Source organism: Dendrobates tinctorius, unplaced genomic scaffold, assembly GCF_039654945.1.
Source record: "Dendrobates tinctorius isolate UK_male_01 unplaced genomic scaffold, ASM3965494v1 ptg000164l, whole genome shotgun sequence".
NCBI classification, from domain to species: Eukaryota; Metazoa; Chordata; class Amphibia; order Anura; family Dendrobatidae; genus Dendrobates; species Dendrobates tinctorius.
This window is the reverse complement of record NW_027361831.1, coordinates 7,483,256-7,627,434: the sequence shown is the minus strand read 5'-3', so window position 1 is coordinate 7,627,434 and position 144,179 is coordinate 7,483,256. Positions and strand designations below refer to the sequence as shown.

The 144,179-nt window shown below is 45.6% G+C and overlaps 3 protein-coding genes across 5 annotated transcripts in view; all 3 read left to right on the top strand.

The window, feature by feature from the left end:
• Positions 1 to 52,530, top strand: part of LOC141052938 (uncharacterized) — a 61,275-nt gene extending 8,745 nt beyond the window's left edge. For 2 of the 3 annotated variants that reach the window (XM_073550269.1, XM_073550270.1), the window contains exons 2-7: positions 44,880 to 45,030; positions 45,161 to 45,340; positions 45,426 to 45,549; positions 45,634 to 45,731; positions 47,126 to 47,216; positions 50,851 to 52,530. In XM_073550269.1, coding sequence (XP_073406370.1) covers positions 44,950 to 45,030; positions 45,161 to 45,340; positions 45,426 to 45,549; positions 45,634 to 45,731; positions 47,126 to 47,216; positions 50,851 to 52,262 — 1,986 coding nt within the window. In that variant the 5' untranslated portion in view covers positions 44,880 to 44,949 and the 3' untranslated portion in view covers positions 52,263 to 52,530. Of the gene's footprint in view, positions 1 to 41,437; positions 41,556 to 44,879; positions 45,031 to 45,160; positions 45,341 to 45,425; positions 45,550 to 45,633; positions 45,732 to 47,125; positions 47,217 to 50,850 lie in introns of those variants that run through there. The other variant, XM_073550271.1, reaches the window with a different exon arrangement.
• A 31,852-nt stretch (positions 52,531 to 84,382) lies between these two features.
• On the top strand, positions 84,383 to 136,924 carry LOC141052931 (uncharacterized). The gene is made up of 7 exons (XM_073550254.1): positions 84,383 to 84,441; positions 120,332 to 120,482; positions 120,612 to 120,791; positions 120,875 to 120,998; positions 121,082 to 121,179; positions 121,366 to 121,456; positions 131,647 to 136,924. The coding sequence occupies exons 2-7, from the start codon at positions 120,405 to 120,407 to the stop codon at positions 133,488 to 133,490; spliced, it is 2,415 nt and encodes an 804-aa protein (XP_073406355.1). The 5' UTR covers positions 84,383 to 84,441; positions 120,332 to 120,404; the 3' UTR covers positions 133,491 to 136,924.
• Positions 124,424 to 126,617, top strand: LOC141052974 (uncharacterized). Its single transcript, XM_073550303.1, has 2 exons — positions 124,424 to 124,518; positions 124,966 to 126,617. Exons 1-2 carry the CDS (start codon positions 124,503 to 124,505, stop codon positions 126,615 to 126,617), a joined length of 1,668 nt encoding a protein of 555 aa, XP_073406404.1. The 5' UTR covers positions 124,424 to 124,502.
• Positions 136,925 to 144,179: the final 7,255 nt, after the last annotated feature.

The following is a 144,179-nucleotide window of genomic DNA, read 5'->3' as shown; positions in this document are numbered from 1 at the left end:
TGTTGTACCTGAGCCGGAAACTTTTGCCGAGGGAAGTGGCATACTCGACCATCGAGAAGGAGTGTCTGGCCATGGTGTGGGCACTGCAACGTTTGCAGCCCTACCTGTACGGGCGCGCCTTCACGGTGGTAACTGACCACAACCCTCTGAGCTGGTTGCACACAGTGTCCGGAACCAATGGAAGGTTGCTCCGCTGGAGCCTTGCCCTTCAACAGTACTACTTCACTGTAAAACACAGGAAGGGCAGTGAAAACGGCAATGCCGATGGGTTGTCCCGCCGGGGCGAACCCGCTGAGGTGCGCATGGCCGATTACCGAGAGGTAATGCCTCCTTAGCGCCCTCTTAAGGGGGGAGGTGTGATGTACAATGTCTGTGAGGTATGGGGTTTTGTCCACAAAATATGATGTTTTCTGTTGTAACTTTCCAGAAAGATCCGGCAGATATGACAATCCAGGCTGCTAGCTCTGCAGCTTCATCCCTCCTCCCTTCACACACACACAGAGCAGTGCCACCCCCCCTCCTCTACAGCCTGTGTTCGCACTAGTAATAGGAGACCCCCCTGCTGTTACAACCATTTGTTTCCTTCTCTCCTCTTCAGAGCGGGAAAAACTTCTTTGTTTGAAACGAATAAAACTATGAGAGACTATACCATAAGAACCAAATACCCTAGAGATATGAAAATCACATTTTTGTAATCCGGGCGGTCACAGCGTTGCTGCCGTGGTTCTGGCGAAGCGTAATCCTTTCAGAACCTGAGATATGTGTTCCAGCTAAACGGTGTATCAGAACTACTGCATATTTGGTCTTGAATTATTGTACTCAACAAATCACAACCAATGATGCCCTATATGTGTCTGTGCGGGCTGCCCCCACGGAGTTATGATTAGTATAAGTTTTCTAGTGTAATTCTAAATCCAAAAGGGAGAGGTGGGATTAACCCAGCATGCATCTCTCCGTGATGTCACATAGCAAGTCTATAAAGCATTTCCTGGACAAAACCAGAGCAGAACAGCTCAAGTCGTTGTGCTAGAAAGACCCAGATGAGCGGAGAAGTGCAGCTCTGCCTCCACCCACCTTAGCCGCATGGTCTGCCTAAGGAACAATATGGAACTGTGAGTGTAATCTCTTTGTTTTCTCCACTTTTATTTTATACCTGTACTGTACATATTTTATGTCTCAATTTTATAGCAACTTTTATCTGTAATCACTGTCCTCTTTCGGAAAATAAATGAAATAATTATTTAGATCTGTCTCTATGCTCTAAGACTCGAACTATACGCCTTTGATAGTTAATCGCTACTAATTCAAGGGGTTTGCCACGGACCCTCTTAATTTAACACTGTGAATTAAGTAACCGTGACTGGTGGCAGCACGTTGTGCACGGCTATTGCGGCTTGCTGGCAGTCTAGAAGGGTCTTATATAGCTGAATGAGGGGCTGCGGCCACAGCTGATAATTCCCTTACTGCAGAAGCCTAATTGCCGGTTCACAACAGGCAGTCCGTCCGGCGACTAATTATCCTAGGTGCAGTTCCCTGACTGACCTGAGGGTAAGGGGGGCGCCGGAGAGCTGCGAGTTCCAAAGTGGAACTGAGAAAGTGGGATATACATAAATCCCCGCAGTACTTGGAAGATTGATAGCAGTGGTGGGGCATCCAAATTAAACTCCCCCTGCGGCAAATTGTAGAGCGAGATTAGCTTGCTGGATATTTTTGTCACATGGTGCCAGTGGTGGGATAACTAAGATAAGCCCCACTGCGCCTGTGATAGCCATGTGCCGGCATTGTGTCTCGTCCCTCCGTCCGCTGATACACCCGTGTCAGTGGTGGGACTGTGACATAGTGGTGACACAGGGTCCGCTGTCCGTCGCGTTTTGGTGGCAGCGGGACCTCCCGTTAGTGTCCCCCGTAAGTGGACGAACGGCGGTGGGCTGTTCGTCACAAACCCCTTCACCCCCAAGGGTGGTTTGCACGTTCATGACCGGGCCAATTTTTACAATTCTGACTACTGTCCCTTTATGAGGTCATAACTCTGAAACGCTTCCATGGATCCTGGTGATTCTGACATTGTTTTCTCGTGACATATTGTACTTCTTGTTAGTGGTAAAATTTCATTCAAATAACTTGCGTTTATTTGTGAGAAAAACGGAAATTTGGCGAAAATTTTGAAAATGTCGCAATTTTCCAACTTTGAATTTTTATGCCCTTAAATCACAGAGATACGGCACACAAAAAACTTGATAACTAACATTTCCCACATGTTTACTTTACATCACTTTTTTGTTAGGAAGTTATAAGGGTTAAAAGTTGACCAGCGATTTCTCATTTTTGCAACACCATTTTATTTTTACGGACCACATCACATTTGAAGCCACTTTGAGGGGTCTATATGATAGAAAATACTCAAAAGTGACACCATTCTAAAAACTGCACCCCTTAAGGTGCTCAAAACCACATTCAAGAAGTTTATTAACCCTTTAGGTGCGTCACAGGAATTTTTTTGAATATTTAAAAAAAAAATGAACATCAAACTTTTTTCATAAAAAAAGTACTTCAGGTTCAATTTTTTTATTTTACCAAGGGTAACAGGAGAAATTGGACTGCAAAAGTTATTGTGCAATTTGTCCTGAGTACGCTGATACCTGATATGTGGGGGGGAACGACTGTTTCGGCGCATGGCAGAGCTCAGAATGGAAGGAGCGCCGTTTGACTTTTTCAATGCAAAATTGGCTGGAATTCAGATTGGACGCCATGTCACGTTTGGAGAGTCCTTGATGTACCTAATCAGTGGAAACCCCCTACAAGTGACCCCATTTTGGAAACTAGACCCCCCAAGAAACTTATCTAGATATGTGGTGAGAACTTTGAACCCACAAGGGCTTTACAGAAGTTTATAACGTACAGCGGTACAATTAAAAAATCATATATTTTTTTCCACAAAAATCATCTTTTCACCCCAATTTTTATTTTCCCAAGGGTAACAGGACCCTAAAAGTTATTGTGCAATTTGTCCTGAGTACGCCGATACCCCACATGTGGGGGTAAACCACTATTTGGGCGCATGGCAGAGCTCAGAAGGGAAGCAGTGCCATTTGACGTTTTTGTCTGGAATTGAGATCGGACATCATGTCGCGATTGGAAAACCCCTGATGTACCAAAACAGTGGAAACCCCCCACAAATGACACCATTTTGGAAACTAGACCCCCTAAGGAACTTATCTAAATGTGTGGTGAGAACTTTGAACCCCCATGGGCTTCACAGAAGTTTATAACGCCCAGGTGTGAAAATAAAAAATTCGTATTTTTTCAACAAACATTATCTTTTAGTCACCATTTTTTTTATTTTCCCAAGGGTAACAGGAGAAATTGAACCCCAAAAGTTGTTGTCCAATTTGTCCTGAGTACGCTGACACCCCATATGTGGGAGAAAACTACTGTATGGACTAGAGTTGAGCGAAACGGGTCGAAAAAATTCAAAAGTCGCCGACTTTTGGCAAAGTCGGGTTTCATGAAACGAAACCCGACCCTAGGATGAGGTCGGCCACGAGGTCGGCGACTTACGCGCCAAAGTCGCGTTTCAAAAGTTTGTTTTGCGCTCTTTTTCAGCCAATCAGGATCCACGGACACTGTGGGCAACGTGATGACATAGGCACGGGTCACCACCATCTTTCAGAAGGGCATGCAAGTGATTGGCTTGCTTTGGTGGGCGTCACAGGGGGTATAAAAGGGCGTGCACGCCGACCGCCATCTTACTTCTGCCGATCTTAGCATAGGGAGAGGTTGCTGCTGATTCTGTAGGGAGAGCGTTAGGCAGGGAAGAAGACAAAAAAACTGCTTCTGCTGCTAGCGATTTGGCCTGCACAACACACCAGTCACTGTGTGTGCAGTGCAAGGGGAGGCTATATAGTGGTGTATCAGTGGTGTTGGTTGTTGGGCTGCCTTTTAAGGCTTCCTGACAGGCTGGCATTGCTGTTTACCCACTGCTCCGCAAACTGCTTTTTTAAAAGCAATCCAATCTCCCTTATCCTCTAGTCACTTTTGTCACAGCAGTGCCATCGAGCCTGTCACATAGCGCTGAGATATCAGTGGGCCTCACACAATCCAAAAGTGTCCAGTGTCCAAAAGTGTGTGCAGATATTCAAAATCTCCCTTATCCTCTAGTCACTTTTGTCACAGCAGTGCCATTGAGCCTGTCACATAGCGCTCAGATATCAGTGGGCCTCACACAATCCAAAAGTGTCCAGTGTCCAAAAGTGTATGCAGATATTCAAAATCTCCCTTATCCTCTAGTCACTTTTGTCACAGCAGTGCCATCGAGCCTGTCACATAGCGCTGAGATATCAGTGGGTCTCACACAATCCAAAAGTGTCCAGTGTCCAAAAGTGTGTGCAGAGATTCAAAATCTCCCTTATCCTCTAGTCACTTTTGTCACAGCAGTGCCATCGAGCCTGTCACATAGCGCTGAGATATCAGTGGGCCTCACACAATCCAAAAGTGTCCAGTGTCCAAAAGTGTGTGCAGATATTCAAAATCTCCCCTGTCCTATAGACACCTTGTACCTTGTTTTACATTACTATATAGTTTGTTGGATTTTGTCTACATTTCTACCAAAAATGAGGAAGGCTGGTGGAAGAGGCCGTGGAATTGGGCGGGGGTTGGCAGCTGGTAATGATGGTGTTGGTGGTGGATCTGATGGTAGTGGCAAGAGCAAAATAGGACCGAATGCAGGAGGTGCTGACCCTGCGTCATCGACCTGGCTACATAAGGCCTCGAACGCTTAGTTTTCTAGGAGTTGGCAAACCGCTTTTAAAGCCAGAGCATCAGGAAAAAGTTTTGTCTTACATTGCTGACTCAGCCTCCAGCTCTATCGCCTCCTCTTCTTCAGTTGTAAAAAGTAAAAGCACTGAGTCGTCATTGGAGGCTCATGTTCATGAACCACACCTTTCCTTGTGTCCTTCACCCCAACCAAGATTGAAGGATGACGCAGGCCATACTACTGATTACTCCATGGAGCTGTTTTCACATACCATGCCTGGATTATCAAGTGAAATGGTGAATTACCCAGGCCAAGATGAATCTGACATGGAGTGCACTGATGCACAGCCGCTGATGGATGATTCTGCTGGTACATTCACTCAGAGCACTACATTGTCCTCGCAGTGTACAGAGCCAGATTCTGACCCTGATGAGACTCAGGTGCCCCTTCCCGCACACTATACCACCATACACGGTGACACAGGAAGGTGCACATGACATAGAAGAGGAGGTGATGGATGACCCAGTTGTTGACCCAGATTGGCATCCATTGGGGGAAGAGGGTGCTGCTTCCAATAGCTCAGATGAGGAGCATCCACAGCAGACATCGACATCGCAACAGCTGTTATCTGGCAGGCCCGGAGCACTCCAAAGACAGGTTCCAAACATCAAAAGAGTTGCTGGACAGCTTGTCCAGAGGGTCAAAAGATCACAGCGTGCTAGGCCGCAAAATGTCTGCCAAAGTAGGAAGAGTGCAGTGTGGCACTTTTTTGAACAAAATCCTCATGATCAGGCCAAGGTTATCTGTAAGAAGTGCGCAAAGACCTTTAGCCGAGGGAAAAATCTGAAAAATTTGAATACCAGTTGCATGCTTAGACATTTAACCAGCATGCACTTGCAAGCGTGGACACAACACCAAACCTCAAGTGCCACATGTGCAACTGATCACAACGAAGGTAGTCAGCAACGCTACATTGTTTCCCCCACTGTAAGCCCACCGGTTAGCACAGCAGCAAATGTTGAGGTGTCGTTGCAAGGCCACAGCAGTCAGGGAATAATCCCACTGTTATATCAACAAAAGACTGATTCTAGGCCATCAGAAAGAACACCAACTCCATCACCATCATCAACCCTCTCTCAGTCCGCCCTGTCCACCGCTACTTCCAACATATGCAGCTCTCAAGTCCAGCTCACCCTCCCAGACACTATGAGTAGGTCAAGAAAGTACTCAGTCTCTCATCCGCGTACACTGGGTTTGAACGCCCACATTGCCAAACTAATCTCGTTTGAGATGATGCCCTTTCGGTTGGTGGAAAGCACAGCTTTCCGCGAACTCATGGCCTATGCAGTACCACGCTATGACCTACCCAGTCGCCACTTCTTCTCTCGCAAAGCCATCCCAGCCCTCCACCATCATGTGAAAGACCGCATTGTCCATGCACTCAAGCAGTCAGTGAGCGGAAAGGTGCACCTCACAACTGATGCATGGTCCAGTCAGCATGGCCAGGGCCGTTATGTGTCCATCACTGCGCACTGGGTTAATGTGGTGGATGCAGGGTCCACAGGGGACAGCGGTGGTGGGACAGTGCTGCCTAGCCCACGGTATAGGAAACAGTTGGCTGTAGGCGTTCGACCCTCCTCCTCCTCCTCCTCCAGAAGCGAAAGCTCGTCCACAGAGCGCAGTCGTACGAGCACTCCATCTGCAGCTGCCACTGTTGCACACGATGTGTCCCACTATCGAGCAGCTAGTGGAAAGCGTCAGCAGGCTGTGTTGCAGATGATGTGTTTGGGCGACAGACACACCGCCGAGGTGCTGGCCGAGTACTTGAAGCGACAAACTGAGTCATGGCTGGGCAGTGTACATCTTGAGGCAGGCAAGGTAGTTAGTGATAACGGCCGTAATTTTGTGGCAGCCATAGCCCTTTCAAAACTCAGCCACATACCTTGCTTGGCTCACACCTTGAACCTGGTGGTGCAGTGCTTCCTCAAAAATTATCCGGAGTTAACAGCCCTGCTCCATAAGGTGCGAAGACTGTGCGCGCACATCCGCCGGTCGCCTGTACACTCCGTTCGTATGCAGAAGCTGCAGCGATTGCTCCACCTTCCCAACCACCGCCTCATTATCGACATTGCAACAAGGTGGAACTCCACCCTGCACATGGTGGAGCGGCTGTGCGAGCAGAGGCAGGCCATAATGCATTTGTGGGAGGATACACGGCCAGGCACTTTGAGAGCAGACATGGAGTTGACAGGTGTGCAGTGGTCGAAGCTGAAAGACCTCTGTAAAGTCCTTCAGTGTTTTGAGGAATGCACACGGCTGGTAAGCGCAGACGACGCCATCCTAAGCATGAGCATCCCACTTATGCGTCTGCTCATGCAAACTTTGACGCACCTTAAGGAGCAGGCGTCTGCAGCCAATGTTGATGAGGAGGAAGAGGAGGAGGGAATCCTTGATGACATTCAGCCATTGTCTGCTTAGGGACCTCTCCTGGACGAGGTGGAGGAAGAAGAGGAGGATGATGATGGGGATGATTACTTAGGGGAGGAGGATGCATCTCGTGGGGCAAGTGAAAATGTTGGCGTGGCAAGGTCTGGTACAGGGTTTGTGCGTGACTGGAAGGATGTGGATTTGCCAGAAAGTGCTCCTCCACCCAGCACTCGCAGTGCATCATTGACACTGGGAACATTGGCCCACATGTCAGATTATGCCTTGCGGATCCTAAAAAGGGACCCCCGCATTGCCAAAATGATGAACAATGACGACTACTGGTTGGCCAGCATCCTGGATCCACGCTATAAAGGCATATTACAAAACATCATGCCACAGGAGAACCTTGACCTAATATTGGCTAATAAACAAGCAACTCTGGTAAATCGGTTGCTTGAGGCATTCCCAGCACACAGCAGCGGTGATGGTTCTCACACGAGCCGTACGGGCCGGGGGCAGCTTGGCAGAGGTGTTCGTGGTGCACACAGCAGAAGTGGCGTTGGAGACAGGGGTTTCATGACAATGTTGTGGACTGATTTTTCAAATACCGCTCACACAACTGGTAATACTGCATCGATGGAAAGTGACAGGAGACAGCAGTTGTCAACTATGGTTACAAACTACTTTTCCTCCCATATCGATGTTCTCCCACACAGGTCATTCCCCTTTAACTATTGGGCCGCTAAACTGGACACCTGGCCTGAATTGGCCCAATATGCCTTACAGGAGCTCGCTTGCCCAGCTGCAAGTGTGCTATCGGAAAGAGTCTTCAGTGCAGCTAGATCAATCCTGACAGAAAAAAGGACCCGTCTATCAACCCAAAATGTGGATGATCTAACCTTCATTAAAATGAACCACGCATGGGTTTCCAAGGATTTTGTCCCACCTTCCCCTGATGACACATAGGGTGACAGAAAAATGGCTTGCTTTGGTCCACCTCTTCCTGGTACTTCACCTATTTCGCCTTTTGCATCAGCTGAATGTCCAACATCAACATATGCTACTTTCTAAAACTCCCTAACTGTGCTGCCTCCCCCCCCATGACCGGGGTCACCACCTAGCGCACGACACCGTGCGAGTGCCGTTGCCCTGGACAGGTGGGTAGGCCGACTCTTGGGAGCGGGCACTGGCACAGGGTCCCTCATAGTGCAATCAAGTGTCTCTGACGGTGGTGGTGCACACCCGCCGTCAGACACACCGCTGTACTATGAGGGGCCCAGTGCCAGTACCGACGCCCACGAGTGGGCCCCCCTTGCTTGGGCAGGGCCCCAGCATTTGCAATCTTTACCTCTCCCTGCTCCTCCGCTGTGTAATCTGGGCCGTCAAATCCATACTGTGCCTGACACCGTCTGAGCCTGCCTCCTGATGTATAGACATATATTTTGAATGTGTACGCTATCCATACATGTTATCCGGTGATACGGTACCCTTTCTAACCTTTGTGCAATCCATACTGGGCCTAACACCGTCTGAGCCTGCCTCCTGAGACATATATTTTGAATGTGTACGCTATCCATACATGTTATCCAGGGATACGGTACCCTTTCTAACCTTTGTGCAATCACGTGCAATCCATACTGGGCCTAACACCGTCTGAGCCTGCCTCATGCTGTATAGACATATATTTTGAATGTGTACGCTATCCATACATGTTATCCGGGGATACGGTACCCTTTCTAACCTTTGTGCAATCACGTGCAATCCATACTGGGCCTAACACCGTCTGAGCCTGCCTCCTGAGACATATATTTTGAATGTGTACGCTATCCATACATGTTATCTGGGGATACGGTACCCTTTCTCACCTTTGTGCAATCACGTGTAATCCATACTGGGCGTGAGAACGGCTGGCGAGCTGTTGAGCAAGCTACAGCACCTGTCCAGACAAGTACAGGGATTCCCTAGCGAGGAGACTTATTTAATTGTTTTCAATGTTGGGACAGCAATTTTTTGGGAGCACTATACTCTGGAGAATGATAGATGGGGCCCACCATACACTGGAACATTCCAAAGGTGGACATCAGACACTGGAGCAGCATTTACAGGGCCCATTATACACTAGAGCATTAGAAATGGGGCCCATTATGTTTGGAGCATTATTTGGGCCCATAAGACAGTGGAGCTTCATCCATGGGGACCAACATATACTGTAGCATTATGTGGAGCTCATCATATACTGTTTCAAACATTATATGGGACCAATGATTCTGTATGGAGAAATAGATGGGCCTCGTCATGAGATGTAAAAAGTGAGGTATTTTTCATTGGACTATACCGCTATTTCTCTGCCGTATCGGAGCATGATGAGTTGTGGTATGTGTTAAAGGGGCGCTCTTTCGCCCAGGGCACATGAAAACCTGGAGCCAGCCCTCCCCCCCCCACAGTTTGTAGCCAAATAACCCCCATTTTTCAGTGCGTAACTTGTATTATGAAGTTAATTAAGGTTGACAAGCTTAAGAAAGAAGAATTGATGCTTTTGGCATTCAAATGGGCACTGGAGGTGTGTTTCCTGTCCTCCTCTCACTGCCGACTTTTATTCCCCATTGACTTACATTGGGTTTCGTGTTTCGGGACGACCCCGACTTTTCCCTATAATCGGACGATCTTGCTCGACCCGACTTTTGGAAAAGTCGGGTTTCACGAAACGAAACGCGACCCTAAAAAAACAAAAGTCGCTCAACTCTAGTATGGACACATTTCAGGGCTTGGAAGGGAAGTAGTGACGTTTTGGAATGCAGACTTTGATGGAATGGTTTGCGGGTGTCATGTTGCCTTTGGAGAGCCCCTAATGTACCTAAACAGTGGAAACCCCCCACAAATGACCCCATTTTGAAAACTAGACCCCCTAAGGAACTTATCTAGATGTGAGGTGAGCACTTTGAACCCCCGAGGGCTTCACAGAAGTTTATAATGCCCGGGCATGAAAATAAAAAAATCAAAAAAATCGTATTTTTTCCACAAACATGATCAATTAGTCCCCAATTTTTTTATTTTCCCAAGGGTAACAGGAGAAATTGAACCCCAAAAGTTGTTGTCCAATTTGTCCTGAGTACGCTGACACCCCATATGTGGGAGAAAACTACTGTATGGACACATGTCAGGGCTCGGAAGGGAAGTTGTTATGATTGAGTCACCGTAGGAGGCAGACACAAAAATAGAAGCTTCGTCCAGAAAACCAGAGAAGTTGGCAACTATCAGATTGCAGACCCCTGAACCTATCAACACAACTAGCAGTAGCCATGGGGGGTTCCTGCGATGCCCTAGACCCCTCGATCACAGCCGGAGCGCTAAGTAGCCTAAAGACAGAAAAGGAAATCTAAACTGCCCCGAGCAGACCCCAAAGTAAAAGGCAGCCCCCAACATATAATGACGGTGAAGCAAGATGAAAAAACACTCACACAGATAGAAAGATAGGCTGAGCAATCGATGGGGCCCAAGCTAACTAAACAGAAAAGGAAAGGAAGGTTGCTGTCTGCAATCTGCCAAAACCCTATCAAAGACATAAGCCAACAAGCTGATATGAAAAAGACCCTGAAGCAGCTAGGCTTCAAAAACTAAATCAGCACTCAGGTATTTTCAGAAGACAGAGCTAAAGGAATTCAGCACACCCCAGCAGGGAATGGCAGAAATCCAGAAAAACAAAGCAAAACAAAGTCAAAGCACCAATGCAAAAAGCCGAGCAGAAAACTTAGCTTTAGAGGAGTAGGAATTCAGACTGGTCTCCAAGGATCCCACAGAGAAATCACCTGCAGGGTAGAAGGGCGTCGGCAGCCTTATATCCATTCAGTAACTCCACTCAGCCAGTCATCATCATCAGTCTCAGGTGTTTGATAATCAGGCTCACTACCTTTCTTTACCAGAAGAGGGAGTTCCTCGGGCCTCAGTAGTGAAGGGGAAAATGAACTCGCAACAGTACCTCCCCCTTGAGGAGGGGTCACTGAACCCTCAACCATGCCACCAGGGCGATCAGGGTGAGCCCGATGAAAGGCACGCACCAATCTTTTGGCATGAATATCAGAGGCAGAGACCCAGGAATTATCTTCCTGACCATAACCCTTCCACTTAACCAAATACTGGAGTCTCCGTCTAGCCAGACGGGAATCCAGTACTTTCTCTACCTCATATTCCATGTTACCTTCAACCAATACAGGGTCTGGAGGTGCCACCCCCGGAACAACAGGCTCAACAAACCTCTTCAACAAAGATTTATGGAACACATTATGGATTTTAAATGTGACAGGAAGAGCCAAACGAAAAGAGACCGGATTAATAATCTCCAAAATCTTGTAAGGTCCAATAAATCTAGGCTTAAACTAAGGAGAAGCCACCTTCATAGCAATATTTTTTGATAATAACCACACCATATCACCAACCTTAAACTGGGGACCAATGGTCCTTTGTCGGTTGGAAAACCGCTGGGCCTTTTCCTGGGAGAGAGACAACTTATCCACCACTTGGTCCCAGATCTGGTGCATTCTCTCCACCACAGTGTCAACACCTGGGCAGGCAGAGGGCTCCACCTGCCCTGAAGAAAATCGAGGATGAAACCCAAAGTTACAAAAAAAAGGTGACATCAAAGTGGCAGAACTAGCTCTATTATTTAAAGCAAATTCGGCCAAGGGCAAAAATGAAACCCAATCATCCTGATCAGCAGAAATAAAACATCTCAAATATGACAACAAGGTCTGGTTTGTTCTCTCTGTCTGCCCATTGGTCTGAGGGTGAAAAGCAGAGGAGAAGGACAACTGAATTCCCAGCTTGGAACAGAAAGTTCTCCAAAATCTAGACACAAACTGGACTCCTCTGTCAGATACAATGTTCTCAGGAATCCCGTGCAAGCGAACCACCTGTTGTAAAAACAGGGGCACCAACTCAGAGGAAGACGGCAACTTAGGGAGTGGTACAAGATGAACCATCTTAGAGAACCTATCACAAATCACCCAAATAACAGTCATCCTTTGAGAGACAGGCATATCAGAGATGAAATCCATTGAAATATGGGTCCATGGCCTCTTGGGGACAGGCAAAGGCATCAACAACCCACTAGAGCGAGAACACGATTTAGACCGGGAGCACGTCCCACAGGACTGCACAAAATTCCTGACATCACGAGACAAGGAGGGCCACCAAAAAGACCGACTCACCAGATCTCTAGTACCAAAAATACCTGGATGACCAGCCAAAGCAGAGCAATGAACTTCAGACATCATTCTCTTCTTCCACTGGTCAGGAACATACAACTTTCCACTGGGACAACGCTCAGGTTTGTCCTCCTGGAACTCTTCCAGAGCACGTCTCAAATCGGGCGAGATGGCAGAAAGAACTACCCCTTCGCCTAAGATGGTAGCAGGCTTGGTCACCACAGGAGAATCAGCAAAGAAGCTCCTAGAGAGGGCGTCTGCCTTGACATTCTTAGTTCCAGGAAGAAAAGAAACCACAAAATCAAAACGTGTAAAAAAACAAGGCCCACCTAGCCTGTCTAGGGTTCAAGCGCTTAGCCGACTCTAGGTAAATCAAATTCTTGTGGTCAGTGAGGACCACGACTTGATGCTTATCTCCCTCCAACCAATGTCTCCACTCCTCAAATGCCCATTTCATGGCCAACAGTTCCCGATTCCCCACATCATAGTTACGTTCAGATGGAGAGAACTTTCAGGAAAAGAAAGCACAGGGATTCATTTTAGATGTTACAGGATCCTTTTGGGACAAAACAGCTCCTGCACCAATCTCAGAAGCATCCACCTCTACCTGGAACGGAAGTGAGACATCAGGTTGCCGCAAAACCGGGGAGGAGGTGAATCTTCGCTTCAGCTCCTGAAAGGAAGAAACGGCCTCCGGAGACCAATTTAACACATCAGCACCCTTCTTAGTCAAATCAGTCAATGGCTTGGCAATACTAGAAAATTTTGCTATAAATTTCCGATAAAAATTAGCAAAACCCAAAAACTTCTGGAGGGCCTTCAAAGAAGTGGGCTGAACCCAATCGTAAATGGCCTGTACCTTGGCTGGGTCCATTTCAATAGTTGACGGGGACAAAATAAATCCCAAAAAAGAAATCCTCTGTACTCCAAAAAGGCATTTCGATCCTTTGACATACAGGGAATTCTCCCTCAAGATCCGGAACACAGTCCGAATATGTTCCACATGAGAATCCCAATCCTTGGAGAAGATCAAAATATCATCCAGATAGATAATCAAAAATTTATCGACAAAATCTCTGAAAATATCGTTAATGAAGCACTGGAAGACAGAAGGGGCATTAGTGAGCCCAAAAGGCATCACCAGGTACTCAAAATGTCCCTCCGGAGTATTAAACGCCGTCTTCCATTCATCCCCATGCTTAATGCGAATAAGATTATACGCCCCCCTGAGGTCAAGCTTGGTAAACCAGCAAGCACCTTTAACTCTGGAGAATAGATCAGAAATCAGGGGTAACGGATACTGATATTTAACAGTAATTTTGTTGAGGGCACGATAATCAATACAAGGTCTTAATGATCCATCCTTTTTGGCTACAAAAAAAAAACCCGGCACCTAAGGGTGACGAGGATGGTCTAATATGACCCTTCTCCAATGCCTCCTTAATATAGGATCGCATAGCCTCGTGCTCGGGTACAGATAAATTGAAGAGCCGACCCTTGGGAAATTTACCCGTTCTCAGTTCAATTGCACAGTCATAACTCCTATGAGGAGGCAGAGACGCAGACTCATTCTCACTAAATACATCATAAAAGTCCGCCAAATAATCAGGAACATCATGCGACTGAGGAGAGGTGGAAAACACCGGAGCCTCACTAAAGGTACACCGACAACCCCAACTCACCACAGACACCGATTTCCAATCCAAAACTGGATTATGAATTTGTAACCAGGGAAACCCCAGAACAATAGTATCATGCAGATTATGCAACACCAAAAATCTGCAATTTTCTTGATGGTCTGGGGCGACCCGCATTACCACCTGGGTCCAAAACTGAGGTTTATTTTTAGCCAAAGGAGTAGCATCAATCCCCCTCAAAGGGATAGGCGTCTGCAGAGGTGTCATCGGAAATCCACAACGTTTAGCAAAATCCAAGTCCATTAGGTTTAGGGCTGCTCCCGAATCCACAAAAGCCTTGGCGGAAAATGTGGACAGGGAGCAGATCAGAGTAATAGCCAGAAGAAACTTAGGTTGAACACCACCAACAGAAAACGTGTGTGCAAAGCGTATCTCTCGTTTAGGACAGACAGAAATAATATGCGAGGCATCTCCACAGAAAAAACACAACTTATTACGCCTTCTGAACTCCTGACGCTGCTCTCTGGAAAAAACTCTATCACATTGCATAGGTTCAGACATTTGTTCAACAGGTGGCAACACCTCTCGTGCAGCTTTGCGTTCGCGCAAACGCCGATCAACCTGAATGGCTAATGACATAGAATCGTCAAGACCAGAGGGAACAGAAAATCCCACCATAGTATCTTTTACGGCTTCTGACAACCCCTTCCGAAAGAGAGCAGCCAAGGCATTATCATTCCAGGTAGTAAGTACTGCCCACTTTCGGAATTTTTGACAGTACAATTCTGCAGAATCACGACCCTGGTTCAATGCCAGCAGGGTCTTTTCAGCCTGATCAATGGCATTAGGTTCGTCATACAACAACCCCAAGGCCTGAAAAAATGCGTTCACATTAGTCAGAATAGGATCATTTGGTTTCAAAGAAAACGCCCAATCCTGGGGATCGCCATGCAGCAAAGAGATGACAATTTTAACCTGCTGCGCGGAGCTCCCTGACGAGTTAGGCTTCAAGGCAAAAAATAATTTACAATTATTTTTGAAATTCAAAAATTTAGACCGATCCCCAAAAAATACATCAGGTGTAGGAATCTTTGGTTCAGCAGCATGTGAATGAGCAAGGTAGGCGGAAATTCCCCGCACTTCCGCAGCGAGCTGCTCCACACGATCAGACAATTGTTTTATCTCCATTGAGAGAAAAAAAAATTCCCCCTACAGCCTCAGAGATATAGAGGAAAAAATATACACAAAGAAATTCTGACACTTTTTTTTTTTTTCTTTTTTTTTTACAATTCTTTCCTGCTATTGAGTACCCTAGGATCTGCGGTATGGCGGGTGATTCTGTTATGATTGAGACACCGTAGGAGGCAGTCCAATTTGTCCTGAGTACGCTGACACCCCATATGTGGGAGAAAACTACTGTATGGACACATGTCAGGGCTCGGAAGGGAAGTTGTTATGATTGAGTCACCGTAGGAGGCAGACACAAAAATAGAAGCTACGTCCAGAAAACCAGAGAAGTTGGCAACTATCAGATTGCAGACCCCTGAACCTATCAACACAACTAGCAGTAGCCATAGGGGGTTCCTACGATGCCCTAGACCCCTCGATCACAGCCGGAGCGCTAAATAGCCTAAAGACAGAAAAGGAAATCTAAACTGCCCCAGAGCAGACCCCAAAGTAAAAGGCAGCCCCCAACATATGACGGTGAAGCAAGATGAAAAAACACTCACACAGATAGAAAGGCTGAGCAAACGATGGGGCCCAAACTAACTAAACAGAAAAGGAAAGGAAGATTGCTGTCTGCAATCTACCGAAACCCTATCAAAGACATAAGCCAACAAGCTGATATGAAAAAGACCCTGAAGCAGCTAGGCTTCAAAAACTAAATCAGCACTCAGGTATTTTCAGAAGACAGAGCTAAAGGAATTCAGCACACCCCAGCAGAGAATGTCAGAAATCCAGAAAAACAAAGCAAAACAAAGTCAAAGCACCAATGCAAAAAGCCGAGCAGAAAACTTAGCTTTAGAGGAGCAGGAATTCAGACTGGTTTCCAAGGATCCCACAGAGAAATCACCCGCAGGGCAGAAGGGCGTCGGCAGCCTTATATCCAGTCAGTAACTCCACTCAGCCAGTCATCATCATCAGTCTCAGGTGTCTGATAATCAGGCTCACTACCTTTCTTTACCAGAAGAGGCAGTTCCTCGGGCCTCAGTAGTGAAGGGGAAAATGAACTCCCAACAGGAAGTAGTGACGTTTTGGAATGCAGACTTTGATGGAATGGTCTGCGGGTGTCATGTTGCCTTTGGAGAGCCCCTAATGTACCTAAACAGTGGAAACCCCCACAAATGACCCCATTTTGGAAACGAGACCCCCTAAGGAACTTATCTAGATGTGTGGTGAGCACTTTGAACCCCCAAGTGCTTCACAGAAGTTTATAACACTCGGACGTGAAAATAAAAAAATAATTTTTTTCCACAAAAATGATATTTTTGCCCCCAATTTTTTATTTTCCTAAGGGTAACCCGAGAAATTGGACCCCAAAAATTGTTTTGCAATTTGTCCTGAGTAGGATGATACCCTACATGTGGGGGGTAAAACACTGTTTGAGCGCATGGCAGAGCTTGGAAGGGAAGGAGCACCATTTGACTTTTTCAACTCAGAATTCCCTGGAATTGAGATCAGACGCCATGTTGCATTTGGAGAGCCCCTGATGTGCCCAAACAGTGGAAACCCCCAATTCTAACACCAACCCGAACCCCAACACACCCCTAACCCTAGCCCTAACCCTAGCCCTAACCCTAACCCTAATGGAAAAATGGAAATAAATACATTTTTTTTATTTTATTATTTTTCCCTAACTAAGGGGGTGATAACGGGGGTTTGATTTACTATTTATGGCGGTTTTTATGTTTGGCAGCTGTCGCACGCTAAAAGACGCTTTTTATTGTAAAAATAGTTTTTGCATCACCACATATTGAGAGCTATAATTTTTCCGTATTTTGACACACCGAGTCATGTGAGGTCTTATTTTTTGCGGGACGAGTTGACGTTTTTATTGGTACCATTTTTGGGCACGTGACATTTTTTGATCACTTTTTATTCCGATTTTTGGGACGCAGAATGAACAAAAACCAGCGTTTCATGAATTTCTTTTGGGGGGGTGCGTTTACACCGTTCCGCGTGCGGTAAAATTGATAAAGCGGTTTTATTATTCGGGTCAGTACGGTTACAACGATACCTCATTTAGGTCGTTTTTTTATGTTTTGTCGGTTTTATGCAATGAAAACTATTTTATATAAAAAATAATTATTTTTGCATCGCTTTATTCTGCGAGCTATAACTTTTTTATTTTTTCGCTGATGATGCTGTATGGTGGCTCGTTTTTTGCGAGACAAGATGACGTATTCAGCGGTACCATGAATATTTATATGCGTCTTTTTGATCGCGCGTTATTACACTTTTTGTTTGGCGGTATGATAATAAATCATTATTTTTTGCTTCGTTTTTTATTTTTATTTTTTAAGGGGTTCGCTAAAGGGGTTAACTAATGGGACAGTTTTATAGGGCGGGTCGTTACGGACGCGGCGATACCTAATATGTGTACTTTTATTGTTTTTTTTTTTATTTCCAAAAAATGGATTTATTGGGGGAATATTTTTTTTTTTTTCTAATTTATTTGGCGATTTTTTTTTTTTTTTTTTTTTTATTATTTTAACACTTTTTTTAATTTTTTTTTTAACTTTATTAAATAGTCCCAGGTGGGACATCACTGTCCTGTGACAAATCGCTGATCTGTCACATCACAGATCACTGTGACAGATCAGCGATCTGTCACAGGCAGTGCAGAAGGCTTCCTCATGCCTGCGCTTTGCAGGCACTGAGGAAGCCAGCTTCCTGAAGGCCCCCGTCGCCATCTTGGATTCGTGGGGCCTGCAGGAAAGGAGCTCCCCGCAGCAGCGCTGCACATTGCGCTGCCGTTGGGGGCTCAGGGAAGCACGGAGGGAGCCCCCTCCCTGCCGATGCTTCCCTTTAGCCCCCGATACACTGCGATCAACGTGTCGGGGGCGGTCTGTGACCGCCCCTGACACATTGTGCCGGGTGTCAGCTGTGATAATCAGCTGACACCGGCCGCGATCAGCGGCGCTCACCACGTCGGCGCCGCTGATCGCAGTAGACGTACTATCCCGTCCATGGGAATAGGGGCCCATGGACGGGATAGTACATCGGATGGCAGGAAGGGGTTAATGCTTTGATACATTTTTTGTTTTTCCATATATCCCCTAGAAGACTGGTATGCCAAATTCTGTTCTTCATGAATTGGGGCTGTAATTTTGTGTAACTGTCTGCCAAAAAATAATAAACCTGCATACAGCAACGCCATTCTAGCTGTCTCACTACAGAGATGAGTAGATCGGAGTTCCTGCACTGAGGCTCATGATTTCTGTGCACACAGCACTGTCTATAAGGACGTCCTCTATACAGCAACGCCATTCTAGCTGTCTCACTACAGAGATGAGTAGATCGGAGTTCCTGCACTGAGGCTCATGATTTCTGTGCACACAGCACTGTCTATAAGGACGTCCTCTATACAGCAACGCCATTCTAGCCGTCTCACTACAGAGATGAGTAGACCGGAGTTCCTGCACTGAGGCTCATGATTTCTGTGCACACAGCACTGTCTATAAGGACGTCCTCTATACAGCAACTCCATTCTAGCTGTCTCACTACAGAGATGAGTAGATCGGAGTTCCTGCACTGAGGCTCATGATTTCTGTGCACACAGCACTGTCTATAAGGACGTCCTCTATACAGCAACGCCATTCTAGCTGTCTCACTACAGAGATGAGTAGATCGGAGTTCCTGCACTGAGGCCCATGATTTCTGTGCACACAGCACTGTCTATAAGGACGTCCTCTATACAGCAACGCCATTCTAGCCGTCTCACTACAGAGATGAGTAGATCGGAGTTCCTGCACTGAGGCTCATGATTTCTGTGCACACAGTACTGTCTATAAGGACGTCCTCTATACAGCAACACCCTTCTAGCTGTCTCACTACAGAGATGAGTAGATCGGAGTTCCTGCACTGAGGCTCATGATTTCTGTGCACACAGCACTGTCTATAAGGATGTCCTCTATACAGCAACTCCATTCTAGCTGTCTCACTACAGAGATGAGTAGATCGGAGTTCCTGCACTGAGGCTCATGATTTCTGTGCACACAGCACTGTCTATAAGGACGTCCTCTATACAGCAACTCCATTCTAGCTGTCTCACTACAGAGATGAGTAGATCGGAGTTCCTGCACTGAGGCTCATGATTTCTGTGCACACAGTACTGTCTATAAGGACGTTCTCTATACAGCAACTCCATTCTAGCTGTCTCACTACAGAGATGAGTAGACCGGAGTTCCTGCACTGAGGCCCATGATTTCTGTGCACACAGCACTGTCTATAAGGATGTCCTCTATACAGCAACGCCATTCTAGCTGTCTCACTACAGAGATGAGTAGATCGGAGATCCGGCACTGAGGCTCATGATTTCTGTGCACACAGCACTGTCTATAAGGACGTCCTCTATACAGCAACGCCATTCTAGCTGTCTCACTACAGAGATGAGTAGATCGGAGTTCTTGCACTGAGGCTCATGATTTCTGTGCACACAGCACTGTCTATAAGGACGTCCTCTATAGAGCAACGCCATTCTAGCCGTCTCACTGCAGAGATGAGTAGATCGGAGTTCCTGCAGTTAGGCTCATGATTTCTGTGCACACAGCACTGTCTATAAGGACGTCCTCTATACGGCAACGCCATTCTAGCTGTCTCACTACAGAGATGAGCAGATCGGAGTTCCTGCACTGAGGCTCATGATTTCTGTGCACACAGCACTGTCTATAAGGACGTCCTCTATAGAGCAACGCCATTCTAGCCGTCTCACTGCAGAGATGAGTAGATCGGAGTTCCTGCAGTTAGGCTCATGATTTCTGTGCACACAGCACTGTCTATAAGGACGTCCTCTATACGGCAACGCCATTCTAGCTGTCTCACTACAGAGATGAGCAGATCGGAGTTCCTGCACTGAGGCTCATGATTTCTGTGCACACAGCACTGTCTATAAGGACGTCCTCTATACGGCAACGCCATTCTAGCTGTCTCACTACAGAGATGAGTAGATCGGAGTTCCTGCAGTTAGGCTCATGATTTCTGTGCACACAGCACTGTCTATAAGGACGTCCTCTATACAGCAACTCCATTCTAGCTGTCTCACTACAGAGATGAGTAGATCGGAGTTCCTGCACTGAGGCTCATGATTTCTGTGCACACAGTACTGTCTATAAGGACGTCCTCTATACAGCAACGCCATTCTAGCTGTCTCACTACAGATGAGTAGATCGGAGTTCCTGCACTGAGGCTCATGATTTCTGTGCACACAGCACTGTCTATAAGGACGTCCTCTATACAGCAACGCCATTCTAGCCGTCTCACTACAGGGACGAGTAGATCGCAGTTCCTGTACTGAGGCTCAATATTTCTGTGCACACAGCACTGTCTATAAGGACGTCCTCTATACAGCAACGCCATTCTAGCTGTCTCAGTACAGGGATGAGTAGATCGGAGTTCCTGCACTGAGGCCCATGATTTCTGGACACACCATAATGTCTATTCTACTGGTTACACTAAGGTTTCCATGCACATAAGGCTAGAGTCGGCAGGTTCAGCTACAATATGATGTGTATGGGGCCTCTAAACTTTCCTTCCATACTTTATATGAGTTAATACAAGGATCCGGCGTGTTGGAATTCCAGTGGTTGATCCCAGGGCTGCCACAAGGAATTTTGGGGCCCCATACTGGCAACATTTTCGGGGCCCCCTTGAGACTCCGCCCAGTCTCCACCCCAGCCCCGCCCTCCACCCCTTGAACTGTCTACATTCCCTCCGCTCTCTCTTGGAAAAACTCAAGTTCTCACCAATCACACAGAAACCGTTCCCATCTCCAGATCACACACATAGCCAGCAGCTCTTATTTTGGCCAAAAGATTTTTTAATTTAGGTATATTTTTTTATTTATTTTTCCACTTTTAAAATGACCAATGATATCACATCCAAAGGGACAAATACCACATATTACCATCACATAGTGACCTTCTGCCCTCTGTTATGATTGGGTCACCAAGGAGGAAAACTAAACAAGCTAAGTCACAGAAAACCAGAGAGGTTGGTAACTATGCAGATTGCAGACCCCTGATCATAACCACACAACTAGCAGCAGCCGTGGAGCATTCCTACGATGAATCTAGACGCCTAGTCACAGCCGGAGGACTAAATAAGCCTAAAGCAAGAAAAGAGGAAAACTAACTGCCCCAGAGCAGACCCCAAAGGAATAGACAGCCCCCACACATGTATTGACGGTGAAACAAGATGAAAACACAAACACAGGCAGGAAAATAGGCTGAGCAAACGATGGGGCCCAAACTAACTAGAAAGGAAAGACACTGTCTGCAATCTGCCCAAAAATCCCTACAAAAATAATGTCCAACACTTCTGATAACAAAATTAACCCTGAAGTCACTAGACTTCTCCCACTATATCAGCACTCTGAAATATTCAGAGACAGAGCAAAAAAAGAGGCCAATCTAATAAGGGACAAAATGCAAATTTGCAAATACAGATAAATAAGAGTGGAAATTCAGTACAGCCCCAGCCGGGGTTGGCTGACCACACAAAAACTGAATAGACCAACAAAATCAAGTGTGAACATTAGCAGAAACACTTAGCTTGAGATGACTGGAACAGAGCTGAAAACCAAGACCTGAAAAGTCAGAAGGAATCACCAGCACCAGAATAGGGCGTCCGCTGTCTTAAATCCAGTCTGAGATTCCAGTGATCCAATTGTTATCCTCATCATCAGGTGGCAGATCTCTACTAATTAAATCAACCTCACTACCTCCTGTTACCACCAGAGGGAGCCCGGAAGGAGAACTCATAACTGGTAGACCAGAAAATGAGTTCACAACACTGCCCCCTCCTGTGTCTCACTGTCACATTCTGCCCCCATGTCCAGCATTGTGCCCCCATGTCCAGCATTGTGCCCCCATGTCCAGCATTGTGCCCCCATGTCCAGCATTCTGCCCCCATGTCCTGTTTTCTGCCCCCATGTCCTGCATTCTGCCCCATGTCCTGCATTCTGCCCAGGGCCCACAAAAAAAAAAAAAAACAAGTTCTTACCTGGCCGTGCTCCTGCAGCAAAGCTCCCTCCATGCAGCTGAAGTGCGCACTCGCCGGTGACTGACAAGGACGTCAGACGACGTGCGCGCTGCGGCTGACGTCAGCTGCCAGCCTCCGATTGGCTGGCGGCTGTTAACTATTGACGTGCGGGCCCGGGCCCGCATGTCAATAGCGTTCAACTGCTGCAGCGCCACTAAGGGCCCGGTTTAGCCTGCCGGCAGGGCCAGGTGAGCAGATGAGACGGGGCCAGATACGGGCTCCCTCTGCCCGCTGGGCCCCATATGCCAGTCAGGGCAGTAATGTCCTGATGGCGGCTCTGTTTGATCCTCTTGTTCTTTCTGAAGTTAAGCTGCTGCCACAGTAGCCTGACATCTGATCTCTAATAGACAGCACAAGAACTTGCTCCTGTGTATGTGATAGTCTGGAGAGATTTTTGTCAGCCGAACTTGTTGAGCTGACAGTTATCTGATATGTTTGAGAGTCTTAGAACAATGGTCACACGTTCACACGTTTGGTAAGTATTTTTCATCAGTATTTTCCATCAGTATTTGTCAGCCAAAACCAGAAGAGGAACAATTGGAGGAAAAGTATAATAGAAACACGTCACCACTTCTGTATTTATCACCCTGGTTTTGGCTTACAAATACTGATAGAAATACTGATAGTGTGACCGTAGCTTTAAAGGTATGTAGAAAGAAAGCGCACCATGCTCGGATCAACCGGGACTGATGGAGGCAATGTGTGTGCTGGGTTTGCAAGGCAGTCACAACTCTGGAGGAAAGTGAATAGGATTCTCCTGACAGCTGCTGCTCCCCATGCTGGATCTATCGAGAGGTCTAGAAGGAATCACATGAGAGTGGAAGACGAACCCGTGGGTAGAACAAGTGCTTCCGAGTGAAGCAGAATTCCGCTAGATCTATTAAAAAGTTTTTTTTATCACACACAATCACTAGTGGAATTCTGCTTCACTAGGCAGCGCTCATGCCACCCACGGAATCTTCTTCCACTCTCGTGCGTAGCCCTAAAGCAGCTGTTCAAACCAAGCACAGGTGCTCAATGCAGCACCTTTGGTGCAGCCAAACTTTTAATGCACCTTCCCACCTAGTTGTTTTCCATCTATCACTGACTTTCTCTGATTCTGTAAAGCCAGAGCTGTCAAAATAGAGGAAGGGTGGAGATGGAGGAAAAATACAAATAGATGGGAAGGAGCACTTAATGGGGTTACTAGGACAACCCCTTCTTAAGCTAAATGTTCGGCCCCGATCCCACTGTGTCGGCACTCACCTGGCACCCGATCAGCGCTGGCGTCACTATCTCCGCCTTTGGACTAACTGAACATGAAGAGGAAGTTGGGGATCAGCTGCTGCCCGGATTGCCTCTTCATTTTCAGTTTGGCAGAAGGTGAAGACAGTGACACCAGTGCTGATTGGGTGCCGGGCATCCTGTGTCATTCCTCCGAATCACAGGCCCAGGTCCGCAAGTGTCGACAACACTGGAATGGAGCCGGCACGGGACGAGAGTATAGACTTTATTATTTTATTGAGACCTAACATATTCATTGGGACCGAATATATTCATTCCCAAAGAAGCTGCTGGAAAAAGCAGATCACTTTGCAGCTCCATACAGCAAGAATGAAGCTCAGACTGAGCATGTGCAGTGCTGTTCAAAGAATGAAGCGCAGACTGAGCATGTGCAGTGCTGCTCAATTCTAACGGCTCACTCACAGTAGCATATAAGTAATCCGTCCCATTCTCATCCAGGAGAGTATGACCATTTTTTCTCACTTGTCATCTGTGTATAATCTGTTATTTTACTCAGCAGCTATTAATCTTTTACAGGATCATTTACAGTTTCTCATCTTCCAGAGTTGAAATAGAGCTGTACAAATCTGATGCCAAACTGCTCGTCCTGGTCTGTATACTGGTGATCCATATACTGATGCTCCATATACTGGTTGTCCGCATATTGGTGGTCCGTATTGTGGTGGTCCATATACTGATGATCCATATGGGATCTGATTTTTTTTTTCTCACACCCATCAGATTTTGGAGTGAAATCATAGCATTCTGAATACAGCTGAGAAAAAAATACACAGATCTGCACGGCCTCATTGATTAACATTGGTCTGAGAGCAATCTGATTTTTTTATCGAATTGCACTCATCCGAGTTATATGCCAGTGTGAGCGCAGCCTTACAGAGATAAGTGTGCCTCATTCTGACGGCCAGTGCAGGTCACAGTTGTTGGACACCACCGATCACCTCGGATAGGTGATAAAGGGGTCATCGGATGAAAAAAAATTCTCTCTATTCATGCATGGAGGCATCCTTATGAGATACAGTTTTCCCTCATAAATAGTGAGATTTTATTATTCTGTATACCAGTGGTGGCCAATTTATTTTCCCAAGGGGCCACATAAGAGACTGACTGTTGTGAGGGCCGAACCAATAGGCTGAAATTCTCCTCACTGTTAATATAATTATTACTATGTTACATTATTTGTAGCTCTTAATACTGAGCAGTATTATTGTCACTTGTATCATTACTTGTAACAGCGAATCAGCACCAGATAATTCACTGCTTTTTATAAAATCTATAAATCATTTGCTCCCGTTATTCAGCCATTGTACCTTGATAAACAGCTACACACAGTATGATGTCCCGACAGCCCTCCCACACAGTACAATGCCCCCACGACGTATGATGCTCAACAGCCCCAGCCGCACACAATACGATGTCCCCACACACAGTACAATGCCCCCACAGCCACACACAGTACAATGCCACCACAATGTACGTTGCCTCCACAGCCCCAGCCACACACAGTACAATACCCCCAAACACAGTACAGTGCCCCCACAATGTACAATGCTCTACATATCCAACCACACACAGTATAATGCCACTACAACATACAATGACCCCACAGTCCCAGCCACGCACAGTACAATGCCACCACAATGTATGGTGCCCCACCCACACACAGTACGATGCTCTCACACACAGTACAATGCAACAACGTACAATGCCCCACAGCCCCAGCCACATAACGTACGATGCCCCCATAACGTACAATGCTCTGCAACCCCAGGCACACTCAGTACGATGTCCCCACACACAGTACAATGCCACCACAATGTATGATGCCCCCACAGTCCCAGCCACACACACAGTGCGATGCCCCCACATACAGTATAATGCCACTACAATGTATGATGTCCCCACAGCCCCAGCCACAAACAGTACGATGCCCCCAAACACAGTACAATACCCCCACAACGATTGATGCTTTACAGCCTCAGCCACACTCAGTACAATGTCCCTACACACAGTACAATGCCGCCACAATGTACGATGCCCCCACAAGCCCAGCCACACACAGTACAATGCCACCACAACATACGATGCCCCACCCACACACAGTACGATGCTCCCACACCCAGTACAATGCCACAACATACGATGCCCCACAGCCCCAGCCACACAACATACGATTCCCACACACACAGTACAATGCCCCCACAATGTACCATGCATCCACAGCCCCAGCCACACACACTATGATGCCCCCCCACAGTACAATGCCACCACAACATATGATTCCCCCACAACCCCAGCCACACACAGTATGATGCCCCCACACACAGTATAATGCCACTACTGTCACGCTCACGCCCTGACTGGTGGGCGTGAGACAGGGGGTTGTGGCCCCACTGTGCCACAAACCAGACTACCCTGGAAGGGGCATGACTAGGACAGCTGCCTTGGTTTTCACTGGAGCCTCTGATGGTGAGGTCAGGCTTGTGCGGCAGGCAGCTGCCAGTTGCCACTCCAGGGTGGTGTCTAGCTGTGGCCGCTGATCCCACTTGGGGGGACGGTGGCATGGCTGAGACACTGACAGGCTGGCACGGCTGAGAGACACAGGGCAGGCTGGCATGGCTGAGACACGGCAGGCTGGCACGGCTGCGACACAGGGCAGGCTGGCACGGCTGAAACACAGGGCAAGCAGGTACGGCTGAGGCACAGGGCAGGCACGGCTGAGGCACAGGGCAGGTAGGCACGGCTGAGACACAGGACAGGCAGGCACAGCTGAGACACAGGGCAAGCAGGCACAGGGCAGGCAGGTGTGGTGTGTGAACGAACAGGTAGAGACCTATTTACACAGCAGGTGCTAGTACTGGTACAGACAAGAAAGAGTGGAGTATGATGGAACAGGTTTGGACCTGTTCACACAGGAGGAGCAGGTACGGACCTGTTCACACAGGAGGAGCAGGTACGGGTACGGACAGAAAAGAGTGGAGTATGACGGAACAGGTTTGGGCCTGTTCATACAGGAGGAGCAGGTATGGGTACTGACAGGAAAGAGTGGAGTGTGACGGAACAGGTTTGGACCTGTTCACACAGGAGGAGAACTGCAAGGCTGCGGAGAAGAATAGTAGAGCAGCAAGAGGTTTTGCAGCAGCAGAACCAGAACCAAGCAGAACCGCAAGAGTACGGAGCACAGGCAGTGTCACTATCCATTTTTGGATCTCTGTCGGATTCTGAATTCTGTGATATAACCTTTTTCCTTTCAGGTCACCGGGGGTTAATATTAGTTTTTGCTCCCGGTGGCCCTGGTGTTACTACAACTGTAGTTGGTCGGCTGCTCGGTCCGTCCCCCCCTGGTGGCCGCTGATGTTACTACATGTTTAGTTAGTCAGCAGGTGGTGACTACTCCCACTTCCCTTTATAAGGTCACCTGGTGCTGCAGATCACAGTTGGTAATATTGGTCACTTGCTAACCAACCTTGGTGAAGACTGAACCTACCTGGTGCAGAGGGGATTCAGCTTATCTGGAGCAGTGGTGTTGCTGCTGGATGTTGATCGGGTGCCTTACTCTGCTGCTTGGAAGCATTGGCAGCAGATAAAGCAGTTTTGGTTTTTAGCTGCTTTAATCCTGTGGTGTCTGTTATATTTTCCCTTGTGTGTTATTTGGTGCAGTTCACTTTTTACCCTGTCTCACCTCCTGGGGAGAGGTTTGGATGTTTAGCTCAGGGCTAAACAGGATATAGGGACAGGTCGGGGACTTGGGCCTCACTACCATCAAGTGTACCACCAAGTTAAGGAAAGTCCAGGGCACCCCCTTAGCCTGAGGGGCAGTTCAGGGGCCCAGGTTCCATGTCCCCTGTTTTCCCACTACTGCCCCGTGACAGGCAGAGCCTGAAGAGTACAGAGCAGGCATAGTCGCGAGCGGAGCACGAGCAGAGCCGCAAGACTGCAGAGAAGAGTAGTAGAGCAGCAAGAGGTTCTGCAGCAGCAGAACGAGAACCAAGCAGAACCGCAAGAGTACGGAGCACAGGCAGAGCCTAAAGAGTACAGAGCAGGCAGAGTCGCAAGAGAGCGGAGCATGAACAGAGCCGCAAGAGTGCGGAACAAGCAGACAGGGAGGATACAAGGAAAGACACAGCAGGGAAAGAAGCCAAAGACAAGGAGACAGACAGACAGAGGTAGGACAGAATTCAAACAAGGTAACAGTGCAAGACAAGGTACAGGACCAAGGACACAGGGACCAGAGTATACACAGGTACAAAGCAAGGCAAGAACAAAGACACAGAGACCAGGATATTCTGCCTCCTGGAGGGCAGACAGACAAGTACCAAGCAAAGCAAGGAGTAAAGCCTCCAGAGAAGGAGGAACACAGAGCAAGACCTGGCAGCTCAGTAGAAAGACACTAACTGAGTAAACACATTGCACAGGCAAGATCCACAGGGTGGGGCTGCCCTAAATACTAGAGGGCTCTTAGTAATTGGCCAGGGACACATTAGACAGGTGCACCCTGACTCCATAAGAAACAGAGAGTTGTGGTGCCGTCCCCCTATGCACAAAGCCAGGGAACATGCAGAGAGCAGACAGGAAGCAAGAGGCATAGAGTATGGAGCTGGCAGCAGACAGAAATCACAGCATGACCTGGAGCAGTGAGTAAGTTGGTGTGTGGGGGATGGGAGGCCATGCAGTGATGCCAGCAGGGTTGTTACAACTATAATGTGCGATGCCCCCACAGCCCCAGCTGTAAACAGTACGATGCCCCCAAAACACAATACAATACCCCCACAACGTACAATGCCACACACAGTGTGATGCCCCCACTGCTCCCCAACATAATTTGATTGCCCCACACAGACAGTACGATGGCATCACAGTATGATGGATCACAAAGCACCCCCATGCATGGTTTGATGTTTATCACAGCCTATCACACAGAGTAATAGCACCCATATACCCCCACAGACAGTAATCATGCTCCTCACAGCCCTTCTAACACAAAGGGCGGTCCTCATAGGCAGCCGCACATGGTATTACTGTCCTCACAGCACCCCACACATGGTATAATGGTTCACATGGGCTCCTATACACAGTATTATCCCCCACAACACCCCAGACAGTAGTATGGTCACCACAGCCCCCTATATAGTATGAACCTCCACACACACAGCCCCTTATATACAGTATGAGCCCCCACACACAGCCCCCCTATATACCGATGAAACGCCAAACATCCACACACAAAAAAATACCTTGTCCCCATTCTCCTGGTGTTCTGTGCCTGTATTTCCTGTGTGCACTCACGTTCTGCTCAGCAGACACAATGTAGTGACATCATCACGTCTGGTGTCAACTGAATAGTGGGAGGAGCCAGCGGCTGCCTTTTCCTCCAATAGATTCAAGCGGGCAGTGTTGCCTCCTCTGCCATATATTGGGATGCTGGTAGGGTTGCCACCTCCACCATATATTGGGATGTCGGTAGGGTTGCCTCCTCCACAATATGTTGGGACGCCGTAGGGTCGCCTTCTCCACTATATATTGGGACGTCGGCGGGGTTGCCTCCTCCACTATATATTGGGACGCTGGTAGGGTTACCTCCTTCACTATATATTGGGATGTTTGTAGTGTTGCCTACTTCACTATATATTGAGTTGTCTGTATGGTTGCCTCCTTCACAATATGTTGGGACGCCAGTAGGGTTGCCTTCTCCACTATATATTGTGACGCCGGTAGGGTTGCCTCCTCAATTATGTATTGGGACACCGGTAGGCTTGCCTCCTCCACTATATATTGGGACGCCGGTAGGGTTGCCTCCTCCACTATATATTGGGACGCCGGTAGGGTTGCCTCCTCCACAATATATTGGGACGCTGGTAGGGTTGCCTCCTCCACAATATATTGGGACACTGATAGGGTTGCCTCCTTCTCTATATATTGGGATGTCTGTAGTGTTGCCTCCTCCACTATATATTGAGATGTCTGTAGGGTTGCCTCCACTTTATATTGGGATGCTGGTTGGTAGGGTTGCCTCCTCCATTATATATTGGGACACCAGTAGAGTTGCCAACTTGACTTTTTATTATTTTCTGGACAGCTTTAAAAAAAATCAAGCAAAAAATATTTATGGACACATTGAAAAATCATAATAAATCATTGACTGTAAATGATACATATCTACAATGCATAATTTTGATATGAAGACAATAGCTGTAAAATGATGAGAATTAGTCAAAATTATCTGCATACGTTTGTTCAGCTTGAAAAAACAAAAAAAATCATGGACACCTTAAATTTTTTTTAGACTGGTCAAAAAATTGTCGTATTTTCATAGACTGTCCTGGAATTTCTGGACAGTTGGCAACTTTAGTCGCCAAGAGGGCGATTGCATGTTGCAGCCCGTGGGCCACTGTTTTCATTCTCTTTGGCTGCCTCAGTCCATGAGCCAGACAGCCAGAGGGCCGGATCTCCTGCGTGCGGCACTATGCCCAGGTCTAATGTATGCTATGTATAGTTCAAACCAGAAGTTTACATACACTGTGTAAGAAGACACATATGCATGTTTTTTCTCAATATCTGACATGAAATCAGAATAAACCTTTCCCGTTTTAGGCCAGTTAGGATTAAGATTAGTATTATTATTATTATTATTATTTTCCAAATGCCAGAATAATGAGAGAGAGAGAATGTTTTAAGGAATTTTTATTACTTACTGCAAAGTCAAAAGTTCGCATACATTTCATTAGTTTTTGGTACCGTTGCCCTTAAGCCCCCGTTACACACTGCGATATCGCTAGCAATATCGCTGTAAAGTCACCGATTTTGTGACGTTACAGCGATATTGCTAGCGATATCGCTGCATGTGATACTTACCTCCGACCGGCTCCCCTGCTGGTTATCGCTGATCGCGCGAGAAGCTCCTGGACCATTCCCCGTCGGCCACTTCCTGCGGCGCTTCCTGCTGTGACGACGAGCGACGCGTGGACACGGGCGGGAGGACGCAGGATCGCCGCGTCTGACAGGTAAGTAGCGATCCCCGTCCCCAGCGATGTCGCTGGTGAGATCTGCCTGTTTGGCAGCTCACTAGCGACCACCTAGCGATGCACCAGCGATCCTGACCGCGTCATATCGCTGGTCGGGATCGCTGGTGCATCGCTAGGTGTAACGGTACCCTTAGACTGAATGACTTGGGTCAAACGTTTTGGGATATCCTTCCATAAGCTTCTCGCAATAGTTGGTCGGAATTTACAAAACCAGTGTAACTGATCCAGGTTTGTAGGTCGCCTTGCTTGCCCCTGCCTTTTCAGCTTTGCCCATAAATTTTCATAGGATTGAGATCAGGACTTTGTGATGGCCACTCCAAAACATTAACTTTGTTGTCCTGAAGCCACTTTGTTACTATATTAGCAGTATCCTTCGGTCCTTGTCCATTTGGAAGACCTATTTCTGCCCAAGCTTTAACTTTCTGGCTGATGTTTTGAGATGTTGCTTTGGTATTGTCACATAATCTTCTTTTCTCATGATGCCATCTATTTTGTGATGTGCACCAGTTCTTCCTGCAGCAAAACAACCACATAACATGATGCTGCCACCCCCGTGTTTCACAGTTGGGATGGTGTTTCTAGGCTTCCAAACTTCTCCCTTTTTCCTCCAAACGTAACGATGGTCATTATGCTCAAAAAGTTCAATTTTAGTTTCATCAGACCACAGGACATGTCTCCAAAAATTGAGGTCTTTATTCCTGTGTGCATTTGCAAACATTAATCTGGCTTTTTTTTTTGTTTCATTGCGGATATTGACACAATCTTACCTGCTTCCGCTACCTTCTTCACAAGGTCTGTTGCTTTTTTCCTTGGGTTGATATGCACATGTCGGACCAAAGCATATTCATCTCTGGGACACAGAACTGGTTTCCTTCCTGAGCGGTATGATGGCTGGACATTTCCATCTTGGTTGTACTTGCATATAATTGTTTGTACAGATGAACGAGATACCTTCAGGTATCTTGAAATTTAACCCAAGGATGAGCCAGACTTGTGTAAGTCCACAATTCTCTTCCTGATATATTGGCTGATTTCTTGAGACTTTCCCATGATGATACACAATGAAGCAGCGTGTTTCAGGTGTTCATGAAAATACATCCACAGGTGTGTCTCTATTTAACTCAGATGTTGCTAAAAAAGAAGCTTCCAAACACATGACATCATATGGGCAGTCCAGAATTGTTTAAAAAAAAGGAGGATGATTGACCTCATGGAGATCAACATCCGACACTGCGGAGACACCATCACGTGTTTCTCAACGCAGTGATTCTAGAGCACTGCTCCCATCCCTTATGGGAAATATGTAAAACATGCAAATATATAAGCCGTGGAGACACCATCACATGGAGCAATGCCTAGTAGCAGACTATGAAAAAAGGAGGATGATTGACCTCATGGAGATCAACATCCGACACTGCGGAGACACCATCACGTGTTTCTCAACGCAGTGATTCTAGAGCACTGCTCCCATCCCTTATGGGAAATATGTAAAACATGCAAATATATAAGCCGCGTCAATGACCTGGCTAGTCATTGCTTGCGTTGAGAAACATGTGATGGTGTCTCCGTGGCTTATATATTTGCATGTTTTACATATTTCCCATAAGGGATGGGAGCAGTGCTCTAGAATCACTGCGTTGAGAAACACGTGATGGTGTCTCCGCAGTGTCGGATGTTGATCTCCATGAGGTCAATCACCCTCCTATTTTCATAGTCTGCTACTAGGCATTGCTCCTACTAGCCAGTTTCCTACTCCACACTGATGAGGGGCAATACCCCGAAACAGCTGTCTGTGGATGGATACCATGTTTTGGCATAGGTGGTTTCCTTCATTGGAGACTGCCCTTCCCGTGGTTGTTCCTTCCCGGTGAAAGACCTGGCTAGTCATTGCTTGCGTTGAGAAACATGTGATGGTGTCTCCGCGGCTTATATATTTGCATGTTTTACAGAATTGTTTAAAGGCATAGCAATCTTAGTGTATGTAAACTTTTGATTTTCCAGTAAGTAATAAAAATGCCTTAAAACATTCTCTCACTCATTATTCTGGTATTCGGCAAATATAAGTAATTATGACAGTCTTAATTTACCTAAAACAGGAAAGGTTTATTCTGATTTCATGTCAGATAATGAGAAATACATGTATATGTGTCTTTTTATATAGTGTATGGAAACTTCTAGTTTCAACTGTGTATATTGGACTGTTTCTGATTTGCAATAGGACCAAAAGATTTCCCACCCAACTGCTCAGAAGTCAGGCTGAGCATCTTGAACTCAGCCGGAGACGGGGGTTAAGGACATAAAACAAATTCAGTCCTTTACCCCAGATCCAATATACATTGTATATAAATATATGAAAGCATTATTATATTCTATGAGAGGGGCTGCATTATTTTCTATGGGGGCTGCATTATACCCTATGAGAGGGTTGCATTATACCCTATGAGGGAGTGGCATTATTTTCTATGAGGGGCTGCATTATATTCTATGAGGGGCTGCATTATATTTTATGGGGGCTGCATTATATTTTATGAGGGGGCTACTTTATATTCTAAGAGGAGGCTTCATATTTTTCTATGGGGCTCTGAGGGGGGCTGCATTATACTCTGAGGGGGATTGCATAATATTCTTATCAAGGATTTTATTATACTATATCTACGCTATGGGACCTGCATTATATTGTATCGAGGACTATGGAAAATGCATTATGCTATATGAGGAACTATGGAGTGCATTACACTATGAGGAGTGCATTGTACTACATGGAGGACTATTGGGGTGTATTATACCGTATGGAGGACTATGGGAAGCGTATTATACCATATGGAGGACTATGGGGAGTGTATTGTAGCATATGGAGGACTATGGGGAATGTATTATACTAAACAATCAAAATGTTGCCTATTTATCAAGTGATTGGATTGGTTATGCCGGAACAAAAACATAGTTTTCAGCAGCACTTCGCCCGATGAAAACTGCAGATATGCTGCTGATAACATGATACTGTATGGTGACAAATTGATCTACAAGTTATCGTTCTGTTCGAATCATTGTTCCTCAGCCAATGTAAAGAAACTCAGAAACAAGCGTCGAACGACTTCAATATTGTCGATCACACTTGTTTAGCGGCCTGAAATCAGTGCATGTAAATACAACCAAAATGTTTCTGTGTGATGGTGCATTATATTAGCATTTGGGGCCCCATTTTAAACTTTTGCCTAGGGCCCCACTTTGCCTAAAACCTGCCTGTCATTGCACATTCGCAAGCACCATCAGCAAACACGTACAATTCTTTGTCGCAGCCTTCCGTCCTTACCCCAGACCTTGGAATGCAAATGTTCAGCCATCCACCTACAGTCCCAAACACTAAACAGGCGCATTTTAAAACTTATTGCCTTGTAAATGTTGCCATTTTGTTTTGTGGACATTGAGGCTCTCTTCAAACTCATGGCGGTGGCTGTCCCTCAGTACTCAGTCCCCAGCCGCCAGTATTTTTCCCGGTGTGCCATCCCTGCCTAACACCAGCACGTGTCCCATATCATCACCCATGCCCTGATGAACATAGTTACTGGGAAGGTCCACTGAACAACTAATATGTGGAGTAGCGCTTGTGGTCTGGGAAGCTACATTTCCCTGATGGCACACTGGGTGAACCTTGTGGAGGCCAGGCCCGAGTGGACCCTGGAATGGCACATGTGCTACCAACGCCAATAATTGCGGGCCCTAATTCCATCAGGGTTTCCTCCACCTACTGCATCAGTTCTTGCACCCCTCTTCCTCATCATCCTCCATCTCCGAATTGTCATCTCGGAGCAAGTTGTCCAAATCATTCGCAAGCTGGAAGCACTGCAGTACTGCCTCTGTAAAGTGGCAACACGCTCTGCTGAAACAAATTTGTTTAGGTGACATACAGCACACTACCGCAGAGTTGTTGAAAGGTCTAACAGACCAGAGGCTCTCGTTGCTGAACCCACAACCAGGCATGGTCGTGTGTGATAATGGCCGTAACCTTGTGGCAGCTCTGAAGCTGGGCAAGCTTGCACACGTACCATGCCTGGCCCTCTTGCTCAACTTAGTGGTTCAGTTGTTTCTGAAAGTATACCCTGATTTGGCTGAGCTTCTTCTGAAGGTACACAGCGTGTGCACCCATTTCCGCAAGTCAGCTACAGCTGCCTCCCGTTTGGCAGTGCTGCAGCAGTGCTTGCAGCTCACTGACTGGTGTGTGACATGATCACACACTGGAACTTCACATTACACATGTTGGCAAGGCTTTGTGACCAGTAGAGGGCAGTAGTTGAATACCAGCTCCAATATGCCCATCAGTAAGTCAGCCTCCACACATAACAACCGACGAGTGAGCATAGAAGTCTGACATTCATAAGGTTCTAAAAAACTGAGGAATCAAGCAAGATGGTGAGCGGCGATGATGCCATAATCAGCATAATCATTCCACTTCTGTGCATACAAACTCTTGCTGCTCACAATTAAGAGGAAGCTTGGCATGTGGACTAGGAGGAGATGGAGGAAGAAAGTACACAGGGAGATGAAGAGTGATCCTTATGCTGGGGACAGGGAAGTCTTTCCTGATGGCAGTCTGGCACACATGGCTGACTTTATGTCCCACTGCCATTCCCGTTTACACATTTTTGCCAACACACAACACTGATTACTGGTTGTTCACCCTTCTCGATCCACGCTACAAGGAGAACTTTGCATGTCTCCTTCCTGCAGAGGAGAGGGCTAGTAAAATGGTGCAATATCAACAGGCCCTAGCGAAACAATTAATGCAAAAATTCCCATCTTACAACGCTGACGAAAAGGTCAGAGTTTCTCGGACAAGCAAAGAGGAGAGAAGAGGGAGACACACACCAGGTCCAACAGAGCCAGGGGAACACTATTAAAGGTCTGAGACATCTTCATTAGACCTTCTCAGCACCCAGGCCCTTATGCGAGGTGTAGTCTAACAAGGAAGGAACAGTTGGAAGATGGTGAAGGAGTACCTAGCTGACTGTACGAACGTCCTCCGTGATTGCTCTGTGCCGTAGAACTTTTGGGTATCCTGGACACGTCGCATGAACTGTCCTTCTACGTCTTGGAGGTGATAGGCTGCTTTGCTGCTAGGTTTTTGTCAGAGCACGTTTTTAGTGTTGCCAGGGGCATAATGGAAGGAAAAAACATTTTCTGCGGCCCTCCTCTATGTGTCTTCCAGGGTGTATTGCAGTCCCTCTTTCTAATTTTTGGCAGCCCTTCCACTTAGTGGGACTCCTAGACTCATAAAACCTATGCACTATCTAACAGAATGTGTATGAGGTCCTCCTTTATGTCTAATACTGGTTGTATCAGAGTCCTTCTTCCTTCTAATTTTTGGCTGTTCTTGCATTGTCCGAAAAGGCTTTGTGAGTTTCAGAGTCTCTCCTTCATAAATTAAACCGGATATGTCTGACCATGTCACACACACCACATGCCCAGATAAGGTAGTAAAATGTTAAAATTACATTTGTAGGTAACTACAGGTGGTTGTAGTTTTATTTCTCCCTCTACTGTCATCTACTGTAGTTATATGCGCTGGGGAAATACAGTGAGAGATGGCCCGGCTATGAAGAGGTGGAAGAGGTGTTTTTCTTTCTTTTTTTAATTATGCCTTATATACAAATCATTATACAGGAAAAATTTTGTTTCCTGACATTTTTTTCCTTTAAAATCCTTTTTATCTTCGGCTTTGAATGTTTTGTCAGTCTCTAAAAGTGTTGTAATACTCTGACAATATTGTTCCCAGCAGTGACCTGGGAGTCAGAGATGTGTACACATGTCTTCTCCATGCTGTTCCCATTCCAATGGAATGTCGTTTCCATCCATTTCAGCGATTTTCCTGCCCCCCCCCCAGCCCCCCTGATAGGGTCTTCCGGATTTTATAGGGTATAATTGAGAAAGGAATACAGTGAATGTTTTACAAATGTAGAAGTATAGTAAATGGTATACTAAAGAAATTTTGAAGTACAAATGCCTTGAATGTGAATAAAGAATTGAAGTTACAGATGATGAACCAGACACCAGCGGTTGTCATGGAAGAAAGTAAGAGAATGTGTCAAGTAACAGAAAAGAGATGTGTTGCTAGAAAATGTGAATTGATATTGAGTTGCTTCCATAGCACTTTAAATTATGTAGTGTAATTTTGAATTTAGATAGCTAGTTAAAACTGTTTGCAATGTTCAAGAAACCGTGCCTCCCACATTGGGAAGTTTAGTATAAGAAATGTTTATTCAGCATTACAAAAATTTTATATGTTCCTGTATTGTCAACTTTGTTTACCTTGCAGCCCGCGGACATGCTGTGTTTAACGGGGGGGGGGAGTGGCGCCCCTGAGGGTTCAGTTGCCACAGAGGTACTGCACCTCCTCCTGAGGTGTGGTACCCCACCATCCAGGTAGGTTGGAGGCTCCTGACCACGCTCCAACACTTGCATCCCACACAACACGGTAGTTCAGCAAAGCCACATTGCGGCTCCCTGCTTGGAGTGTAGCAGAGCACCTTTGGTGGCTCCCTGCTTGGAACACGAAACGTGCTGGGAGGCGGGTGGAGTTAGAATACATAAGAGTGGGAAGGTTTAGGATTTCAGTCAGTCAGTCGGAGAGTCAGTAAGTGAGGAGTGAGGATCCCTGAGAGAGGGATGGAGGAAGGAGGTGCTGCAGCAGATCTCAGTGACCTGGGTCTGCTGGCACGGGAAAGGAAAGAAAGAGAAAGACATTGAACAGAAACTTGATCTTCCATGGGAAGGAAAGACTAGTACGGAACGTAGGAGTAAAAGGGAACAGAGGACGTGGGTTAGAAGAGAACCCTGCCTAGAAGTTCTAAGCGCAAGGCCGGGGCCCGGTCCCACAGGTTGTATGGATACTAATGGTCCTACAGCAGACACCGGTGGAGTAGTGGGCTGTAAATGCACTACTCCCATCTAAGACTTGGGGGCACAACAGCAACATTGATAGTGAGCCGGGACTCAGGAGCAAGGAGTCCCCGAAGCAGGCTACAGCTGTCTGCCGTACAAGGAAGGTTCTTGGGAACATCTGTCAGGAGGAACTCCAGTGTAACTCAGTACTAGGAGTACTTCACTCCAAAGGCGCTATAAGAGGAGACGTTCAGAAAGGCACATGTTGGCGGAGTGTTGGAAAGGAGCATTCCAACTGACCTGGAGGTTGACTGAATCCCTGACCCGGAGGACACCGCACGGAGGCAGGCACCTGTGTGTACTACAGACTGTGAGTAAAGCTTTGGAACTACAAGCCCTGGTGTCCTCCATTGATTCTTGCGCCAACACACCCTGTACCGCTACATCTGGGTACCAGCTTCTACACTGCCTGCGCCTCTCCTCTACCCCTACATCTACACTGTCCTGGGACTACAGCACCACCTGTGGCGAGCTGCAACACACCACCAGTACCAGAGGATCTGCATGCAGCGTCGGCTTAACATCTCACTTGCCGAACACCACAGGTGGCGTCACTAACTCTTCATTCAATCAATTACATTCCACCATTTCAATTCCCCCATTCCCCCGCTGTGATACATCCCGCTGACACCGGCCCGGTATCGAGTACCCCAAAGCCCTGGGAGGGCGACCCAATTTGGCGTCACGAACAGGATGACAAGACCCGATGCCATCGGGTTCTATGTGCCTAAAACTTAAAGTTTTTGAAAATGTGCAAAAGACCCAATTTGATAGACGGTAAAATGAACATTAAAAATGGCCGCTGGCGCCGTGAAGAAGGGCGTGATAAAATGGGAGGTCCTAAGAAAAGACCGAGAACTGTCCTGGGCCTCCCCTGGCTGAATTACTATGCAACGGCGACATGGCCCACCCCCCGAGGGGTTCGTATACTGGCTTGGTATGGATGAGCTTGAAGAAGATGCCGCCCCCAGAAGGAGGAGCGGAAGCCAGTGGCATGAGAAGAGCCGAGACAGGAAGAAGAATGCCATCTTGGAAGGAGAAGGGAGGAGGCCTGCGGAGCGCGCGGAGGTTGAGCTGAATCTCCCCGGCGCCATGGCTGAAGGCTCCAACCCCGTCTCCGGGATGAACCGCCATCAGCTGGAGGACGAGATACCCCAGCTGACGTGCTGCCTGCGACAGAGGCAGTGTTAGGAACGAGTCACCGTAGGAGGCAAAAACAGAAATGCTAGCTAAGTCCATAAAATCAGAGAAGTTGGCAGCTATCGGATTGCAGACCCCTGAACCTATCAACAACAACTAGCAGTAGCCGTGGGGGGTTCCTACGTTGCCCTAGACCCCTCGATCACAGCTGGAGAACTACATAGCCTAAAGACAGAAAGAGAAATCTAAACTGCCCCAGAGCAGACCCCAAAGCAATAGGCAGCCCCCAACATATAATGATGGTGAAGCAAGAAGAAAAAACACTAACACAGATAGAATGATAGACTGAGCAAATGATGGGGCCCAAGCTAACTAGATAGGACAGGATAGAAAAGCTGCTGTCTGCAATCCGCCAAAAACCCTATCAACACAAGAGCCAACAGACTGACAGGGAAAAAGGCCCTGAAGACGCTAGGCTTCAAAAAGACTATGTCAGTACTCAGGTATTTTCTGAAGACAGAGCAAAAAGACACAAAGGAATTCAGCTCACCCCAGCAGGGAATGGCAGAATCCAGAAAAGCAAGGCAAAATAAAACCAAAACACAAATGCAAAAAGCAAGGCAGAAAACTTAGCTTTTGAGGAGCAGGAATCAGACTGGTCTCCTAGAATCCCTCAGAGAAATCACCAGCGAGGCAGAAGGGCGTCGGCTGCCTTATATCCAGTCAGCAACTCCCGTCACCCAGTCATCCTCCACCAGCTCAGGTGTTTGGCAATCAGCCTCACTACCTTCCTTCACCAGAAGAGGGAGTTCATCAGACCTCAATGGTGAAGGGGAAAATGAACTCACAACAAGGCAGGAAGCGCTATGGACATTGAACCTGCAGCGCGCCCAGGAGGGGCCTACACCTGCGGTACCCGCAACACCAATACCTGTCACCGCTGCACCGGATCTCCCCCAGGAAGACCCTGTAGCACCTGAGATGGCTGCAATGACCCCGGCAGCGTCTGTGGGCATCTCCCCACCACTCAATGCTGCCAAGGGGGCCGAAGCGGAGGAAGAGGAACTCCCGCCTGGACCTGACGCAGCTGTGCAGGTCCCACTAAAGGTCTCCGCGGACCCGGAGCCGCCATCTGCTCCGCTGTCGCCTCTGCCGCCTCACCGGCCCATTCCAGTGGATATCCCCGCTGCCGCCGGCTATCTCCAACCTGCACCGGAGTGCCGCCAGGAGGCTCAAGGTATGTCTGGCGTCCCTGCGCCTGGGAAGACCTTGGGGTGTACCGCGGTAGCAGCGGCTGGCCAGGTCGTGCTAGATCTGGTCTGGGACCGGGATACCAGTCCCCCGAGGGAAACACCGGAACCCCTAATAGTAGTACCACGGACCATGGTGGGCAAAGATCAGTCCCGGGAAGAGTAGGAAGAGACGAGGGCCCACTGCCAGGAGACCATCCGACAACTGGCAGCTGAGCAGCGGGAGAGGGAACAGAGAAGGTTGTGCTGGGCCCTGACCTAGCCCGCAAAGACAAAGCCTGTGCTGGTCACTTTGGTCCCCGGGATTCAGCAGGATGGGGCCAGGTTCTCAATGTGAACCATGAGCGGGGGTTCGGTTTTATCTCTGACCGCCAACGGATCACCGACCTGTTCTTTAATCGGAGAGATGTGGAGTCCCATCTGAGAAAGGGACATCCTGCCCGGAACCTACACCCAGGGGATTACGTGACTTTCACCCGGCATGAGGGGCTAAAGGGGTGATATGCCCTAAATATACACCGTATCCCGGAGGATTTCATCAAGAGTTACAGGCAGAAGCAACCTGCTGCTCCTCCACCCCCAGTCATCACCAAAGCAGTGCTGGTACCTGCCCCATAAGCCAAGCTACATCAGCACCAGTCCCGCAGCCAAAAGTACAGGAAATCACCAATTTCACCCTTTGGGAGGAAGAGTACCTACGGTCTGCCAACTCGTTTTTCACCCCAGGAGGGGATCACCACTAGCAATTTACAGTAAACTAACTTTGTTGCCCAGGAGGGTATTTGCACCATTGTGCCTGTTTTTCAGTTTTCTAATATGTTTCTATTTTGATTATATTCTCTGTTGATCCAGTTGTTGCCAAGGTCCATTGGCAGCCTTTACACTTGAACTATGGAGATCATGAACACTGAATGATCCAGAACTGTAACTTGTACATAGTTTGCACCTCTTTAGGTGCTCTCTCTTGGTTTTACATAGGACTCTCTTCCTGAAGGAAGAATTACCTCATCATAGGGACATTTCCAGACATGTTGGCTGGACCAGTGTCTACAATTGCACTTATTGATAATGGTTAACATATTTTTGAAACAGAAAGCTAGAAAGTGATAATGTTTAATGACAGATTTTATAGGGTATAATTGAGAATGTTATACAGTGAATGTTTTACAAATGTAGAAGTATAGTAAATGGTATACTAAAGAAATTTTGAAGTACAAATGCCTTGAATGTGAATAAAGAATTGAAGTTACAGGTGATGAACCAGTCACCAGCGGTTGTCATATAAGAAAGTAAGAGAATGTGTAAAGTAACAGAAAAGAGATGTGTTGCTAGAAAATGTGAATTGATATTGAGTTGCTTCCATAGCACTTTAAATTAGGTAGCATAATTTTGAATTTAGAAAGCTAGTTAAAACAGTTTGCAACGTTCAAGAAACCGTGCCTCCCACATTGGGAAGTTTAGTATAAGAAATGTTTATTCAGCATTACAAAAATTTTGTATGTTCCTATATTGTCAACTTTGTTTACCTTGCAGCCCGCGGATGTGCTGTGTTTTAATGGGGGGGGGGAGTGTGGCGCCCCTGAGGGTTCAGTTGCCACAGAGGTACTGCACCTCCTCCTGAGGTGTGGTACCCCACCATCCAGGTAGGTTGGAGGCTCCTGACCACGCTCCAACACTTGCATCCCACACAACACGGGAGTTCAGCAAAGCCGCTGTCACGTCACCGTCAGACTCGGGGCCTGCTGTTCCGCCCTCAGCCACTAGGAGGCGACGGACTGTCACGCCGCCCTCGGGCTCGGGGCCTGCTGTCCAGGCCTCGGCTACCAGGAGGCGCCGGACTGACATGTCATTGTCGAATTCAGGGCCTGCTGTTCCGCCCTCAGCCACTGTGAGGCGCCGTGGCTCGCGCCCGAGTAATGGCGGCAACAGTGAAAGGGCTTCTGCGCAGGCGTCTAGTGGACACAGACTCCGCTCCTCTGTCAGTCATGAAGGGGTTGGTGCATCGTCATCAGGTCTGGTCCTGGGGGCGGTCCTGATTACATCATCAGCCCGGGAGCCTGTGAGGGATGACCTGATCCCTCAAATACCTTTGGACTGGGCTTGCAAGCCCCCGGATATATTCTTGGTTCCCCTGCGTGTTACTGTGTGAATTGCTGTTGACTGACTCTGACTTTTGCCTGGACTTCTGACTCTGCTTCTGCCTAACGATTCTGTACCTCTGCGACTCTCCTGGTTTATGACTCTGACTTCGGCCTGGATTCTGACTCTGCTTCTGCCTAACGATTCTGTACCTCTGCGACTCTCCTGGTTTATGACTCTGGCTTCGGCCTGGAATCTGACTCTGCTACTGTCTACTGTTTTTGTACCGTTGCTGCCTGACTGGTTTAGTCTCGGATATCATTGCCTCTGTGTCCTGTATTGGAACACCTTTCTGGCGACCGTCCTGCTCTGGTCATTGCTCCTATTCAGACAGTGCCTCCTGGGCTCTGCTATAAATCCAGATCCCTGTATAGGGGTAAAGGGTATCAGTGTTTCTCGGGGTGCTGTCTGGCTGCAGTCCAGACCGCAGGCAGACGTCACAGCCACATTGCGGCTCCTTGCTTGGAGTGTAGCAGAGCACCTTTGGTGGTTCCCTGCTTGGAACGAGAAACGTGCTGGTAGGCGGGTGGAGTTAGAATACATAAAAGAGTGGGAAGGTTTAGGATTTCAGTCAGTCAGTCAGTCAGTCGGATAGTCAGTAAGAGAGGAGTGAGGATCCCTGAGAGAGGGATGGAGGAAGGAGGTGCTGCAGCAGATCTCAGTGACCTGGGGCTGCTGGCACGGGAAAGGATAGAAAGAGAAAGACATTGAACAGAAACCTGATCTTCCATGGGAAGGAAAGACTAGTACGGAACATAGGAGTAAAAGGGAACAGAGTGTCAGGATCTTGTCAGCGCCGGCGTGCAGCCTCCGCTGAGCAGGGACTCACCCGCACTGTAGGGGGCCCGGGGTCAGGTACAGCCGGAAAGTGCAGATACACAGGACCTGTGGACGCTGAAGTTTAGCAAGCAGTCACAGGACCTACGGTCATGTGACTGCAAGGGGGTGGGGCTTAGCGTCCTGCTTTCAGAGATGGCAGGACACTATACAGAAATACTCAGTCAGGCAAAACGGAGGTCATACACAGAAATATCAGTAAAGTACCAGGGATGAGACAGAACGGATAGTCAGGGCCAAGCAGAAGTCAAAACCAAACAGACATAGAAGGTACCAAGCAGAATCCAAAGCAATATCCAGAGAACAGACCGAATTGTACTCAGAGAATCAAGCAACCAGAACACAGCACAAACACACTCAGGGGTCACCACACAATGCCAAAGGCGAAAGTATAACTGACGGGGGATGGGAGCTTCCTGAGCCTATAAGCTTTCCCAGAACCAATTAGAGGCCACGATAATAGGTCCCAGGTGTGCAGGTAAGAGTCTGCACTGAGATCAAAACATTAACCCCAGAAGTGCCGGTCACCCAGCACTGGTATCATGACATAGAGGACGTGGGTTAGAAGAGAAAACCTGCCTAGAAGTTCTAAGCGCAAGGCCGGGGCCCAGTCCCCGAGGTTGTATGGATACTAAGGGTCCTACAGCAGACACCGGTGGAGTAGTGGGCTGTAAATGCACTACTCCCATCTAAGACTTGGGGGCACAACAGCAACATTGATAATGAGTCGGGACTCAGGAGCAAGGAGTCCCCGAAGCAGGCTACAGCTGTCTGCCGTACAAGGAAGGTTCTTGGGAACATCTGTCAGGAGGAACTCCAGTGTAACTCAGTACTAGGAGTACTTCACACCAAAGGTGCTATAAGAGGAGACGTTCAGAATGGCACATGTTGGTGGAGTGTTGGAAGGGAGCATTCCATCTGACCTGGAGGTTGACTGAGTCCCTGACCCGGAGGACACAGCACGGAGACAGGCACCTGTGTGTACTACAGACTGTGAGTAAAGCTTTGGAACTACAAGGCCTCGTGTCCTCCATTTATTCTTGCGCCAACACACCCTGTACCGCTACATCTGGGTACCAGCTTCTACACTGCCTGCGCCTCTCCTCTACCCCTACATCTACACTGCCCTGGGACTACAGCTCCACCTGTGGGGAGCTTCACCATCTTGGCTCAACACACCACCAGTCCCAGAGGATCTGCATGCAGCGTCGGCTTAACATCTCACTTGCCGAACACCACAGGTGGCATCACGAACTATTCATTCAATCAATTACATTCCACCATTACAATTCCCCCATTACTTGGGCGCCCAGGGCCACGGACCGGGTCGCCGCCGTTGTGACACATCCCGCTGACACCGGCCCGGTACCGAGTACCACACAGCCCTGGGAGGGCGACCCGTTAACACCTGTTTTTCATGTAAATTAGGGAAACCTAAGGAGACAATACCAGAAAAACGCATCATATCCAGAATAATCCATCCTGTCCGTGGTGTTCTTACAAACATCTTTTATAAATGCCTCACGCTTCTGTGTTTATTAGATATGAGATCTAACATGATACAAGATAACATCCCGGGAATACGGGAAATATTCATATAGACGGCCAGCGGTGATCGAGTCAGTGATGGACTCTCGCCAGATATGTTTCTAGAGCCGTAGTAGAAGATGAAGATGTCATCCTCATCATGAAGTAGTTATTTCTCATGTCACGTGTAATGAATATCTCCTGCAGTATTCCTAATGCCGATTCCAGTGTTGGTAAATGAGATGAGAATTAGCGTTATGGAAGATGAGTCTATGAGAAATGTATTCAGCTGCCGACTCTGAGGAAGAAACTGCTTGTTGTTTGTGGTCTAAAATATGTAGGCTTTATTAGTAGATGTGAAGGAAAAAAATCCAATGCTATACAAATCTCATATTTCCCTTATCGTAATTGAATTATTACACAGGATTCTTTCTGATGCCATATTGGTTCATCTTCTTATTCAGGTCCCTACAATAACGGATCCTCTCAGTGAAGATCTTCTATATTTAGAGAATTTTTCTGATTTACCCATCAATGATGCAGTTGAACATGGACAAGTTGGTGGAGAAGATATTACACCTCACCCTAGAGATCCTCTTCCGGCTTACTGGAGAGGTGAGAGATTGTGATGACGTCACATTACATCATTCTTAATCTATGGGAATAACAGATGGACAGAACTGGAGAGGTGAGAATTCTGGAAATGTCTGTAGTGAGATTTATTAATGTGTCTCTCCATAACTAGGATTACACTGTAGTGAAGAAGACCTCTAGTGAGCGCTATCAGGACCCTGTGTCTGAGGAATGCGGAGGACCCCTGAGCCCAATCACAGGGTCTCCACCTCACCCCCTGATACATGAGGACAAGAATGACCAGAAGATCCTAGAACTCACCTACAAGATGATTGAGCTGCTGACTTCAGAGGTGACACTGCTGGGAATGTGAATGCGGTGACTACAGTAACGCTATGAAGGGATCGGGGTGATGACTGTATCATTGTATGTATCAGGTTCCTATAAGGTGTCAGGATGTTGCTGTCTATTTGTCCATGGAAGAGTGGGAGTATTTAGAAGGACGCAAAGATCTGTACAAGGACGTCATTATGGAGGTTCCCCAGCCCATCACATCACCAGGTAATAGACAGGACTAAATACACAAGGCCTATAATTATCTGTATGTAAAAAAAATAATTCAGCCCTTATATGTATTTCCTCCAGTTCTATCCAGTAAGAGGACAACATCGGAGAGATGTCCCCGTCTTTTTTTTCCACAGCACTGTAAACCAGAAGATCCCAATGTTCCTCAGGATCATCAGGTAGGTTGTAACGAATGGAAGCGGAGGCAGAGATGGTGAAGTTCACATTCGTTTTTATTTTTAAAGTGGAACCTCGGGACCAAGGTCCGGGGGGCTCCAAAGGGGGCATGACTAGTGAGCCCCGGGTACCCGTAGTAAAGCCCCTCAAAAAGGGCCAGAATGGAATACCCGGAGGACACAGGTGCTACCTCCAGTTAGACCCCGAACACGTGGCAGCTGTCCCAGCGGGACGAAAAGGGAGAACAGTAGTTGTAGCAGAGTCCGTAATGAGATGGGTCCTGGATCCGGGTAGTTGGTAAGGAGTCGGTTCCAGTGACCTTCACACAGTCCTTGGACTCGGATGGCTGTTGGCGGAACGGGATGGCTTTCGCCCAGATGGTTGCAGATATAACCATGAAGCACAGGATACTGATACTCTGTGGAGACATAAATTATACAAATTGGGGAAAGCTAACCAAGCCTCCAGGAAAACAGATTAATCTATAGTATGAAACCTGAGGCAAAAATAACTTTTCTTTGCAAGAAAATATTTATTGGTTGAGACATGGAACATAAGACAGTACAGAATCCCCAACGTTTCGGCTCTTTCAAGCCTTTATCAAGGGTTTTATCTATAAAGAAATACAATAATCATAGCATATAATTAACAAAATTTGTTGGGAAAAGATTTACCATTTTAATACTGTCCATGTCTCAACCAATAAATATTTTCTTGCAAAGAAAAGTTACTCTGTGGAGACAGATAGCATTAGACAATGCACAGAGACTGCAGACGCAGCGCAGACAGGTTAGCATAAGAACCGGATGTAGCAATGATTGATACTCATTTCTCCGGCGCTCTCCCTCTGGCGGAGAAGCCAGAAATAGCAGCCAGTGCGCTGCCATTGGATAATTGCACTTTTTGAAAAATGCATGCTGTCCCTTTAAGAAGGCAGGAGAGCACGCGGGCAGGCCCTAATAGCTCTAGTTGCAGATCTGCCGACAGGACGCCAGGAGGTGGAGGCAGGGGAGCGACCTGAATGCTGAGCAGCAGCATGAGACAGAGGAGGCAGGCTGCTGCCTAAGGACAGCGTGCGAGGCACGAGGTGAATGCCCAGAACGGGGAGCAGCGGCAGACCTGGACACAGCGCCTGGACGGGGACCAGGTGTAACAGTAGCAGACCTGGGCGCCGCGCCAGGACAAGGACAAGTGTAACATAGATGGAGAGAAGGTGTCATGAGATCTCCCCTATGATGTGTAGATGGCTGTGAAGGTCTTGTGCTCAGTCTTGTTTTATCCACCAGTATTATATGTTTTATACTTGTGTAATGAGAACGGTGGAGATGGCAGGATTAGAGCTGATCATAGATGTGACTTCTACATCGGTCTGTGACTTTTACAATATTTGTTTCAGGGTAAAGATCTGACCCATATTAATACTACAGAGACATATGTGAAGGGTGTTGAGCGTTGTGAACCGGAGATTCCTACATATGACGACCAATGTGAGTAGTAGTCAGTAAATACAGAGTAAATACAGCTGCTTTATCAGTGGTGTAGTGCGTCCATATCAAAATCATGTGATCACCATTTTGCCTTCAAACTACAACATTCTCGGTTTGGAGGCAAAATGGAACTTTTCAAATTACTTTGAGGATTAAAAGTCCTTTTTCTATAGAGCTTACAACCTGGATGATACACCTACCCCCTGGAATTAGAAGTTGCTCTTACCTTCCCTGATCTGTAGACTAAAAAGCCAAATGACAGAGTATGCAGAATGTGCTGACAAGTTAGAAAATCACATGAAGAAAAATATTATGGTGTTCCCCTAAGGAAAAGTGGAGGTTGATAATGCTGTTGTCTTAATAGAATCATGGCATCATCTAGGTTGAATCTACCTTCTCTCCTATCTGTGCTGCGGAATGTGCTCATATGGTCCCTACAAGACCAGGTCAACATTAAATGTGCAGTGAGGGCTAAGTGTGAATTTCTGCACAATTGCAACAAATTTTCCCTTTTTCCTGACTTCTCTTTTTTCTTTTTAAACTGACTAACATCAAAGAGGATTTCAATGAACTACACAAAAAATATTACACCTCTGCCGAGATATACAGTGGGTGCGGAAAGTATTCAGACCCCTTTAAATTTTTCACTCTTTGTTTCATTGCAGCCATTTGGTAAATACAAAAAAGTTCTTTTTTTTCTCATTAATGTACACTCTGCACCTCATCTTGACTGAAAAAAAACAGAAATGTAGAAATTTTTGCAAATTTATTAAAAAAGAAAAACTGAAATTTCATATGGTCATTAGTATTCAGACCCTTTGCTCAGACACTCATATTTAGGTCAAATGCTGTCCATTTCCTTCTGATCCTCCTTGAGATGGTTCTACTCATTCATTGGAGTCCAGCTGTGTTTAGTTAAACTGATATGACTTGATTTGTAAAGGCACACACCTGTTTATATAAGACCTCACAGCTCACATTGCATGTCAGACCAAATGAGAATCATGAGGTCAAAGGAACTGGCCAAGGAGCTCAGAGACAGAATTTGGGCAAGGTACACATCAGGCCAAGGAAGAATTTCTGCAGTACTCAAGGCTCCTAAGAGCACAGTGGCATCCATAATTCTTAAATGGAAGAGGTTTGGGACCACCAGAAGTCTTCCTAGACCTGGCCATCCAGCCAAACTGAGCAATCGTGGGAGAAGAGCCTTGTTGAGAGAGAGAGAGAGAGAGCTAAAGAAGAACCCCAAGTTCACTGGCTGAGTTTCACTGGTGCAGTAGGGATATGGGAGAAAGTTCCACAAAGCCAACTATCACTGCAGCCCTCCACCAGTCAGGCCTTTATGGCAGAATGGCGCTAAGGAAGCCTCTCCTCAGTGCAAGACATATGAAAGCCCGCATAGTTTGCTAAAAAAACACATGAAGGACTCGCAGACTATGAGAAATAAGATTCTCTGGTCTGATGAGATGAAGATAGAACTTTTTGGTGATAATTCTAAGCGGTATGTGTCGAGAAAACCAGGCAATGCTCATCACCTGCCCAATACAATCCCAACAGTGAAACGTGGTGGCAGCATCATGCTATGAGGGTGTTTTTCAGCTGCAGGGACAGGATGACTGGTTGCAATTGAAGGAAACATGAATGCGGCCAAGTACAGAGAGATCCTGGATGAAAACCTCTTCCAGAGTGCTCTGGACCTCAGACTTGGCCGAAGGTTCACCTTCCAACAAGACAATGACCCTAAGCACACAGCTAAAATAACAAAGGAGTGACTTCAGAACAACTCTGTGACCATTCTTGATTGGCCCAGCCAGAGCCCTGACCTAAACCCAATTGAGCATCTCTGGAGAGACCTGAAAATGGCTGTCCACCAACGTTCACCATCCAACCTGACGGAACTGAAGAGGATCTGCAAGGAAGAATGGCAGATGATCCCAAAATCCAGGTGTGAAAAACTTGTTGCATCTTTCCCAAGAAGACTCATGGCTGTACTAGCTCAAAAGGGTGCTTCTACGCAATACAGAGCAAAGGGTCTGAATACTTATGACCATGTGATATTTCAATTTTTCTTTTTTAATAAATTTGCAGAGTGTACATTAATGAGAAACAAAATGAACTTTTTTGAATTTACCAAATGGCTGCAATGAAAGAAATAGTGAAAAATCTAAAGGGGTCTGAATACTTTCCGCACCCACTGTATCTCTAAGCTATGCGTGGTTGATGGCTCTATCATACCATATTTTGTGGACTATAAGACGCACCGTGCTATAAGACGCAACCCAAATTTTAGATGGAAAATAGGAAATGGTGGTGTGTCTTACAGTCCGAATTTATGGTAACTTACGGGTGGGGCAGCAACGGTGGAATGGGTTCACAGGAAGAAAGGTTGCTGCTGCAGGAAGCTGGCAGAGGCAGGAGTGGGGCAATGCTGTGAGCCCTGGGCTTTCAGAAAATATTGGCGGTGAGCGGAGTCCTTGTACTTCTCATTGACTTGCCAACAGTGGGCTTCAGGAAAATGGCCTGGAGGCGGTGCATGCGCAGATTGAGGTCTCAGGAGTCGTTCATTATGTTTGATTTTAGTGGGATCAGCCTGCCTCACTTATGTGAATCTGCAACTCCTTGGTAGCCTTTAAAAAAAGGTCTCCATTGCTTCTTTCACATGCTGGATATCTAAATTTAAGATACCTCAGCTCTGCACTATTATAAAAAGTTATTTTTAAATGTCTAATATTTCTAAACAAAAATATTGGACCTAAGATAGTTTAGATTGCCAAGAACCACCGAGCTTCATACTCTAATTACTCCAGAGAGGTTTCACCACTAGGTGCTCATTTTTTTTCTGATGAAGACTGTAGAGTTTGATCATTTCAATAGATGTGTTATTGTCTATAGTCACAGCTTTTGACTACAGTAATTAGTGCCCAAAATACCCTGATTTAACCACTTCCCGCAGCCAGTGTTTTGTTCTTAACCAGGCCTCATTTTTGAAATCTGACATATCACTTTTTATGGTGACAACTTTGTATACTTCTTCTGATTCCAGTGATTTGTGAAACATTTTTTTCTGTGACACATTGTACTTTACGTTTCTGTCAATTTTAGGTTGTTATATTTTGCTTTTATTTTGGAAAATACCTGAAATTTTCCAAATAGTTTAGAATGATTTGTAATTTTCAAACTTTAAATTTATATCCGCCTTAATCAGATCCAGATAACAGACAAAATAGTTTTTGTCGTATTTCTACTCTACATTTTTCCAACATCCCGTTTTATTTTTTCAGTATTCTCTTATATTTTTTCTGATGATAGAAGGCTTGCAAGTTTAGCAATAATTGTTTTATATGTTCAATTCAATTTACAAAACTCTAGGGGCCTGTTTTTACTGGAATGAGTAAAAGTTTATTAGTATTATTTTATTAATAATTTTTGGTGACTTTTTATATTTGGGAGGCAGAATGAACAAACAGTTGAACACCACGCTCTTCTGGTTCATGTTCATACAGGTTCTATTAGACTGTGAACTGTCATTTGTTCTAGTGAATTTTTTGTTTAAAAAATTTGAGTAGAAATGTTCAAAAATATACATTTCAAGGATATTTTATTCAAAAATAGTAATTGGTTTTATTCTTGGCAGATGACGGTATCAGGAGATCAAAGGGACAGCTGACATCTTCAATTTTGAAATCAGATGACCTTGAGATCACACAGAATTCAACTGAAGTGAATGCTATTACTCCCTATATACCATCATCCCTTCACAGCAAAGATCAATCATCTTATCAGGTCCTATCTTCTGATTCATTACAGACACCTAATAAAAATAAAAGTCAGAAAAGAGGCATTAAAAAACCAACTGCAATAAAATCAAAGAAGCCAGAACATGGAAATACTTTTCCCTTTCAAACATCTTTTGTTAAACATCCAAAAATTGAAACAGAGGAGAAGAGATTTTCTTGTATAAAATGTGGGAGAGATTTTAACCAGAAATCAAGACTTGTTAGGCATGAGAGAATTCATACTGGGCAGAAGCCATATTCATGTTTAGAATGTGGGAGATCGTTTTATCTAAAAACTGATCTTGTTATTCACCAGAGAACTCACACAGGGGAGAAGCCATATTCATGTTCAGAATGTGGGAAATGTTTTGGACATAAATCATCAATTGTTGCACATCAGAGAACTCACAAAGGAGAAAAGCCTTTTTCATGTTCAGAATGTGGAAAATGTTTTAATGTGAAATCAAATCTTGTTGGTCACCAGAGAATTCACACAGGGGAGAAGCCATTTTCATGTTCAGAATGTGGGAAATGTTTTGGACATAAATCATCGCTTGTTGCACATCAGAGAACTCACAAAGTAGAAAAGCCTTTTTCATGTTCAGAATGTGGAAAATGTTTTAAGGTGAAATCAAGTCTTGTTGGTCACCAAAGAACTCACACAGGGGAGAAGCCATTTTCATGTTCAGAATGTGGAAAATGTTTTGGACATAAATCATCACTTGCTGAACATCAGAAAACTCACACAGGGGAGAAGCCTTTTTCATGTTCAGAATGTGGAAGATGTTTTGGACAGAAAACATCGCTTATTGTACATCAGAGAACTCACACTTCGGAGAAGCCTTTTCCATGTTCAGAATGTGGGAAATGTTTTACACGTAAATCATTTCTTGTTGCACATCAAATATTTCACAAAGGGGGAAAGCCATATTCATATTCAGAATTTGGGAAAAAAATGTTGTGTAAAGTCAATCTTGATGCACACCATCACACAGGGAAGAAGCTTTTTTGTTGTTCAGAATGTGGAAGTTGTTTTGCAGGAAAATCAGCCCTTGTTTGTCACCAGAGAACTCACACAGGGGAAAAGCCTTTTCTCTGTTCAGAATGTGGGAGATATTTTACCCAGAAATCAAATCTTATTACACACCAGAGAACTCACACAGGGGAGAAGCCTTTTTTCTGTTCAGAATGTGGGAGATATTTTAACCATAAAGGAAATCTTATTACACACCAGAGAACCCACACAGGTTACAAGCTTTTTTCATGTTAAGAATGAGGAAAATGTTTTAACTGAAAATGGTACATTCTTAAACATCAAAAATCCTACCTAAAATGTGAAACATTCATTACTGGGATCTATATTCTCTCTTCAAGGAAATCAGGAATTTTGAGTACCGGGCAGCCCTTAATGACTGTACTTTAGAGATATTTAACCATTTTTGATCTTCTTGGGATTCCTTTTGGGCCATGCTAAATATATGACCTGTATGAGATGGATATTAATAGGTCATAACAATCCATGTCATATCCCCCCTTTCCTTTTGTCTGTGTCTGTTTGTTCGTGAGCTTTTACTCTTTATCTATATATATAACAACTAGCTGAAGAGCCCGGCGCTGCCCGGGCATAGTAATTAACTGTGGTTAGTTGTAACAAATTATAATTATCCTCCATCCCATAGTCCCGTGCCCATATACCCATCATACATATCCACCATCCCATAGGCCCGTGCCCATATACCGATCATACACATCCTCCATCCCATAGTCCCATGCCCATATACCCATCATACATAGTCTCCGTCCCATGCCCATATACCCATCATACATATTCGCCATCCCATAGTCGAGTGCCCATATACCCATCACACATCCTCCATCCCATAGTCCCATGCCCATATACCCATCATACATATTCTCCATCCCATAGGCCCATGCCCATATACCCATCATACATATTCGCCATCCCGTAGTCGAGTGCCCATATACCCATCACACATCCTTCATCTCATAGTCCCATGCCCATATACCCATCATACATATCCTCCATCCCATAGTCCCGTGCCCATATACCCATTCTACATATCCGCCATACCATAGTCCTGTGCCCATATACCCGTCATACATATCCTCCTATTATGACATTAGCGTCGCCATGGCAACCATTGACATCATGAGGGGCGGGGCTTGCAACCTATGATGACATCAGCGTTGCCATGGCAACCATTATGACATCATAATGAGGGGCGGGGCTTGATACATACACTTTTTCCCCATTATGTAGATAGGGGCAAAATTGTTTGGTGAATTGGAATGCGCGGGGTTAAAATTTCGCCTCACAACATAGCCTATGATGCTCTCAGGGTCCAGACGTGTGGCTGCCAAATTTTGTGGCTGTAGCTGCGAAGGTGCGGATGCCAATCCCGGACATACACAGACACACCCACACCCACATTGAGCTTTATATATTAGATGAGTGTATGTGTGTGTGTATCAAGACCCGCACCGCGTTATGATGTCATGATGGTTGCCATGGCAACGATGATGTCGTAATGGGTTGCCATGGCTGCAATGATGTCATTGGGATACAGGGGGAGATGACATACAGGTATATACCATATGCAGGGGGAGATGACATACAGGTATATACTATATGCAGGGGGAGATGACATACAGGTATTACAGAAATGGAAGAAAGGGAGGCAAGAACTTCCTTAAGGGCCACTGAAACGTCTCAGCAGAGAGAATCAAGATTTGCAGAGGAGAGAATCGCAACTGCTTCCACCAGGACACAGGAAAAAGTTGGACATTTGAAATACTCTGCCTTTTGCTACCACTCAGACATCAACTATCAGGATAATCCAATAGTTAACATAGGAAAAATGGATGTGGTCTGCATGTACTGCAATGCCCTGAAGTGAAAAGATGAACCGCCAGGTTTATGCTGTGCAAATGGCAAGGTAAAACTGCTTCCTCTCCTCTCACCACCAGATCCCCTGAAGTTTCTGATACTACAGAGTGTAGCACAACCGTGCGATGGTGCACAAGTAGATTCCCAGGCCAGTATATTGCAAAATAGAGAACATTTTTAATGCAGTCCAATCAATATGACAGAGTTGTTTCTGTTCCACACGGACCTTCGTCAGTCCAACTGCTTAGAGAGGAAAAATCGTATGCGTTTAACTTGTTTATAGCATACCTATAGAAATGGACATGTGGGTGGAACCTCACAATGTTTCTGCATGGGTATGCAGGAGTAATGCCTACACTGACCCATGCAGATACAGTATGAGGTTCCACCCACACCTACCTGTCCATTTCTACAGGCATGCTATAAACAAGTTAAACGCATACTTGTCCTCAATTTTTCCTCTTTAAGCAGGTGGACTGACGAAGGTCCGTGTGAGGCCAGAAACGTCTCTGTCATATTGATTGGACTGCATTAAAAAAAAATTCTAGATCTCGTAACTAGGTTGAGTGCCAAGTTTTATTTTGCTGAAGTCTCTGATAACGGGCACCACTGCAAAATTAAACCATTTCTTGGACAACATTGGGAAGTACAACTCCTGCTTCTAAATGACCTTATTTGGTGCAAAAAGAAAAGTTTTTTTCAACTGGATTTATGCCCACATTCAATGTTCAAGGACAGATTTATCATACAATTGGCTCACTTCTTCCATTACAAGGAAAAGAACCTCAGTTTCTTCAACTCTACTTCATGGGAAATGTAGAAGCAGAGGCTCAGCAGAGATGGTCTTTAACCCCTTAACATCCATTGACGTGCACAGTCCGGGTGTAACTTCCTGCACCATGACGGACTGTGCACGTCATTCATTTGAACTGTCACTGCGTGTAAACATGCAGTGACAGTTCAGTGCCGACAGCTGTCTATGACCAATGAGGATGAGGTGCGGGGACCCTTGCAGTCGGTCCCCGCACCCAGAACGCTGTGATCGGTCAGCTACGGAAAGCCGCTGAGACCATGCTCACAGCATGGTCTCATCAGCTTTCTCCATAGGTATAATAATGCTGGAGCATTGCAATGTATTATACCTGCAACAAAAGTGAAAGTCCCATAAAGGGACTAGGTAAAAAAAAAAAAAACTTTTAAAAAAATATGTAAAAAAAAATATTAAATAATAAAAATGTATTTTTTAGGGGAATTTTGTTTTATTATTTTTATTTAATTTTTTTTTTACATAAAAATGTATTTTTTAGGGGAATTTTTTTATGTAAAAAGCAAAAAAATACACGTTTGGTATCGCCGCGTCCGTAAAAATCCCATCTATAAAAGTGTCACTCTAGTTAACCCCTTCAGTGAACACGGTAATAAAAAAAACACAAAAAAGTAGCATACTATACTTTTTCCAAGCGCTATCATCATACCGCTTGGAAAATGTGCAATAACGCGATAAAAAATATGGATGTAAATAAACATGGTACCGCTGAAAACGTCATCTTGTCCCACAAAAAACAAGCCACCATACAGCTCCATCAGCGGAAAAATAAAAAAGTTATAGCTCGCAGAGTAAAGTGATGCAAAAATAATTTTCTCTATAAAAGTTTTTATTGTGTAAAAAAACACCAAAACATAAAAAAAACTATATAAATGAGGTATCGCTGTAATCGTAGTGACCCGAAGAATAAAGCTGCCTTATCAATTTTACCACATGCGGAATGGAGAAAAAAAAAAAACAATTCCTGAATTGCTAATTTTTGTTCATTCTGCCTCCACAAAAATCAGAATAGAAAGCGATCAAAAAAGTTATGTGCCTGAAAATGGTACCAATAAAAGCGTCAGCTCGTCCCGCAAAAAAAAAGCCCGCTCATGCCTCTTGTCGGCCGAAATATAGAAAAATCATAGCTCTAAAATACGGCAATGAATAAATTTCTTACAAAAAATTCTTCCAAAAAAAAAAAAGCGACTTTTAGTGTGTGACAGAAGCTAAACATGAAAAAAGGATATAAATCTGGTATCGCTGTAATCACACCGACCCGAGGAATAAAGTCACCATATCACTAATACCGCAAGAGGAACAGCCTAAAAAATAAAACCAATTCTTCACCATTCTTCTGTGAAGCACTTTGGGGTTCACAGTGCTCACCACACATCTAGATAATCTCGTTGGGGAGTCTAGTTTCCAAAATGGGGTCACTTGTGGGGGGTTTCTACTGTTTAGGCATATCAGGGGCTCTGCAAACGCAACATGACGCCCGCAGACATTCCATCAAAGTCTGCATTCCAAAACGGTGCTCCTTCCCTTCTGAGCTCTGCCATGCGCCCAAACAGTGGTTCCACCCCACATATGGAGTATCAACGTACTCAGGACAAATTGCACAATTTTTGAGGTCCTATTTCTTCTGTTACCCTTGTGAAAATAAAAATTTGGGGGCAAAAAGATAATTTTTGTTGAAAAAAATGATTTTTTTATTTTCACGTCTCTACGTTATAAACGTCTGTGAAGCACTTCGGGGTTCAAAGTGCTCACCACACATCTAGCTCCTTGGGGGGGGTCTAGTTTCCAAAATGGGGTCACTTGGGGGTTTCCATTGTTTAGGCACATCAGGGGATCGTCAAACGCATCATGGCGTCTGATCTCAATTCCAGCCAATTTTAGGTTGAAAAAGTCAAACAGCACTCCTTCCCTTCCAAGCTCTGCCATGCACCCACACAGTGGTTTACCCCCACATACGGGGTATCAACGTACTCAGGACAAATTGCACAATAACTTTTGAGGTCCTGTTACCCTTGGGAAAATAAAAATTGGGGGTAAAAAGATCAGTTTTGTGGAAAAAAGCCGGATTACTTACCAGTAATGCTCTTTTAATGAGTCCAAGACAGCACCCACTTGGAGGGATCCGCCCATTGGAACAGGAAACCTACAGAGATAAAAGAGGGTGGTCCATCTCTCCTCCTCAGTTGGATTTCAGAGTACCCGGGGACAGCCAATTATTAGGCCATTATTCAATATTCAAGTTTTATTTATTTTACATCTAAGAAGGTGTATATACATTATGTTAACTTCTAGGGAGGGTAGTGAACGGGTGCTGTCGTGGACTCCTTAAAAGAGCATTACCGGTAAGTAATCCGTCTTTTTACTCTTCGCCACGACAGCACCCACTTGGAGAGACTTTGAGACCTTCACCTGGGAGGGACCACCGTGCCGAGGACCGCTCTGCCAAAGGCTAGGTCAGATGAGCATGATAAATCTAGCCTATAGTGGTTATAAAAAGTAGAGGGCGTTGACCAAGTTGCAGCCTTACATATAGACTCGATTGTGACGTCTCCCCTCTCTGCCCATGAGGAAGCCATAGTTCTAGCGGAATGTGCCCTGATACCATCCGGAGGATTTTCATTGCTCATGGAGTATGCCAGACTGATCCCGTCTCTGATCCATCGAGACGGTACCCCTTGTGACCTCATATCCCTTCTTTTGGCCCTGAAAGGAAATAAATAGAGCCCTACTCTTACTCTAGCTGCTAGACCTCTCGATGTATTGTAATACTGCTCTTCTAACGTCTAGTGTGTGAAACTTTTCTTCTGGAGTAGAAGGGTTACTAAAAAATGAGGGGAGGTGAATCTCTTGTGACCTATGAAACTTCCCTGCTACTTTTGGTAGGTATGAGGGTTCTGGTTTTAATATTAGCTGATCCTGGAATGCCAATAGAAAAGGGGGTTCTATTGAGAGCGCTTTTATGTCGCTAACTCTTCTAGCTGAGGTTAGTGCAACTAGCACATCTGCATCCCAGCTTCTATCACTAACCACTTCTCTAGGCTTCTCTCAGCTCTCAACCTCTGAAACACACAAAGACGGTAACACCCTGGACCTGGTTTTCGCCCGGCTCTGCTCAATCTCCTACCTAGATAACTCACCGCTTCCCCTCTCTGACCACAACATTCTCTCCTTTACACTCACAAATCCTCGCTCACCCCAGCACCCTCCTACCTACCATTCAGTCAGAAATCTACAAGCCATTAACCCCCATACTCTTTCAGACTCCCTACACTCATCATTGTCCCCAATCTCTTCTTTGTCCTGTCCTGATCTGGCTGTACATCACTTCAATGACACTCTTAGAAGCACCCTTGACCAAGTAGCTCCCCTCACCCTCAGAACCTCCAAACACAGAGTGAAACAGCCCTGGCTCACATCGCAAACCCGATTTCTCCAGCGATGCTCTAGGTGTGCTGAACGCTTATGGAGGAAAACACACACCAGAAGACTTCATACACTTCAAATTTATGTTAAGGACATATAACTCTGCCCTTCACCTCGCCAAACAGACCTACTTCACCACCCTGATCTCCTCACTATCCAACAACCCCAAGAAACTTTTTGACACCTTTCACTCCCTCCTCAGGCCAAAAGCACAAGCCCCTATCACAGACATTTGCGCTGATGACCTGGCCTCCCACTTTATAGAGAAAATAGACAATATCCGTCAGGAAATCCGCTCCCAATCACCAAGTTCAGTGACTCCCATCCCTCCCTGCATTTCCCCTGGCTCACTCTCCACATTTGCTCCCATCACAGAAGAAGAAGTCTCCAGGCTCCTCTCCTCTTCTCGTCCAACTACATGCACAACCGACCCCATTCCCTCACATCTCCTCCAGTCTCTCTCCCCAGTCGTCACAACTCACCTAACTACAATCTTTAATCTCTCCCTCTCCTCTGGCATTTTCCCCTCCTCCTTCAAACACTCTATCATTACTCCATTACTAAAGAAACCCACCCTTGACCCATCCTGCACAAACAACTACAGACCAGTCTCCAATCTCCCCTTCATCTCTAAACTCTTGGAGCGCCTGATATACTCACGCCTTACCCGTTACCTCTCCACTCACTCCCTCCTAGACCCTTCACAGTCCGGTTTCCGCCCCCTACATTCGACAGAAACTGCACTCATCAAAGTGACCAATGACCTTCTGACAGCAAAACGTAATGGTGACCATTCTCTGCTCATTCTTCTCGACCTTTCTGCAGCTTTCGACACTGTTGACCATCCTCTCCTACTCTCTAGGCTCCAGTCACTAGGCATTAAGGACACTGCTCTTTCCTGGTTCTCCTCCTATCTTTCCGACCGCTCCTTCAGTGTTCTGTTTTCTGGCTCCACTTCATCTCCTCTTCCTCTCACTGTTGGGGTACCTCAGGGCTCAGTCCTTGGCCCCCTTCTCTTCTCTCTCTATACAGCCCCAATTGGACAGACCATCAGCAGATTTGGCTTTCAGTACCATCTTTATGCTGATGACACACAACTGTACACATCATCCCCTGACCTTACCTCCGCTGTACTACAGAACGCCACTGACTGTCTGTCTGCAGTCTCCAACATCATGTCTGCTCTCTATCTGAAACTCAACCTCTCCAAAACTGAACTTCTTCTGCTCCCACCATCTACTAACCTCCCTAAATCTGACATTTCCCTCTCTGTGGGTGGCACCATAATAACACCCCGACAGCAGGTGCGCTGTCTGGGTGTTATGTTCGACTCCGATCTCTCCTTCACCTCCCATATACAATCTCTTGCCCGCTCATGCCGCTTACACCTAAAGAACATCTCTAGAATCCGCCCTTTTCTCACCATGGAAACAACAAAAACTCTCACTGTCGCCCTGATCCACTCCCGCCTAGACTACTGTAATGCTCTATTAATTGGCCTCCCTCTCACTCGACTCTCCCCTCTCCAGTCTATCCTTAATGCAGCAGCCAGGGTTGTCCATCTGGCTAATCGTTTCTCAGACGCGTCCGCTCTTCGCCAGTCGTTACACTGGCTGCCAATTCATTACAGGGTACAATTCAAAGTACTTGTTCTCACCCACAAAGCTCTCCACAGTGCGGCACCCCCTTACATCTCCTCCCTCATTTCTGTCTATCGGCCTAACCGACCGCTGCGCTCTGCAAATGACTTTCGACTAACCTCTGCCCTAATCCGTACCTCCCACTCCCGACTCCAAGACTTCTCCCGTGCTGCGCCAATCCTCTGGAATGCTCTACCCCAAAATATTAGGACCATCCACAATTTGCATAGTTTTAGGCGCTCGCTCAAAACACATTTGTTCAGAGCGGCCTATCACATTCAGTAATCAAAGTCATGTTTGTGTGTGTGTAGCCCATTCACTATCTCCATCTAACCCCCACCCCCTGAAGATGGCTGGACCGTCATTGTAAATACATAATTGTAAATACAAACCTGTGCTTTGTATCCCCCCCACCTCATTGTAGATTGTAAGCTCCACGAGCAGGGTCGTCTTATTTCGCTTTAATTATTGTATTGTTAACGTTGTTACTTATGACTGTTGTGTTTGAAACTGTTCAACTGTAATTATAGAAGGATAGGGAAAATGAAGGGAGGTCAGCTCACCAGTCTCGGTTGCGATCCATAATCCTCCTGCGCACGGAGTCACCTTGATCAGGGGTGTTGACTGAAGCAAAATAAAGGATGGAATCTCCAGCGCTGGACTTCAGTTAAAAATACATCATTTATTGTAAATTCTTAAAATCGAACAGAAAAAGTGTGGATAAGGACATACAGGCAGATGGGGTCTCTGGTGGTCTCCAACCAACGCGTTTCGACCTAGAGGGTCTTACTCATGGTTCACACTAGACCAATACTGACGACTACAAATAGTACAAAAACTAGTAAATCACAGGTGTTGGACAAAAGAATTAATGAAAATAGGGAGTATCCCTACCAGTTAACTCTTGCAAACACTCAGCCTAATGTGGAGCTGAAACAAAAACTAGTCGGAAAAACAGGAAAAAAAAAAAAAAAAAAAAAAACCTAATAAAAAGATATCATAAGAATATAATAACAATCACAAAAATTATCAGAATAACCAGAATTGAATAGGACTAAGTAGAATGTAAATATACAGAAGAAAATATCAATCTAATTGCAATATTAAATCAAGTCGTTTGTTCAGACCTAATGGTACTCTTGTATTTAATTTAAAAATCCAAAAGGATTCACGATTTAATAATTTTCTCCTGAAATCACCTCCCCTAGTAGATCTATAGACTTTCTCTATTGCTATAATTTTGAGGCTATCAAAATGCCTGTATGTCCTTATCCACACTTTTTCTGTTCGATTTTAAGAATTTACAATAAATGATGTATTTTTAACTGAAGTCCAGCGCTGGAGATTCCATCCTTTATTTTGCTTCAGTCAACACCCCTGATCAAGGTGACTCCGTGCGCAGGAGGATTATGGATCGCAACCGAGACTGGTGAGCTGACCTCCCTTCATTTTCCCTATCCTTCTATAATTATATTTATGATCTAGTCCTGCTCCCTTACTCTATAATTGTTGTGGACGCTTGTAAACACTAATTCTATGGACATGGATTTGGACAGAAATAGGCAGCATATCTTTGCAGCCATTTTTGACTCTACAGATGATGTTACTAATGTGAGCAGTGGGGTCTCTCAGGTAGAGTCTTTAGAAAACCTTTTTAATAAACTGGAAAATCGGAAAAATAAGGAAACCAGATTATGGTGGGACATGACCTCTCTAAAATCTTATCTGACGAAAAAACTTATCCCTAGGGGATTGAGACTGAATAAAAGACCTACCTTCATCTACTCAGACACTTTCAGATTAGAGTGGGAGCAGATTCTTACACAAAGTTCTTTCAAATTAATGGAGTTGATTATTAAATATGAGGAACTGGAGATGACTTGTGTTAAAGAAGAGATCACTAAGATGCAGACTTCTCTGAACAAACACAATAATGTGAAAGACTTTGACAAATTTAATTCAAGAATGGAAAAAAATCTTTCCAAACTGGAAGAATATATTGCAGATATAAAACGCAGTAAATTCACAAGAGACAAACGCGACTTTGAATTGAACCAGGTCTATTCCTGGAAGAAAAGCCGTCCTTTTCAAGAAGGTAAAAAACGATATCAGCATGGTTTTTCAGGCTTTCACCATAGAGATCGCAGGGTCAGCTTCACCAGGTCTCATGATTCAACAGTGTCTTCCAGTTCTAATCTGAATACGTCAGAAGAGTTCTTAGATGCTTCCTTCAACACTAATCATTCTGAGGATATCCGTAGTGATGGAATTATCGTAAGGAGATCAAAAAACGACGGAGAAGAGCGGGGAGGAAACATAAAAAGAAACTACCACTTCAGAAACCGGAGGAGATATCAACATGCCCTGTAATAAATCTTTCAAGCTATATCCTATCAGAAGCTCATATGACTCTCTTGAGCAAAGGCTTGGGATTTAGTCCAGTCAACAAATTTGATATTTATCAGACTCTTCTAGATGTGAATAAGTTTGCCAGAACTTTAACTTTGAAATGTCATTTTGACTACCAGTCCACCTCTTCAGAGACCTTGTCACTGTCTGGATCTACAAACATTCCTGAGTCAATTTTTCCCTATGGAAATTTTTCTTTTAAAGATCTTATAGGCTATTCCACTCTTAGAGACTTACAATCACATTCCTTACCAAAAAATAGGACTTTAAATGATCTCTTTAAAATGCCCAATCCAGGGTTTTATCCAGTTCAGTCTAGACCTGCTATTCTAGATATATTCCAAGAACTAATAGAGAAAGATTTAGTGGAGCTTGATAAAATAACAGAAATGACATATGACAATTTAACAGCACAAGAGAGAGCAGCTATGAAAGAGTTAAAAGATAATGCTGACATTCTGGTGAGACAGGCAGATAAAGGGGGTGGAGTAGTCGTGCTTAATGCTGGCCTGTATTATTCAGAAAATCTGCGCATTTTGAATGATTCTGCTACCTATTCCAAGATTTCTAGTGATCCCACGTCTAAATTTCAGTGTGATTTGTCAAAATTATTAAACGATGGTTTAGTCACAGGGGCCATAACACAGAAAATTTATGATTATGTTAATATCAAGAACCCTGTGATTCCCATTTATCATGCGTTTCCTAAAATCCACAAGGATTTGTTCCCCCCCCCCTTTAGAACTATAATTTCGGGGATAGGGTCTTTTTCAGAGAAATTGGCAGAGTGGGTTGATCATTACCTACAACCTTTGGTCATTGATCTTCCAGGATATATCAGAGACACCAAAATGTTAATCTCTGCCTTGGATGATTATCATTGGTCACCAGAATATTCATGGATTACTTGTGATGTGGTGGGTTTATACCCGTCCATACCACATAATGTGATTATCTCTAGTCTCACATTCTTTTTGGACAAATATAGCACATATGTGATAGAAATTCAATCCTTCATTGTGGATGCAGTTTCCTTTCTTCTCTCACATAATTATTTTTCATTTGATGGAATTTTTTTCTTACAAAAACAAGGAGTAAGTATGGGGGGTAAATGTTCCCCAGCTTTAGCTAATATTACAGTAGCTGTTTGGGAAGAGAAATATATCTTATGTAACAATAATCCCTTTTCACAAAATATACAACTATATGGCCGCTTTATAGATGACCTGATTTTGATTTGGAAGGGAGACATCTCAGGGATTAGTGATTTCATTAGCTATATTAATATGAATGATTTTAATCTTTCATTTACATTTACAGTGTCAGATTTTTCTATCAGTTATCTGGATGTGACTTTGTCTGTGAATTCTGACAGCCAAAAGGTCTGCGTTTTTCCTTTCAGAAAACCCACAGATACAAATTCAATTTTACAAGCTTATTCTTGTCACCCCAAGCACGTGGTTAAAAACATTCCAGTGGGAGAATTAATTAGGTTAAAAAGAAATTGTAGTTCACCTATAACATTTGCTAAAGAATCAAACAAAACCCTCTCTAGACTTAAGGACAGAGGATATGCTAATTGGATGCTAAGGAAAGCTGATAATATTGTCAGCAGGATCGATAGACACACCCTGCTGAATGAATCTCCTTTGAGCCTTGTACACACTGGAGTTACTGCTAGCAAGAAAAAGAATCGCACACGGGCCCCCTGTAATAATTATGACCGTCCTATAGTTAGTTTTTCTACCATGTACAGTCCACAATTCAATAAGATAAAGGACATTGTCAAAAAATATTTACCTATTTTACACAATGATAATAAACTTGGTCAAATTCTGGACAATACCCAGATACGATACGTAGCCAGGAAAGCTCCTGCTTTGAGCGATATCTTATCCCCCAGTCTTTTTATCAGTAATAGGAGAACTAAAAATAATACTTGGTTGTCATATAAAGGCTTTTCCAAATGTGGACATCATCCCTGTAAAGTCTGCAACTATGTGGTTAAAACCAGCAGATTTACTTCTAGTGTTACTGGCATATCATACCCTATTCAGTCTCACATAAATTGTAATTCAGAAGGAGTAATATATGTTATTGAATGCGTTTTTTGTAACCTACAATATGTAGGCTGTACAATAGGACCTCTTAAAAAGAGAATTAGGAAACACTTGTCAGAAGCTACTAGTAGCAATTATAATATTTCAGCAGTTTCTTATCATTGTAAAACTGTTCATGGAGGTAAAACTGATAGTCTCAAAATTATAGCAATAGAGAAAGTCTATAGATCTACTAGGGGAGGTGATTTCAGGAGAAAATTATTAAATCGTGAATCCTTTTGGATTTTTAAATTAAATACAAGAGTACCATTAGGTCTGAACAAACGACTTGATTTAATATTGCAATTAGATTGATATTTTCTTCTGTATATTTACATTCTACTTAGTCCTATTCAATTCTGGTTATTCTGATAATTTTTGTGATTGTTATTATATTCTTATGATATCTTTTTATTAGGTTTTTTTTTTTTTTTTTTTTTTTTTTCCTGTTTTTCCGACTAGTTTTTGTTTCAGCTCCACATTAGGCTGAGTGTTTGCAAGAGTTAACTGGTAGGGATACTCCCTATTTTCATTAATTCTTTTGTCCAACACCTGTGATTTACTAGTTTTTGTACTATTTGTAGTCGTCAGTATTGGTCTAGTGTGAACCATGAGTAAGACCCTCTAGGTCGAAACGCGTTGGTTGGAGACCACCAGAGACCCCATCTGCCTGTATGTCCTTATCCACACTTTTTCTGTTCGATTTTAAGAATTTACAATAAATGATGTATTTTTAACTGAAGTCCAGCGCTGGAGATTCCATCCTTTATTTTGTTCAACTGTAAAGCGCTGCGGAATATGTTGGCGCTATATAAATAAAGATTATTATTATTATTATTATTAGTACTGTCCTGAGAGATAGGTGCTTAAGGGATATCGAGTCTAATGGTTCAAAGGGGGAACGTGTAAGGGCCTCTAGTACGAGATTCAAGTCCCAAGGAGGAACTCTGGGTATGTGTACCGGTTCGCTCCGCTCACAGGCTGAGATGAATCTGGCTACCCATCTATTGCCTGCCACATTATAACTATAGAGGGCTCCTAGAGCAGACACCTGGACCTTCAGTGTGTTAACAGATAGGGAAAGAGTTGGGACTTTTTGTAGAAACTCTAGGATCAATGTTATCGGAATTTCTCTAGAGTCGGGAGCTGTGTGGAACTCTAGGAATTTCCTCCATACCCTGGTGTAAATTTTTGTCGTTGCCAATTTTCGACTGTAGGAGAGTATTGACTAATCCTTCCGTGAATCCTCTTGCTCTCAACATTTCCCTTTCAAGTTCCAAGCCATCAAGTGGAGGTTGTCCACTTGAGGATGGAAGAATGGCCCCATGCGAGAGGAGCTTGGGGATTGAAGGAAGTACCCAAGGGTCTGTCACTGACATTGCCTGGAGGCAAGAGAACCATGGCCTCCTGGGCCAGAATGGCGCTATCAAGATTATTCGTGCCTTTTCTGCCCTGATCTTCCTGATCACCTGCGGCAATAGAATGATTGGGGGAAATGCATATGCTAGTTTGAACTGCCATGGGGCTTGGAGGGCATCCAGAATTTCCAGACTGTCTGTCACGTTCAAAGAGGCGAACCTTCGCACCTGCCTGTTTTTTCTGGTGGCGAAGAGATCTAACTGGGGAAGACCCCATAGTAACATGATGCGTGTGAATATCTGCTGGCTCAAGCACCACTCTCCTTGCCGTTGTGTATGGCGGCTTAGAAAGTCTGCTTCCGAATTGTCTCTCCCTCTTACATGGAAGGCCGAGAGAGACAAAAAATATTTTTCGGCTAAGGACAAGATTTTTCTTGCGGAAGACATTAAGGCGACTGATCGAGTCCCGCCTTGCCTGTTCAGATATGCGACCACTGTGGTGTTGTCTGAAAGGATTCTCACGTTTTCCCCTCGTAACTGTGGAAGAAAATGATATAATGCATGACTAACCGCATTTAGCTCTTTCAAGTTTGAAGAATCCTGATCCTCACTTATATCCCATAGGCCCTGGGTGAAAGAGCTTCCCATATGAGCCCCCCATCCTGTGGGGCTGGCATCGGTAGTAATTATACGGGAGGGTGTCATCACCCATGGTACTCCTCCCGATAAATTATCATCCTCTAGCCACCATGCTAGGGAGGTTAGGACCGTCTGGGATAAAGTAATTTTCTTTGTCAAATTCCCACGGTCATGGGTTTCTTCTAAGAGGATTTGATGCTGTAATTCCCTCGTGTGGAACTCTGCCCATCGAACTGCCGGAATGCAGGAAGTCAGGGACCCCAGGAGGGACATTGCATCCCTTAGGGACATGTGTGGCCTGTCTATTGCTGACCTGACCTTTATTTTAATCGCTGAAATTTTTACCTGTGGCAGCAGACATTTTTGATTTATGGAGTCTAGTTGAAGACCCAGGAAGGACTGAACGGATTGCGGCTTGATTCTGGACTTCTTGAAGTTTATTATCCAACCTAGAGCCTGTAGGGATAAGATTGCATCAGCAACTCGTTTATTACATTGCTGAGTTGAATTTCCTATTATCAAAAAGTCATCCAGATAGGGTACTATCAGTGTGTCCTTTTGTCGTAAGAAAGCCATCACTTCCAACATCACCTTTTAAAGACTCGTGGTGCGATGGAAAGGCCAAATGGCATGGCTGCGAACTGGAGATGTTGTATGGTGCCATCAAGGAATACCGCCACTCTGAGGTATTTTTGATATCTGTAATGGATGGGAAGATGATAATAAGCATCTTTCAGATCCAAGCCTGCCATCATACAATTGGGGAAGAGGAGCTTAATTGTAGATCTTATGGATTCCATCTTAAATTTATGGTTTATTATAAATGAATTTAGCTTCCTCAGGTTGTTTATTGTCCTGAATGAGCCATCTGGTTTAGTTATCAGAAAGAGAGGGGAGTAAAATCCTCTCCCTTCCTGTCCTTTAGGCACATGGACCAAGACTTTTTTGTCCAACAGACTCAAAATCTCAGCCTCCAGGGCCCGCTGTTGAATTTGCGAGCTGAAAGATGTTATGATAACTGAGTTACAGGGTACGTGATGGAACTATCTTTAACCCTTCTTTAACAATGCCCAGAACCCACGGGCTGGCTGTAACTTTCTCCCATTCCCGAAGAAAAATTTTTAGTCCCCCTCCTACTGAAGGGCCTAGCTCCTTAGCTCCTGTCCCTGCGGAAGGAGGATCCTCTAAACATGACACCTTTTGCCTTTTTCTTCCTTCGTGGCCCAGCGATTTTGATTTTCTGCTGGTCTCCCTCTGCCAAATGGTCATCTCCTAAACGCCCTCCTATAAAATGGGAGAGAGGGGTTAGGGAACCCTTTTTTCCTTTCCTTTGCCTTAGTCAAGATTTCATCTAAGGTTTTCCCAAACAAGAACTCACCCTCGCAAGGAATGGCAGAACGCTTTGCCTTGGATTGGGTGTCACCTCTCCAGCTTTTAAGCCATAGGCTACGTCTGGCATTAAGTAAGCCTGCTGTTCTGCTGCCATGCGTAATGAATCAGCCGAAGCATCTGCTATATATGCAGCTGCGCCACGGATCAGTGGTATAGCGGCTCGTAGCTTGTCTCTGGAGATTTTTTGGTCTATCTGCTGGTCTACTTGATCAATCCAGACCAGCATAGAACGAGCTGTGCAAGTACTGGCTATTGCCGGTTTAAACGTGCCGGTAGCCGCCTCCCATGCCCTTTTTAATGAGCCATCAGCTTTTCGGTCAAGTGGGTCTTTTAGAACCCCTGCGTCCTCCACGAGGGAAGATAACCTCTCTGGTCCTGCTTCTCCCATTCCTTCAAAACCAGAGCTTTTATAGCTGGTATAACAGGAAAAACTCTCCTTTTCCTATCTGTTAGCCCCGCAAACATAATTTCTTGTGTCGTTTACGGCTCTTTTGCCTCTGTGCACCCCATGGTGTTCCTCACTGATTTCACCAAGTTGTCCATGTTATCTAAAGGAAAACACGAACGCCCCTCCATATCTGAGGAAGATGATGATGTGGATGCATTGGAAGTATCAGAGAGTATCGCTTCGTCCTCATCAGTCTCTTTGCTAACCGTAGCCGGCTTGTTAGCATTAGTATTTATAGGTATACTGGACTGGGTTAGGGCCTGCAGTTCTTCTCTTATTATAGCCCTTATGTCTGTGGCTGATGTTGACGCCTGTTTTGCTGTTTCATTAATGCATTTTTTGCACAGCCTTTTTGTGTACGAGTCCGGTAGGGGACGTGTACAAGGGCACATTCTTTATTTTTTGATTTTTCCTTTCTCTTAGCCTGAGGTGGAGACGTAGCGAGGGGGAGAGAAAGAGAGAGATATATATCAGCTTGATAGGCAGAGAGTCGTCCACTCACCCAGAGAAGCTGTAGGTACCGGTTCAGGAGGCTGATAAGGAGGCTTGATGGCGTGGCTTCTGTGGCTTCTATCCGAGGAACCTCAGCGTGAGTGATCCTTGGCTGCCGCTGTATCGCCTGCCTGGGGATGCGTGTCCTGTCTTGGTGAAGACATGATTGCACGCCGTACCCCTGTCCCCCCGGCCTTTTGTAAGCCCCTTCATTAGATCGATACCTCCCCCTCCAGGTGCGCCTGCTTGCGGCTAATTAGTATGCGCCCGGCCCGGAATACAACCCCCGGCACTCTGTAAATTAAATCGTTTTTTTTTTTTCTTTGAGGGGGCGGGGAGCGCTCCTACATGCCTGTGCACTCGCGATATTTCCTCTGCCGCCGTGAGTGCACCCTGAGCTGAGGAACCTCCGGTAACCGGAAGTTCCTCCTTACCCCTTCCTGTCGTCGCTGCATGTGCGTCCTGCTGGATGCTGAAGCCTTAGGGACACCGGAGGTTACCATCCTCCCCTTCGGTTCCTGCGCTCCCACACGGACCGGGATGGATCCTCCCGCAATCCCGGTGGCGTGTGACTCTGCAGGGGAACCCCCAGGCGGCCTCACCCGGCACCGGCGTTTCTGCTCGCACTGCTGCTGTGTCAGACGAGGAGGGAGCCAAATGCCAGCACTCCCCCGTCGCTGCCTCCGGACCGGAACCCCTGCCGTTCCTGCAGATACTGCACAGGCGGTTCCTTGACCCAGGTAAGACTGTAGCGAATCCTGTGGTTCCCATAGGAACAGGAAACCAACTGAGGAGGAGAGGTGGACTGCCCTCTTTTTTTTTTTTTTACGTCACTGAGGCTGCAGGGAGTCCCCGTAATTTCATACAATGAATTAACCCCTTAAATTAACCCATACAACTCCAAAATTTAACCCACAAACACTCATCAAATTAATAGTGATAGACATTACAAAAAAAAACATGAAATGAAATGGTTAACTATATGTAAACCATGTGTCATTTCATGTCGGGCAGGAGAATAAATATCCAAAAGCCGGCAAATGTTTTAGCGGCTATTCTGCTATGAAGAACTGTATGAATTAGAAATATATATATATAAATGTGTCTCTGTGACATGTATAATATATATATATATGTGTCTAGATCTATTAATTCGTTTGTGTGGGGAAACCTGTCATTGGGCTCCATTATTTGTCCATTTTGCTATCCTGCGAGAAAATCTCACCAGACGGATGTCAAAAGGATGCTTACATGCGATTAAAATCGCATCAATGAAGAAAAATCGCATCAAAAACGTATCACTGGTTAAGATACCTTTGTGCGATTTCGGACCGTTAAAATGGGACCGATTTTTTTATTCGTTGTGTGTGACCCCAGCCTTAGCCATTAAAAGGTATCAACCGCTGAGGACTCTCAATTTTAAATATTCTTCTGAAATTTTTAAATCATTTGACCTTGTGATCACAGATGATACAATTGAAGGGAATGCCATTACTCCAGATATACAGTCCTGCTCATCGTTATTGGCACCCATGAAGTTTAACCCCTTTCTGACATGTGACGTACTATCCCGTCCATGGTACCCGGGCCTGTATGACTGGGATAGTACATCATTGCGATCAGTGCCGCTCACGGGGGGAGCGCCGCTGATTGCGGCCGGGTGTCAGCTGATTATCACAGCTGACACCCGGCACTATGTGCCAGGGGCAGTCACCGACCGCCTCTGGCACATTAACCCCTGGCACACTGCGATCAAACATGATCGCAGTGTACCGGGGTATAGGGAAGAATCACGCAGGGAGGGGGCTCCCTGCGTGCTTCCCTGAGACTCTCGGAGCAGTGCGATGTGCTTGCGCTGCTCCAAGGGTCTCCCTGCAGGCCCCCCGGATCCAAGATGGCCATGGGGGCCTGCAGGGAGGCGGCGCTGAGAAAGCCTCAGCAGTGCCTATCAGATCGCTGATCTGACACAGTGCACTGCAAAGTGTCAGATCAGCGATCTGACACTTTATAGTAATGTCCCAGTGTGGGACTTTACTATAAAGTAAAAAAAAAAGCGTAAAAATAATAATCCCTAAATAAATAAAAAAAAATTCCCTAATAAATTCTTTTTTTTGTAAATAAAAAAAGATAAAAGTACACATATTTAGTATCGCCGCGTCCATAACGACCCGCCCTATAAAACTGTCCCACTATTTAACCCATTAAAAAAAGCAAAAAACTGCTTTATCATCATACTGTCGAACAAAAAGTGCAATAACACGTGATCAAAAAGACAAATAAAAATATCCATGGTACCGCTGAAAACGTCATCATGTCCCGCAAAAAACGAGCTGCCATACAGCTCCATCAGCGAAAAAATTAAAAAGTTATAGCTGTCAGAATAAAGCGATGCAAAAATAATTATTTTTTTATATGAAATTGTTCTTATTGTATAAAAGCGCCAAAACACAAAAAAAATTATAAATGAGGTATTGCTGTAATCTTACTCACCTGAAGAATAAAACCGCTTTATCAATTTTACCACACTCGGAACGGTGTAAACGCACCACCCAAAAGATATTCATGAAATGCTGGTTTTTGTTCATTCTACATCCCAAAAATCGGAATAAAAAGCGAACAAAAAGTGTCACATGCCCGAAAATGGTACCAATAAAAACGTCAACTAGTCCCGCAAAAAAAAAGACCTCACATGACTCTGTGGGTCAAAATATGTAAATATTGTAGCTCTCAAAATGTGGTGATGCAAAAACTATTTTTACAATAAAAAGCGCCTTTTCGGGGCGTGGCCTGGCTATGGAGGAGTGAAGACACACGCCCATCTTGCTCCCGGGCCCGGATCGCTTATCAGCACGATCACAATCGTTCAGACCGACATAAGGCCCCGTCACTCTAAGCGAGATCGCTAGTGATATCGCTTAAGCGTCACCGATTTTGTGACGCAGCAGCGATATTGCTAGCGATATTGCTATGTGTGATACTCACCTCCGACCGGCTCCCCCGCTGTCTATCGCTGATAGCGCAAGAACGTCCTGGGCCGTTTCTCATCGGCTGCTTCCTGCTGGTGCCGATGAGCGACGCGTGGACGCGGGCGGGAGGACGTCTTCATCGCCGCATCTGACAGGTAAGTAACGACCGCTGACCACTGCTACATCGCTGGTGAGATCTGCCTGTGTGGCAGCTCACTAGCGACCATTTAGCGATGCACCAGCGATCCTGACCGGGTCGTATCGTTGTCGGGATCGCAGGTGCATCGCTAAATGTGACGGTACCCATACACCAGAGTATGAGCTGCAGGAGACTGGGGAGAGCACAGAGGCCCTCATTACAGGTCCCTGGGGGGCCATAAAACCTCTATTCAGCTGTTCTTTTCTGAGCAGAAACAGGAGCCTGATAGCACAGGGATATCAAAGATGGCCACAGTGTCCAGGAGAGGAGGTGGGAAAGAGCCCTCCACAGCAGCTGCTGTGTCATCACCTCTGAGGGAGAGCAGAGATAAGCACACACAGTCCAGCTTAACCCCTTTCAGACATTCCAGAGTCTCAACCAAGGGCTCCAGAAATCATCCAGCAGATCAGGAGGAAGTTGGCGATGACAGGTACCTGGAAGCTGCGGACAGCCCTCCTGTGTTGCTCCATCAGACTGCAGCTGTTGGATCAGGGGGGAGGAATGGTATACCCCAACCACACCACAGCAGATTGTCTTGGTGGGTCCTGCTGGGATCATGAGCACAGCAGGGGCTGGAGGGGTGGTGGGACAGCCCATCACTGACATTGCTTCATGTGGAGTTATAATGACACCTGTGGGGGACAACCAGCAGGCCCCCTCATGAGCTCCCAGTCTGCTCTCCATGACCATTTAACACCCTCTTGGGCAGCCTGCAGCACTCTGGAGTCGTCCCAGCAAGGACGAGGAGTTTTAGCTGAACTTGCTGACCTGCGCGCACGCATGGCCTCTATCCCCACGAGGGAAGATATGGAGTCTTATATTAAAAGACTGGAGCTCGCCTACTGCAGTGAACTATCCAGCCTAAGAGGTGAAGTAGAGTAGACACTCGGAGTCAGGACCACTCCAGCAGAATCCTAGCCCTGGGGGAGGCATGCAGGTTTCAATTACAAGTAGACAGACAATCATGTCAAATCCAATATCTCGTAGACGCCATAGATGATGGCAAAAATAGAGGCCGCAGGAACAACATGGTGAGAGGCCTGCCAGAGTCCGTTTAGTCAAGGGACCTCCCCAGGTGCTGCAGACTTTATTTAACGAGATCCTGGGTGACCCCCCCTATAACCACAATCGAGCTGGAAAGAGCACATAGGGCTTTGGGCCCTAAACCCAGAGAGGCCGAGGGATGTAATTTGCAGAGTTTACCGTTATGTCCTGAAGGAGGCCATTATGAACAAGATTCGTAATGGGGTGACCAGCAAATTTCATGATAAGATCATCCAAATACTTCCAGACCTGTCAAGACTAACTCTGCAAAGAAGGCGAGGCCTACGCCCATTGCTGGATATGCTACGTGACCAGGACATCCCTTAGCTGGGACTTCCTGTTTAGACTCTAGGTACGTCCAGATGGTCACATCCATGTCCTTCGGAGCCCGGAGGATATTCCTGCATTCACAGCTGCCTTGGATCTTCCCTCGCTACTTATTGAACAGTGGCCAGATTTCCCCTTAGGATCCCTGGAGGGTCTCTCCCAGAGGAATAGCGGAAGAACCCCCCCTGAAGCCATTCGTCTATTGCTATTGTAGATGGTTAAGGGCTTGGGCGCTTATTCACTTTTAAACGGGACATCCTAGGGCAGATTTACAACTGAGACTCTCAAAAAGGGGGATGGTGTTCTCATTGGACTCCGTCTGACGACTCTTTTTACCTGTTATGTTGTGATAAGTTTTATTGTTCTATAAGAAAAAGTCTCTTGCTCCCCCCTTATTATGCTGTATACTATGACTTGTTATATATATATATATATATGTATATATATATATCTGTTCTCTGGTTTAATTGTCTTCATGTGGTCCGGGATGGGAGGCTTCTCAGTAGAAAGCCCCTTCCCTACTTGGGACTTCCGACCGCACTAGCGTGCCGGTTTCTTTCTTTTCCCACTAAGTTTAGTTATCCCCTAACACTACAATTAACCAGAGTTTCCTTTGTAATCCTTAGGACTCAGTATACCAGACAATCTCTACTTTTTTCTTTCTGCTCTATAACCCCCCGCCCCCCCTTTTTTTTCTTCTTCTTTCTCTACATACTGTACCTTATCCTTCTGAGTCGCCTTATTCCTTTCCATTCCCTTGTTTCTTCTACAGGTTGCAAATAGTTTGCGGGAGACGCAATTGCACTAATATTTCCTGCTGGAAGGGGTTTCTCCAGGTCCGAATCACTTTATCAGTAATTTTTACCCTCCAGATAGACTAGACCTTTTCTTCAGTTTGTTCGGGGGCGCTTCTTCGTAGTGATGTCCTTGGTTAAGTGGGGTTCCCAAAATGTAAGGGGGCTTAACACCTCCAAAAAAAGAAAACAGATACTCTATGATATGCACAAACATAGGGTGCATGTTCTAATTCTGCAAGAGGCTGAAGGTGTGGAGACCTCCATTGTCTATGTGCTAAAGACACTGACCTGTTGTATGCCATTTGAATAAACTTGCTTGGACATTCCAGTGATACCGCTTCATGTGCCTACCTCAATAGCAGCTGATAAAACCAAGAAATCTGGGGAACATGTGACCCTACAGAAGAAAGCCACCCACTGTCCCTTCATCATGGAATTTACACTGAGGACAACCATGTGATCAGAAGTATTCTAAGACCGTGAAGAAGTATCCTACAGTTCCTGCGCACTTAAAAGTCCAAGAATTTATTCCTAAAGAAATTCTGCAAGAGACCCACTTCAAGCTGGGGCACATCCCTGGCATCAATTACCGCCACTACACTACATGGTTCCATAGCCCTAATCCAGGCTAGATCGGGGGGAGTGTCAATAGCATTGCATAGATCCCTGACACATTCAGTCATAGACAAACTTATAGACCCAGAGGGCAGATACGTTTTCCTAAAGATCAGGGTGAACTCTGTGGTCTTTACGATAGCTAATTGGTATCTGCCCAATAGGGACCCGATATCCATTTGTATCTCTTTTCTTTCCTCCCTTGCGGACTTTGCTGAGGGGATGCTGGTGGCAGGTGGGGACTTCAATTTTACACTAGACCCAAGGTTGGACAACTCCTTCGGGAGACACCCCTTCTCAGTTAGGAAAAGCAAGGTGTTCAAAAAGGTAGTTCAGAGTCTTCATATGGTCGACTTATGGCGGGTCTTGCGCCCTACAGAGAAAGACTACACATTTTTCTCTACTGCCCATTCCTCTTATAGTAGGAGTGATTTTTTTTTAATCAGCCAAACTGCTCTGACCTGGCAGATTCAATCTTCTATTGGTAATATCTGCTGGTTAGACCATGCTCCAGTGTTTTGCCAAATGACCCTGCTGGAGGGGAGACCGAAACAATGGACGTGGCATTTGAAGGACAATCTTCTAAATGATTTTCTCTGTGCTCCGGAGATTAAAGACACATATCGGAGTTTATGACAATCCACAAATCTAATTCGACAGCATTTCCAATTAAATGGGAGGCCCTTAAGTGTGTGGTGCGAGGGGTTCTTTTGAAACATGGAGCTCACTTGAAGAACCAAAAAGCCGAGCAGGTAGTGTCGTTGTTGGAAACAATTTCTGACTTGGAGTGCTCTCATAAGCTTTCTCTTTCTTAGCAAACCTTAGCTGAACTTATTAAGACCAGAGAGGAATTGAGAGCCATTCTAGACCAAAAATACCTACGTCAGAGAATGAGACTTCATAGATTCCTATATGAATATGGGGACAAGTGCGGTAGGCCCTTAGCCAGGATTCTCCATCCCAGGGGAAATCCAGGTCATATTCCCCAACTCAGAAAGCAAGGTGGGGTACTAACTCAAAACCCTGATAAGATTCTAGAGGTTTTCCAAAAATTCTATAGTAACCTCTATAACATCAAAACATCAAAGGCCGATATGATGACATGGATCCCCGACTGGTTCAGGACAAGATCAGGGCATATGTAAATGATACAGCATTGCCGGTCCTTGACCCTTTGGATGCTGACTCTTTAGAAGCTGAGTTTTCTGAGGCAGAGGTCTTGGATGCCATTAATGGCTCTCCAGGTGGGAAATGCCCAGGTCCAGATGGCTTTACCTCTAAATTTTCACCGCGATTTCGCTTGATTCCTTATGGACTTCTTAGTCATTGGAGGCTCACATTAGTATTGTCCCTAAGCCGGGAACAGATCACACAGAAGCTTCTAACTATAGACCTATATCTTTAATTAAAATCGATATCAAATTATTTTATAAAATTCTAGCAAATAGATTGGCAGTCCTCCTTCCTGGAATTATCCACAATGACCAGGTGGGATTTGTCAAAGGTAGAGAGGCTAGAGACAACACTAATAAACTACTACTTCTCATGGCTCGGTCGAGGGCCCAATCCACTCTCATGTGCTTACTTTCAGTGGACGCAGAGAAGGCCTTTGACCGGGTCAGCTGAAGATTTATGAGGGCCTCATTGGAGCAGATCGGTCTGGGGACTAGATTTCTAAATTGGATACCCTCCCTATACACCCGCCCCTCGGCAAGGGTTAGAGCAAATGGCTCCCCTTCTCCCGCTTTTTCTATATGTAATGGCACACACCAGGGATGTCCTCTATCCCCTTTGCTACATGTTATCATAATGGAACACCCTGCAGTTGCCATAAGGCGAAATCCCAATATAAGGGGGGGAGGGGGTCAGACACATTACAAAACTGCCTTATTTGCTGACGATTTACATTTGTTTGTGTTTCAGGCTCGTACTACCTTCCCCTCTTTGATTAAAGAATTTGAAGAATTTGGAGGTCTTAGTAACTTTAAGGTTAATTTCACTAAGTCTGAGGCATTGAATATTTCCCTTCCTTCTGAGAAACAATTGCATTTGGAAGATAGTTTTCCATTTAAATGACAGAATTTGGCCTTGAAATATTTGTGAATTGTAGTTCCTAGGGACCCCACCCAACTGTTTGGTCTTAATTTTCTCCCTCTGCTTCAGAGAACACTTCGAGATCTCAAAACCTATGATAAACGGAAGTTGTCGTGGTTTGGTCGCATTAATGTGATAAAAATGGACGTGCTTCTTCGGTTCTTGTTCCTGTTCCAGTCAATCCCTATAGATATCCCTGCCTCATTCTTTGTTAGATTCCAATCGGCTATTTTGGGTTTTATTTGGGGGAATTGTAGACCTAGGATTGGAATTAAAACCTTATATAGACATAAACACCTTGTAGGGTCGGGCCTCCCCAACTTTAAAAAATACCATAAAGCGGCCATTCTGTTACGGTTGTTGAATTGGCAGCACCATCGAGAATCCAAACAATGGGTTGCATTGGAGCAGATAGATGTGGTGACCCCCTTGTGGTGCTTGCCCTGGATCTCGTCAGGTGGCAGGGACATGACTGGCCTTGAGACAGGTATGCTGGCAACAACCTTGAGGTTCTGGGATAGAGAGGTTAGGATGGGCAAAATGTCCTCAGGCATAGGCCCCTTTACGCAACTTTTCCATAATCCGGACTTCCCCCCGGCATTGAAGGCAAAGACATTCCTGGGTTGGAGGGAACGTGATGAACCACGTCTTTTCCATATTTTGAAAAAATGAGACCTGACGCCCTTAGAATCGCTGACAAACACAGAACATACAACGCTTTGGTTCGAATACTCTCAATTAAAATCATATTTGTCCACGGGGGAGAAAACAGGGAGCTTTAGGGCCCCTTTAACTAAATTCGAGGAGTTGTTTTTTTTGGAGTCCCCGCCTGCTCACTGTATTTCCCAGTTATACAACATACTAAACTCAGGGAATGAGACGATTAAACCAAGATTTTTCGAGAGATGGGAGGAAGATCTCGAAATGCAGATATCGGAGACAGAATGGAAGAAGGCATGCGTCCTGTCTCACATTTGTCGATGGTCTGTGCAGCTCAGGAAAGGAACGACAAAATTCTTTCCCGTTGGTATCGTTGCCTGTTGATTCTACATGCTGCTTTCTCCTCTGTCCCTGATGAATGCTGGAGATGTAACAGTGAGAGAGGCTCTGTTACAAGTTGTGGCCAAAAGTATTGACACCCCTGCAATTCTGTCAGATAATACTCAGTTTCATCCTGAAAATGATTGCAAACACAAATTCTTTGGTATTATTATCTTCATTTAATTTGTCTTAATTGAAAAAAACACAAAAGAGAATGAAGCAAAAAGCAAAACATTGATCATTTCACACAAAACTCCAAAAATGGGCCAGACAAAAGTATTGGCACCCTCAGCCTAATACTTGGTTGCACAACCTTTAGCCAAAATAACTGCGACCAACCGCTTCCGGTAACCATCAATGAGTTTTTTACAATGCTCTACTGGAATTTTAGACCATTCTTCTTTGGCAAACTACTCCAGGTCCCTGATATTTGAAGGGTGCCTTCTCCAAACTGCCATTTTTAGATCTCTCCACAGGTGTTCTATGGGATTCAGGTCTGGACTCATTGCTGGCCACCTTAGAAGTCTCCAGTGCTTTCTCTCAAACCATTTTCTAGTGCTTTTTGAAGTGTGTTTTGGGTCATTGTCCTGCTGGAAGACCCATGACCTCTGAGGGAGACCCAGCTTTCTCACACTGGGCCCTACATTATGCTGCAAAATTTGTTAGTAGTCTTCAGACTTCATAATGCCATGCACACGGTCAAGCAGTCCAGTGCCAGAGGCAGCAAAGCAACCCCAAAACATCAGGGAACCTCCGCCATGTTTGACTGTAGGGACCGTGTTCTTTTCTTTGAATGCCTCTTTTTTTCTCCTGTAAACTCTATGTTGATGCCTTTGCCCAAAAAGCTCTACTTTTATCTCATCTGACCAGAGAACATTCTTCCAAAACATTTTAGGCTTTTTCAGGTAAGTTTTGGCAAACTCCAGCCTGGCTTTTTATTAGTCGGGGTAAGAAGTGGGGTCTTCCTGGGTCTCCTACCATACAGTCCCTTTTCATTCAGACGCCGACGGATAGTACGGGTTGACACTGTTGTACCCTCGGACTGCAGGGCAGCTTGAACTTGTTTGGATGTTAGTCGAGGTTCTTTATCCAACATCCGCACAATCTTGCGTTGAAATCTCTTGTCAATTTTTCTTTTCCGTCCACATCTAGGGAGGTTAGCCACAGTGCCATGGGCTTTAAACTTCTTGATGACACTGTGCACGGTAGACACAGGAACATTCAGGTCTTAGGAGATGGACTTGTAGCCTTGAGATTGCTCATGCTTCCTCACAATTTGGTTTCTCAAGTCCTCAGACAGTTCTTTGGTCTTCTTTCTTTTCTCCATGCTCAATGTGGTACACACAAGGACACAGGACAGAGGTTGAGTCAACTTTAATCCATGTCAACTGGCTGCAAGTGTGATTTAGTTATTGGCAACACCTGTTAGGTGCCACAGGTAAGTTACAGGTGCTGTTAATTACACAAATTAGAGAAGCATCACATGATTTTTCGAACAGTGCCAATACTTTTGTCCACCCTCTTTTTTATGTTTGGTTTGGAATTATATCCAATTTGGCTTTAGGACAATTCTTTTTGTGTTTTTTCATTTAAGACAAATTATATGAAGATAATAATACCAAAGAATTTGTGTTTGCAATCATTTTCAGGAAGAAACTGAGTATTATCTGACAGAATTGCAGGGGTGTCAATACTTTTGGCCATAACTGTATTTGGTGGAGCTGTGGAAAGATTCAGCCATTTTGGGAGGGAGTGTTTCACATCTATTATCAATACTTCCGGGCTCCATTAAGTCCCAAAAACAGAACATACTCTGATTCTGCCTCCCGGCGGCTAGAGCGGTCATTCCAAAACATTGGAAGACACCCCATTGTCCTTCATTGACTGAATGGTTTGAAGAAATGGGTCGAATTTACAAGATGGAAGACCTTACTGTGGAGATAACTGGTGCCAGGGATGGATTCCTTTGTACCTGGAGTCAATGGGTCCTGTTTCTTGATTCTCCGAGATTTAATGAAGCATTTGGGGCACCCCTAGATCAAAATGTATCTGGATAGTGTAAGTTCACCTGTACTAGACGTAAAACCACTCCCTTTTGATTTTGCTCATCTTGCATAGATCTACTTCACAAAAATTAACCCGCTCAGTATGCTATAGAGGGGTTCCCCCTCCCCTTTTTTTCCCTTCCTTTTTTTTCCTGCTTTCTCTCTCTCCCTTGTTTTTCTTGTTCTATTCTCTCTACTCTTCTTTATCATGTTTCCTGGTATGCTGTATATAATCTCTGGTTCTCCATAGGTAAATATAGATTTTAAGATGTTTTATTTGTTTTTCTGATTTACATTAAGGTTTGCACCCACTTCCTTTGATAAAAGTTGTGGGACTTGGCTGAGAGGCTTATTTATAGCTCCGCTACGACTACTAGTTTGTACTAGTTTATAAGTTTAACAGATACGGAGGACTTCCTAAATACCTTAAATGCAATAGGAACAATAATGGAGTCCTGTATCCGGCTACAGATGGTTCTGCTACAAAAAGTTGTAGACTATTGAGTGAAATCGTGAAAATACTCTTTCAGGACTCTTATTATAAATAACTCTATAGTTGTTCACTTCCTCTAAGTTGACAGAGCTAAGGAAATTGAAACGTTGCACTCTTATTATGCCTATAACTTGTAATGTTCTCTACGGTTTATGACTGTATGATTGTTCCTTTTTTATGTTTAATAAACAAAGATTGAACGATAAAAAGCGCCTTTTAGCATGCGACAGCTGCCAAACATAACCCGCCATATATAGTAAATCAAACCCCCCTTTACCACCCCCTTAGTTAGGGAAAATAATGAAATAAAAAAAAATGTATTTATTTCCATTTTCCCGTTAGGGTTAGGGCTGAGATTAGGGTTAGGGGTGTGTTGGAGTTAGGGTTGGAGTTAGAATTGGGGGGTTTCCACTGTTTGGGCACATCAGGGGCTCTCCAAACGCAACATGGCGTCTGATCTCAATTCCAGCCAATTCTGCGTTGAAAAAGTCAAATGGTGCTCCTTCCCTTCCAAGCTCTGCCATGCGCCCAAACAGTGGTTCACCCCCACATATGGGGTATCAGCCTACTTAAGACAAACTGCACAACAATGTTTGGGGTCCAATTTCTCCTGTTACCATTGGGAAAATAAAAAATTGGGGCAAAATTATCATTTTTGTGGAAAAAATACGATTTTTTTATTTTTATGACTCTACATTATAAACTTTTGTGAAGCACTTGGTGGGTGAAAGTGCTCACCACACATCTAGATAAGTTCCTTGGGGGATCTAGTTTCCAAAATGGGTCACTTGTGGGGGGTTTCCACAGTTTAGGCACATGAGGGGCTCTCCAAATGTGACATGACACCCGCAGACCATTTTATCAAAGTCTGCATTCCAAAACGGCACTACTTCCCTTCCGAGCCCCGACGTGTGCCCATACAGTAGTTTTCTCCCACATATGGGGTATCAGCATACTCAGGATAAAATTGACAACTTTTGGGGTCCAATTTCTCCTGTTACCCTTGGGAAAAAAAAAATTGAAGACTAAAAGATCATGTTTGTGGAAAAAATATGATTTTTTTTATTTTCACGCCCGGGTGTTATAAACTTCTGTGAAGCACTTGTGGGTTCAAAGTGCTCAACACACATGTAGATAAGTTCCTTTGGGGGTCTAGTTTCCAAAATAGGGTCACTTATGGGGGGGTTTCCACTGTTCAGGCACATCAGGGGCTCTCCAAACGCGATATCGCGCCCGATGTCAATTCCAGCCAATTTTGCGTCAAACGGCGCTCCTTCCCTTACGAGCTCTGTCATGCCCCCAAACAGTGGTTTACCCCCACATATGGGGTATAAGCATGCTCAGGACAAATTGCACAAAAACTTTTGGGGCCCTGTTTCCCCTGGGAAAATAAAAATTGGGGGTGAAAAGCTCATTTTTGTGGAAAAATATAATTTTTTTAAATTTTACGGCTGTACGTTACAAGCTTATGTGAAGCCCATGAGGGTTCAAAGTTCTCACCACACATCTAGATAAGTGCTTTGGGGGGGTCTAGTTTCCAAAATGGTGTCATTTGTTGGGAGTTTCCACTGTTTAGGCACATCAGGGGCTCTCCAAATGCGATATGGCGTCAAGTCAATTCTGCACTGAAAAAGTCAAACGGCGCTCATTCCCTTCCAAGCTCTGCCATGCTCCCAAACAGTGGTTTGCCCCCACATATGGGGTATCAGCGTACTAAGGACAAATTGCACAATAACTTGTGGGGTCCTGTTTCTCTTGGGAAAATAAAAATTGAGGGTGAAAAGATAATTTTTTGGAAAAAATATGATTTTTTAATTGTACGGCTGTACGTTATAAACTTCTGTGAAGCTCCTGCGGGTTCAAAATTCTCACCACATATCTAGATAAGTTCCTTGGGGGGTCTAGTTTCCAAAATGGGGTCACTTGTAGGGGGTCTCCACTGTTTAGGCACATCACGGGCTCTCCAAATGTGACATGGCGTCTGTTCTCAATTCCAGCCAATTTTTCGTTGAAAAAGTCAAACAGCACTACTTCCCTTCCGAGCTCTGCCATGCGCTGAAACAGTCGTTCCCCCCACATATCACGTATCAGCGAACTCAGGACAAATTGCACAATAACTTTTGCAGTTCAATTTCTCCTGTTACCCTTGGTAAAATAAGAAAAAATTGAACCTGAAGTAATTTTTTTGTGAAAAAAAGTTAAATGTTCATTTTTTTTTAAGCATTAAAAAAATTCCTTTGAAGCACCTGAAGGGTTAATAAACTTCTTGAATGTGGTTTTTGAGTACCGTCAGGGGTCCAGTTTTTGGAATGGTGTCACATTTGGATATTTTCTATCACAAAGACCCCTCAAAGTGACTTAAAATGTGATGTGGCCCCTTAAACAAATGGTGTAAAAATGAGAAATTGCTGGTCGGCTCCGCTCCGTACACCTCGTACACAAAGGGCTCTACTCCGTACACCTCGTACACAAAGGGCTCTACTCCGTACACCTCGTACACACACGGCTCCGCTTCGTACACCTCGTACACACGCGGCTCCGCTCCGTACAACTCGTACACACGCGGCTCCGCTCCGTACACACGCGGCTCCGCTCCGTACACCTCGTACACACGCGGCTCTGCTCCGTACACCTCGTACACACGCGGCTCCGCTCCGTACACCTCGTACACAAAGGGCTCTACTCCGTACACCTCGTACACAAAGGGCTCTACTCCGTACACCTCGTACACACACGGCTCCGCTTCGTACACCTCGTACACACGCGGCTCCGCTCCGTACACCTCGTACACACGCGGCTCCGCTCCGTACACCTCATATACACACGGCTCCGCTCCGTACAACTCGTACACGCGCGGCTCCGCTCCGTACACCTCGTACACACACGGCTCCGCTCCGTACACCTCGTGCACACATGGCTCTGCTCCGTACACCTCGTACACACGCGGCTCCGCTCCGTACACCTCGTACACACGCGGCTCCGCTCCGTACACCTCGTACACACGCGGCTCCGCTCCGTACACCTCGTACACACGCGGCTCCGCTCCGTACACCTCGTATACACACGGCTCCGCTCCGTACAACTCGTACACACACGGCTCCGCTCCATACACCTCATACACACGCGGCCCCGCTCCGTACACCTCGTACACACACGGCTCCGCACCGTACACCTCGTACACACACGGCTCCGCTCCGTACACCTCGTACACACACGGCTCCGCTTCGTACACCTCGTACACACGCGGCTCCGCTCCGTACAACTCGTACACACGCGGCTCCGCTCCGTACACACGCGGCTCCGCTCCGTACACCTCGTACACACGCGGCTCTGCTCCGTACACCTCGTACACACGCGGCTCCGCTCCGTACACCTCGTACACACGCGGCTCCGCTCCGTACACCTCGTACACACACGGCTCCGCTCCGTACACCTCGTGCACACATGGCTCTGCTCCGTACACCTCGTACACACGCGGCTCTGCTCCGTACACCTCGTACACACACGGCTCCTCTCCGTACACCTCGTACACACGCGGCTCCGCTCCGTACACCTCGTACACACGCGGCTCCGCTCCGTACACCTCGTATACACACGGCTCCGCTCCGTACAACTCGTACACGCGCGGCTCCGCTCCGTACACCTCGTACACACACGGCTCCGCTCCGTACACCTCGTGCACACATGGCTCTGCTCCGTACACCTCGTACACACGCGGCTCCGCTCCGTACACCTCGTACACACGCGGCTCCGCTCCGTACACCTCGTACACACGCGGCTCCGCTCCGTACACCTCGTACACACGCGGCTCCGCTCCGTACACCTCGTATACACACGGCTCCGCTCCGTACAACTCGTACACACGCTGCTCCGCTCCATACACCTCATACACACGCGGCCCCGCTCCGTACACCTCGTACACACACGGCTCCGCACCGTACACCTCGTACACACACGGCTCCGCTCCGTACACCTCGTACACACACGGCTCTGCTACATCCCCCCTGTAATCCCTTCCTGACCCCACACAGAAACTTCCCCTCATCCAGCACCATGACAACCAGCACAGCAGAGTCCTGCCTACACTGAGGCCCCTGATCATGTGACCCCTGACTCCTCCCCTCCTGTGACCTCATCCCAGGTCCTGTGCGCACAGAGCAGCCATATATGTGGAGTGCGGCTCTGCAGGTGGAGGTAGGTGCTGGAGATTCCACATTACTGGGCACAGGGGGTGGTAACCCCTCCATTACTGGGCACAGGGGGTGGTAACCCCTCCATTACTGGGCACAGGGGGTGGTAACCCCTCCATTACTGGGCACAGGGGGCAGTAACCCCTCCATTACTGGGACAATTTTGGTAGAAGTAGATTGGAGTTGATTTTTTTAGTTCCTCATTTTAACATCTCCGCTCTATATTATTATTCAGTATTATATATATTCCATGGCGCTTTACAAGTGAGGAGGGGTATACATAATAAGAATAAGTACAGTATTCTTAAACAGTACAAGTCACGACTGGTCCAGGAGGAGAGAGGACCTGCCCGCGAGGGCTCAGTCTACAGGGGGTGGGTGAGGGGAGAGCTGGTCATGCAGCGTTTTGGTGGATCGGTGGTCACTGCAGGTTGTAGGCTTGTCAGATGCTTCAGTGCTGAGGTGAGGAGATCGGAGGTTACAGTGAGATCCTCCGATGTAGTCAGGAAGGTTGGTGGCAACAATCAGCCTCTTAATGCTTCGATACATTTTTTGTTTTTCCATATATCCCCTTGAAGACTGGTATGCCAAATTCTGTTCTTCATGAATTGGGGCTGTAATTTTGTGTAACTGTCTGCCAAAAAATAATAAACCTGCATACAGCAACGCCATTCTAGCTGTCTCACTACAGAGATGAGTAGATCTGAGTTCCTGCACTGAGGCTCATGATTTCTGTGCACACAGCACTGTCTATAAGGACGTCCTCTATACAGCAACACCATTCTAGCTGTCTCACTACAGAGATGAGTAGATCGGAGTTCCTGCACTGAGGCTCATGATTTCTGTGCACACAGCACTGTCTATAAGGACGTCCTCTATACAGCAACGCCATTCTAGCTGTCTCACTACAGAGATGAGTAGATCGGAGTTCCTGCACTGAGGCTCATGATTTCTGTGCACACAGCACTGTCTATAAGGACGTCCTCTATACAGCAACACCATTCTAGCTGTCTCACTACAGGGATGAGTAGATAGGAGTTCCTGCACTGAGGCTCATGATTTCTGTGCACACAGCACTGTCTATAAGGACGTCCTCTATACGGCAACGCCATTCTAGCTGTCTCACTACAGAGATGAGTAGATCGGAGTTCCTGCACTGAGGCTCATGATTTCTGTGCACACAGCACTGTCTATAAGGACGTCCTCTATACAGCAACACCATTCTAGCTGTCTCACTACAGGGATGAGTAGATAGGAGTTCCTGCACTGAGGCTCATGATTTCTGTGCACACAGCACTGTCTATAAGGACGTCCTCTATACAGCAACGCCATTCTAGCTGTCTCACTACAGAGATGAGTAGATCGGAGTTCCTGCACTGAGGCTCATGATTTCTGTGCACACAGCACTGTCTATAAGGACGTCCTCTATACAGCAACGCCATTCTAGCTGTCTCACTACAGGGATGAGTAGATCGGAGTTCCTGCACTGAGGCTCATGATTTCTGTGCACACAGCACTGTCTATAAGGACGTCCTCTATACAGCAACGCCATTCTAGCTGTCTCACTACAGGGATGAGTAGATCTGAGATCCTGCACTGAGGCTCATGATTTCTGTGCACACAGCACTGTCTATAAGGACGTCCTCTATACAGCAACGCCATTCTAGCTGTCTCACTACAGAGATGAGTAGATCGGAGTTCCTGCACTGAGGCTCATGATTTCTGTGCACACAGCACTGTCTATAAGGACGTCCTCTATACAGCAACGCCATTCTAGCTGTCTCACTACAGAGATGAGTAGATCGGAGTTCCTGCACTGAGGCTCATGATTTCTGTGCACACAGCACTGTCTATAAGGACGTCCTCTATACAGCAACACCATTCTAGCTGTCTCACTACAGGGATGAGTAGATAGGAGTTCCTGCACTGAGGCTCATGATTTCTGTGCACACAGCACTGTCTATAAGGACGTCCTCTATACGGCAACGCCATTCTAGCTGTCTCACTACAGAGATGAGTAGATCGGAGTTCCTGCACTGAGGCTCATGATTTCTGTGCACACAGCACTGTCTATAAGGACGTCCTCTATACAGCAACACCATTCTAGCTGTCTCACTACAGGGATGAGTAGATAGGAGTTCCTGCACTGAGGCTCATGATTTCTGTGCACACAGCACTGTCTATAAGGACGTCCTCTATACAGCAACGCCATTCTAGCTGTCTCACTACAGAGATGAGTAGATCGGAGTTCCTGCACTGAGGCTCATGATTTCTGTGCACACAGCACTGTCTATAAGGACGTCCTCTATACAGCAACGCCATTCTAGCTGTCTCACTACAGGGATGAGTAGATCGGAGTTCCTGCACTGAGGCTCATGATTTCTGTGCACACAGCACTGTCTATAAGGACGTCCTCTATACAGCAACGCCATTCTAGCTGTCTCACTACAGGGATGAGTAGATCTGAGATCCTGCACTGAGGCTCATGATTTCTGTGCACACAGCACTGTCTATAAGGACGTCCTCTATACAGCAACGCCATTCTAGCTGTCTCACTACAGAGATGAGTAGATCGGAGTTCCTGCACTGAGGCTCATGATTTCTGTGCACACAGCACTGTCTATAAGGACGTCCTCTATTCAGCAACACCATTCTAGCTGTCTCACTACAGAGGTGAGTAGACCGGAGTTCCTGCACTGAGGCTCATGATTTCTGTGCACACAGCACTGTCTATAAGGACATCCTCTATACAGCAACGCCATTCTAGCTGTCTCACTACAGAGATGAGTAGATCGGAGTTCCTGCACTGAGGCTCATGATTTCTGTGCACACAGCACTGTCTATAAGGACGTCCTCTATACAGCAACGCCATTCTAGCTGTCTCACTACAGAGATGAGTAGATGGGGGTTCCTGCACTGAGGCTCATGATTTCTGTGCACACAGCACTGTCTATAAGGACGTCCTCTATACAGCAACGCCATTCTAGCTGTCTCACTACAGAGATGAGTAGATCGGAGTTCCTGCACTGAGGCTCATGATTTCTGTGCACACAGCACTGTCTATAAGGACGTCCTCTATACAGCAACGCCATTCTAGCTGTCTCACTACAGAGATGAGTAGATCGGAGTTCCTGCACTGAGGCTCATGATTTCTGTGCACACAGCACTGTCTATAAGGACGTCCTCTATACAGCAACACCATTCTAGCTGTCTCACTACAGAGATGAGTAGATCGGAGTTCCTGCACTGAGGCTCATGATTTCTGTGCACACAGCACTGTCTATAAGGACGTCCTCTATACAGCAACGCCATTCTAGCTGTCTCACTACAGAGATGAGTAGATCGGAGTTCCTGCACTGAGGCTCATGATTTCTGTGCACACAGCACTGTCTATAAGGACGTCCTCTATACAGCAACACCATTCTAGCTGTCTCACTACAGGGATGAGTAGATAGGAGTTCCTGCACTGAGGCTCATGATTTCTGTGCACACAGCACTGTCTATAAGGACGTCCTCTATACAGCAACGCCATTCTAGCTGTCTCACTACAGAGATGAGTAGATCGGAGTTCCTGCACTGAGGCTCATGATTTCTGTGCACACAGCACTGTCTATAAGGACGTCCTCTATACAGCAACACCATTCTAGCTGTCTCACTACAGGGATGAGTAGATCGGAGATCCTGCACTGAGGCCCATGATTTCTGTGCACACAGCACTGTCTATAAGGACGTCCTCTATACAGCAACTCCATTCTAGCTGTCTCACTGCAGAGATGAGTAGATCGGAGTTCCTGCACTGAGGCTCATGATTTCTGTGCACACAGTACTGTCTATAAGGACGTCCTCTATACAGCAACGCCATTCTAGCTGTCTCACTACAGAGATGAGTAGATCGGAGTTCCTGCACTGAGGCTCATGATTTCTGTGCACACAGCACTGTCTATAAGGACGTCCTCTATACAGCAACACCATTCTAGCTGTCTCACTACAGGGATGAGTAGATCGGAGATCCTGCACTGAGGCCCATGATTTGTGTGCACACAGCACTGTCTATAAGGACGTCCTCTATACAGCAACTCCATTCTAGCTGTCTCACTACAGAGATGAGTAGATCGGAGTTCCTGCACTGAGGCTCATGATTTCTGTGCACACAGCACTGTTTATAAGTACGTCCTCTATACACCAACGCCATTCTCGTTATCTCACTACAGAGATGAGTAGATCGGAGATCCTGCACTGAGGCCCATGATTTCTGTGCACACAGCACTGTCTATAAGGACGTCCTCTCTACAGCAACTCCATTCTAGCTGTCTCACTACAGAGATGAGTAGATCGGAGTTCCTGCACTGAGGCCCATGATTTGTGTGCACACAGCACTGTCTATAAGGACGTCCTCTCTACAGCAACTCCATTCTAGCTGTCTCACTACAGAGATGAGTAGATCGGAGTTCCTGCACTGAGGCTCATGATTTCTGTGCACACAGCACTGTCTATAAGGACGTCCTCTCTACAGCAACTCCATTCTAGCTGTCTCACTACAGAGATGAGTAGATCGGAGTTCCTGCACTGAGGCCCATGATTTGTGTTCACACAGCACTGTCTATAAGGACGTCCTCTCTACAGCAACTCCATTCTAGCTGTCTCACTACAGAGATGAGTAGATCGGAGTTCCTGCACTGAGGCTCATGATTTCTGTGCACACAGCACTGTCTATAAGGACGTCCTCTCTACAGCAACTCCATTCTAGCTGTCTCACTACAGAGATGAGTAGATCGGAGTTCCTGCACTGAGGCTCATGATTTCTGTGCACACAGTACTGTCTATAAGGACGTCCTCTATACAGCAACGCCATTCTAGCTGTCTCACTACAGGGATGAGTAGATCGGAGTTCCTGCACTGAGGCCCATGATTTCTGTGCACACAACACTGTCTATAAGGACGTCCTCTATACAGCAACGCCATTCTAGCTGTCTCACTACAGAGATGAGTAGATCGGAGTTCCTGCACTGAGGCTCATGATTTCTGTGCACACAGCACTGTCTATAAGGACGTCCTCTATACAGCAACGCCATTCTAGCTGTCTCACTACAGAGATGAGTAGATCGGAGTTCCTGCACTGAGGCCCATGATTTCTGTGCACACAACACTGTCTATAAGGACGTCCTCTATACAGCAATGCCATTCTAGCTGTCTCACTACAGGGATGAGTAGATCGGAGTTCCTGCACTGAGGCCCATGATTTCTGTGCACACAGCACTGTCTATAAGGACGTCCTCTATACAGCAACGCCATTCTAGCTGTCTCACTACAGAGATGAGTAGATCGGGGTTCCTGCACTGAGGCTCATGATTTCTGTACATACAGTACTGTCTATAAGGACGTCCTCTATACAGCAACACCATTCTAGCTGTCTCACTACAGGGATGAGTAGATCGGAGTTCCTGCACTGAGGCCCATGATTTCTGTGCACACAGCACTGTCTATAAGGACGTCCTCTATACAGCAACGCCATTCTAGCTGTCTCACTACAGGGATGAGTAGATCGGAGTTCCTGCACTGAGGCTCATGATTTCTGTGCACACAGCACTGTCTATAAGGACGTCCTCTATACAGCAACACCATTCTAGCTGTCTCACTACAGGGATGAGTAGATCGGAGTTCCTGCACTGAGGCTCATGACTTCTGTACATACAGTACTGTCTATAAGGACGTCCTCTATACAGCAACGCCATTCTAGCTGTCTCACTGCAGAGGTGAGTAGATCGGAGTTCCTGCACTGAGGCTCATGATTTCTGTGCACACAGCACTGTCTATAAGGACGTCCTCTCTACAGCAACTCCATTCTAGCTGTCTCACTACAGAGATGAGTAGATCGGAGTTCCTGCACTGAGGCTCATGATTTCTGTGCACACAGCACTGTCTATAAGGACGTCCTCTCTACAGCAACTCCATTCTAGCTGTCTCACTACAGGGATGAGTAGATCGGAGTTCCTGCACTGAGGCTTATGATTTCTGGGCACACAGCACTGTCTATAAGGACGTTCTCTATACAGCAACGCCATTCTAGCTGTCTCACTACAGAGATGAGTAGATCGGAGTTCCTGCACTGAGGCTCATGATTTCTGTACATACAGTACTGTCTATAAGGACGTCCTCTATACAGCAACGCCATTCTAGCTGTCTCACTGCAGAGGTGAGTAGATCGGAGTTCCTGCACTGAGGCTCATGATTTCTGTGCACACAGCACTGTCTATAAGGACGTCCTCTCTACAGCAACTCCATTCTAGCTGTCTCACTACAGAGATGAGTACATCGGAGTTCCTGCACTGAGGCTCATGATTTCTGTGCACACAGCACTGTCTATAAGGACGTCCTCTCTACAGCAACTCCATTCTAGCTGTCTCACTACAGAGATGAGTAGATCGGAGTTCCTGCACTGAGGCTTATGATTTCTGGGCACACAGCACTGTCTATAAGGACGTTCTCTATACAGCAACGCCATTCTAGCTGTCTCACTACAGAGATGAGTAGATCGGAGTTCCTGCACTGAGGCTTATGATTTCTGGGCACACAGCACTGTCTATAAGGACGTCCTCTATACAGCAACGCCATTCTAGCTGTCTCACTACAGGGATGAGTAGATCGGAGTTCCTGCACTGAGGCCCATGATTTCTGTGCACACAGCACTGTCTATAAGGACGTCCTCTATACAGCAACGCCATTCTAGCTGTCTCACTACAGGGATGAGTAGATCGGAGTTCCTGCACTGAGGCCCATGATTTCTGTGCACACAGCACTGTCTATAAGGACGTCCTCTATACAGCAACGCCATTCTAGCTGTCTCACTACAGAGATGAGTAGATCGGAGTTCCTGCACTGAGGCTCATGATTTCTGTGCACACAGCACTGTCTATAAGGACGTCCTCTATACAGCAACGCCATTCTAGCTGTCTCACTACAGAGATGAGTAGATCGGAGATCCCGCACTGAGGCTCAAGATTTCTGTGCACACAGCACTGTCTATAAGGACGTCCTCTATACAGCAACTCCATTCTAGCTGTCTCACTACAGAGATGAGTAGATCGGAGTTCCTGCACTGAGGCTCATGATTTCTGTGTACACAGCACTGTCTATAAGGACGTCCTCTATACAGCAACACCATTCTAGCTGTCTCACTACAGGGATGAGTAGATCGGAGTTCCTGCACTGAGGCTCATGATTTCTGTGCACACAGCACTGTCTATAAGGACGTCCTCTATACAGCAACACCATTCTAGCTGTCTCACTACAGAGATGAGTAGATCGGAGTTCCTGCACTGAGGCTCATGATTTCTGTGCACACAGCACTGTCTATAAGGACGTCCTCTATACAGCAACTTCATTCTAGCCGTCTCACTACAGAGATGAGTAGATCGGAGTTCCTGCACTGAGGCCCTTGATTTCTGTGCACACAGCACTGTCTATAAGGACGTCCTCTATACAGCAACGCCATTCTAGCTGTCTCACTACAGAGATGAGTAAATCGGAGTTCCTGCAGTGAGGCTCATGATTTCTGTGCACACAGCACTGTCTATAAGTACGTCCTCTATACAGCAACTCCATTCTAGCTGTCTCCCTACAGGGATGAGTAGATCGGAGTTCCTGCACTGAGGCTCATGATTTCTGTGCACACAGCACTGTCTATAAGGACGTCCTCTCTACAGCAACTCCATTCTAGCTGTCTCACTACAGAGATGAGTAGATCGGAGTTCCTGCACTGAGGCTCATGATTTCTGTGCACGCAGCACTGTCTATAAGGACGTCCTCTCTACAGCAACTCCATTCTAGCTGTCTCACTACAGAGATGAGTAGATCGGAGTTCCTGCACTGAGGCTCATGATTTCTGTGCACACAGTACTGTCTATAAGGACGTCCTCTATACAGCAACGCCATTCTAGCTGTCTCACTACAGAGATGAGTAGATCGGAGTTCCTGCACTGAGGCTTATGATTTCTGGGCCCACAGCACTGTCTATAAGGACGTTCTCTATACAGCAACGCCATTCTAGCTGTCTCACTACAGGGATGAGTAGATCGGAGTTCCTGCACTGAGGCTCATGATTTCTGTGCACACAGCACTGTCTATAAGGACGTTCTCTATACAGCAACGCCATTCTAGCTGTCTCACTACAGAGATGAGTAGATCGGAGTTCCTGCACTGAGGCCCATGATTTCTGTGCACACAACACTGTCTATAAGGACGTCCTCTATACAGCAACGCCATTCTAGCTCTCTCACTACAGGGATGTGTACATCGGAGTTCCTGCACTGAGGCCCATGATTTCTGTGCACACAGCACTGTCTATAAGGACGTCCTCTATACAGCAACGCCATTCTAGCTGTCTCACTACAGGGATGAGTAGATCGGAGTTCCTGCACTGAGGCTCATGATTTCTGTGCACACAGCACTGTCTATAAGGACGTCCTCTATACAGCAACGCCATTCTAGCTGTCTCACTACAGAGATGAGTAGATCGGAGTTCCTGCACTGAGGCTCATGATTTCTGTACATACAGCACTGTCTATAAGGACGTCCTCTATACAGCAACGCCATTCTAGCTGTCTCACTACAGAGATGAGTAGATCGGAGTTCCTGCACTGAGGCTCATGATTTCTGTGCACACAGCACTGTCTATAAGGACGTCCTCTATACAGCAACACCATTCTAGCTGTCTCACTACAGGGATGAGTAGATCGGAGTTCCTGCACTGAGGCTCATGATTTCTGTACATACAGCACTGTCTATAAGGACGTCCTCTATACAGCAACGCCATTCTAGCTGTCTCACTACAGGGATGAGTAGATCGGAGTTCCTGCACTGAGGCTCATGATTTCTGTGCACACAGCACTGTCTATAAGGACGTCCTCTATACAGCAACGCCATTCTAGCTGTCTCACTACAGGGATGAGTAGATCGGAGTTCCTGCACTGAGGCTCATGATTTCTGTGCACACAGCACTGTCTATAAGGACGTCCTCTATACAGCAACACCATTCTAGCTGTCTCACTACAGGGATGAGTAGATCGGAGTTCCTGCACTGAGGCTCATGATTTCTGTACATACAGTACTGTCTATAAGGACTTCCTCTATACAGCAACGCCATTCTAGCTGTCTCACTGCAGAGGTGAGTAGATCGGAGTTCCTGCACTGAGGCTCATGATTTCTGTGCACACAGCACTGTCTATAAGGACGTCCTTTATACAGCAACGCCATTCTAGCTGTCTCACTACAGAGGTGAGTAGATCGGAGTTCCTGCACTGAGGCTCATGATTTCTGTGCACACAGCACTGTCTATAAGGACGTCCTCTCTACAGCAACTCCATTCTAGCTGTCTCACTACAGAGATGAGTAGATCGGAGTTCCTGCACTGAGGCTCATGATTTCTGTGCACACAGCACTGTCTATAAGGACGTCCTCTCTACAGCAACTCCATTCTAGCTGTCTCACTACAGAGATGAGTAGATCGGAGTTCCTGCACTGAGGCTTATGATTTCTGGGCACACAGCACTGTCTATAAGGACGTTCTCTATACAGCAACTCCATTCTAGCTGTCTCACTACAGGGATGAGTAGATCGGAGTTCCTGCACTGAGGCTCATGATTTCTGTGTACACAGCACTGTCTATAAGGACGTCCTCTATACAGCAACACCATTCTAGCTGTCTCACTACAGAGATGAGTAGATCGGAGTTCCTGCACTGAGGCCCATGATTTCTGTGCACACAGCACTGTCTATAAGGACGTCCTCTATACAGCAACTTCATTCTAGCCGTCTCACTACAGAGATGAGTAGATCGGAGTTCCTGCACTGAGGCTCATGATTTCTGTGCACACAGCACTGTCTATAAGGACGTCCTCTATACAGCAACGCCATTCTAGCTGTCTCACTACAGAGATGAGTAAATCGGAGTTCCTGCACTTAGGCTCATGATTTCTGTGCACACAGCACTGTCTATAAGGACGTCCTCTATACAGCAACTTCATTCTAGCCGTCTCACTACAGAGATGAGTAGATCGGAGTTCCTGCACTGAGGCTCATGATTTCTGTGCACACAGCACTGTCTATAAGGACGTCCTCTATACAGCAACACCATTCTAGCTGTCTCACTACAGAGATGAGTAGATCGGAGTTCCTGCACTGAGGCTCATGATTTCTGTGCACACAGCACTGTCTATAAGGACGTCCTCTATACAGCAACACCATTCTAGCTGTCTCGCTACAGAGATGAGTAGATCGGAGTTCCTGCACGGAGTCTCATGATTTCTGTGCACACAGCACTGTCTATAAGGACGTCCTTTATACAGCAACCCCATTCTAGCTGTCTCGCTACAGAGATGAGTAGATCGGAGTTCCTGCACTAAGGCTCATGATTTCTGTGCACACAGCACTGTCTATAAGGACGTCCTCTATACAGCAACGCCATTCTAGTTGTCTCACTACAGAGATGAGTAGATCGGAGATCCCGCACTGAGGCTCATGATTTCTGTGCACACAGCACTGTCTATAAGGACGTCCTCTATACAGCAACGCCATTCTAGTTGTCTCACTACAGAGATGAGTAGATCGGAGTTCCTGCACTGAGGCTCATGATTTCTGTGCACACAGCACTGTCTATAAGGACGTCCTCTATACAGCAACGCCATTCTAGTTGTCTCACTACAGAGATGAGTAGATCGGAGTTCCTGCACTGAGACTCATGATTTCTGTGCACACAGCACTGTCTATAAGGACGTCCTCTATACAGCAACGCCATTCTAGTTGTCTCACTACAGAGAGGAGTAGATCGGAGTTCCTGCAGTGAGGCCCATGATTTCTGTGCACACAGCACTGTCTATAATAATAAATTTTATTTCTATAGCGCTGACATATTCCGCAGTACTTTACATTTCAGAGGGTATTTGTACAGACGATATACATTACAGCATAACAATAATCACATAGATCATAACAGATACCAAGAGGAATGAGGGCCCTGCTCGCAAGCTTACAATCTATGAGGAAAAAAGGGGAGACACGAAAGGTGGGTGGTAACAGTTGCCCTGATTGTATGGACCAGCCATAATGTTAAATGTGTAATAGAACGGATGCAGAGGGCTAATGGATGCATAAACCATGTGGGTGGGAACATGATGCGGGGAACCTGATTATGGTAAAAAACTTTTGGCTGTGCCACACAGGGATAGATTAGGTTAATGTGTTGAGGCGGTAGGCCAGTCTGAATAAATGCGTTTTCAGGGCACGCTTAAAATTGTGGGGATTGGGGACTAATCGTATTGACCTGGGAAGTGCATTCCAATGAATTGGCGCAGCACGTGTATAGTCTTGAAGACGGGAGAGGGAGGTTCTGATTATTGAGGATGCTAACCTCAGGTCATCAGCAGAACGGAGGGCGCGAGAAGGATGGTATACTGAAACAAGGGAGGAGATTTAGGGTGGTGCTGAGCAATGAAGAGCTTTGTGGGTGAGGGTAGTAAGTTTGTACTGGATTCTGGAGTGGATGGGTAGCCAGTGTAATGACTGGCACAAGGTAGAGGCATCGGTGTAACGATTGGCGAGGAATATGATCCTGGCAGCTGCATTCAAGACAGATTGGACGGGGGAGAGTTTGGTAAGAGGGAGACCGATTAGAGGGGAGTTACAATAGTCGAGACGAGAATGAATAAGAGAAACAGTCAGAGTTTTTGCAGAATCAAAAGTAAGAAAAGGTCGAATTCTAGAAATGTTTTTGAGGTGCAGATAACAAAAGCGAGCCAGTGATCGGATGTGGGGGACAAAGGAAAGCTCAGAGTCAAGTATGACCCCCAAGACAGCGGGCATGTTGCTGGGGAGTAATAGTGGAACCACACACGGAAATGCCAATGTTGGGTATAGGTACATTAGTAGCGGGAGGAAACATAAGGAGTTCAGTCTTTGACAGGTTCAGCTTCAGATATAGTGAGGACATGATGTTACACACAGCGTTTAGACAATTGCCGGTGTTTTCTACAAAGGCTGGCGTGATGTCAGGAGAAGAAGCGTATAATTGGGTGTCATCAGCAAAGAGATGGTAGTGGAAACCAAATCTACTGATTGTTTGACCAATAGTGGCAGTATACAAAGAGAAGAGGAGGGGGCCTAGGACTGATCCTTGAGGAATCCCAACAGTAAGGGGAAGATGAGAGGAGGAGGAGCCAGCAAAAGATACAGTAAAGGAGCGGTCAGAGAGATAGGAGGAGAACCAGGAGAGAACAGTGTCCTTGAGGCCAATGGAACGGAGCATAGTGAGGAGGAGCTGATGATCCACAGTGTCGAATGCTGCAGAGAGATCCAAGAGAATTAGCAAGGAGTAATGACCATTTGATTTAGCTGTTAGTAGATCATTAGAGACTTTAGTGAGGGCAGTTTCAGTAGAATGTAAAGAGTGGAAACCGGATTGGAGAGGGTCGAGAAGAGCATTTTCTGAGAGATAGCGGATAAGACGGGAGTGGACCAGGCGTTCCAGGAGTTTAGAGATGAAGGGAAGATTAGAGACAGGTCTATAGTTAGCGGCACAGTTTTGGTCGAGGGATGGTTTTTTGAGTAGTGGATGTATGATGGCATGCTTAAATGAGGAGGGAAAGATACCAGAAGAGAGAGGTTAAATATTTTAGTTAGGTGAGGGGTGACAGCAGGGGAAAGGGTCTGGAGTAGATGTGAGGGAAATGGGTCACTGGTGCAAGTGGTTGGGCGGGAAGATGCAAGGAGCCTACTTACTTCTTCTTCTGTGACTGGTTCAAAATTCGAGAGTGAGCTAGATGCAGTGGGGGAGGGAGGACAGTGCATGGTATGAGGGGATTGGGAGATAATTTCCTGTCGGATCTGGTCAATTTTTTCTTTGAAGTAATTGGCCAGATCGTCAGCTCGAAGCTCCGTGGTAGGGGCCTGTACTCTTGGGTTGAGTAGAGAATGGAAAGTGTCAAAGAGACGTTTCGGGTTATTGGACAGTGAAGTGATGAGGGTGTTGAAATAGGTTTGTTTTGAGAGGTGAAGGGCAGTGTTGTATGTTCGAAGCATAAGCTTATAATGGATGAAATCTTCGGGTAGGTTGGATTTTCTCCACATACGTTTGGCGCACCTGGAGCACCGCTGCAGGAAACGTGTTTGCAGGGTGTGCCAGGGTTGTCGCCATCTGTGTTGTGGTGTTCTATGAATAGGAGGAGCAAATTCATCCAGGGCACTTTGAAGTGTTACATTGTAATGCTTCAATGCAGAATCAGGACATGAAAGGGAGGAGATAGGGGCCAATGAAGACTGCAAGTTCTTCATAAGTTTCTGGGTGTTAATGGCCTGTATGTTTCTATAAATATAGACAGTGGGGGTGATCTGAGCAGCCTGGCAGTTCTTGATAGAGAATGAAAGAAGGTTGTGGTCAGAGAGCGGGAGAGGGGAGTTTGCAAAATCATCCACTGCACAAAGCTGAGAGAAGACCAAGTTGAGGGAGTTCCCGTCTTCATGCGTTGGAGAATTAGTAAGCTGCAAAAGGCCAAACGAGGAGGTTAGAGATAAAAGGTGAGCAGCAGATGGGGAGAGGGGAAGAGCAATGGGGATGTTGAAATTGCCCAAGATGAGGGTAGGGATGTCACAGGAGAGAAAATGTGGAAGCCAAGTGGCAAAATGATCCAGGAACTGATTGGAGGGGCCGGGAGGACGATATACCACCGCCACTCGCATGGAGAAGGGGGTGTAGAATCTGATGGCATGGACCTCAAAAGAAGGGAAGACAAGTGAGGGTACTTGAGGGATAACCTGAAAGGTACATTTTGATGATAGGAGCAGACCAATGCCTCCACCTGCTCTATTGTCTGATCTTGGGGTATGAGAGAAGTGTAGTCCCCCGTATGAAAGAGCAGCAGCAGCGGTAGTGTTTCACTGCTGGATCCAGGTTTCAGTAAGAGCCAGGAGGTTAAGAGAATTAGAAAGGAAAAAGTCATGAGTGAAGGAGAGTTTGTTACACACTGAGCGAGAATTCCAAAGTGCACAATTAAGAGAGACAGATGGCATGCAGGGAATATTAATAAGATTAGAGGGGTTTCTGAGTGTATCAGTTGGGGGGTTTGACTTTCTATAACATGGGGGACCAGGGTTGGGAGCAATGTCTCCTGCGACTAGGAGAAGGAGGATAGAAAGAGTGAGCAGATGGTTAAGTGATTTGTGAGAGCGTCTCTTATGTTGAATGGTGGGACTGACAGGATCTGTGCAATTTAGCAATGTGAAAAGAGCGTGAGTGTTATACATAGGAGAGGAAAGGAGTGAGGGGCCAATGTGGACGGAGTGTAGAGAGTTAATACCAGGGAGGTGGATGTGTGTAAATGCAATGGCCAGGATGAAAATTATACAAATGCATATGTTAAATATTTGGGGTTGCCCAAGTGTACAGGGAAGAGATTTATTTATGTGTCTTACCTGTCTCCTGCCCTGTCTAACAGCCATGTTATAACTGCCAGCGCACTTAGATACATGTACTTTGATTACATGTGCATAAATGCCACCCCTGCATAAATGCCTTCCCCAGGCTAGCTCTGAATTTATAGAAGGCCACTTCTAAGATCTTTTTTTTTTTTTCCCCTCTCCTTACTCGTTAGCACTGTCTATAAGGACGTCCTCTATACAGCAACACCATTCTAGCTGTCTCACTACAGAGATGAGTAGATCGGAGTTCCTGCACTGAGGCTCATGATTTCTGTGCACACAGCACTGTCTATAAGGACGTCCTCTATACAGCAACGCCATTCTAGCTGTCTCACTACAGGGATGAGTAGATCGGAGTTCCTGCACTGAGGCTCATGATTTCTGTGCACACAGCACTGTCTATAAGGACGTCCTCTATACAGCAAAGCCATTCTAGCTGTCTCACTACAGAGATGAGTAGATCGCAGTTCCTGCACTGAGGCTCATGATTTCTGTACATACAGCACTGTCTATAAGGACGTCCTCTATACAGCAACGCCATTCTAGCTGTCTCACTACAGGGATGAGTAGATCGGAGTTCCTGCACTGAGGCCCATGATTTCTGTGCACACAGCACTGTCTATAAGGACGTCCTCTATACAGCAACGCCATTCTAGCTGTCTCACTACAGAGATGAGTAGATCGCAGTTCCTGCACTGAGGTTCATGATTTCTGTACACACAGCACTGTCTATAAGGACGTCCTCTATACAGCAACGCCATTCTAGCTGTCTCACTACAGGGATGAGTAGATCTGAGTTCCTGCACTGAGGCTCATGATTTCTGTGCACACAGCACTGTCTATAAGGACGTCCTCTATACAGCAACGCCATTCTAGCTGTCTCACTACAGAGATGAGTAGATCGGAGTTCCTGCACTGAGGCTCATGATTTCTGTGCACACAGCACTGTCTATAAGGACGTCCTCTATACAGCAACACCATTCTAGCTGTCTCACTACAGAGATGAGTAGATCAGAGTTCCTGCACTGAGGCCCATGATTTCTGGGCACATCGTAATGTCTATTCTGCTGGTTATACTAAGGTTTCCATGCACGTAAGGCTAAAGTCGGCAGGTTCAGCTACAATGTGATGTGTATGAGACCTCTCAACTTTCCTTACGTTATGTGCGTTAATAGAAGGATCCGGCGGGTTGAAATACCAATGGTTGATCCTCTTCTTTCTGCAGCCTGACATCTGCTCTCTAATAGATAGCACAAGAACTTGCTCCTGTGTATGTGATAGTCTGGAGAGCGCTGTCAGCCAAACTTGTTGAGCTGACAGTTATCTGATATGTTTGAGGGTCTTAGGCCACATTCACAAATTCAGTATTTGGCTTGTATTTTCCATCAGTATTCATCAGCCTAAACCAGGAGAGGAACAATTGGAAGAATGTATAATAGAAACACGTCACCACTTCTGTATTTATCACACACTCCTGGTTTTGGCTTACAAATACTGATAGTGTGACCGTAGCTTTAAAGGTATGTAGAAAGAAAGCCCACCATGCGCGGATCAACCGGGACTGATGGAGGCAATGTATCGTACTCACCTATGGCGGGTGTGCGAGGCAGTCACAACTCTGGAGGGAAGTGAATAGGAGTCTCCTGACAGCTGCTGCTCCACAAGCTCGATCTATAGAGAGGTTTAGATGGAATCACATGAGAGTGGAAGAAGAACCGTGGGTAGAACAAGTGCTTCTGAGTGAAGCAGAATTCCACTAGATCTATTAAAAAGTTTTTTTATCACACACCATCGCTAGTGGAATTCTGCTTCACTAGGCAGCGCTCGTTCCACCCACGAGCCTGAAAATGACTCTGTCTGTACAGAACGACTGTTCAAACCAAGCACAGGTGCTCAATGCAGCACCTTTGGTGCAGCATTACTTTTAATACACTTTCCCACCTACTTGTTTTCCATCTATCACTGACTTTCTCTGGTTCTGTAAAGCCAAAGCTGTAAATCAAAATAGAGGAAGGGCGGAGATGGATGAAGAAAACAAGTAGATGGGAAGGAGCACTTAAAGGGATTGTCCACTTCTAGGACAACCCCTTCTTAAACTAAATGTTTGGCCCCCATCCCACTGTGTCGGCACTTGCTTGGCACCCGATCAGCGCTGGCGACACTGTCTCCGCCTTTGGACTAACTGAACATGAAGAGGAAGTCGGGGATCAGCTGCTGCCCGGACTGCCTGTTCATTTTCAATTTGGCAGAAGGTGAAGACAGTGACGCCAATGCTGATTGGGTGTCAGGCATCACGTGTCATTCCTCCGCATCACAGCCTCAGGACCGCAAGTCCCGACAACCTTGGAATGGCGCTGGCACGGGAGGAGAGTATAGACTTTATTATTTCATTGGGACCGAACATATAGTTTAAGAAGGGGTTGTCCTAGTAGTGAACAACTACTCCATTCATTCTCAATGGAGCTGCTGGAAAAAGCAGAGCACTCTGCAGCTCCATAGAGCAAGAATGAAGCTCAGTCTGAGCATGTGCAGTGCTGTTCAAAGAATGGAGCTCAGACTGAGCATGTGCAGTGCTGTTCAAAGAATGGAGCTCAGACTGAGCATGTGCAGTGCTGCTCAATTCTAACTGCTCACTCACAGTAGCATATAAATAATCCGTCCCATTCTCATCCAGGAGAGTATGACCATTTTTTCTCACTTGTCATCTGTGTATAATCTGTTATTTTACTCAGCAGCTATTAATCTTTTACAGGATCATTTACAGTTTCTCATCTTCCAGAATTGAAATAGAGCTGTAAAAATCTGATGCCAAACTGGTGGTCCTGGTCTGTATACTGGTGATCCATATACTGATGCTCCATATACTGGTTGTCCGCATATTGGTGGTCCGTGTAGTGATGGTCCATATGGCATCTTTTTTTTCCCACACCCATCAGATTTCGGAGTGAAATCGTAGGATTCCGAATATAGCTGAGAAAAAAAATACACAGATCTGCATGGCCCGAGGGCAATTTGATTTTTTTTTGTCGAATTGCACTCATCCGAGTTATATGCCAGTGTGAGCGCAGCCTACAGAGATAAGTGTGCCCCATTCTGCCGGCCAGTGCAGGTCACAGCTGTTGGACACCACCGATCACCTCAGATAGGTGATAAAAGGGTCGTCTGATGAAAACAAATTCTCTCTATTCATGCATGGAGGCATCCTTATGAGATACAGTTTTCCCTCATAAATAGTGAGATTTTATTATTCTGTATACAAGGGGCCACATAAGAGACTGACTGTTGTGGGGGCCGAACCAATAGGCTGAAATTCTGCTCAATATTAATATAATTATTACTATGTTACATTATTTGTATCACTTAATACTGAGCAGTATTATTGTCACAACAGCCCCAGCTACAGTGCCTACGAAAGTTTCGGCCCCCTGGAACTTTTCAACCTTTTCCCACATATCATGCTTCAAACATAAAGATACCAAATGTAAATTTTTGATGAAGAATCAACAACAAGTGGGGCACAATTGTGAAGTTGAGCAAAATTTATTTTTTTTTAAATTTTTGTGTAAATTCAAAAACTGAAAAGTGGGGAGTGCAATATTATTCAGCCTCTTTACTTTCAGTGCAGCAAACTCACTCCAGAAGTTCATTGTGGATCTCTGAATGATCCAGTGTTTTCCTAAATGACTAATGATGATAAATATAATCCACCTGTGTGTAATCAAGTCTCCGTATAAATGCACCTGCTCTGTGATAGTCTCAGGGTTCTGTTTGATGCACAGAGAGCATCATGAAGACCAAGGGACACAACAGGCAGGTCCGTGATACTGTTGTGGAGAAGCTTAAAGCTGGATTTGGATACAAAATGATTTCCAAAACTTTAAACATCCCAAGGAGCACTGTGCAAGCGATCATATTGAAATGGAAGGAGTATCATACCACTGCAAATCTACCAAGACCCGGCTGTCCCTCTAAACTTTCATCTCAAACAAGGAGAAGACTGATCAGAGATGCAGCCAAGAGTCCCATGATCACTCTGGATAAACTGCAGAGATCTACAGCTGAGGCGGGACAGTCTGTCCATAGGACAACAATCAGTCGTACAGTGCACAAATCTTGCCTTCATGGAAGAGTGGCAAGAAGAAAGCCATTTCTCAAAGATATCCATAAAAAGTGTTGTTTAAAGTTTGCAACAAGCCACCTGGGAGACATACCAAATGTGGAAGAAGGTGCTCTGGTTAGATGATACCAAAATCAAACTTTTTGCAACAATGCCAAACGATACTCTATGTCATAAAGGCAACACAGCTCATCACCCTGAACACACCATCTCCACTGTCAAACATGGTGGTGGCAGCATCATGGTTTGGGCCTGCTTTTCTTCAGCAGGGACAGGGAAGATGGTTAAAATTGATTGGAAGATGGATGGAGCCAAATACAGGACCATTCTTGAAGAAAACCTGTTGGAGTCTGCAAAAGACCTGAGACTGGGACCGAGTTTTGTCTTCCAACAAGACAATGATCCCAAACCTAAAGCAAAATCTACAATGAAATGGTTCACAAATAGACGTATCCAGGTGTTAGAATGGTCAAAGTCCAGACCTGAATCCAATCGAGAATCTGTGGAAAAAGCTGAAAACTGCTGTTCACAAACGATCTCCATCAAACCTCACTGACCTCGAGCTGTTTGCCAAGGAAAAATGGGCAAGAATTTCAGTCTCTCGATGTACAAAACTGATAGAGACATACCCCAAGCGACTTGCAGCTGTAATCGTAGCAAAAGGTGGCGCCACAAAGTATTAAGTTAAAGGGGCCGAATAATATTGCACTCCCCCCTTTTCATTTTTTGAATTTCCACAAATGTTTAAAATAACCAATAAATTTCATTCAACTTCACAATTGCGACCCTCTTGTTGTTGATTCTTCCCCAAAAATTTACATTTGGTATCTTTATGTTTGAAGCATGATATGCGAGAAAAGGTTGAAAAGTTCCATGGGGCCAAATTCTTTTGCAAGGCACTGTACACACAGTACGATGCCCCCACAACGTACGATGCTCCCACAGCCACACATAGTACAATGCCACCACAACGTACATTGCCCCAACAGACCCAGCCACCCACACTATGATGCCACTACACAGTATAATGCCACCATATCATACAATGCCCCCCACAGCCCCAGCCATACACAGTACGATATCCCCAAACACAGTACAATGCACCCACAACGTACAATGCTCTACAGCTCCAGCCACAAACAGTACGATGCCCCCATAACGTACGATGCTCTGCAACCCCAGGCACACTCAGTCTGATGTCCCCACACACAGTACAATGCCGCCACAACGTATGATGCCACCACAGACCCATCTACACACAGTACGATGCCCCCACAAAGTACGATGCTCTACAGCCCCAGCCACACACAGTACGATGCCCCCACAATGTACCATGCACCCACAGCCCCAGCCACGCACAGTATGATGCCCCCACCCACAGTACAATGCAGCCACAACGCATGATTCCCCCACAGCCCCAGCCACACACAGTACGATGCCTCCACACACAGTACAATGTCACCACAATGTATAATGCCCCAGCCACACACAGTACGATGCCCCCACACACAGTATAATGCCACTACAATGTACGATGCCCCTACAATCCCAGCCGCAAGCAGTACGATGGCCCCAAACACAGTACAATGCCCCCACAGCCCCAGCCATACACAGTATGATGCCCCCACTGCTCCCCAACATAATTTGATTGCCCCACACAGACAGTATGATGGCATCACAGTATCATGGACCTCGCAGCACCCCTATACATGGTTTGATGTTCATCACAGCCCCCACAGAATAATAGCACCCATATACCCCCACAGACAGTAATGATGGACCTCACAGCCCACCCCACACAAAGGATGGTCCTCACATTTAGCCGCACATGGTATTACTATCGTCACAGGACCCCACACATCACACATGGTATAATGGTTCATATGGGCTCCCATACACAGTATTATCCCCGACAACACGCCAGACAGTAGTATGGTCTCCACAGCCCCCTATATAGTATAAGCCTCCACACACACAGCCACTTATATACAGTATGAGCCCCCACAGACAGCCCCCCTATATACCGATGAGACCCCACACATCCACACACCAAAAAAAACCTTGTTCCCATTCTCCTGGTGTTCTGTACCTGTCTTTCCTGTGTGCACTCACGTTCTGCACAGCAGACACGATGTAGTGACATAATTGCGTCTGCTGTCAACCGAATAGTGGGAGGAGCCAGCAGCTGCCTTCTCCTCCAATAAATTCAAGCGAGCAATGTTACGTAATCTGCCATATATTGGAATGCTAGTAGGGTTGCCACCTCCACCATATATTGAGACGTCGGTAGGGTTGCCTACTCAACAATATGTTGGGACGCCGGTAGGGTTGCCTTCTCCCATATATATTGGGACGTCAGTAGGGTTGCCTTCTCCACTATATATTGGGACGTCGGTAAGGTTGCCGTCATTATATATTGGGGCGTCGGTAGGGTTGCATTCTCCACTATATATTGGGACGTCGGTAAGGTTGCCATCACTATATATTGGGGCGTCGGTAGGGTTGCATCGTCCACCATATATTGGGACGCTGGTAGGGTTGCCTCCTCCACTATATATTGGGATGTCTGTAGGGTTGCCTCCTCCACAATATGTTGGGACGCCGGTAGGGTTGCCTTCTCCACTATGTATTGGGACGTCGGTAGGGTTGCCTCCTCCACAATATATTTGGACATTGGTAGGGTTGCCTCCTCTACAGTATATTGGGATGCTGGTAGGGGTTGCCTCCTCCACTAAATATTGAGCTGTCTGTAAGGTTGTCTCCTCCACTTTATATTGGGACGCCGGTAGGATTGCCTCCTACAGTACATTATTTATTGGAATGTCTGTAGGGTTGCTCCTCCACTATATATTGGGACACCTGGGTTGCCAACTTGACTTTATTTTTTTCTGGACAGCTTATTAAAAAAATCACAGGCAAAAAAAATTTGTGGACACATTGAAAAATCATAATAAATCATTATGACTGTAAATGATACATATCTACAATCCATAATTTTTTTTAACTGTAAATTTTATTGAAGTTAACAATTTTGACAAATAATGGCGAGTCAAGTCAATCTTTTACATTACATTGCCATTTAGGTTTGTGGACACTGAGGCTTTCTGCAACCACATGGCAGGGGGGGGGTACAACCAGGTAGGACCTTTACTATCGACCAGTCTGAGGTAATACTATGTAGTTTAAATTCTTTCTCTGGATGTTGACATGTTCAGTGCATAGTATGTGTGGTGGTAGGTTCCACCACAGGGGGTAATGATACCTATGGGCCTCAATATACATTATGACTGGCTGTTTGTATTACTAAGGGATGATGTAGGATTTTCTAATTTTGTATTGTTTATTGCTGTATTCACTATTATCCCTGTGGTCACATACCTGTATGTGCCCCATTTTTTGCCCATGTGCTTTTTATGGTCATATTGACTCTTATCTCACTGCTTCTTGTACCTTGGATTTATGTTAATAAAGTTATTTTTGTATTAATTTTTGCGATAGTCCTATTGTGTCCAAATATATACCCATCTTCTATGGTAATTCATAGTTGTGTAACTGCTTAAATCTGTGTAAATGGGGTTATTTTCCATGAAACTATTATATTAACCACATGGCAGTGGCCGTCCCTCAGTACTTGGTCCCCAGCCTCCAGTATTTTTCCCGGTGTGCCTTCCCTGCCTAACACCAGCATGTGTTCCATATCATCACCCATGCCCTGATGAATGCAGTTACTGGGAAGGTCCACTTAACAACCAACATGTGAACTAGCGCTTGTGGTCAGGGAAGCTACATTTCCCTGATGGCACACTGGGTGAACCTTGTGGTAGGCCAGGCCCGAGTGGACCCTGGAATGGCACGTGTGCTACCGACGCCAATAATTGTGGGCCTTAGTTCCATCAGGGTTTCCTCCACATTCTGCATCAGTTCTTGCACCCCTCTTCCTCATCATCCTCCATCTCCGAATTGTCATCCCGGAGCAAGTTGTCCATATCAGTCACAAGCTGGAAGCACTGCCTCTGTGAAGCGGCAACAGGCTTTGCTGAAACTAATTTGTTTAGGTGACAAACAGCACACTACCACAGAGTTGTTGAATGGTCTAAGGCTGTGTGCACACGCTGCGGATTAGGTGCGGATTCTTACGCGCGGATTTTGTAAAATCCGCAGGTCAAAATACCTGCGGTTTTACCTGCGGATTGCTCTGCGGTTTTGCCCTGCGTTTTTTCATCTCCTCAATGGAGGAGATGGCAAACCGCAGCAGAATCCGCAGAAAGAATTGACATGTCAATTCTTTCTGCGGATTGAAAACCGCAGATAATCCGCGTGTAAAATTCCGCACCGTCTGCACTGCGGTTTTTGATTCCCATAGGGAATCATGGTACTGTACACCGCAGCAAAATCCGCAGCGTGTGCACACAGCCTAACAGACCAGACCGATCAATGGCTCTTGTTGTTGAACCCACAAGCAGGCATGATTGGTGTCTTTTTGCTGTACATTAGCTATGGCATTGGCCGGGCTTTGTGTAATATAATGGAGGCTGATATATAATTAAACCTTTGCTATGGGATTTTAAGGGCAAGTACCAGATGTCTGTTGAATCTGGATATTGATGTGTTTAAAGTAGCCTTTAGCATTTTTGAAGTCCCACTACAGCTTTTTATTTATTTATTGCAAAATTTTGAATATGAAAACAAATTTTTATTATGTGGAGAAATAAAATTATTTTTAAATTGTGCTTTTTTTCTGTTCATTGGTTTTCATTCATGGAACAGATGGGTTTGATATTATTGTGTGTGGCACATTGAATTTTGGTTTGGATCATTTCATTGATTATAATGGTTGGTGGCGGCTCTGAAGCTTGGCAAGCTTGCACACGAACCATGCCTGACCCACATGCTCAACTTAGTGGTTCAGTGGTTTCTGAAAGTCGACCCAGATTTGGCTGAGCTACTTGTAAGGGTACACAGCATGTGTGCCCATTTCCGCAAGTCAGTATATAAAGGAATGGCGGGCACCACCTCAATAAAAGACAATCAGGGATAAGTCTTATGCATAAGAATAAATGAGAGACACAAACGGTTAGAAACCGACTCCATGAGGATGGTCTGAGTGCCCGACGTCCACAGATGGGGGTTGTGCTCACAGCCTAACACCGTGCAGGACGCATGGCATTTGCCACAGAACACCAGGATTGGCAAATTTGCCACTGGCGCACTGTGCTCTTCACAGATGAAAGCAGGTTCACACTGAGCACATGTGACAGACGTGACAGAGTCTGGAGACATCGTGGAGAGCGATCTGCTGCCTGCAACATCCTTCAGCATGACCAGTTTGGCAGTGGGTCAATAATGGTGTGGGGTGGCATTTCTTTGGTGGGCCGCACGATGTTGGGCTGTGAGCACAACCCCCATCTGTGGACATTGTGCACTCAAACCATCCTCATGGAGTCGGTTTCTAACCATTTGTGCAGACACATGCACATTTGTGGCCTGCTGGAGCTCATTTTGCAGGAGTCTCCCAGTGCTCATCCTGTTCCTCCTTGCACAAAGGCTGAGGTTGCCCTCCTACGGCCCCCTCCACGTCTCCTGGTGTACTGGCCTGTCTCCTGGTAGTGCCTCCAGCCTCGAAACTACGCTGACAGACACAGCAAACCTTCTTGCCACAGCTCGCATTGATGTGCCATCCTGGATGAGCTGCACTACCTGAGCCACTTGTGTGGGTTGTAGAGTCTGTCTCATGCTACCACAAGTGTGAAAGCACAACAAACATTAAAAAGTGACCAAAAACATCAGCCAGAAAGCATTGGTACTGAGTTGTGGTCTGTGGTCCCCACCTGCAGAACCACTCCTTTATTGAGGGTGTCTTGATAATTGCCAATAATTTCCATCTATTGTCTATTCCATTTGCACAACAGCATGTGAAATTGATTGTCAATCAGTGTTGCTTCCTAAGTGGACAGTTTGATTTCACAGAAGCTTGATGCACTTGGAGTTATAGTCTGTTGTTTAAGTGTTCCCTTTATTTTTTCGAGCAGTGTACTATAACCCACCAACCAGAAGGTGATGGCTTAGTAATGCCAGGGAACATAAGCGTGCTGTCATGGGTTCCATAAAAACACATTATCGGTAAGTAATATAAATGTTTTCCAGTCACCCATGACAGCACCAATGAGAGAATTACAAAGAATTCCTCTATTAGGGAGGGACCACAGCCTGTAGAACCCTCTTTACAAATGTGAGATCAGAAGAGGCAGAAAGATCCCGTCTATAGTGGCTATAAAAGGTGGAAGGTGATGACCACGTAGCTGCCTTACAGATCTGCTCTATGGACACGTCTGTTCTTTCAGTCCAAGACGTTACCATGCACTTGTAGAGTGGGCCCTCAGGTCATCAAGAACTGGTCTTCCTGCGCCTATATAGGTCAATTTGATAGCTTCCCTTTTCCACTTGGATAGGGTATCCTTCGAGACTCCCATTCCTTTCCAAGAACCCTGAAAAGAGATAAACAGAGCCTTATCCTTTCTCCAAGGTTTGGTTGCTAACAAATAGTGAAGAACGCATCTCCTGACATCTAGAGTGTGGAACTTCTCCCTATTGTTTTTTGGTATCTCCTGTGACCTATGGAACCTAGATACTACTTTAGGCAGATAGGTAGGGTCAGGTTTTAAAACTACTCTATCGTCCATCACCATGGTAAAGGGAGGGTCTGCTGATAGGGCCTGTATATCGCTTACTCTCTGTGCTGATGTTAGGGCTACTAAGAGTATAGTCTTTTAATGTAATTAATTTTATGGACCGTTTAGTTAAAGGCTCAAAGGGGCGTTCTGTCAAAGCATTCAAGACCAAGTTCAAGTCCCATGGAGGGACCCTGGCTACCGGGACTGGTTTGGATCTAGCACATGCCTTAATAAACTTGACCACCCACTGATTACCCATGAGGTTGTAATTATACAGAGCTCCTAAGGCTGATACCTGAACATTCAAAGTTCTCACCGCCAGGCCCTGTTCCTTCCCCTTCTGAAGGAACTCCAGGATCTCTTTTAGGGGCACCTTTTCTTGCAGAGTACATCCTGTAGATGACAAGAATTTCTATCAGGTCCTACCGTAAATAATTTTAGTGACCAGCTTCCTACTAGCAAGCAAGGTAGAGACCAAGTTGGGAGAAAACCCCTTACCCTCTAGCACTGGCCTCTCAAGTTCCAGGCTGTTAAGTGCAGCCCAGTCACCTGAGGATGGAACTCGGGCACCTGAGCTAGAAGGTCTGGGATTTCTGGAAGGACCCACACTTCCGTGACTGACATGTTCCTCAGCCAAAAGAACCAGGGTCTCTTGGGCCAAAAGAAGGCTATGAGTACTACTCTTGCCTTGTCCTGCTTTATCTTCCTGGGAACTGCTGGTATTAGACAATTTGGGGAAAAGCGTAGGCCAGAGTGAAGTTCTATCTTATCCGAAAGGCATCCACTGCGTGAGGATTTTCTTTTGGATCCAGGGAGCCGAACCTCTCCATTTTGCTATTCTGCCGAGTAGCAAAAAGGTTGATTTCCGGCCGCCCCCACATGGCCACCAAACATCTGAATGTTGCTGTCTTGAGGGACCATTTGCCCTGTAGAAGTGATCTGCGGCTCAAAAAATCTGCTGATATATTGTCTTTTCCTCTGATATGAAGCACAGATAGTGAAAGGATGTTTCTCTCCGCAAGGCTGGTAATATACATTAGGGATTGGGACTGATTCAGGTATGCAACTGAGACCTGGTTGTCCGACAATATTTTTACTTGATGGAATCGTATGAATGGTAGGGGAGACTCTGGAGAGGAGACTGAGCAATTTTTCCTATTTTTTTCACGTTTGCCAGTTTTGATCAAATCAGGTAGTCGATTGATCGGAGACAAGGGCACTCAAGCAGGTTCTCTTGGTGTACTGGCTTGTCTGATCTCAGAATCCCAGTCACAAGTTTTTACTACGAGCACAGAGCTAAAGAAAGTGGGAATGGCTTGCATTACGTAAGACGAAGATATTTAAGTTGGGAAAAACAAAATCGTAAATTATGGATTCTGTCAAAATTCCTTTCTAGCCAGTTCTAACCAGCTTTCAGAGACAAAGTTTAACACAGACACCGCTTTTTCAGATACAACACCCTTTGTTATTGCTTTTATGAATAACACTTATAAAACTAATACTAAAAGACTAAATTAAAAGAGATATATAGGTAGATTTATCGTAATTGTCTAAAATAATAAAGCAAAGTATAAATATTTACCATAACACCGGTGACTACCAAAGGGTGGAGTTTTATTTCTCCCTCTACTAAGTCTTCTACAGTAGTTATAGGCAACAGGAAAATACGGTGAGAGATATATGTACAAGTCATTATACAGTAAAGAATGTTTCCTAACATCTTTTTCCTGCAAAATCCATTTTATCTTCGGTTCTGTATATTTTGTAAGTCCGCAAAAGTGGCGCAATACTCTGACAACATTGTTCCCAGCAGCAACCTGGGAGTCAGAGATGCGTCCAGGGGTCTTCCCCATGCTGTTCCCATTACATTTGAGCAGTGTTTCCATCCATTTCAGTGATTTTCCTGCCCCCCTCCCCAGCCCTCCTGTAAGAGTCTTCCGGAAAAATGCACACTTCGTACACACGCGGCTCCGCTCCGTACACCTCGTACACACGCGGCTCTGCTCCGTACACCTCGTACACACGCGGCTCTGCTCCGTACACCTCGTACACACACGGCTTCGCTCCGTACACCTCGTACACACGCGGCTTCGCTCCGTACACCTCGTACACACGCGGCTCCGCTCCGTACACCTCGTACACACGCGGCTCTGCTCCGTACACCTCGTACACGCGGTTCTGCTCCGTACACCTCGTACACACGCGGCTCTGCTCCGTACACCTCGTACACACGCGGCTCTGCTCCGTACACCTCGTACACACGCGGCTCTGCTCCGTACACCTCGTACACACGCGGCTCTGCTCCGTACACCTCGTACACACGCGGCTCCGCTCCGTACACCTCGTACACACGCGGCTCCGCTCCGTACACCTCGTACACACGCGGCTCCGCTCCGTACACCTCGTACACACGCGGCTCCGCTCCGTACACCTCGTACACACGCGGCTCCGCTCCGTACACCTCGTACACACGCGGCTCCGCTCCGTACACCTCGTACACACGCGGCTCCGCTCCGTACACCTCGTACACACGCGGCTCCGCTCCGTACACCTCGTACACACGCGGCTCCGCTCCGTACACCTCGTACACACGCGGCTCCGCTCCGTACACCTCGTACACACGGCTCCTCTCCGTACACCTCATACACACACGGCTCCGCTCCGTACACTTCGTACACACGCGGCTCAGCTCCGTACACCTCATACACACGCGGCTCCGCTCCGTACACCTCGTACACACGCGGCTCCGCTCCGTACACCTCGTACACACTTTCCCTCATCCAGCACCATGACAACCAGCACAGCAGAGTCCTGCATACACTGAGGCATCTGATTATGTGACCCCTGACTCCTCCCCTCCTGTGACCTCATCCCAGGTCCTGTGCGCACAGAGCAGCCATATATGTGGAGTGCGGCTCTGCAGGTGCTGAAGATTCTCCATTACTGGGCGCAGGGGGCAGTAACCACTTAACACTATTTTGGTGTTTTTCTGTTGTACTTTATGAGAATCACAACGTTTCTTTCTCTGATAGATACATATGACCCAGCTATAAAAACAGGAAGGAAACATGTATTCCTCACATAGTACAGTGCCCCTTTTTCCCCCCTACACACAGTATAATGTTCCCCCAGTACCGCCATCCCCCCACACACAGTATAATGTTCCCCCAGTACTGCCATCCCCCCACACACAGTATAATGTTCCCACAGTACTGCCATCCCCCCACACACAGTATAATGTTCCCACAGTACCGCCATCCCCCCCACACACAGTATAATGTTCCCACAGTACCTCCATCCCCCCACACACACACTATAATGTTCCCACAGTACCGCCATCCCCCCCACACACTGTATAATGTTCCCCCAGTTCCGCCATCCCCCCACACAGTATAATGTTCCCCCAGTACCACCATCCCCCACACACAGTATAATGTTCCCCCAGTACCGCCATCCCCCCACACACAGTATAATGTTCCCCCAGTACCGCCATCCCCCCACACAGTATAATGTTCCCCCAGTACCACTATCCCTTGCGAGGGGTTGACACGCTTAGCTGCTTTCTCAGGTAGACACAGGAACACTTTGGTGGTGAAGCACCTGCTGGTTTATTGGAGTCAGCATACACCAAAACAAAAATAGAGCCTTTCTGGCTTAACGAAAAAACAAAAACAAATAAAGTGTAGCAGAGTCCTCTCAACCTGCAGGCACCAGGCAATGTCCTCCACTTCTCCTTGGAGCTAAGTGCGAGTACTTCCTCCCCCAAGACACCACACACAGACTGTCTCACATGTCCAGGTATTTAACCAGGACCATATGATGGTCACATGATTGTGACATCACCACAGGTCCTGCTAGTACACCTGCCGCTGTCTGCTGCAGGAAGAGATATGCTGAGCACTCTCCCGCCCACTCTATGAGTACTCACATAAAACCAGCCCATGTATGCAGCTTACTTTAACCCTCCCAACACTTAGTGTACTGGAGGAAAAGTTAACTGGTTTCATACCACTGACGCCAACATGCGCAGTGACACATATCTCCCCTCTTACACTGTGCCAGTGACCCGGTTGCTTACACAGAGACCGCTTGAACTGTTGACATGCCATCTCTGTGTCACAAGTCCATTTCACCATCGTTGACTTGGTGCCCAGAAGCAGATCGGTTAACGGTGCGGCAATTATGGCAAAGTTCAGGATAAAATGCCGTTAATACCCCACAATCCCAAGAAAAGCCCTCACTTGCTTCTTGGAGAGCAGTTGCAGCCACTTCTGAATCACCTCTATTTTGTTCAACTGGGGCTTGATTTTGCCTCTCCCGATGATGTAGCCCAAGTACCTGGCCTCTTCTTTCCCTATCGCACACTTTTTGGGATTTATGGTGAATCCCGCTTTACTCAACGCATCAAGGATCGCCTGTACCTTTGGCAGATGCGACCTCCAGTCCGGTCTGAAAATGACTATGTCATCCAAGTAGGCTGCGGCATATTTCTTTTGTGGAGCCAGAATTCGATCCATCAGCATCTGGAAGGTAGCTGGGGCTCCCTTCAGTCCGAAGGGCATTCTGGTGTACTGAAAACACCCATTCAGCGTTGAGAAGGCAGTCTTCTCCTTGGCGCTCTAGGACATGGGGATCTGCCAGTACCCCTTCATCAGGTCGAGGGTTGTAATGTACTTTGCATGTCCCAGTCGCTCAATGAGTTCATCCAAACGGGGCATCTGGTATGCATCAAAGCTAGACACCTCATTGAGCCGGAGATAATCATTACAAAACTGCCACTCGCCGTTGTGCTTCGGTACAAGGACAATGGGACTTGACCAGCCACTTCTTGACTCCTCTATCACCACGAGGTCCAGCATTCTCTTCTTCTCCTTGGAGATAATGTCCCGTCGTGCTTTGGGGATTTTGTAGGGTTTGAGGTTTACCCTTACATGCGGCTATGTTAGGATGTCGTATTCCACGACCTGTGTGCGCCCTGGCAATTCCGAGAATAGAGCATGGTTCTGCTGCTACAGCTCTCAACATTTATTTATGGCTCCGCTCCCACTCTCCCTCCCATGTATTTATGGCTCCGCTCCCACTCTCCCTCCCATGTATTTATGGCTCCGCTCCCACTCTCCCTCCCATGTATTTATGGCTCCGCTCCCACTCTCCCTCCCTTGTATTTATGGCTCTGCTCCCACTCTTCCTCCCATGTATTTATGGCTCCGTTCCCACTCTCCCTCCTATATATATATATATATATATATATATATATATATATATATATATATATATAAAATCTCCGTTCCCACTCTCCCTCCCATGTATTTATGGCTCCGCTCCCACTCTCCCTCCCATGTATTTATGGCTCCGCTCCCACTCTCCCTCCCATGTATTTATGGCTCCGCTCCCACTAACCCTCCCATGTATTTATGGCTCCGCTCCCACTCTCCCTCCCTTATATATATATGGCTCCCCACCCACGCTCCCTCTCATGTATTTATGGCTCCGCTCCCACTCTCCCTCCCATGTATTTATGGCTCCGCTCCCACTCTCCCTCCCATGTATTTATGGCTCCGCTCCCACTCTCCCTCCCTTGTATTTATGGCTCCGCTCCCACTCTTCCTCCCATGTATTTATGGCTCCGCTCCCACTCTCCCTCCCATGTATTTATGGCTCCGCTCCCACTCTCCCTCCCTTATATATATATATGGCTCCCCACCCACGCTCCCTCTCATGTATTTATGGCTCCGCTCCCACTCTTCCTCCCATGTATTTATGGCTCCGTTCCCACTCTCCCTCCCATGTATTTATGGCTCCGTTCCCACTCTCCCTCCCATGTATTTATGGCTCCGCTCCCACTCTCCCTCCCATGTATTTATGGCTCCGCTCCCACTCTCCCTCTCATGTATTTATGGCTCCGCTCCCACTCTCCCTCCCATGTACACTGTGTTCCAAATTATTATGCAAAAAATATTTTCTCTAAATTACCTATATGAATTGCAGTCATTGTTATTTTCCAGTCATCTAATATTCTAGTATAATTGCAATGTTTTTGAACAAACTGCCTATGAAAACAGTATATTTTTAAAAATAAGAAACACTCAAAATGCATGTTCCAAATCAAATTATTATGCACAGCAGAGTTTTCAACATTTTTAGTTTTATTTTGAACAAAAAAAGGTCAATTGTGAAATTATAAGCATTATCAGCTTATTACAAAATGAAATCAAACAGTTTTCAAGTCAAAACTTTATTCTAGGTGATGTTACATTTGCACATAGGACCCCTTGTTCGAAAGAAGCTTCTGAACTCTCTCGTCCATTGAATTTGTCAGTTTTTGGAAGGTTTGTGCTTCAATTGTTTTGCATGTGGACAGAATACCCTCCCAGAGCTGTTGCTTAGATGTGAACTGCCTCCCGCCATCATAGACACTCCTTTTGATGATGCTCCAGAGGTTCTCAATGGGGTTGAGGTCAGGGGAAGATGGTGGCCACACCATAAGTTTGTCCTCTTTTATGCCCATAGCAGCCAGAGATGCAGATGTGTTATTTGCAGCATGAGACGGTGCATTATCATGCATGAAAATGATCTTGCTGCGGAAAGCACGGTTCTTCCTCTTGAACCATGGCAGGAAGTGTTGTTTTAGAAACTCCACATAGATTATGGAGTTCATCTTTACCCCTTCAGGGATCCTAAAGGGGCCGACAATCTCTCTCCCCATGATTCCAGCCCAAAACATTACTCCCCCTCCTCCTTGTTGGCGCCTTAGCCGTGTTTTCATGGGGTGTCCATCAACCAGCCATCCTCCACTCCATCCATCTGGACCATCGAGCGTTGCACAGCACTCATCGGTGAACAAAACAGTTTGGAAGTCAGTCTTCATGTATCGTTTGGCCCACTGGAGCCGTTTCTGCTTGTGTGCAGTGGATAGAGGTGGTCGACAGGATGGCCTACGCACAGCTGCAAACCTCTGAAGGACCCTGCATCTTGTTGTTCGGGGGACGTTGGAGGCACCAGCAGCTTCAAAAACTTGTCTGCTGCTTTGACAAGGCATTTTTGCAGCTGCTCTTTTAACCTGACGCAATTGCCTGTTGGAAAGACTCCTCAATTTTTCCTTATCAGCACGCACACATGTGTGCTGGGAATCAGCTACATACTTCTTGATTGTGCGATGATCACGATGAAGTGTCTTGGCAATGTTGATTGTAGTCATGCCTTGACCTAAATACTCCACAATTTGTTGCTTCTCAGCAGCCGACACATCCTTTTTCTTTCCCATTTTGGCAAAAAATGTTGGCTGCTTAATAATGTGGAACAGCCCTCTTAAGTAGTCTTGCCTTTATTTGGACACACCTGCCAAACTAATTTGCACAGGTATCTGCAATTGCTTTCAGTGATATAAAGAGCCCTGACACACATCACCATCAATGAATATAAATGACAAACAAAAAAATTCTAACCTTGTCACTCCTAAACTCTTTTTGCATAATAATTTGGAACACAGTTTATTTATGGCTCCGCTCCCACTCTCCCTGTCATGTATTTATGGCTCCGCTCCCACTCTCCCTCCCATGTATTTATGGCTCCGCTCCCACTCTTCCTCCCATGTATTTATGGCTCCGCTCCCACTCTCCCTCCCTTATATATATGGCTCCGCTCCCACTCAAAGTCCTCTGCATTCCGGGGTCGCCCTGGGCAACCGAGGTCTGTATTAGCCTGGGGAGGAAGTGGACGAACCTGTCCATCACCACACGCTCAATCATTTGGGCCAGAGTGAAAATCTCTGGCTGCAGCCACTTTTGAACCAGATGCAACAGATCAAACATCTGGGAGCATGGAGGTTTGTCACCAGTATACGTCCAGCCTTACACTCGCTGAGCCCTTACAGACATTGTCACTCCCAGGCGTGCCAGAATCTCAGTTTTTAATTTGCCATACTCTTTGGCATCCTGAAGGGCTAAGTCGTAATATGCTTTTTGGGGTTTACGAGTCAAATAGGGGGCCAGCACCTCTGTCCACTTTCCTGGCTTTAGCCTTTCACACTCCACTACCCTCTTAAACACAGTCAAAATGGCTTCAACATCATCCCCCAGGGTCATTTTCTGTAAGGCCCGTCTTACCGCCTTCCGGACGTGGGCGTCATCAGCCAGACTTGGGCTTGAGGCGGTCGCCAGAAGATGCATCTGCTGCCGCTGCTCCTGCTGGAACAGCTGGATTTGCTGTAACAACAGCCTGTTGGTCTCTTGCTGCTGTGACTGGACCAGGTGTTTCAGCAGGTCCTCCATGCTGCCGGACGTCTTGTGCTGGATGGCAGGTTTAACCCAGGACATGCAGTTGTCCTCAATCTCTATGCGGGTTCCTGGACCGCTGCCCGCATCCGAAACACTACGCGTGAGGGGTTGACACGCTTAGCTGCTTCCTCAGGTATTCACAGGAACACTTTGGTGGTGAAGTACCTGCTGGTTTATTGGAGTCAGCATACACCGAGGCAGGGTTTACAAAACAAAACAGCCTTTCTGGCTTAACAGAAAAACAAAAACAAATAAAGTGTAGCAGAGTCTTTCCTCTGCAGGTCTCAACCTGCAGGCACCAGGCAATGTCCTCCGCTCCTCCTTGGAGCTACGTGGGAGTACTTCCTCTCCTGAGACACCACGCACAGACTGTCTCACATGTCCAGGTATTTAACCAGGACCATGTGATGATCACATGATTGTGACATCACCGCATGTCCTGCTAGTACACCTGCCGGTGTCTGCTGCAGGAAGAGAGATGCTGAGCACTCTCCCGCCCACTCTGTGAGTACTCACATAAAACCGGCCCATGTATGCAGCTTACTTTAACCCTCCCAACACTTAGTGTGCAGGAGGAAAAATATCCTGGTTTCATACTACTGACACCAACATGCGCAGAGACGCATATCTCCCCTCGTACACTGTGCCAGTGACCCTGTCACACCCTCCACACTCAGTATAATGCTCCCACAGTACTGCTATCCCTTCACACACAGCATAATGCTTCCCCAGTACCACCATCTCCCCCCCCATAGTATAATGTTCCCCCAGTACTGCCATCCCCCGACACAGTATAATGTTCCCCCAGTACCGCCATCCCCACACACATAGTATAATGTTCCAACAGTACCGCCATCCCCCCCACACACAGTATAATGTTCCCCCAGTACTGCCATCCCCCGACACAGTATAATGTTCCCCCAGTACCGCCATCCCCCCCAAACACAGTATAATGTTCCTCCAGTACCACCATCCCCCCAAACACATTATGATAGTACAAGCACCGACCTCCTGGATCAGGTTCCCGGGTCTGGAGATGTGGCCCCGGGCCGGTGCTATAGATGTATGAGGGGCTGTTATCTGCGGTGTGAGCTGTACATGGAATGGAGACATTCCGGGGACAGATTATCCCAGAAGTAGAACTTCTTATCTTTAGTGAATGGAGCTGGATTTTACCTTGTTGTTTTCTCTTTATAATTTAATGACCTCGTTCTCGGACCCCATTGTTAGACTCCGGCTGTCATGGCGATATATTGGGAGGTGTCTATGGGGAACACAAGGCTCCCCCTCTCTGTGCCCCAGATATAATGGAGGAGGTTCTCTGCCTCTTTCTCCCTCAGATACAATAATGGATGTCGTCTCTCTGTTACCTCAGATATATAGATGTCTTCTCTCTGTCCTCATCAAGAATGGAGAACGTTCTCTTTCTCTTTGGCTATAACTGTGATATTTATTTTTCTCTTTATTAGTGTAATACTAATGGCCCCATACACATGAGATAATTGTTGGCCAGACAATCATTCGGCTGATGTCTATTTCTCCCGACTCCCGCACACACGACCGTTCTACTTTTCCGAGCTTTCCTGTGAACTCTATAAAAATGTCTACCATTTGACATATAAGGTGCACCATGTGTCTCACACTTCTTGTATGGTGTTTTACAAGAGTTGTTGGAGCCAATTGTATTTTGTAACTTTTAACACCTGTTTTTTATGGTGTTTTTCATGTAAATTAGGGAAACCTAAAGAGACAATACCAGAAAAACATCATATCCAGAATAAAAAAAAACAAAAACATAAAACTCTACATGTAGATTTTGGCATCCAATCCCTCCTGTCCACGGTATTCTTACAAACAGCTTTTATAGATACCTCAAACTTTTCTGTGTGTATTAGATATGATCTCTAATGTGATAAAAGATTACAGACCGGGGAAGACGGGAAACATTCATACAGGCGGCCGGTGGTGATGGAGTCAGTGACGGACTCTGGCCAGATGTGTTTCTGGAGCCGTAGTAGAAGATGAAGATGTCGTCCTCATCATGAAGTAGTTATTCCTCCTGTCACGTGTAATGAATATCTCCTGCAGTATTGCTAATGCCGATTCCAGTGTCGATAAATGAGACGAGAATTAGCGTTATGGAAGATGAGTCTATGAGGAACGTATTCAGCTGCCGACTCCGAGGAAGAAACTGCTTGTTGTCTGTGGTCTAAATATATAGGATTTATTAGTAGATGTAAAGGGGAGAAAAAACTGAATACTGTAAAATAATAAATCTCATGTTTCCCTTATTATCTCCAGTAATTGGATTACTACACAGGATTTTTTATGATGTTACATTGGCCTTATCTTCTTCTCATTCAGGTCCCTATGATAGCTAATCTTCTCAGTGGAGATCTTCTATATTTAGAGAATTTTTCTGATTTACCAATCAAGGATGCAGTTGGACAGGGACAAGATGGCGGAGAGGATATTACACCTCACCCTAGAGATCCTCTTCCGGCTTACTGGAGAGGTGAGAGATTCTGATGACGTCACATTACATGATTCTTATCTATGGGAATAACAGCTGGACAGAACTGGAGAGGTGAGGACTCTGGAAATGTCTGTAGTCAGATTTATTAATGTTTCTCTCCATAACCAGGATTACACAGTAGTGAAGAAGACCTCTAGTGAGCGCTGTCAGGACCCTGTGTCTGAGGGATGGAGAAAACCCCTGAGCCCAATCACAGGGCCTCCACCTCACCCTCTGATACATGAGGACATCAATGACCACACGATCCTGCAACTCGCCTACAAGATGATTGAGCTGCTGACTGGAGAGGTGACACTGCTGGGAATGTTGGGACATTATACAGTAACACTATGAAGGGATAGGGGGGTTGACGGTATCATTGTGTGTGTCAGGTCCCTATAAGGTGTCAAGATTTCACCGTCTATTTCACAATGGAGGAGTGGGAGTATTTAGAAGGACACAAAGATCTGTACAAAGACGTCATGATGGAGGTTCCCCAGCCCCTCACATCACCAGGTAATAGGCAGAACTAAATGCATTGCACACAACCTATAATTGTATGTAAGAATTAACTCAGTCGCTGTTTGTGTTTCCTCCAGTTCTATCCTGTAAGAGGACAACACCAGAGAGATGTCCCCGTCCTCTTCTCCCACAAGACGGTAAACAAGAAAATCGTGATGTTTCTCAGGATTATCAGGTAGATGGAGAGAAGTTGCCATGAGATCTCCCCTATGATGTGTAGACAGCTGTGAAGATCTTGTGCTCAGTCTTGTTTTATCCACCAGTATTATATGTTTATATTTGTGAACGGTGGAGATGGCAGGATTAGAGCTGATCAAAGATGTGACTTCTCCATCTGTGAATTTCACATTGTTTGTTTCAGGATAAAGATCTGACTGATATTAATACTACAGAGACATATCTGAGGGGTGATGAGCGGTGTAAAGAGGAGATTCCTACATATGACTATCCAGGTGAGTAGTAGTCAGTAAATACAAAGTCACAGTTTCGTCTCATTCACAGGCTGTGGCTGCTTTATCAGTCGTGTGGTGCGGCCCTATCAAATTCATGTGATCACGATTTTGCCTCCAAGCCACAACATTCTCGGTTTGGAGGCAAAACGGAACTTTTCAAATAACTTTGAGGATTAAAAGTCCTTTTTTACCCTTCGCCATGACAGCACCCACTGGAGGTATCGGATCCGCCCCATTTGGAACAGGAAACCCTACAGGAAAGATAAAAGGGGCGGTCCGCCTTTCCTCCTCAGTTTTGGTTTCCTGTTCCAAACGGAGCCACGATATCCTTCAGGAAGAATACCTGGGCCATGCATGCCGCCTGTGCAGTCTCCATGGGAACGGCAGGGGCTGCGGTCCGGAGGCAGCGTCGGGGGAGATTCCGTTAGACGGCTCCCCCCTCGTCTGGTGAATGGAGGGTGATGACGGGGTCCGGGGAGGGCCGCCCCGTCTCACCCAGGAGCGCGCCGGTAGGCACCAGGATGCACCGCTGCGGTAAGAGCGCCTGTGGCGCAGAAGAAGGCGGTGGCGGTGCATGGACAGCGGGGGGCCGCACATCAAAGCGGCGCGGTAGCCGGCCGGCGCAGAGTCTCCTGACCCCCCGGAAGTAATGGTTGAACTTCCGGGGCGGGATGGCTGAGAGCGCGTCGGCGCATGCGCGCGGTGATCCCAGGGACTTCCGGTGGGGCGGCAGAGAAAAAAAAAAGGAACTATTTAAACAGCGCCGCAGCTGAGCGGCGATGCAGCGATGTCGTCCCCAACGGAAGCGCACGCTCCAGCTGGGGATTCTGCAGGAGGTAGCTCCACCAGGGACCGCAACACCAGGATGGACACCGGCCGCAGGAATGAAGCTGGAGAATCAAGGCCTAGGACGGGATCTCAGCCATCTGATCCGGTAATATAAGGCTTCACTGGGTGAGTGTGGAAAGTATATACTCTGCCTACTAAGCTGACCTCTCCCCCCCCCCCCCTCCCGCCTTGGTGTCCCCTTCTAGACAAAGAAAAAGGATAAATCTAAGCATAAAGAATGTGTGTTATGTTCTGAACCTCTCCCTGACTCCTACCCTAAGAAGCTCTGTAAGCAGTGCACCAGAGAGACAAAGCAGGGGGCCGCATTGTCGACAAAAGACATTAGAGCTATAATCAGGGAGGAGATACAGGCTATTAACCGCGCCAAAACTCCCTCAGAGACTGGCAGCAAAAAACAGATAACCCTCAGCTCAGAGTCAGAGGAAGAAGGGGGGTTAATCTCTGACTCCTCACTCACATCCTCGTCGTCATCAGACATGGAGGGACGGTCATGTTTCCCCCTGGATAGTTTGGCAACCTAGTTAAATCGGTGAGAAGCACTATGGGGTGTGAGGAACCAAGGGGTGCCCAAACCGCACAAGAGATAATGTTTGCGGGATTGGCGGAAAAGAAAAGGAGAGCGTTCCCGGTAATACCGGCAATTAAGGCCCTAATAAAAAGGGAATGGGAAAGACACGACCAAAGAAGTTCTCTCCCATCAGCCTCAAAAAGAAAGTATCCATTTAGCGATGAGGAGCTATTAAAATGGACCAAAGTGCCAAAAGTGGATGCCGTTATATCCTCTACCTCCAAACAATCTGCTATTCCAGTAGAGGATGCAGGCTTGTTGGCAGACCCGTTTGACCGCAAAGCAGAATCATCATTGAAGAGGTCTTGGGAATCTACCACGGGTATTTTTAAGCCAGCGGTAGCCAGCACATGCACCACTAGATCTATGCTCGTGTGGTTGGACCAGCTGGATCAACAAATCGAGCAAAAGGTGTCCAGAGAAAAATTACGGGCCGCTTTCCCATTAATCAGAGGGGCAGCTGCCTTTATGGCTGATGCTTCGGCGGACACTCTGCGGCTGGCAGCAAGATCAGCAGCTCTTGTGAACAACACCAGACGGGCATTGTGGATGAAGAGCTGGAAGGGGGACGCGCAATCAAAGGCTAAGATTTGTGCAACCCCATGCGAGGGTGAGTTTCTCTTCGGGAAAGAGTTAGATAGCATACTCGCCAAAGCAAAGGAGAGGAAGTCGGCCCTCCCTGACCCTTCTATCCCTTTCTATAGGAGAACCTTTAAGAGGCGACCGTTTGGAAGGAGGAGGCAAACGGAAAGATCAAATAGATGGGCCACAAAAGAAGAGAAACAAAAGGGTACCATGTTCAGGGGTCCAACATTCCGAAGGGAAAATAGAAATTAAGAAATCAGACCCACCTGTAGGGGGTAGATTACGTTTCTTTTATTCAAAATGGGAACAAATATCCTCAAACCCATGGATCTTGGGTATTATTAAAGAAGGAATGAAAATAGAATTCCTTCAAGACCCTTATGATTTCTTTATCCTAACCCGCCTTAACTCTATAGCCCAACAAAAGGCCCTCGAAGAAATTCGGAGCCTACTATGCAAGGGGGTTTTAGTGGAGGTCCCAGAGGGACAGGAAGGTAGAGGCTTCTACTCTCCTTTATTTTTAATTTCCAAACCAGATGGTACGTTTAGAACAATTATTAATTTAAGGAAGCTTAATAAATTTATAAAAAATTATAAGTTTAAGATGGAATCAATCAGAGCCACCATAAAGCTTCTCTTTCCAAACTGTGTGATGGCGGAGATTGACTTAAAAGATGCTTACTATCATCTTCCTATCCATAATAGATACCAAAAATATCTAAGGGTCGCAGTGGTGTTCGAAGGCAAGGTCCGTCATTTTCAATACACAGCCATGCCTTTCGGCCTCTCTACAGCGCCAAGAATCTTCACCAAGGTGATGGCAGAGGTGATGGCCTATCTTCGTCAAAAAGATACTTTAATCGTACCTTACTTAGACAACTTCCTAATAATCGGGAACTCGGATAGGCAATGTACCGAACGAGTGGCTGATGCAGTCTCATCTTTGCAGGACCTAGGCTGGATCATCAATATACAGAAGTCCAGGCTCGTTCCGCAATCCCTCCAGATGTTTTTAGGGTTCCAATTGAACTCCATAACCCAGAAATGTCTACTTCCTCAGGTAAAGATTGCACTAACAAAAGAGAAAGTAGAGGCAGCCATAGATAGACCACGCATGTCTCTGAGAGGGGCAATGTCGCTATTGGGGTTGCTTGATTCCTGTGCCCCTGCAGTCCGGTGGGCCCATTATCATGTCCGCACACTTCAGCATCAGATCCTCCAGGAGGAGAGGCGACATGGTGGTCACCTCGAGAGCAAGATAACCCTAACTCAGGAGGTCTTGACTTCTCTAGAATGGTGGTTAGATGATGACCATCTATCCTCAGGAGTCCCATGGGTTATAGTACCATCTTGTATCCTAACCACCGACGCTAGCCCCCAAGGCTGGGGAGCCCATATGGGGAATAGCTTTTGTCAAGGAAGATGGAATAGAGAGGAAAGAGAATACTCGTCTAATTTAAAAGAACTGACAGCAGTATACTATGCTCTACATCATTTCCTTCCACAGCTCCAACAGAAACATGTCAGGATCCTGTCGGACAACACCACCACAGTGGCCTACATAAACAGACAAGGAGGTACTCGATCAGAGACTCTGATGTCTTCTGCGGCAAGAATCTTAAGCTTAGCCGAAAGCTATTTGTTGTCCCTCTCGGCTCTTCATATCAGAGGAGAGAACAACCAAGAAGCAGATTTCTTAAGCCGACACACACTTCGGCAAGGGGAGTGGTGCCTCAGTCGCCAAATCTTCCAGGACATAGTAGCTCTATGGGGGCATCCTCAAGTGGACCTCTTTGCCACAAGGGAGGACAGACAGACAAAGACCTTTGCTTCCCTGTCTCCAGCAGATCACCCAGACATACTGGATGCCCTCCAGGCCTCATGGAAGTTCAAACTGGCATACGCCTTCCCTCCATTGATTCTCCTACCACAAGTGATTCGGAAAATCAGAGAGGACAAGGCGAGAGTAATCCTGATAGCACCATTCTGGCCCAAGAGACCGTGGTTCTCGTGGCTACGAATTATGTCAGTGACAGATCCTTGGGTTCTCCCCTCAAATCCCAACCTACTCTCCCAAGGCCCTTTCTTCCACCCTCAAGTGGACAACTTACACTTGACGGCGTGGAACTTGAAAGGCACCTATTAAGATCAAGAGGCTTTTCGGAATCATTAATTACTACGCTCCTACAGAGCAGGAAGCAGTCCACGACCCAAATTTATAAAAGAATATGGAAGGAATTCCTACAGTTTCATACAGCATCTCATACAGCAGAAGTCCCGATAGTTCCTATCTTGGAATTTCTACAAAAAGGGAAGGAGTTGGGCTTGGCAGTAAACACACTGAAAGTACAGGTGTCTGCGTTGGGGGTGCTGTATGGCCATAATATAGCAGGCAATAAGTGGATATCACGATTCATTACAGCGTGTGAAAGAATAATTCCGGTTCACATACCTACAATCCCTACATGGGACTTAAACCTGGTATTAGACGCCCTGACAGAAGAACCTTTTGAGCCGATAGATACGATATCCCTTAAATATTTATCATTTAAGACGGCCCTCTTGGTAGCACTGACATCCGCTAGGAGAGTGGGTGATATCCAGGCCCTGGCCATAGATCCACCCTTTTTACAGGTATACCAAGATAGATTAATATTAAAGCCAGACCCCTCATACCTGCCTAAGGTATCAACAAAGTACCATAGGTCTCAGGAGATACTCCTCCCAACCTTCTTTGAAGATCCCTCCACTCCGGAAGAGCAGAAATTCCACACTTTGGACGTCAGAAGAACTGTCCTAAAGTATATTGAAAGGTCCGAGAGCTGGAGGCAGTGTAGGGCTCTGTTCATTTCTTTTCAGGGCTGTAAAAAAGGGTATGGAGTCACAAAGAGCACCATTTCCCGATGGGTCAGGGATGCCATTCGTTTAGCCTACTCTACAAAAAATGAAGATCCTCTGGAAGGCATCAGAGCACATTCCACCAGAGCAATGGCGGCCTCCTGGGCGGAGAGGGGAGACGTTCCAATTGCAACCATATGTAAGGCGGCAATTTGGTCATCCCCTTCTACCTTCTATAGACACTATAGACTTGACCTTTCGTCTACTTCTGACCTAAGCTTTGGCAGGACTGTCCTTAGTACGGTGGTCCCACCCAGGTGATGGTCTCTGGAATCTCTCCAGTGGGTGCTGTCGTGGCGAAGGGTAAAAAGCCGGATTACTTACCGGTAATGCTCTTTTAATGAGTCCACGACAGCACCCGCTCACTTCCCTCCCTGCTAGAAATATCAATATTAAAAGTATATCGGCTAAAGTTGGATAAGTAAAGTTACAAATACAAGACATTGCCTAATCCTTGGCGGTCCTCCTGGTACTCTGAAATGCAAAACTGAGGAGGAAAGGCGGACCGCCCCTTTTATCTTTCCTGTAGGGTTTCCTGTTCCAAATGGGGCGGATCCGATACATCCAGTGGGTGCTGTCGTGGACTCATTAAAAGAGCATTACTGGTAAGTAATCCGGCTTTTCTACAGAGCTTACATCATGGAGGATCCACCTATCACCCGGGAATTAGAAGTTGCTCTTACCTGCCCTGATCTGTAGTCTAAAAAGCCAAATGCCAGTGTACGTAGAATATGCAGACAAGTTAGAAAATCATTTGAAGAAAACTATGGTGTTCCTCTAAGGAAAAACGGAGGTTGATGATGCTGCTGTCTTAATAGAATCATGGCATCATATAGGATGAATCTACCTTCTCTCCCTTCTGTGCTGCTGAATGTGCTCATAAGGTCCATACAAGGCCAGGTCAACATTAAATGTGCAGTGAGGGCTATGTGTGAATTTCTGTGCAGTTACAATAAGAGTTTCCCTTTTTCCTGACATTTCATTTTCTTTTTAAACTAACTTCAAAGAGGATTTTGATTAAACTACACAAATAACATTACACCTCTGCCATGATATATCTCTAAGCTGTGCATGGTTCATGGACTATAATATGCACCGGACCATAAGACGCACCCCAAATTTTGGGAAGGAAAATAGGAATTGGTGGTGCGTCTTGTAGACTGAATTTACGGTAGCTTACGGGGGAGCAGCTCTTAATCAGATAGTGAACTACTTATACGATGGACTACTTGCTAGAGATGGGGTGCACCTTACGAAGACTGGAAAGCATGTATTTGGAAGTCGCCTTGCTACACTTGTAAGGAGAGCTTTAAACTAGAACAACATGGGAAGGGATGCAAAAGACCAGAAAAAGCCATACACCTGACAAATGCTATTGAGAACTCTGCTATTAGAAGTGGAAAGGAAGAACAAAGACGAAAGAATCTAATTAATAAAAATATTGGAGAAAGAGAAACCAATCACAAACTAAAATGCTTCTATACTAATGCACAAAGCATGGGCAACAAACAAGGAGAATTGGAACTACTAACACAGGAAAAGAAATATGATGTCATTGGAATCACTGAAACTTGGTGGGACAATACACATGATTGGAATACAAGACTAGAAGGATACAACTTATTTGCAAGAAACAGACTTGATAAACGAGGAGGGGGTGTCGCATTGTATGTTAGAAACACGTATATCTGCACAGAGATTGAAGCTTCAGAGACTGGGAGTTCTGTGGAAACTGTTTGGGTAAGAATACAAGGACAGAACAATGGAAAGGACACCATTGTAGGCATTTACTACAGGCCGCCTGTGCAAGCTGAAGATATGGATGAACTCTTTATGCATCAAATGGCCAAGTTCTCCAAAAAATATGACATAGTTGTCATGGGAGATTTCAACTATCCAGACATTTGTTGGGAATCTCTCTCAGGCAAAACTAACAGGTCAAGGAAATTCTTATCCTCTCTTGCTGACAACTTTATCTTCCAAAAGGTAAGGGAGAAAACAAGGGGAACTGCTACCTTGGATCTAATCCTTATAAACAGGGAGGAAATGGTTGAGGAGGTAAAAGTGGCTGGGACCCTAGGAGGTAGTGACCATGCTATTTTAGAATTTTGGATAACTAGAGGCGGAAGACCTGTGAAGACTCAGACGTCAAGGTTAGATTTCAGAAAGGCAGATTTTAAGGGATTCAGAAAGAGAATTGGAGGGATCCAATGGCTGGATATCCTAAAAGACAAAAATGTCCAGGAGGGATGGGAAATCTTGAAAAATGAAATTCTCAAAGCACAGTTGTTAACAATTCCGAAAAGAGGGAAGAATAGGAAGCATTTAAGGAAACCAGGATGGATGAACACAGAACTTAAGCACATGCTAAAAAGGAAGAAAAAAATGTTTATAAAATGGAAAGAGGGAGGCATATCTAAAGAAGAATATAATGCTGTCTGTAGAACCTGCAGGGCACAAATCAGATTATCTAAAGCTGAAAATGAATTGAGGCTTGCAAGAGATGTCAAAAACAATAATAAAGGATTTTGGGGATATGTCAAAAGTAAAAGAAAAGTCAAAGATGCTATAGGATTTTTACAGGATGAAAATGATGAAATGGTAAGACAGGATGTTGAGAAGGCTGAACTTTTAAATTCCTATTTTGCATCTGTTTTCTCTCAGAAAGGAAATGTAACATCAACTGTTATTCACTGTCCTATTAAGGGAATAGAAGAATCCAGGATATCTATAAACAGAAAGATAGTGAGGAAACACTTAGCTAACCTAAATGAATTCAAGTCTCCAGGTCCAGATGAATTACACCCCAGAGTACTGAAGGAGATAGCAGAAGAAATTTTTGAACCCCTCTCCATAATCTTTGAAAATTCTTGGAGAACAGGAGAAGTGCCAGAAGACTGGAGAAGAGCAAATGTTGTTCCTATCTTCAAAAAGGGGAAGAAGGTGGACCCAGGGAACTATAGGCCGGTGAGTCTGACTTCTATACCAGGAAAGATCTTTGAACAAATTATTAAACAACATGTATGTCAATACCTTGATAAGAATGAAGTGATTAAACAGAGTCAGCATGAGTTTGTAACTAATAAGTCATGTCAGACTAACTTAATTTCCTTCTATGACGGTATCACTGATTGGGTGGATCAAGGAAATGCTGTAGATATAGTATATCTTGACTTCAGCAAAGCATTTGACAAAGTCTCATACAATCCTTATTGAAAAAATGACTAAGTATGGAATGGACAAGGCAACTGTTAGGTGGATTCATAACTGGCTTAGTGATCGGACCCAAAGAGTGGTCGTAAATGGCTGCACATCCAGTTGGAAGAATGTCTCAAGTGGGGTACCACAGGGCTCTGTCCTGGGCCCTGTATTGTTCAACATCTTTATCAACGATTTAGATGAAGGAATTGAGGGTAAACTGATTAAATTTGCTGATGACACAAAGCTAGGAGGGATAGCTAATACTAGAGAAGAGAGAGAGAGAGGATTCAAAAAGATTTAAATAAACTGGAGAAGTGGGCAGCAACTAACAGAATGGTTTTTAACAGGGAGAAATGCAAAGTACTACATCTGGGCAATAAAAATGAAAAAAGCATATATAGAATGGGAGGAATAGGGCTAAGTGACAGCACATGTGAAAAAGACTTGGGTATACTAATAGATCACAGACTGAATATGAGTCAACAGTGTGATGCAGCAGCAAAAAAGGCAAATGCAATTCTAGGATGTATTAACAGAAGCATACAGTCTAGATCACGTGAAGTCATTATTTCCCTCTACTCCTCTTTGGTCAGACCTCATCTGGAATATTGTGTCCAGTTTTGGGCACCACATTTTAAAAAAGACATCAACAAACTGGAGCAAGTTCAGAAAAGAGCGACCAAAATGGTGACCGGTCTGCAAACCCTGTCTTATGAGGAAAGGTTGCAGGATTTGGGAATGTTTAGTTTGCAAAAGAGAAGACTGAGAGGAGACTTAATAGCTGTCTACAAATATCTAAAGGGCTGTCACATTGTAGAAGGATCATCTTTATTCTCATTTGCACAAGGAAAGACTAGAAGCAATGGGATGAAACTGAATGGGAGGAGACACAGATTAGATATTAGAAAAAACTTTTTGACAGAGTGATCAATGAGTGGAACAGGCTGCCACGAGAAGTGGTGAGTTCTCCTTCAATGGAAGTCTTCAAACAGAGGCTCGACAGACATCTGACTGGGATGATTTAGCGAATCCTGCTTTGAGCAGGGGGTTGGACCAGATGGCCCAGGAGGTCCCTTCCAACTCTACGATTCTATGATTCTATGATAACACACAAAGTAGTTAGTAACATTTCCCGTATTTCTTCTTTAGGTCTTCTGCATTTTTCTAACATCCCGTTTTACTTTTTCAACATTCTTTTATTTTAAACTGATGATTGAAGGCTTACAAGTTTAACAACAAGCTTATATATGTTCAATTCAATTTAGAATTTAGATAGAACCAGGAGGGCATAGAAAATACAAAATCAGAATACACAAGAGGTCAGTAAACAGGCAAGGATCACAACAGGATCAAATACACAAGCTGTGAGCTGAGCACACAGGACTGAACCAGAGGAGAACAAGGCAATATCTGGCATTTTCCGGCAATATGTTTTGAACTTCAATAGGGTGTGGTGCTTTCCAATTACCTGATGCAGGGAGCTGATTATTCCAGCTGGATTGCACACACGTTCATACTGCCAGATTGGCTGATATTACTATTTTTAGTGGCTGGACAGAGCCTGTGGCAATAAGAGCTTCTGGTTCCAATGTCTCCTCAATCAGCAACGGTGATAGAAGCAGACATTGCAGGAGAAGATCCCAGAAGAGATGTAACACACCATTTGAAGAAGCCTCAATGTTACAGAATGGCAGAAAACCAGACCAGTAGAAAACCCAATGAATTGAGTCCATTTCGTAAATTATAAACAACTGTGAATCAATCTATATAAGTAGTGACTATTTTGACACCTGTGTGGGGGCCTGTTTTTCACTGGGACAAGTAACAGTTTATTAGTATCATTTTTGACTACATAGTTTTTGGTGACTTTTTATATTTGGGAGGCAAAATGAATAACTGAACACCACGCTCTATTGGTTCATGTTCATACAGGTCTTCTATTGGACTGTGAACTGTCATTGTCCTAGTGAATAATTCAATTTTGCTACATAACGTCCTATTTCGATGAAAAAATTGAGTAGAAATGTTCAAAAACATAAATTTCAAGGATACTTTATTCAAAAATAATAATTGATTTTATTCTTGGCAGATGACGGTGATAGGAGAGCAGAGGGACTGCTGACATCTTCCATTTTTAAATCAGAAGACCTTGAGATCACACAGAATTCAACTGAAGTGAATGCTATTACTCCCTATGTACCATCATCCCTTCACAGCAAAGATCTTTCATCTTATCAGGTCCTATCTTCTGATTCATTACAGACACCTAATAAAAATAAAAGTCAGAAAAGAGGCATTAAAAAACAAACTGCAAGAAAATCAAAGAAGCCAGAACATGGAAATGATTTTCCCTTGCAATCATCTTTTGTTAAACATCCAAAAATTGACACCGAGGAGAAAAGATTTTCTTGTATCAAATGTGGGAGAAATTTTAACCAGAAATCAAAACTTGTTAGGCATGAGATAATTCATACTGGGCAGAAGCCATATTCATGTTTAGAATGTGGGAAATCTTTTTACCTGAAATTTGATTTTCTTATTCACCAGAGAACTCACACTGGGGAGAAGCCATATTCATGTTCAAGCTGTGGGAAATGTTTTAATGTGAAATCAAATCTTGTTATTCACCAGAGAACTCACACAGGGGAGAAGCCATTTTCATGTTCAGAATGTGGAAAATGTTTTAGACATAAATCATCACTTGTTGCACATCAGAGAATTCACAAAGGAGAAAAGCCTTTTTCATGTTTAGAATGTGGAAGATGTTTTGCACATAAATCATCATATGCTGCACATCAGAGAACTCACACTGGGGAGAAGCCATTTTTATGTTCAGAATGTGGGAAATGTTTTGCACAGAAAACATCACTTATTGTACATCAGAGAACTCACACTTCGGAGAAGCCTTTTTCGTGTTCAGAATGTGGAAAATGTTTTGGACAGAGAACATCACTTATTGTACATCAGAGAACTCACACAGGGGAGAAGCCTTTTTCGTGTTTAGAATGTGAGAAATGTTTTACACGTAAATCATTTCTTGTTGCTCATCAAATATTTCACAAAGGGGGCAAACCATATTCTTGTTCAGACTGTGGAAAATGTTTTAATGTGAAATTAAATCTTGTTATTCACCAGAGAACTCACACAGGGGTGAAGCCATTTTCATGTTCAGAATGTGGAAAATGTTTTGGATATAATTCATCACTTGTTGCACATCAGAGAACTCACAAAAAGGAAAAGCCTTTTTCATGTTCAGAATGTGGAAAATGTTTTGGACATAATTCATCACTTGTTGCACATCAGAGAACTCACAAAGAGGAAAAGCCTTTTTCATGTTCAGAGTGTGGAAGATGTTTTGGACATAAATCATCACTTGCTGCACATCAGAGAACTCACACTGGGGAGAAGCCTTTTTCATGTTCAGAATGTGGGAAATGTTTTGGAAAGAAATCTCACCTTGTTAGACATCTGAGAATTCACACAGGGGAGAAGCCATTTTCATGTTCAGAATGTGGAAAATGTTTTGGACATAAATCATCACTTGTTGCACATCAAATGTTTCAGAAAGGGGGGAAGTCATATTCATGTTCAGAAGTTGGAAAAAAAATGTCATGTAAAGTAGATCTTGATACACACCAGAAAACTCACACAGGGAAGAAACCTTTTTCATGTTCAGAATGTGGAAGTTGTTTTGCAGCAAAATCAGCTCTTATTTGTCACCAGAGAATTCACACAGGGGAGAAGCCTTTTCTCTGTTCAGAATGTGGAAGATATTTTAACCAGAAATCAAATCTAACTACACACCAGAGAATTCACACAGGGGAGAAGCCTTTTCTCTGTTCAGAATGTGGGCGATATTTTAACCAGAAATCAAATCTTATTACACACCAGAGAACCCACACAGGTTACAAGCCTATTTCATGTTCAGAATGAGGGAAATGTTTTAACCAAAAATGGTACTTTCTTAAACATCAAAAATCCCACACAAAAAGAAGTCATTATCATACCTAGAATGTGAAAATTACTAGGTTATATATTCTCCCATTAAGGAAATCAGGAATTTTGAGTTCCAGGTAGCCCTTAATAACTATACTTTAAAGAGATTTAACCCCCTCATGACCCAGCCTATTTTGACCTTAATGACCCGGCCATTTTTTGCAATTCTGACCAGTGTCCCTTTATGAGGTAATAACTCAGGAACACTTCAACGGATCCTAGCGATTCTGAGATTGTTTTTTCGTGACATATTGTGCTTCATGTTAGTGGTAAATTTAGGTCGATAATTTTTGCGTTTATTTGTGAAAAATCAGAAATTTGGTGAAAATTTTGAAAATTTAGCAATTTTCACATTTTTAATTTTTATTCTGTTTTTGTTAGGAAGTTATAAGGGTTAAAAGTTGACCAGCGATTTCTCATTTTTACAACAAAATTTACAAAACCATTTTTCTTAGGGACCACCTCACATTTGAAGTCACTTTGAGGGGTTTATAAGGCAGAAAATATCCAAAAATGACAATATTCTAAAAACTGCACCCCTCAAGCTACTCAAAACTACATTCAAGAAGATTATTAACCCTTCAGGTGCTTCACAGGAACTAAAGCAACGTGGAAAGAAAAAATTGACATTTTAATTTCTCCAACAAAAATTTTCTTTTAGCATCAATTTTTTCATTTTACATGGGCAACAGGATAAAATGGCAGGATAAATTGGATCCTAAAATTTGTTGAGCAATTTCTCCTGAGTACACTGATACCTCATATGTGATCATAAACCACTGTTTGGGTGCACGGCAGGGCTCAGAAGGGAAGGAGTGCCATTTGACTTTTTGAACGGAAAATATGCTGGAATATTTAGTGGTTGCCATGTCGTGTGCCTAAAGCCCCTGTGTGCCTAAACATTGGAGCTCCCCCACAAGTGACCCCATTTTGGAAACTAGACCCCCCAAGGAACTTATATAGATGCATAGTGATCACTTTGAACCCCCAGGTGCTCCGTAAAAAAAAGTACTTTTTTTTCACAAAAATGTTCTTTTAGCCTCAGTTTTTTCATTTTCACATGGGCAACAGGATAAAATGGCAGGATAAATTGGATCCTAAAATTTGTTGGGCAATTGCTCCTGAGGACACCGATACGTCATATGTGGTCATAAACCACTGTTTGGGCGCACGGCAGGGTCCGGAAGGGAAGGAGCGCCATTTGACTTTTTGAATGAAAAATCGGACACCATGTCGCGTTTTGAGAGCCCCTGTGTGCCTAAACAGTGAAAACTCCCCCACAAGTGACACCATTTTGGAAACTAGACCCCTTAAGGAACTTATCTAGACGTGTAGTGAGCACTTTGAACCCCCCAGTGCTTCACAAAAGTTTATAACGCAGAGCAGTGAAAATAAAAAAATCATTTTTTCCCTCAAAAATGATTTTTTTAGCATGCTATTTTTTATTTTCACAAGGGTAACAGGAGAAATTGGACCCCAAAAGTTGTTGTACAGTTTGTCCTGAGTACTCTGGTACCTGAATTATGGGGGGGACCACTGTTCGGGCACACGTCGGGGCTCGGAAGGGAAGTAGTGACATTTTGAAATGCTGACTTTGATGGAATGGTCTGCGGGCGTCATGTTAAATTTGCAGAGCTCCTGATGTGCCTAAACTGTGGAAACCCCACACAAGTGACCCTATTTTGGAAACTAGACCCCCCAAGGAACTTATCTAGATGTGTGGTGAGCACCTTGAACCCCCAAGTGCTTCACAGAAGTTTATAATGCAAAGCTGTGAAAATAAAAAATCATTTTTTCCTCAAAAAATGATTTTTTAGCTCGCAATTTTTTATTTTCACAAGGGAAACAGGAGAAATTAGACCCCAAAAGTTGTCCAGTTTGTCCTGAGTATGCAAGTACCCCATATGTGGGGGGAACCATTGTTTGGGTGTTTGGGTACACATCAGGGCTCGGAATGGAAGTAGTGATGTTTTGAAATACAGACTTTGATGGAATAGTCTGCGGTAGTCATTACGTTTGCAGAGCCCCTGATGTGCCTAAACAGTAGAAACCCCCCACGAGTGACCCCATTTTGGAAACTAGACCTTCCAAGGAACTTATCTAGATGTATGGTGAGCACTTTGAACCCCCCAAGTGCTTCACAGAAGTTTATAACGCAGAGAAGTGAAAATAAATCATTTTTTTCCACAAAAATAATTTTTTAGCCCCCAATTTTTTATTTTCCCAAGGATAACAGGAGAAATTAGACCCCCAAAGTTGTGCAATTTTTCCTGAGTACGCTGATACACCATATGTTGGGGTAAACCACTGTTTGGGCACACATCGGGGCTTTGAAGGGAGGGAGCACCGTTTGACTTTTTGAACGCAAAATTGCCTGGAATCAATGGTGGCACCATGTCGCGTTTGGAGACCCCCTGATGTGCCTAAACAGTGGAAACCCCTCAATTCTAACTCCAACCCTAACCCCAACACACCCCTAACACTAATCCCAACCCTAAACACACCCCTAACCCTATTCCCAACTCTAACCATAACTCTAACCACAAGCCTAACCCTAATCCCAACACACCCCTAACCCTAATCTTAACCTTAATTCCAACCCTAACCCTAATTCCACCCTTACCCTAACCCTAATTCCAACCCTAACCCTAATTCCAACCCTAATTCTAACCATAACGGAAAAATAAAAATATTTTCTTTATTTTATTATTTGTGCCTACCTATGGGGGTGATAAGGGGGGTTATTTACTTTTTTATTTTATTTTGATCACTGTGAGTGTTTATCTCAGTGATCAAAATGAATGAATGGAATCTGCAGCCGGCAGACTCGAGCGGGCGCACTGCGCATGCGCCCACCATTTTCCAAGATGGCTGCGGCCATGATCTGGGACCGCAGGACATCGGGAGCGACAGCGCCACTCGGAAGGTACCGGGGGGGTGGGAGGGAAGGTGATCGGAAGCTGGGGGGAGCGGAGGGAAGGCGTGGGGAGCAGATGATGACAGCGGCGGCCAATTGCCACTTGTCAGTTAGTGCCTATTATCTTGTGCTGTTGAAAAGTAACAAACATTACCATCAAAATGGCGTCGTTGGCTGCGCCTGCACATTAGTATCTATTGCATACCAATAGTTGCTACTGCGCATGTGCCGCCTCCGGCGTCTTTTTGTCTGCAGCAACAAGGAGCCGGCGGAGATGCTTACACAGTAGCATCTATTGGTAGCATTTAGTTAAACTATTTCAATTAGATAAATTATTATTATAGAACTAGAATGGTTGACAACCTATAAATGGTAGTGAAAAAAATTGTATGTGTTTTTTTTCTTGTAAAAATTGAAACATTTCAACAAAAATTAAAATTTAAAAAAAACTTGCTGGACAATCATTTTGTTGCACATCAGAAATAACTCACAGGTTAAAAAAAATATATAAATTTTATGGACAAATTGTGCAAAAACCATTTAACAGACAGTTGTATAATTAAATGAGACTGAAATTACTTTATTATTATTATTTATTGTTATAGCGCCATTTATTCCATGGAGCTTTACATGTGAGGGGGGTATACATAAAAACAAGTACAATAATCTTAAACAATACAAGTCATAACTGGTACAGGAGGAGAGAGGACCCTGCCCGCGAGGGCTCACAATCTTCAAGGGATGGGTGATAATACAGTAGGCGAGGGTAGAGCTGGTCGTGCAGCGGTTTGGTCGATCGGTGGTTACTGCAGGTTATAGGCTTGTCGGAAGAGGTGGGTCTTCAGGCTCTTTTTGAAGGTTTCGATGGTAGGTGAGAGTCTGATATGTTGTGGTAGAGAGTTCCAGAGTAGGGGTGATGCGCGAGAGAAATCTTGTATGCGATTGTGGGAAGAGGAGATAAGAGGGGAGTAGAGAAGGAGATCTTGTGAGGATCGGAGGTTGCGTGCAGGAAAGTACCGGGAGACGAGGTCACAGATGTATGGAGGAGACAAGTTGTGGATGGCTTTGTATGTCATGGTTAGGGTTTTGTAATGGAGTCTCTGGGCAATTGGGAGCCAGTGAAGGGATTGACAGAGGGGAGAAGCTGGGGAATAGCGGGGGGACAGGTGGATTAGTCGGGCAGCAGAGTTTAGAATAGATTGGAGGGGTGCGAGAGTGTTTGAGGGGAGGCCGCAGAGCATGAGGTTGCAGTAGTCGAGGCGAGAGATGATGAGGGCATGGACTAGGGTTTTTGCAGATTCTTGGGTGAGGAATGAACGGATGCGTGAAATATTTTTGAGTTGAAGTCGGCAGGAAGTGGAAAGGGTTTGGATATGTGGTTTGAAGGAGAGATCAGCATCAAGGATTACTCCGAGGCAGCGAGCTTGTGGGACTGGGGAGAGTGGGCAGTCATTTACTGTAATTGATAGGTTCGTAGGGGGGGTCACGTGAGATGGGGGAAAGATGATGAATTCTGTTTTGTCCATGTTGAGTTTCAGATATCTAGTGGAGAAGAAGGATGAAATAGTGGACAGACATTGAGGGATTCTGGTTAGTAGGGAGGTGATATCTGGTCCAGAGATGTAGATCTGTGTGTCATCAGCATAAAGATGATACTGAAAGCCATGAGATTCTATGAGCTGTCCCAGGCCAAAGGTGTAAATAGAGAACAGCAGGGGCCCTAGGACTGAACCTTGTGGGACTCCGACAGATAGGGGGCGAGGTGAGGAGGTGGTGTGTGAGTGGGAGACGCTGAATGTCCGGTCTGTTAGGTATGATGAGATCCAGGAGAGGGCCAAGTCTGTGATGCCGAGGGATGAGAGGGTCTGTAATAATAGGGAATGGTCCACTGTGTCAAAGGCAGCCGACAGGTCCAGGAGGAGGAGGACAGAGTAGTGTCGCTTGCTCTTGGCAGTTAAGAGGTCATTGGTGACCTTAGTAAGGGCAGTTTCAGTGGAGTGGTGTGACCGGAAGCCAGATTGTAAGCGGTCGAAGAGGGAGCAAGAAGAGAGATGGGAGGACAGTTCAAGGTAGACGTGTTGTTCCAGTAGCTTGGAGGCGTATGGGAGAAGTGATATAGGGCGATAGCTAGATGCAGAGGATGGGTCAAGAGAGGGCTTTTTGAGGATAGGTGTGATGGAGGCATGTTTAAAGCTTGAGGGGAAAACACCAGTTGTTAGTGATAGGTTGAAGAGATGGGTTAGGGTTGGGATGAAGACTGTGGTGAGGTTTGGGATGAAGTGGGATGGGATCGGGTCGAGTGCACAGGTGGTGAGATGTGATCTTGAGAGTAGAGTGGAGAGTCGATCTTCTGTAATGGTGGAGAAGTTGGTTTTGAAGGTGGAGGGCTGGGAAGTCGGGAGGAAGGGCTCTGGGGGTTGTTGACCAAAACTGTCCCTGATGTTATCAATTTTCTGCTTGAAAAATGAGGCAAAGTCTTCAGCTGAGATGAGTGGGGAGTGAGGAGGTGATGGGGGGCGGAGGAGAGAATTGAAGGTGTTGAATAACTGTTTAGGGTTGTGAGACAGGGAGGATATGAGAGATGAGAAGTAGGTTTGTTTAGCTGTGGCGAGTGTGGTCTTGAAAGTAGTGAGGGACTGTTTGAATGCGATGAAATGCTCGTTGGAGTGGGATCTTTTCCATCTGCGCTCAGCAGCCCTGGAAGCTCGCCTCAGCTCTTTGGTCAGGCTGGTGTGCCAGGGCTGTCTGTTGATTTTGCGAGTTTTGGTATGTGTAAGTGGGGCAGCGGATTCCAAAGCTACAGCTATTGTGGTGTTATATAGAGCGGCAGCGTCATCCGCATTGTGTAAGGAACTTATATCTGTAAGAGGGAGGAGGGATTCGGAGAATGAGTGTAGGTCAAGGTGTTTAAGATTCCTGCGAGGGTGTGAAAGTTTGTGGGGTGGGGATTGTAGACATGGAGTGAAGAGGGAAGAGAATGTGAGCAGGTTGTGGTCAGAGAGAGGAAGAGGTGAGTTAGAGAGGTTAGATAGGGAGCAGAGGCGGGTGAAGATGAGGTCCAGTGTGTGGCCATCTTTGTGGGTGGCTGTAGAAGACCATTGAGTGAGGCCGAAGGAGGAAGTGAGAGATAGAAGTTTAGTGGCAGCTGAGAGGGAAGTGTCAATGGGGATGTTGAAGTCGCCCATGATGATAGTAGGGATGTCCGCGGAAAGGAAATGAAGTAACCAGGTGGTGAAGTGGTCAAAGAAGGTGGTGGCTGGCCCTGGGGGGCGGTAGATGACAGCCAGTTGGAGGTTGGAGGGGGAGTAGATGCGCACAGAGTGCACCTCAAAGGAAGGGAGGGTAACAGAGGGTGGCAGTGGGATTGGGGTGAAGGAGCAGGTATCTGACAGGAGAAAACCAACTCCTCCACCATGTTTGCTGCTGGGGCGGGGGGTGCGAGAAAGGTGGAAGCCGCCATACGAAAGTGCAGCAGGAGAGGCTGTGTCAGAAGGGGTGAGCCAGGTTTCGGTGATGGCGAGGAAGGAGAGTTTGGTAGTAACAAAAAGATCATGGATGTAGGAAAGCTTGTTGCAGACAGAGCGAGCGTTCCACAGAGCTCCTGTTAGTGGGACTGGGGAAGCGGGGGCTGGGTGAATGGGTATAAGGTTGGAGAGGTTACGGAAGGTTGTGATAGAGCGTGGATGGGAGGTAGAAATGACTGTGGGAATGTGGTGAGGAGGACCAGGATTTGGAGAGATATCACCAGCAGTGAGAAGGAGCAGAGAAAGTGTTAGCAGGTGGGAGCAGGAGAGGGCATGAGGGGGCTGTCTGTGTTTGGAGACAGAGGATTGTATGTTAAGGAACAGTTTTGAGGCGTAGGTGAGGTGGATGGGGAGGATTGAAGAAGAGATGAACAGTTCCTTACTAGGAGTAGGGATTAGGGGAATTAGCAGAAAGTGAAGGATTATTGGGGTGAAAGTGAAAACAAACAGAAACATTGTTTACAGTGACTGTGTCCAGTTACCTTCAGTTCCCTTCTGGTTCAATTCTGGTTTTAATTCTTAAATTAATCTTCACACTTCTAGCACACACTTATAGCAATCACAATGCAGACTGAAGTCTATGCAGACTTGTACTCTGCAATATATGTACAACTAAGTGCAGTCAGGTGTGAAGCAGAGAGGAGTGGTCTCTGCTCATCTTGGCCAGACAATTAAGAGTGGACCAGATGTATATGATCAAGCCAGAGTAAACAAGTAAACTTTAGAACTTAATGTATTTATTTTTACTAAAAGACGCACTTTTATGTGTAAAGCACAGATGAGAATAAATTGTGATTAATTGTCGGTGCCCATGTGACATGAATTAGCCAATGAATGATGACTCCATTGTTTTAAAAAGCCACATGGTAGGCCCTGTTCTTTTGTCACAATGGTAAAGACAAATGAGCTGTCTGAGGACATCAGAGAACTGCTATTATTAGCAAATACAAGACTTCCAAAGGGTATAAGGCCATCTTCAAAGATCATGGTATCCCAGTTTCAACAGTGTGCAATGTTATTAAGAAGTTTGCCAAACATGGTAAAGAACCTCCTTGGATGTGTGGGAAAGAGGAAAATTGGCAGATGTCTTTGAAGGTTGGGAAAACCACCATGTCAAACATCCAAAGACCTGAAGGCCAATCTGGAACAGCCTGGGGTCATGGTTTCAACAAGTACCTTACCCCACACAGTAAACCAAGCCAATCATCATGGTCTAAGGCCAAGGAAGAAACCATTGCTAAAGAAAAAAACATACAAAGGTATGACTGATCTGTGCCAAACCACAATCCTAATGGTAAAATGTTCTGTGGACAGATCAAACAAAAATAGAGCTTTTTGGCAATGCAAGGCAGCAGTTGTTTATAGATAGTGATAAGGTAGAGGGAAGAGGAGTGGGAGTGCGGATAAAATTAAACTTTATTGTAAATCATAAATTAAAATATAGGGTGTAATTAAAATACAAATACATCAAAGTGTATATGAGATCACAGCATGTGATTGAAATATTGTATCCACCACTGTAATCCACTAATACCCAAGCGATTAGACCTCAGAATAAATTATATAAGATGGAGTCCCAGCTATTGATCCTAGAAATTAAAAGCTGGAGTCCAATCCTATGTAGACACGTTGAATAAATTGTGGTGCTATGCACCTAACCAATCTTAAACATGCCATGTTGGCCCCATAAATACTTATCATAGAATCGTAGAGTTGGAAGGAACCTCCTGGTCCAACCCCCTGCTCAAAGCAGGATTCGCTAAATCATCCCAGACACATGTCTGTCCAGCCTCTGTTTGAAGACATCCATGGAAGGAGAACTCACCACCTCTCGTGGCAGCCTGTTCCACTCATTGATCATCCTGACTGTCAAAAAGTTTTTTCTAATATCTAATCTGTGTCTCCTCCCATTCAGTTTCATCCCATTGCTTCTAGTCTTTTCTTGTGCAAATAAGAATAAAGTTGATCCTTCCACAATGTGACAGCCCTTGAGATATTTGTAGACAGCTATTAAGTCTCCTCTCAGTCTTTTTTTTGAAAGCTGAACATTCCCAAATCCTGCAACCGTTCCTCATAGGACATGGTTTGCAGACCGGTCACCATTCTGGTCGCTCTTTTCTGAACTTGCTCCAGTTTGTTGATGTCTTTTTTCAAATGTGGTGCCCAAAACTGGACACAATATTCCAAATGAGGTCTGACCAAAGAGGAGTAGAGGGAAATAATGACTTCACGTGATCTAGACTGTATGCTTCTGTTAATACATCCTAGAATTGCATTTGCCTTTTTTGCTGCTGTTGACTCATGTTCAGTTTATGATCTATTAGTATACCCAAGTCTTTTTCACATGTGCTGTTGCTTAGCTCTATTCCTCCCATTCTGTATGGTTTTTTTTATTGCCCAGATGTAGTACTTTGCATTTTTCCATGTTAAAAACCATTCTGTTAGTTGCTGCCCACTGCTTCAGTTTATTTATATCTTTTTGAATCCTCTCTCTCTCTCTTCTCTAGTATTAGCTATCCCTCCTAGCTTTGTGTCATCAGCAAATTTAATCAGTTTACCCTCAATTCCTTCATCTAAATCGTTGATAAAGATGTTGAACAATACAGGGCCCAGGACAGAGCCCTGTGGTACTCCACTTGAGACATTCCTCCAACTGGATGTGCAGCCATTTATGACCACTCATTGGGTCCGATCACTAAGCCAGTTATGAATTCACCTAACAATTGCCTTGTCCATTTCATACTTAGTCATTTTTTTCAATAAGGATGGTGTGAGATACTTTGTCAAATGCTTTGCTGAAGTCAAGATATACTATATCTACAGCATTTCCCTGATCCACCCTTTCAGTGATTCTGTCATAGAAGGAAATTAAGTTAGTCCGACATGACTTATTAGTTACAAACCCATGCTGACTCTGTTTAATCACTTCATTCTTATCCAGGTACTTACATACATGTTGTTTAATAATTTGTTCAAAGATCGTTCCTGGTATAGAAATCAAACAAACCAGGCCTATAGTTTCCTGGGTCCAGTTTCTCCCCATGTTTTGAAGATAGGAACAACATTTGCTCTTCTCCAGTCTTCTGGGACTTCTCCTGTTCTCAAAGAATTTTCAAAGATTATGGAGAGTGGTTCAAAAATTTCTTCTGCTATCTCCTTCAGTACTCTGGGGTGTAATTCATCTGGACTTGGAGACTTGAATTAATTTGTGTTAGCTAAGTGTTTCCTCACTATGTTTCTGTTTATAGATATCCTGGATTCTTCTATTCCTTTAATAGGACAGTGAAGATCAGTTGATGTTACATTTCCTTTCTGAGAGAAAACAGATGCAAAATATAAATTTAAAAGTTCGGCCTTCTCAAGATCCTTTCTTACCATTTCATCATTTTCACCCTGTAAAAATTCTATAGCATCTTTGACGTTTGACATATCCCTAAAATCCTTTTTATTGCTTTTGACATCTCTTGCAAGCCTTTAAAGGGAAGGTGCCACAATTTTTTTTTATTAAAAATGATTATTTATATAAACAATTATTTTTAATACAAAATTAAATTTTTTAACTTTAATTTTTGTATTATTAATTATTTTTACAGCCACTGGGCGCTGCCATTTTGCTTTGCAGGAGTGTAAGAGAAACTTACACTCTGCAAATATGGTTGCCCTGAGCATAGGAGACAGCAGTCGCCTGTCCACTCTATAACTTGCACTGAGCAGCTCCCTGCTGTGATCTGGGCATGCCTCCTGGGCTGTCCAGATCACAGCAGAGGGAGGAGATCGGTGCCATTTTTCTGGAGCCCGCTGTCATGATCACGTGTGTCAGGTCGCAGTTGATGCCGCAAGGCGAACCCATAACACACGTGACCCTGGATACACCGCCTCCAGTGGGGCGAATTTAAATAATAATACGTGCAGGTGGATACGCCGCCTCCACCTGGCGAATTTGGGAATTACACGTTAACATATACATTTCTGGAAACACCGCCTCCAGTACGGCGAATTTAAATAATAAGGGGGAACCTGGGAAACTTTAACAATGGTGGGCCCTGCGATAGGGAATGGGGACATGGAGACCTCCTGCACTCCCCTGAGCCAGTGTCCCTGCACTCCTTACATTCCCTAAACAGGCTCCGCACCTGTCGCCGCACGCGTACCTTAACGCCCTTGCTCACCCTGACCCTAAACCCT

Bases quoted from the DNA above. Each gene is read 5' to 3' on its own strand.
- LOC141052931 (XM_073550254.1), top strand. From the start codon at position 120,405: ATGCAGTTGGACAGGGACAAGATGGCGGAGAGGATATTACACCTCACC. The intron at 120,483-120,611 runs GTGAGAGATTCT...CTCCATAACCAG, and splicing joins TCTTCCGGCTTACTGGAGAG to GATTACACAGTAGTGAAGAA. The intron at 120,792-120,874 runs GTGACACTGCTG...TGTGTGTGTCAG, and splicing joins TTGAGCTGCTGACTGGAGAG to GTCCCTATAAGGTGTCAAGA.